We start from the raw sequence: 138,497 nt of genomic DNA, 5'->3' as shown, positions 1-138,497 counted from the left end.
ACTCAGTCTTGCCTCTTTGGCAGCTCAACAGTTCATTGGTCCCCATTTATTATATAATGTCTTCTTGGAGGATTTCATAAATTTGGGGACAAACATTGAAGATGTCCCTCCTGAATTCAGTGCTAATTGCTCCCTTTTGCCTAATTGATTAGCTTGTTATGACTGATGGAATTCTCTGGCATGTTGTCCCATGATGTGTTGCTATAGCTGCCAATGGTGTCTCATTATGTTGGATAAGTCTCTGTGGCCTTGGCTTTTCTAACGTTATGTTTTTTAATGATCATTGACAATGATGTTTCCAAGTCACGATGATGGGACCACTTGCTCCACAAGGACCTTGAGGGTAATATTTAAAGGATTGCTTATAGCCTCTAATCTCCAGTCCTTGCCTTTGCCATTCCAGTAGTCTGGCGACCCTGTTACCATGTCTTGTCATTAGGATGTCCCTGGTTCAAACTCTCCCAATACACACAATCTGCACCTCAATCCCGAGAGCTACTCCCTTTGATAATTCAATTTAGATACCCTTAGCATCTTAGCATCAGCCGTTGTTGGTGCCCACCCCCAGCCCCATTCTCAGCAAGACATTTTGGATAAAAGCATTCCCCAAAAGGACCGATTGTTCTTCCTCTTCCTCCCCAGGCACCAACAAGAAGTCCAACTTTACCTCTTTCCAGCTGGAGCTGTCTCAAGGCGGGTTCAGTGCAGCCGTCACAGAGGTCAGTGTGTGCAACCTCCCCACCAGCCCCTCCTCCTTACTTAGTAGTGTCCCCCGTATTCTCTGTCCTCCCTGACACCTGTCTAACCAAGGAGCACACATGCACTTTCCACGCAGACGAGTTAGCACTGTTTACATGGATCTTATCATGGAGGGTCTCTTGACCCGGAGGGTCTGCAGTTTCCCTCACGGGATCAATAAAGTACAGTATCTATCTGTCTTGAGACAGTGGTGCCACTGTGTCAGCAGCCGTTCGTAAGAACACAGGCTTTTCAAACCAGAGGAGGCCTTTCAGCATTTAGGGAAGGCAGAAGTGACATTATGAAATGAGTATGATCAAAGAACAAGCCCGTTCCAGGAAAGGGAAACATGGGTATAGGTGTATCTTCTCCTGCTATGCTCTCAACATGAGCATTCGTTAAGTTTCGTATACCTCAGAACATTCTTCTGAGTTGCCATAAATGTCTCATTTACGAGAGAAATACTCGCTCATCACTCGTCACATCCTCTCTCTCTCCACAAAGCAGGTGTCTGTCTTCTTCAGCAACCTTTTCACACACAAATCACACACACCCATGTAGCACATTTAATTACTAGGTAGTTTATTGATCCAAAGATTGTATTCAGTCGTTCCTTAAAAGAACCTATTCTGATACTGGCTTTGAAAACATAGATCCTTAGCTTGTTCCATACTCCCAGACTAAGCCAAAATGTCAAATATCATGTAAAATGATACATCAGTCCCGGTATAGTGCAACAGCTACTGCATATGGATAAATTTCCGATCAGCAATTATTATTCCGGTTCCATGCAACACGTGACAGTACCCTCATTGGAATCACTAACCATAGTGATTTTTTCCTTACTATTGATCCTGGCAATTATTTTAGATCAGAATCAGAAACTAGTATAGCCCTGTGATAGTCTAACAACTCATGGAAAATTATCCAGGAGTTTGTCATCTTGCACTTGGGTTTCACTGCTATGCTAATGACATTAACTACAGATTGATCGGTTTAATGAATCTGATACTACTACTATAGTTTCTACATTTTCTGGGTGTCTGTCAGATATAAAGTCATGTACTGTATACAAATGATATGCTTGAACTAAACTGTGACATTGAGGTATTAAGGTTATGCTCATAGGCGTCCAACACCAGATTCTCAAAGTCGCTGACTTCTTTGTAGTTGTTGATGCTGCTGTCCTTTGGTGGAACTCAGAAACTTTAGCATTGCATGTGACCATCCACTGCCACTGGAAACTCATGCCAGACATATCACAAATGTGGCTTTTTCTACTTGCGTAACAATTCTTAGTAAAGGCCGTGGCTCTGTCTATCTGATGCTGAAATTTTGAAACATTTTATGTAACCAAGATTAGGCTACTGTAACACCCTGCTTACTGGGGTGTCTGCTAAAGTACAAATTTTGATTTCAGTGTGTCCAGAATTTTGCAGATGGCGTGCTGACTCAAACTAGTCTGTTTTTGCACATACTGTAAATCTCATCCTGTGGAAATTTCATTGGCTCCCTGTCAAAGGTTTCACTCCTGGTTTTTTGAGTCAGTTGACCATGCTCATTTCACTCATTCTCTCCACTTCCATAGCATGAGATTTATGTGCAGTATTTTACAGTGCTTCTAATTTTCAAAGCACTTATGACTAAAACTGTATTTATGTTATTTGTCTGCTGCCACCTAGTGAATTCTCTGGTTCATGCCGAAAATGGCTTTGCACAGAGGACAAGGGAGAAGTGACATTTTTAAGTATTTTCTCACAATTAAGTCTTGACTTATTATGTGTTTTTGTCCTGAAAGCTACGCATAACTTACTGTACATCATGATAATGCATATTTAAAAAAATAACTAATGGACTGAAGCCAGATCTAAAGGTCCATCCATTTAAGATCTTGCTAGACCTCCACGAGAGACTTCAAATTTCTGAAATTCAGAGAGCTTTTTGGGCTTGACCGATGAGTCTCTTCCTCCGCATCTCTCCCACTTCCTTCTTTCCCGCCCTCTGCTCTCCCGTGTTCCAGGAGTCCATCCTGTTTGGGGCTGTGGGCTCTTTCGACTGGTCGGGGGGATTCGTGGAGATCCGGGGTGGAGATCTTCACAGCACGTTCATCAACGTGTCCTCCCGAGAACCAGAATTCGCAGATTCCTACCTGGGTAAGGCCTCGTCTGCCACACTCTCGCCTCTTATTCGTTCAGCACCTCAAGATACACATGTGTACCCACCAACTGAAATATTAGGAACCCCCTCAAATCAAACGAGTAGACACCATGACAGGACAGAGCATGGCAGGGTCTGAGGAACAGGAGACCGACTTTGACTTGGCCGGGACCTTTTGATCAATCAATCCCACGTACCTTTACCCCTCATCACAGCCTTAGCCGAAAGTGATCCAAATCTGCTAGAAGAATGGAACGAACAAAACGTTGAGAAATCACCTCCCAAGCACTGTCCCAGCTGCTTGTGATGTTAAGTGCATTATTCAAAGGGTATATAATATTTTGGCTAGTGGAGGTATAATGTACATTCCACTGTACAAATACTGTAATACCTGTATCTATGACTAGTCTATATAAATGTAGAAGGGATATTTTGGACCAACAAGCCTAGCTAAACAAAGTACGCACTCGAACTGAAAGAGCCATGGTACCCTCCTAACAGCAGTTTAGGACATTGCCTCGTTTAGAAGTCACTACCAACTAGCTCAGTAAAAAGAAGATGCCAAGCAAGACAGGGGGCGATATCGTTTCTCTCTCTTTGTGTGGCAGGGTACGCCTTGGCCGTCGCTCAGCTAGCAGAGGGGAGAGTGTACTTTGCCGGGGCACCGCGGCACACACACCGGGGCACTGTCCTGGGTTTTAAGAAAGGCCGTTCAGCCTGGGAAGTGGTATGGCGTTTGAATGGGACTCAGGTAATGGTGTTAGAACGCAGCTGTGAGCACTGTGAAACATTCTGATGGATCTTTTTGGAGGGGCTGTATTTATGTGGTGATGGGTGATATGAAAGGAGTTTGGCACAAATCCCCATTATCTTTGAAAATTCCCCAGTGTGCAGGAATACCCTTTTCCCTTTGTGTGCCAAATGAGAAGGGACCATTGAGATCATCTTCTGTGTTTGGTTTTCCAGTAGCCAAATGATCAAGAATTTCTTCCAGTTGTTCGGAGAAGAATTCCAAACATTCATATTTGTGATTAGGGTGCTAACTCTTGACTCCCACAATCCTCTATGCCGGGGGTGTCCAAACCTGGTCCTTGAAGAGCAGTGTATTTGTTAGATTTTCATTCCAGATAATCTCTTATGTTACCTGCTTACCTGGGCCAATGAAACAGCTTCTCCCTTCTCAGCTGTTCAGGTGCTGCTGCTTTGCATACTGTTATCAAAATTTCCCTTGAATTCTACTCTAAATGATATAGGCCCAAGAATTGTGGTCCTTTTCCTTTGCTTTTGCTTTTGACCAAATGTAGTGAGGCTACATGAATGCCTAGCTTTCTTTCTTACAGCTCAGCAACAATCCATTTCCTCTTTCCATGTGTCTGTCAGCTGGGGTCGTACTTCGGGGCAGAGCTGTGTGTCCTCGACGTGACCGGAGATGGACGGACTGACCTCCTGCTGATCGGGGCACCCCTCTTCCACGAGCCAGGCATCGGGGGGGAGGTCACTGTGTGCAACATTGCTTCTGAAGTAATCATACATACTGTATACAGACTTTGTCACGATAACCTCTCCTGTTGTTCTTTTGTCTCCCTCTTCTCTCTCTTTTTCTCTCCCTGTGCCCCTCCCAGGATCTCCTTTATCTCCCTCTCACTCTCTCAGTGCGTCCCCTTTCTCTGTTTGGTTCTGTCTCTCTCCTGTCTCAGTGCCTCTCTCGCTCTGTTTTCCCCTCAGGGCTTCCCGAACTGCAGCACCTCCCTGAGGGGCTCGCCAGGGAATGAGCACGGACGGTTTGGGACAACCATCGCGGCCACCCCTGACCTGGACGGCGATGGGATCCCAGACCTGGCTGTGGGGGCGCCTCATGAAGACGAGAGGGGGGGAAGCCTCTACATCTTTCTGGGGCACCGCAGGGGCGTTCACACACAGCACAGCCAGGTCGGCAGTGACACAAGGCAATGCTCAAAGAGCACCAACGAGGGCAAACAGGGCCAAGGAGCCAGTGAATATCAAAGAGTGGCACAGTCTCAGAGTCTCCTGTCTTAAAGACAGGCAGAGTATACCAAGGATCTGAACAGGAGCCAAAGAATGCTAAAGAGCACCAACCAAAATTCCTTAAAATCTTTTTAAGAGATTTCAAAGAGATAAAATAGACTGAAAGAGTATCATGGAGTGTCAGAGAGCACCAGAGGGATATAACAATACATTTGTGCAATACGTTTACTGTATATTTATATCTATATTGTGCAATATGACTTTTTTGTGTACTGTTCTGTTCTGGTTTGTTCTTTGTGTGTTCTGGACTGTGAGTCACTCTTCTTAGTGCACTTCTCACTGTACTGATTGTATTGTATGTATTGTATTATTATTATTGTGTCATTCGTTACACTGTGGCTGTGTTGTCTGTGTTAAGCTGCCGTTGCACTGCAATGTCTCTCACAGGATCAATAAAGTATCTATCTGTCTTTCTAACAGTGTTCAAATAGGGCCAACAAGTGCCAAACAGGGGGTTTGGAGTAAATAGATACCCGCAGAGAATCAGAGAATTGGATGGTAGCTAGTGTTTCTTAATACCGATAATCTTTGGGGGAAAAGCCTGATTGTGTTGATGAGGACTATAAGCTGACAATAACACTGTAGATATTTGAAGAACCCCCCACCCCAGTCCTTTACACCTCTACTTGACATCCTTTACAATGGTCTTTGCAGCCCTTTGTTTCACGGCTCTTCCCCTCTGTGTCCCACAGAAGGTGCGGGGGGCGTCTGTCCGCTCCGGCCTGCAGTTCTTCGGTCAGTCTGTCCACTCCGCCGGCGACCTTAGCTGGGATGGACTGGCGGACGTGGCAGTCGGGGCCCGGGGGGCGGCCGTGGTCCTCAGGTGAGGGAGGTCCTGCACACCCACTCTCCCGGGTTACATAAGGGTTCAGTTCTTTACGTACCCCGGGTCTTACAGAAGCGACCCTTTCTTAGCCATTGCCTGGACATGGGAACAGAATTACTATTCATGATATTGAACATATATAGAGAATCAAGTAAGAGGTTTATCCCATGCTGAAAAGAGAAGAAAGAAAACACAACGTTTCAGCCATGGAGCCTTCTTCAGGTATCCAGGTGTTGACACCTGAAGAAGGCTCCACAACCGAAACGTTGTGTTTTCTTTCTTCTCTTTTCAGCATGGAATAAACCTATTACTTGTTCCTTTGCAGCCTATGCATGCTGACGCAGCTCCCCACCTGAACATGTATTGAGAATTACCACTCGTGATATTGATCACATTCAGAAGATTATCATTCATGATATTGAACACATTCAGAGAGTCACCACTCGTGATCTTGATCACATTCAGAGGATTAGCATTCATCATATTGAACGCATACAGTACAGAGAATTACCACTCGTGATATTGATCACATTCAGAGGATTAGCATTCATGATATTGAACATATACAGAGAATTACCACTCGTGATATTGATCACATTCAGAGAATTACCAATAATGATATCAAAAACATACAGAGAATTATCATTCACGCTGTTGAACACATACGGAGAATTATTATTCACGATATTGCAGCGATCCTGCCTTCTTTCCCCTGGCTGTGTCAGTGAGTGAGGGAGGAGGGACAGGAGAGCAGAGCTGCAGTCACATCAGGGTCTAATAGGTGTGTGCGGTGATCAAGAGTGGGGGAAGAGGGCAAGAGAGGCAATGAAGCCGCATCTAGCAGTCCAGGAGGGAGAGAGGAGGTGTCCCCTGCTTATACAGGGAGAGAGAAAGGAAATAACTGTGAATGAAAAAAATGTTTGAAAACCCTATAAATAGAATAATTCAAATCCAAATATAGCATATAAATATAGTACAGTAAGTAAATTAGAATGACCTTTTAAATTTGATAAAAATTACTCTACACTGTATTGGTCAGTTATTCAACACAAAATAAAATACACAATAAATAACAAAAATAGTAAAAGTACTTGAGTGCTTCCCTGACATGATTGCAGTAGGAGTCTTGAGTTACCGGGGGAAAAGGTATGGAATCCCACCCCTGCTGGGTGGGGAGACACATGGATTTTTTAGAAGCAGGGAAAATGGGGACAGTTGTTCATCCATCCACTTTCTAACTGCTTCTTCCAGTTCAGGGTCATGGGGGAGCCAGAGCTTATCCTGGCAAGCGACAGGCACAAGGCAGGGTACACCCTGGATGGGACGCAGTCCATCGGAGGGTACACACAGATACAAACACACACACTTGCCAATTAACCTAACAGCGTGTCTTTGGACTGTCAGAGGAAACCTGAAGCACCTGGAGGAAACCCTAAAAAACACAGGGAGAGCATACAAACTCCACATAAATAGCACAGAATTGTACCCCTCTAGCGCTGGAACAAGAAAAGCAAGAAAAAAGAGGTTCTGTGGCATCAATATATTTTCTGTTGCCTCCCCAGATCCCAGCCTGTGATAAATGTGTCAGTGGCAATGACCTTCACCCCAAAGGCCATCACTGAGAATAACTTCCACTGCGCCAGACCGATCATGTCCTCCACCCAGCCGGCCACCATAGCAACCGTGTGCATCGCCATCACTGCAGTGCATGCTGGGAAACACGGTGAGTCTGTGAGCCTCCCTCTTGGTCCCATTCTTCTAAATAACAGCAAACTCTGCAAGGCTTTTAAAGTGCAAGTGGGCCTGGACTTGAGAACAGGGCCATTAAAATTCCATTAACAGTACACAACAGGGACTGATTTTCTTCTCTTCCTGTGTTGGCAGCTAGTGGCCTGAGTGCCAGCGTAAATGTGTCAGTACGGCTAGAGCCCCAGGCCAAGACCAGCCGACTGCTCTTCGTCCCCGGAGACCCCATCACTCACTGGACCGGCATTGTAAATGACAGCGCCTGCTACAACATCAGCATCATTGTTCCGGTGTGTCAGTCAGTCTCCGTTTCTGTCTGTCACTCTCAGAGCTCATCCTTGTCAGTCAATATCTGAGCCCGTCTCTTGCCTGTGCGTCCGTCAGTGTCACTGACATTTTGTTTAAATGCGCACACTGAATCCTTGTGTATATATATATCACCTCTCCTTGTCTTGTGTTCAGTGTCCTAGTGCTACTTAGAACACAATGGGCTGGTTTGCCTATATCACATCGTTCTGTCTTGGGTGCAGGTGTATATTATATCACTGCATACAGTGTATCAGTGTGTCTCTCCTGTTCTCAATGTTATTGTTCTGCACTGCTCACAGTTTTTATTCTGTATATCACCCCTCTCTTTTTTCTTCAGCATTATAATGCATTGCACTAGTAGATCAGCATGTTCTTCATGCCTGTCTTGTATTGCTCTGCAAATTGTTAGTGTCTATATCGCCTCTTTCCCTCTTGTGCTCACTGCTATTGTAGTGCACGGCACACTATTCGTCCGTATGTCATTATACACCAGGAACTGACTGGTTGACTACCAAGAAGAAACCATGGACAGCTCGAAAAAACTGCACCCTGGACAGTAAGGGCTGGCAGCCCAAACTCTTCTTGTTTTAAGAAAAAAATATGTAATTGAACTACAAATCGACTTCTGGAGTTCCTGAGGGGAAGGGGGAATGAGCCACCCACCGGCGCAGAGCGATCGACCCGCCGATATGAGGGTAAATTGTGTGTGTGGAAGGGGTCCGCAGGAACATGCGGGACTTGAAGATCCATCAGCACCTGGATGAGATGCTGGGAAGGAGCTGGGGCAACGCAATGCTTGGGAATTAGTCCTGGTGAGACGCAAGAGGAGCCACGCCCAGTGTCTTCCCGCAGTGCCCACAGCCTCTCGCTGCTGCAGATGTCTAGTACAAGAGGAGCCCCAGAGGACTGATGAGAAAAGGCCCAGGCCTCCAGCAGGGCCGGATTTTGATGTTCTTAGGCCGTAGGCACTTACACTCTGAAATGTGCAAAAAGAGGGGTAAACGCCAATTGAATGACGTCGATTGACATGATGCACTTTCAGCTATTCTCATGCTGAACCACGTGATTGATGGAGCGAGTTGAGCAACCATCACTTCCATACTTCTAGTTTCTAGAACAGCCATTGGAGAGCGTATGATTACTGATTTGGAGCACCTAGAGTCGATCACAAGCATGTTGTTTCAGCTTATTCCCCTAATGGGGAATCCGGCACTGGCCTCCAGGAGCTGGGAGTGGCATCAGTTTGATGTCCTGCAAGCTACAGCGATGCAGACAAACAGCTGGGGACTACAATGCCAATCGCAATCCTCTCAGCTGGAGAAAGATTTGGTACATTAGAGGAAAAACCTGCTAGGAGACTACATAATGAAGTGAGGATTCTGCGGACAAGGCAGGAGTTGCAGCCTTTAAACTGGCACATGAAGGAGGCGGGGCAAGGAACGGAGGGCAGCTCGGGCAGAGTTACAGGGTATCCTCAGAACGCAGTTCATGGCAGGACCAGCAACAGAGTGGCACACAGAGCAGCCGAAAGAGGACAGCAACCTATTGGACACCTCACGTGCTTTAGGCTGGAGACTGATGACCATACCTGAAGATTGCACTGCAACAAAAGACAGGCAATCGCTTTAGGGGAAAGTCACATGGGTGGTGATACATACGTACAAGAGCTTTGAGAGATGCATGTTGCGCCACACCCAGAAAGTCAGGGCGTCTTTATTACCCCCCAGTCCTGTTTTTATTTGCAGGCCTGCATATCGGACTACAGCCCAGTTCCCTTGTCGGGCAATTTCACCGTGGAGGGAGAGAGGATGAAGGTGACAGATGGACTGAGACCCATATTAACACCACGGTGCCTCACCACGTTTGCTGACCAGGCAAGTCCAGGGCTAGTCAGTTTGAGACCCTTCACTCAGCGCTGCGATTTGTTTCGGGTTTTACTGCCTTGCCGGATCTTTGATGTCTTATTTGGTTAGTGTGTGTTTGAGTGCATTTTTCTGTGTTTTGTGCATGCGTGTGCTGGTATACCGAGTGTGCAGACTCACGAAGGTGTCTACATAAAGACACTAACCCTTGAGAAACATGCTGTGAGGACAGATGAGAAGGTCCTCCCAAGGCCCATTGCATTTGTTTGGAAAACCAGATCTTGGAAAAACTCTTTTCAACAGAGCTCATGTTTAAGGTTTATTTTACCCCCATGCTGAAGTTTCATTTTTGCCACAGATGAAGAGCATGAGTGCCAATCCAAAGTCCTCCCTAGTCTAGTGCACAACACGCCAACAAGTCTTTGTGTGCAGTTTGGTACAGTAGTTGTGTGTGTTGCAGGTCCTCCTGGAACAGGTATGTGGAGAGGACCAGGTGTGTGTCTCCGATTTGGGAGTAACCATCAACTTCACCAGGTGAGCTGTTGCTTTTCCCACACAGAGTCTATACCTGAAAAGTCAAATTTGCATTGATGTGTGTATACAGTAGTAAGGTGCCTGAATATGTTCTTATTGTAAAGAAAGGTAATGGCTTTTACCTCTGTTCCTTGCTCTCTCAGTCCTATGGTCATAGCAAGTCCAAGATATACTGTGATTGTGCAAGTAGCAATCACTAACCTTGGAGAGGATGCCTATGGCACTGAAATGGCTCTGATTTACCACTCCACCCTGTCCTTCACCAAGGCCTCCGTCACGCAGGTGAGCATTAGTGTCCCATCCTGTTTCCAATAAAAGGAAGAAACTACTCGAATTGGTCTATGATTGACAGAGTGATTTTTCTGTTGTCTAGATCAAAGACTCACTTACATGTACAAGTGTTGAAAGTAATATATTGCACATTTAAGGTCACAGCACAGAACCGAGAAAAGCTGCTTTTATATAAGTTTTTACTTTTGGTATTATTAGTAAGTGCACTTAAATGAACATGGTGCAAAACAGTTTTACATTAATGTTGGAATAAACTGGTAAATTACAATGCATGGGGTTTATACAGTACATAATGGCATAGTATGTTGACTAAGACAACAGTAATTGCAGATTCCTACATGGCTAGGGGGGATAGATGTCCACATGCAGACAAACCCATAATTACAGAATCTGGGGTGGTATTGCACAATCACAGGCAAGAGGATCTGAATTTGAAAACAGAGTGTATAAGATACAGTAAGTTGTCCTGGTTGCGCAGAGGTGCAGCAATCAATGATCTTAGTGCAATGTCGGTCAATAAGCAGGAGAGAATGCAGGAGACTATCCACTTGTCTCATTGTCCTCAAGCCTGGGCTGCCCGGATCTCCATAGCCTGTCAAGTCTGGGTTTTGCTCAGGAAAAAAAAAATTGGCTACATGAGTAGTAGCATCAGTAGACTGGTATTTGGGGCTCTCAGCCTCCTCCCTCTGCATGAGGAATGTCCAATCTAGCACTCTGGTGTGGCAACAAATGGGGAAAAAAACCTAACCGCATGTTTCCTGAAAGAACAAAAGAAAATCTGCTGGTGTATGGGACCAATCATCGAGATCAGTGATCCTCTCTCCTGGTTCTCAAAATTCCCAGGTCTGCATTTATTAACAAGCAACTCCATCTCTTCCATGGTCATGCACTGGAAAACTGTAGTAATTCTGGTCAAATCTGTCACCAATTCATTAAGAGGTTGGTTACAGAAAGATCAGAAGACCTTGGCCTCCAGGACCAAGAGTGAGGATCAGTGATCAAGTTGTAGTGTGGACACTGACAATGTGTAATTAAATCCTGAATGATCCCAGTCTGAGATTCCTGATCTCTCTTCTCCAGTCAACCTGGAGGTCCAGTCTGTCCTGCTCCGGGGACGACAGGCAGGTGAACAGCACTGCGGTGAGAAGGGCCAGCTGCCAGGTTAGCGCTTCTGTCCTCAAGGAGAGAGCCAAGGTGAGGACCTCAGTGCCTCGCATGCACAAGCTCACTGGCAAGGGCTATGGCGAGTGCACACAATCGTTTTCCAAATGGGCAATGCAGTCCTGAAAGAGCCGTCCAACGTAAACGGTCTTCGAAACAGAATAATCTTAAAGGGCTTTTAAATAGGCATTGTTTGTGTGGTATTTTATTCTGCGTGCACCACGGTGATGCGTCTTGGATGGTGAGGAGATGCTTTCCTTCTCGCTCGAGAACTGCTCTAAAACATTTCGTCAAGTAACGCTGATTGCAGTTCTAGGGAAAATGTAACATTGCGGGGAATCTAGCCTTGGGCTTCAGCCTTGTTCTGAACTGATCGAGCACATTGTATAAAGGGTTAAAACAAGCTAGGTGACAGAGCAAGTTACTTCCCTGCAAGTGTAGTGGAGCTAGTTTGGACACGGTGACGTCATCGCCCTCCCTGCGCTTAGCAGGAACCTCAGCCGCCTGGGCTGAGGGAGGTCCCCTTTAGCTCACTCGGCTGGTTCCCTGTTGCGTTACGCCGGAGACCCGGGTTCACGCCCCACGTATTGCGGGTCGAACTGGCGGGGTGGAGTGGCGCAACCGTAACAGTCACACAAGACAGGTCTCATTTCTCCATTGCACATCCTTTGCTCTCTGCCTTAGGTAACTCTGCAGGCCTTCTTCACGGTATCCCATCCAGAGCTCCTGGGAGACCACCTCCAGCTGAATGTATCGGTCCGGAGGTGAGTATTAAGAACATCAGATACAGTAAGGTACATACCGATAAGAGGGGCCCAATCTGTTCCTTTGTCTGATTGCAATCCAGGGTTCTTATCCAGCCATTCCTCACAGGATTCCAGCGAATCTGGTTCCTCAGTGGGGATGCGTTTTGTTCCAGGCCCCTCACTATTATGGGGATCAAGAGGTCTTCGGAGGCACCGGGGTGACTAACAACTGCATTCCAATAAAGTGTTGCATTTAATACAATTAGTTTTCATTTTTTCTTTGCAGTAAAAATGAAAATTTGACCTTAGAAGACAATTTTGACAGCTCTACAGTCCCTGTCTTGCTACCAGTCGACATCGTAGTAGAAGAGTAAGTGCTCTAATAGGGAGGGGTCAGAGCTGTAATATTCTGCTTTTGGCAATTGAAAACTAATAATAGCCACAGGGTGAACCTGTTTAATAATGTTGTTCCAAATAGACATGCTTTAAAATGAACAATGGGGTTTGCTATATTGGTCTTTCTTCATACCTTGAACTGCCTGAATATTTCATCATGTCTTTGCATGTCTTGTGTTTCAAGTGCTGACTCAACTTACAACATCATCTTTCTCGAGACGTCCCAGACCAGCAGTTACATGGAGCATTCATACAAGGTACCTTCACCGTGTTCTCATCTCAGCCCTATTCATCACTGTGCATCAACGTAAGAACTGTTACATACTGTTACAGTCCCAGCATCCCGCCACCAGGGGGCACCTTAACCTCTGGTGTCTACTGCATCCATTCAGAAGAGGCGTAGATCAAGCAGACGGCATTAGCCAATCCCTGTTTGCCTAGTGTCTTTACATCACTACGCCTCCCCTCCTCAGGCCTACTTAAACCCTGGTCTTTGCTCAGTATTGTTTTCAACATCTTGAGCTCTCCTTCTCGGCTTCTGGCCTGTTTTCTGGATTTTGACCCGGCTCTTGATCTTGATTTTTGGATCGTGTCTTTGGCGCTTTATACTGAATCTATCTCCTGCTTTTTGGACTTTCACTTGCCTTTAGACTCTGGTTCTGGACTTCCCTATTTGACTGGTTTTTGATTTTTTGCAACCTTGTCACCCGTATAGGGTTCATCTCTTGCCTTCTGAGCTGTGATCAGCCCAATGCATATGCAAGGAGGCTATTTGGCCCCACTAAACTGTTTGATAATAGTTAACTGTGTAAAGAGCCTCCTGTCCTGATTGGAAGACCTTGTCCAGATGGTTCGTAAAAGAAGCCAGAGTATCATCCTTAACAAGGCAGGGTAGCTTGCTGGGGAACTGGGAGAGTGAGAGGAATGGTGTGGGCTGGTGGTTAGAGCAACAGTAGATGCTGACACTTTTAAAAAGTTGCCAATGTTCTGATCTCTCTTGATTATCAGGTGAAGAATGTGGGTGACGTTGACCTGCCTGTAGATATGACCTTCGTAGTTCCAGTGGAGCTGAGATTGGGGTTCATGTGGAATGTGTCAGCTCCTGCTGTAAGTACCCCAGGATCTACGTGGCTCATTAACAGGCATTTAAACTTCAAAGTCTCAGATGTACCGCAGAAACTCTCCAAAGATGTTTGTCCCCGCAGGACAAGGATTGCATCAGACTAGGAGACCTTCATCCAACCCCCGAACAGTACTTGAATGACAATAGAACCACTTCATTAGAGAAGGTAAGAGTTGACAGTCCATGAATGGATGAGTACTGTAGTTGTGTGGACATAGATATACAGTATATTTCTGTTTGCCTAGTAAAAGTCAATTATGTCACTCTTCATAGACCTAATAACGTCTAAAGACCTCACAGTGTCCTGAAGATTGAGAACCAGAATTAAGTAGACAATGTTTCTGTGAACTTCAGAATTCCTGTTGCCATCATTAATTATGTCAAGAAGAAACATGAGTGAGACAGTTCCTTTGACAGCCATGCATGCTGTCACTCTTTACAGATTGGGTGGTGTTCTTCACAACATCTGTAATTATTTTTTATCCTTCCCAACACTTTGGTAAAATTTATTTTGATCTCATCTCTCCGTAAAACTTTTGCTCATGTTTCAGAATTGCCCTTATTCATCTTTGTGCTTCAAGCTCTGAAGCATGGTGGAGGTTGTGTCAAGTCCTGGGCATGTTTGGGTACCTCTGGAAGTGGCTCACTCCTCTTTACTGATGATCTAATACCCACGAACCTATAAGGCAGTCCATGCCGTGTTCTCTCAAACAGCCATACTCTTGGTCTCCTCTTACTGCTTGTTCTCTTCCTCAGTTCTGCAACGGAACCCTCTGCCTCCACTTTGGCTGCAAAATTGACCTGCTAACCAGGAATCAAGAAGTAACCTTCACGTTTTTAGGGAATATCATCCGAAACCCTGAGGTAGGGCCAAAATCCTGCTACCAGGCCAGAACCCTGACAGTGCCTGAAATCGGGCATGAGGAGATGAGGCCTCACTTACTGTATCACAAGGCGTGGGCTCTTTTCCATTTTGATTTGCGTTGGCAGAAATTGAATCACAGACCCATTTTGGACAATTTGAGTACAAAATTGTTGTCCTTTTGGGAACACTCATTTGTCCCCCCCCCCTCACATAGACTGTCCCATCCAGGGTGTAACCTGCCTTGCACTTAATTAGGCTGATTTGGCTCCAGGAAACCTTGATGCTCTACTGGAATACATGGGAATGAAAATCAGATGGATTGATGACACTGGTGACTACAGCTGACAATGACCATGGGGAGACTGCATTTCAATGTGAAAATCAGTCATAAGGAGTTTCTTGTAAAACTTCCCGATAGCTGTCTGTTGCATTAATTACACACGTCACTGTATTAGTCATGTTTTTATTGCTAAGCATACACAAGATGTAAAACATTTAGAATCTGCAGATTTTTCAACATTTATTGAGTTTGAAGGGGAAAGAAAATGATCCTGGGAATTATAATGGAACTGGCTAAAATCATTAGCCAAATACTAAGACCTGGAAAATGGTTGCTACATATGCTGGCTGGTTGCCTGAATCTCTTTTGCCTTTTGTCCAGTCACAGAAGAATGGTGTGCAGGTTACAACTGAAAGCTGGAGCTTCCTATCCTTTGATGAGCACAAATACATCCAGTTCCCATCAAGTAGTGTTAATCGATTTTCCGTAAGTGTGCTGCCTTTTCCAAATTCCAACACGCACTCATCCCTGCAACACAATGAGGTGTCAGTTCTGTGGAAATCTGTGGCTTGACTAGGTCAAGCAGTCTTGTTTTCATATGGTCAGCTATGGGTACCATTTTTAAAGAAAACTTGGCAGTTTAAAAGCCAATCAGACCCTTTTCCTGAAGTTAGTTACCCTTCTATTCTGTGGGACAAAATAGTGAAGTTGTGGTAAAGGCACAGGAAGTTGTAATAAAGCACAGTGCAATCATGGTAAATCCACAGTGATATGCAGGAAAGCAAAGGCATTGTAAAACCACAGTGAAGCGATAGCAATTATTGATGCCAGTGACTAAACCATTGAATGCTCAAGATTACAATGGAATGACCTGCCACAATGTGGTGCCAATTTACTAATGGTGTTTTACAGCAAATTGTGTATTGTACTAATTTCTTTCACAATGCAAGATGTGCACATGGGATATTTGCAGTATTCAACAGTGGTATTTCTGTAATAAAACTTTGAGTACCAAGTTGATGAAATACCAGAACCTATTTGTGGGGGTGAATTTTCAAGATGTTTGAGAGTACTTTCCAGTCATATCATAGCAGCCAGGGGTTCTGTGATGAGGATTTTAGAAGTCTGTGCACAACTACATAATCCAATGTTTCTTTCCCAACCTGTGCAGGTTAACACTGTTCTGGAGGTGCCAAGGCAAGACAGTCTGGTGGGCATTATTGTGGGCAGTATTATAGGTGGCCTGGTCATCCTCATCATCATCTCATTGGCAATGGCCAAGGTAAATAGCGAGTATGAACATTTTAAAAAGAGAGGTCGCAAACGAGATGAGGCCATTCTTCTCTAGCTTGTTTTGGCACACTTTGCAAAGATACTTTATAGGTTACATATAACCTATAGGTTTCTATGGAGACTTTATGGACATTTTGGTAGGAACCTTCCCATCTCCTCAGCACATCTAGGTGCAGCGTAATTGGCTACTGTGAATTGTACCTTTCATGTTGGATTGTCACCAGTACAACTGTCATAGCTATGGCACTGTGTGCTCCTCTCACTTCTCATTTCTAACTTTTCAAATGTTCTCAACCATGATTGTCTTTCCTGTAACCACTAAACCGAGTCATGGCCTTGTGCTACCTTTTCTCTGTGCAGATGGGCTTCTTCAAGAAGCCAGAGACAGAACAGAATGACGACAAGACAGAAACGATAAATCCCGAGATGGAGAAGGAGACCGAACTCTAGCGAAGCCTGGACTGCCTTAGGATAGGCCAAAACCTGTCCCATCCCTTTGGGGGCCCAGGAGGACACGGTTGTAGATCCAACTTGTCATTTTGAATTTGAGCTCAGTGAGCAGCACACAGGGGCACAACTGAAAACATCTTCAAAACCAATTTTGTTCCAGTAATAGAAAACGCTGTTCATTTTACAGGGTGTGTTAGCAGTGCATGAAATTAATTTCCAGGAAATGATGTGGAGGCAGAGACACTTCAAGTCCAGGCTTGATACTTTGATAGATTCTTGCAATTTGTGGAAAAAATGAAGGCAGGGAATGGCCTATTAGTGCCAAATGGGAAATTTTGCACTTGGCACACTAAGCATAATGCCTAGGACCTATTAAATTTTTAGGGCCTACGAAGAAGGGAAACACTAGTGACTAACGAAAAGCTGAACGAGCTGAAACAACACGCTTGCGATCGACTCTAGGTGCTCCAAATCAGTAATCATACGCTTTCTAGTAGCTGTTCTAGAAACTAGAAGTATGGAAGGGATGGTCGCTCGACTTGGTCCATCAATCACGTGGTTCAGCATGAGAATAGTTAAAAAGTGCATCATGTCAATCAATGTCATTCAATTGGGGTTTACCCCTCATTTGCACATTTCGCAGTGAAAGTGGCTCGGGCCTACGGACACCAAAATCCAGCCCTGTTTGTGCCATGTGTTTTTCTTAAATTCGGACCATATTGATTACTCCCTTCTGGCCACTGGAAGTAGTGCAGGGCTGAAGTGATCCCTGTTGACCCTGGCTGTGAACAACTGGGCTTAACTTGAATGTGACACAGGACACCACATCTGGCTCTCTCAACTTCCAGGGAAAATCACATGGATGTTTTAGCTACCACAGTTAACCATTTGAAAACATACACATCCTGAATGTTTCAACTACCTAAATTTGCAATAATAAAATAGATACATTTGAAGTATGACTGGAGGAGAGACCCAGCTCTCACTGACAGCACTGGGAGCACAGCACAGTGAGCATTGAGTGGAGGAGAGACGCAGCTCTCACTGACAGCACTGAGAGATCACAGCAGAGTGAGCACTGACTGGAGGAGAGACACAGCTCTCACTGACAGCACTGAGAGATCACAGCAGAGTGAGCACTGACTGGAGGAGAGACGCAGCTCTCACTGACAGCACTGAGAGATCACAGCACAGTGAGCACTGAGTGGAGGAGAGACGCAGCTCTCACTGACAGCACTGAGAGATCACAGCAGAGTGAGCACTGACTGGAGGAGAGACGCAGCTCTCACTGACAGCACTGAGAGACCACAGCAGAGTGAGCACTGACTGGAGGAGAGACGCAGCTCTCACTGACAGCACTGAGAGACCACAGCAGAGTGAGCACTGACTGGAGGAGAGACGCAGCTCTCACTGACAGCACTGAGAGACCACAGCAGAGTGAGCACTGACTGGAGGAGAGACGCAGCTCTCACTGACAGCACTGAGAGACCACAGCAGAGTGAGGAGAGAGGAGCGCAGGGGTTAGGGGTTAGGGTTGCTGCCCATGAAGATATGGGACCACACAAGCAAATGCATTGGATGTAGTCCTGCAAGAGACTTGGACAGGATAGGTCATGCAGCCATGAAACCATTCTGTTCTCTAATCTTTCAGGAAGTCAGTGTACAAGCAGTACAATTTCATTTTAAGATAATGTCACAATTTCCAAGCAGTCTGTGAAACCATGAATTCCTCTATGGGAATACAGTGAAATGCTTTGGGATCCTTTGGGATGAAACTCTATAAATTCATTTTATTATTGTTGTTGAGATCTGTTGTGATTTATCAGACAGCGAGCATGTAATTATCTTCTAAGATCATTTAGACCAACTAAATGATTTTAAATGATTACAGACACTGTAAGTTACTGATAAACTCAAACAATTTGTAACAATGGGTCCCTACGCTTTTAATGTCATGTTAACCCTTTCTGTGTCTCATGTTTTCTGTCAAGGCTGTCAAGCACTCTGAGTTGTAAACCAAAGTTGATTGAGTCTGTAGTGGTTTTTCCATGTCAATTTGCATTCTTATCCCTTGTACTTCAAGGGTCCATGCATCTGAGCTCACAAACAGTTAAAAAGAAGATTCCTTTCTTCCACTCTTCCCCTTCCCCTGTTGAAGAAAGAGATTAGATGTGAAAAAAGGGTGAGCGGATTTCTTTCTGCACAGAGACTTCCTTGGTACAAGACATTCCATGCTTAAGCACTTTTGAGTCATGGCAGGGATGGGGGTTAACTGATAAAGAGATTCCAAGTGCAAGATAGAGACTCCCTAACTAAGGAAAGATGAGACCCGGCCATTGAAAGTGCTCAGGGTCTTGGGAATGTCCAAACACAGGTGATCTCCCCCCATTACCATGGTAACAATTTGCATCAGAAATGGCTGAAATTTGCTATATAAACTGGAGTTTTGTGCCTATATTTCCGAACAATTCTTTGATCTTATTGTTCCTTGCATGCAATAAACTCAGTTGTTTAAACTTCATCCTGGGATCCAGAACTTCTTTGTCAACTTACCATCCCAGCGGATGGTGCCCTGATTTAATGCTACTGGCTCACGGAATGAGGGATGGGCTTGCACCCCAACCCCCATGGCCCTGTCCTCACACCCCTCGCTGGCCCAGGCTGAACAGGGTCCAGGACCATGGTGAAGGTGGGCTTGTGTTGTCTACACGCACGACGGGCCTCGGTCACAGAGGTATTTCGATTGTCTCAAAAACTCATCACCTCCTGTAGGTAACTCATCAGGGCCTGTGATGGAAGAGGAAGCCCGTCAGCGTCAGCAAAGATGGCAGGAGACAGGATTGAGGTACCATGCAGGGTGTCAGGACTTCCAGTGCTGCGCTGAAGCCCTAGACACAGTCAGGAATCCGTGTTGCAAACATCAACACTTTCCTCAAGACCTCCAGTAGTCTTTTCTTTTATTAGAGCAACTGTTCTAATGCAGCTTACGTAGGGTGAGGGTTCATCGACTTTGTCTTTGAGTGATACTGTAATTCACATTCTCAGAATCTTCAACACCATAATGAAGCGCCGTTCAAAGTCTACTCTGCCTCTGCAGCCAGTAACAACATTTTACAGTAGGAAACGCAGCACGTTCACCAGTCCAGTCTGATGAATTTATTGCAATTCTACACATCTATGCAGGCAAAAAAATAAATTTGCTGCTGAAAACGAGCTGCCTCAGTACTAAGCCACTTGGGTTAATACACTGTTTGAAACCTCTGTAGAGGTTATCTCTAGAATTGTTTCTGCATGAAGATGAATCTTTGTAAAAAGAAGAACAATCCCATTTTTCTCATTTTACTAATTACTAAAATACTTTAATGTAACTTTAACGGTGCAAGTCTATAGATACAGTATGTAGGTGTATTTATTTGCATTTATGCCATGTATGCATTCAGATGTCCTGTGCAGAAGTATTGCTCAGTTTTATGTTTTTTGATGCCAGTGGTCTAAACCATACACCACAAAGCCTCTGAAAAACACTTATTTTTAAAGTGAAAGCTTGTCAAGCTTGTTACGGGCTAACAGCAAGTTTCGACACCGATAGTTGCATTCTTGTGGAGGGATATCAAAGGATTTGGGCGAGAAAATTTCAAGGAACTATACAGGGCACGAAGCATTCACAAATCAGACCGCCTTGTCGGGTCTACAGAAAAAAACAAGAAGAAAAAATCGGATGTCTTTGATTGCGTTGGTGTTTTCGGCTTATTACCTTTTGAATTCGTGTGGGGGGGTTAATCTTTGGAAAACAAGCCCGTTGCTAAGCCGTAACTAATATTCTTATGTGACGCGGGCGGGAAGACCAGCCCTGACGTCACCCCTCCCCCTTTGTGAACGGGCGACTTCAGCTGTGATGTCACTGACCGCGAAGGGTTTGGTCGCCGGGGTCCGAGGAGCTGAAGAGCTGGTAGCTGAGCCAGCGCGGCGAGAAGACAGAAAACGCGGAAACCTGGAAGCAGACAAACCTGGAAGCTTACAGCGACAGACGGAGAATTCCTCTCCCTCCACCTCTCACTCTTAACCCAGTCTGAGAGCGCCGAGCGAGGCCGGACATGTCCGACAGCACCTTGTTCACCACTATCTGGCAGTCCCGGGAGCTGCGCCAGGCCAGCGAGAGCGCCCTGGTTCATGTCAGGTTTCCAGATTTCCACAGCGGACACAGGAAGGCCGCCTCCTTCCACAGGTGGGTTGTTCTTAGTGAGCGAGTCCCTTAATTGAAGAAAATACTAATTCAGCAAACGATTAAATCGGTTTGGGGTTCTAATATGTTGTTAATATCTCTTCACATTACTACGGGTTTTAATGTTTTTATTTTGTTGTTGTTGTTTTCCAAAGTGAACATTACCACTGTCCTTTTTAAGTCTTTCACAATTTTAATAGTTCTGCGGTTTCGTTTGAAACAAGTGCCCCAGCAGCTGGAACAGTCAGTGATTTGGAATCAGTGAAATTTAACTAATGGAGTCCTTAGAAAAAAGTCACAGGGGTCACGTTTTAGTAAATTATTTGCGTAATTAAAACTAATTGTCAGATGATCATGTTATGCTTTCATCTGTTGATTGTACCCATGTTCATCTGTTTAAAAACCTCAGTTACTGAGGTATTTCCTAAAGACCAGGGGGAAATTTGGCCAGGACGCCAGGGTTACAACCCTACTCTATTCGAGAAACGCCCTGGGATTTTTAATGATCACAGAGAGTCAGGACCTCGGTTTTACATCTCATCTGAAGGATGGGGCCTGTTTACAGTATAGTGTCCCCGTCACTATACTGGGGCATTAGGACCCACACAGACCACAGGGTGAGCGCCCCCTGCTGGTCCCACTAACACCTCTTCCAGCAGCAACCTCAGCTTTCCCAGGAGTCTCCCATCCAGGTACTGGCCAGGCTCACACCTACTGAGCTTCAGTGGGGCTGCCAGCTGGGAGTTACAGGGTGATACAGCTACTGTCTTGGAAGCAGCACTGTGCTTGCTCAGAGCCTGCAAGCAGCCAGGTTCTGTGTATTTATCTAATGTGATTTATTGATTCAGTTGGACGTGTAGTGCCCTAAACGCCTGAGATCAGTTCGCTGCCAGCCTTCAGATGATCTAGATGGGCCAGTCTCCCTCTCCTTTCTAATTGTTTTAGTTCTCCAGTCTCCTTGGTGCAGGAGGTTTGATTGAAGATTAAATGTCTCAGCAGGTCCAGTGTTCCCAGTCTAAGAATGTGCCTGGCTGAGCGTGGGTGGGTCTCTCCATGTGTTTCTGTGTGTTTCTAGGGTGCCCCTCCCTGCCCACCCCCACCCCTACCACTGCAGTCTTGGGGTGCGCCGCTCCACTGCCTCCACCAACCTGCTGCACCACGAGCTGTGCCACCGCGCCACCGACAGCCTGATGTCCCTGGACAGCCTGGAGGGCAGCGCCCACCCCACGCCCACGCACTCTGGTAAGAGAGGGGCAAAGACGCGGCCCACTGCCCGTGCCGGTCGCAGGAGCGACGTCACCCTCTTCACCCGCTCCGCAGGCTGCGGCAGAGGCCTGGCCTTTCAGCATGGGGGAGTGATCCGCTGTCTCTGGAGAGGCACTGTGCATGGATCCGAGCCCACAAACAACCGAGTTTGATTCCACTTAGGGAAGGAACTGTGCGGTTCTGAGTGAATGCGTTCGAACCCGCTGTCTAGGGAGCAAAGCTGTGCGTTCTCTGAGCCCATGAGCAACCGAGTTCGAATCCGCTTAGGGAATGGGCTGTGCAATCCTAAGGTCCTGAGTGATTGCGTTCAAATCTGCTGTCTTGGGAGCAGCACTCTGCGTGCTCCGAGCACACGAGCAACCGAGTACGAATCTGCACAGGGAAGGGACCTGTGTGGGCTCAGAGCTCCTGAAGAGATCCTGAGTGACCGTGTTCGAATCCACTATCTCGAGAGCGGAGCTGTGCTCAGAGCCAACGAGCAAATGGGTTCAAATCTGCTGTCTCAGAGCCTGCAAGCAATTGGGTCCGAACAAGAAGTATCAGTCTTGAAAGCTGAGAGCTTGCCATTATTATTAATGACAAATTATTACTAATTTTTAATAACTTCTTATCTGATCGATTACCCAAGGGCTGTTCCTCAAGCATTAGAAATAGGTGGTTTAGGGTGGCTGTAGGACTTGCTTGCCTGGGGCAATCCTGGGCGATCTCTGCTGTAATGGAAGGCCTGAATGCACGTTTTCTCTGATACTTGTACCATTGTCGATATTTAATACTGGTATCAAGTCGCTTCTTAAATCTGCGTGTACCAGCATGATATGCTCGTGGTCTTGCATGTTTTTCTGATCATCTTCCTCTCACTCGCCCCACCAAGATTCCAGTGCCGAGCGGCGAACAGAAACTCTGTGGACAGAGCCCCCCAGTGCCTCGGAGGAGACCAGCAAGGCCCAGGGTGTCTTCAAGACTCCCCCCCTACTGGCCGAGGAGGCGCAGGAAGCGAAGAGCCCTGACACGCTGCCCCCAGGTGGAGGGGAAGGGAAGCACAATGGGGAGGAGGAGGAGGAGGAGAAATCCCAAGAGGAGAAGGAGACTTGGGAGACGGCATCCATTCTAGAAGGAGAGGCGGAGGAAAGTGGGAAGGAGACCGCAGATGGAGTGGAAGAGGAGGATGGAGGGGAGGAGATCTTGGAGAAGCTGGAGGAGTCGTTGCTGTGTATCGAGGAGGAAGAGGAAGAAGAGGAGGTGGAAAAGGAAGAGAAGACCGTGACCCCCATACCCGAGGAGACGAAGGCAATACCCTCCATTGGAGAAGACAACAGTGGAACCCAGGTACATACGTCTGCTTGCGAGCAGTGTTGGGGAAAGGTACAGCTGGGCGGTATTTTTGTAACAATGGTTTACGTGTTTGGTGTTCATAAATGAAAACATGGTTATTGTTCGTTTGTTAGTAATAGTCAACACATGCACAGTGCTCCCGCAAGCTCAGACACAGACACACACCCGCCCCAACGCCTTCTGAATCACCAGTGCTCTCTTTATGAGGATGGGCCTTGCACCTCCTTTTCTGCTGGCTAAATCATGTAAAATCCCACAACACTTCTTGAGAACCATTTCCTCTAGCTCGTTCATTTTGACAAGTAACCGTTCGCAGGTGTAACCCGATAACCTTTTTAAAAGCCATTGGTCTTAAAGGGGCTTACTTTTAAATTCACCTTGTATACCTCTACAGCACTGGTTCCCAGTCTTGGTGACCCACACACACCTGCTGGTTTTCATTCCCTCCCACCTTCATGAGATAACTCATGAAGCCTTGAAATCGGTTTTCTTCAGCGGGCTCTCATGTTGCTCAGAGCTCCTCCAGTGTCACGAGTCCACAGGCAAGATCTGGGCCAGAGGGGCCCGTGTCTTCGGGACACACTGGGTATAAGCATTCTTAGCCATGTGTGCCACCGTCGTGACCCCAGCAGGGCCTCAGGTGAAGGAGGGCTGGGCTGCTGGGAGGAGAGTTGGATGCCGTGCCCATCAGTTCAGCTGGTGCGTGATTTTTCCTTTTTTCCATGCTCCTTATCTGCAGGGGTTTCAAGTCCTTCCCAAGTGCCAGGTGCCGGCTGAGATCACGCACTGCCTGTTTGAACTCGAGGTCCGTCCGTCCGTCCGTCTGTCACGTGGTTTAGATTTTGAATAGTTTAAAGTGCATCATGTCAATCGACGTCATTCAATTGGTGTTTACCCCTCTTTTTGCACATTTAGAGAGTGAAAGTGCCTAGGCCCTAGGTATAGAGGGTTTTTAACTGTCTGTCTGTCCATCAGGAGGAGTGGTGGGAGGGTGCAGAAGGTTTGTAACTGTCCATCTGTCCATCAGGAGGAGTGTATGGGGGTGCAGAGGGAGAGTGAGGATGTGAAGTGGAAGATGCATCTCATTCACCGCAGCTCTGTGGCCATACAGGTAAGTAGCAGCCTCCACCCACACTCAGACACAGACAAAGCCTCCGGCACGCACTGACTAGTCAACACATGCACAGTGCTCCCGCAAGCTCAGACACAGACACACACCCGCCCCAACGCCTTCTGAATCACCAGTGCTCTCTTTATGAGGATGGGCCTTGCACCTCCTTTTCTGCTGGCTAAATCATCACACACATTTCATCAGAATAAGGACAAGCCCCGTGGGCCTCATGAACAGCTCCACCAACAAAAGCACAGGTTCGAGCCTGGGTCATGTCCAGAGCCGGCTGGGACAGACCCAGGGTGGGATGGAGAGGGATTATTCAGTTATGGTCCTGGGTGTTCCTGGGTTCCCTGTGGCCTCCCGGGCTCCCGCAGGCATGCGGAGCTCCTCTAGATGGCGCTGGACCTCCAGGAGGGGGCAGTGGTGCCAGTGATGCGCTGAAAGCCAAGCGAGTCCAAGGTGGGCGTATTGGAGGAGGCTGCCTGCGCTTCCTCTTTCCTCCCTGAGTGCCGTCGTGAAGAGCATGGCGCTGACTGGGTGTTATTAGCTCATGATTGGTGATTCTAAATTTAGAGCCCAACCAGCGTTACCTATTCAATCGGCAGCCTAGTTGCCTGCCCCTCATATCTCCTCGCTGTTTGTCCCACCAGGAGACCCTCCGGACCTTGCAGCGGAGGCTGGCAGAGATACAGAATGGGGAGCATCAGCGTCCCAGATGTGCCCACCACTGGGTGCCAGTCTCCCACCATGCCTGGCACCACCCACAGCACCCCCACGCTCCCCCTCATGCCCCTCACCCCCTGCCTCAGTCGCACCTGGCCCGCCGTCCCTCCGCCACCTGCCTGCCCTTCTACTCAGCCCATGCCAGCCACCCCGCCCACCTCCAGACGGAGCCCGATTCCTCCCACTCCCACCCAAGTCCCATCCCTCCTTCCCCACACCACTCCCATCCCCCGCCCCCAGCTCACCTGTCTCGGAGCCCCTCTGCCACCTGTCTGCCCTGCTACGCCACTCAACCCACCTACCCCCATCACAGCGCCCACCCCGGACCCACCTGTGCCCAGCAGCAGAGGGTAAGAGAGGTCAGCTTCCAGGCCATTTCTGATCTCAGGTAAGGGGTTACTTCTGCATGCTAATAGTTAGGGCCTATAGCTGTATGCACAAGCCCTTGGCCTACATTGCCCTGATTGTTGGCCCCCTTTTCTGCTCCACCTCCCTCTCCCACAGGGAAGGCTTGGCCCGGCTGGGGGAGGAGTGTGCAGAGGACCGGAAGGAGAGGAGGGAGGCCATCTTAGCCCTGAAGGCTTTCCAAGACAAGCTCCACAGTTTCATCAGCCAGTGGGAGAGTGGACAGAGGGAGCAGAGTGACATTCTGCACAGCCTGCAGTGCTTGAAAGAGCAGACGTTGAACATCACCGAGCTGTGAGTCAGAGAAAGGGGGAGGGCGACGGGGGTGCGGCAGGAAACTGGGAGAGGGAAAGAGGAACCAAGAAGGGGAAGGGAAAGAGTTGGGATGAGATGGAGAGAGTGTGACAGAAACTAGGAGTAAAACTGGGAAGGAGGTAAATCCTTGTTTCACAACACAAATAACCGACAGCCTTGTCTGGATTCATGTCAAAGGCAGTGCAAATATTGGAACTCTCAAAGAGGTACCTGGACGATGAGTAGCATAGAATCAGTACCGACGGGGTGAAGCATAGAGGACTCCTTCAGATCCGGAACTGCTTTGTTTTACTCAGAAGACTGGATTCCTGCAGGCATGGCCCTGACAACCAAGTCTTCAAGGGCAGAAGAATGTGTTCTACCTGGAATATCCCGGTGGCAGTTCTGGCAGATGAGACCTGCAGCAGAATGAGATCTCCAAGCATCTTGGTCTCCGGTCCAGTCCCTTCTGTGTGTCCGCTGGTGTGTGTGCGGCATTTGTTCCACGATAATCCTCTACACCTACACCTGCACACTCTTGTCGTGCTGATAAGGAACGAAGAAGTAAACCTTGCAGGTTTCAAGGACAAAGCCAAGGTTGTGACCATCTTCAAGAGGGGGCCGAAGCCCTTCTGTACAAGTTACAGAGCAATCTCTTTGCCACCCATCGAGAGCAAGATCATTAGAAGAACTCTCCTCATCTGCCTTATTTCTCCGGTAGAAAACCCTCTCCCGGAAACTTGACATGGGTTTGGAAAAATGCTGGTGTTGCCCTCTACCTTTCTGCTTAGCATACTCTGATTTGAGCAAGAAGTTGGACTCTGAATAGTAAGGCACTGTGGAAGATGTTTCTGTATCCTGGATATCCTTCAAAATCCAAGCATTCCATGTCTGCTTCATCATACTGTAGGTGAGCAGAAAGTCGCACTGGTGGATCCATCACCGAGACCTCTGAATTCTGGACAGGAGTCAAGCAAGAAGAACGTGTCACCACCCCAACTCTGTTTTTAATATTTCGGAACAGAAGAGCTCTCTGCTGGAGCACAACGACATACCAGATGGATGGTAAATGTTCCCATTTCCAGCAACTCCCAAAAGAAGGCTCTCTTCTCCCGAAGCGTCTTGAAGATGAGAGGTGGGAAAGGGCAAACGGAAGGAATTGTAGCAGCAGGTCCTGGGGGAGTATGGTCCACGACTGAGCCGGAGGCAGGAAGAGTACCTGGGAAGGAGCTCAGCACTGGGATGTCCTGGCGGGATTTGGGAAGTGCTGAACATGCCTGTGCAGCAGATAACCCCTGCTCCTCCTGCCGGCAGGTGCAGGTGCTATAGAAGACAGTCCTCCACTGGCAAATACAGACTGAGACTGAATGTCTTACTTGGTTTGCACTTACCTGTCTGGAACCTCCTATCCTTCAGTGCCCGTTGCCCATCTCCTTCTGCGTATACTGGTCAATCACCCCTCCCTTGTCCTGTAATTGCAGATCTGGGGTGGAGGGGGGGGAGGGGGATTAGCCTTTCTTGTACGGTCCTGCTACTCTTTCCGGCTGTCTAGCAGCTCACACATTGGGATTTCTGGGGAGATCGCAGATCCTCGATGCCTTTACATGCCATTACATCTTCACTCTGTCTGCTGGGCCTGAGTTGTTACTATGAAATTTTAAACCCATAATCATTTGACCTTATATTGTTGTAGTGACTCCTCCCAGTAAAACAAAAACAGTGTTTGTAACTTTCAGGATTCCCTAAGTCTCTGTTTCTTTTCTGATTCTGTCTGGTGCACTTTGGTTATTATAATCTGCTACTATTTAAAAATAAAAAACTTACCACCCTCTGGCTGCAAACCAAAAGCCCTGACCTCTGTCTGGGTACCTGGGTGTTTCCATTTGACCTGGTAGCCTATTGGTCTCAGATCTAAGCTCTGACAAGGGCTGGTTCTGTTTAAATTCCAGGATGTTGTAAGAATGTACTTCTATACTACTTCTGCTGGGCCGAAGGTCCAAGGATTAGTAATTAGCCAGTGTGTATGGTATTGCGACAAATGCTTGTACCCCTAGCCACAATGCGGCAAACCAAGAACTCTTCACCACTCCTTCAACCTGCTTATGTGGGTTCAGCCCTGTGGTCATATCTCCATTTCCAGCTTTCAGCTATGACTAAGAGATGTGGCGCTGGTGATAGAGGCTCCTCCTATCTGGCGCCTCCTCCAGTTCCTCCCTCTCACGGTATTTACTGGACGTGCTGCTCAATTAACGGTCTTTGTGTTCACTTCCTATTCCTTGACCTCCCAGCCTTTCAATAGTGAACTGACTGTCCCCGGCTGCTCCCAGCTTCCTCACACACTTTCGTCTGCAGATGCATGGCTCTCAAAGTGCTGTGAGCCTTACAAAGTCTTTTTAGTGGTTTTATTTGTAGGCTAGATCACAGAGCCCTTAACCCCCTCATTACCAGGAAACAGCCCTTTCTCTTACTCTAGAGGGTCCACCTGTGAATCTTGTCTTATATTCTTCTGTTATAATGTACAGTATATAATATACATTATAATAAGGTTGCTGAGTATACTCCAGGTAGTGTGGAGTATGTTTGAGTATGTTTGTTTGAAGATGAAAGGTTGTGGGTTCAGATGTCTTCAAAGGGGTGGGAATGTACTAATGTATTAATTTCTTTACAAATATTGTACAATTGCACATTATAGTACCTTGAGCAGAAAAGCTTAACTAGGAAGATCTAATTCTACCTGAAAGCTGAAGCTTCTCTGGGAGAAGAAAAGAGCACAAAGTCTAGAGGAGACACCCACCAACCAGCATGACTTAGTGGTAAGAGGTCCGTGCTTAAAACCCATGGACAACAGGTTCAAATCCAGCATAGGCCAGGCCCTATTTTCTTTTTTTTTAATAATTCTTATTATTGGAATAACATGATTAGTATGAATCTATATTCCACCTTTGGCCCAGAGTGAACAATGGGACAGGAGAGTTACAGGAACCCAGCGCAAACCAGCTCTGGTGAGGATGGTGATGGGTAGCTAACAGGCTGCAAAGACAAAAGGTTAAACCCCCCCTCCCCCAGGCAGGTATGACAAATAGAGGAGTGGAGAAGACTCAGCCTCAAAGGTTGCAGGTGCCGATCCATTTAGGGTCACAGGCGAGTCTTTATTTCATTGTATTTGTAGTAGTGGGATGTGTTTAATATTCTTAGCCTGTTAGTACTCTATTCTGATTGAACACATCCCCCTATTACGAATAACCTTTTGTCCTTGCAGCTTGTTAGCCTCTACTACTCTGGAAACTCTGGCCCAGAAGAATATAAAACAGACAGGCAGGATTCCTGGCATCTACACAAAGCCAGCACTCCTCTTACCTCATTTCTGTGGCATTGGGGTTCACTGGTTGTGTCCTTTTAAAGTGACAACTTCTGCTTGAAAGAGGCCTTTCATGAGTCATGGTGCTCTCACGCCGTCCCATCTCTAAGCCTCTTCCGTTCACACTGGTGTTCTCTAATCGCTGTACAATATCAGTGGGCTACTGGCCAATATTTTCTTAATTCTTAAGAAGGGGAAGTGCACAGAAAGAGCGTGCCTCTTGCAGGCCTGTGGCACTATTAAATGTGGACCTCAAAATACTGTCAAAAATAGTTGCAACACATCTAAGGGGGCTGTTGCCTTTGATAATCTGAATGTGGGACACAGGAGGTCTTCCTGACAGCCAGTAGATCACTGTTCCAGAGAATCAGTGAAGAGCCCCCGTTGATCAGAAAAGCAAACCCCCCATGCAGCACCACTGATCCTGCTGCTAAGATGTGTATTTAAATGAGCACGGTGGAGTTCAAGGGGCTTGTACTTGACTCAAGCCTTTCAGAGCACACACAGACCAGGCTCCTCATACCCCTTCTCAGGTGTTGAAAAGCATGTGCACTGTTGTAAATTGTCCTGTCTAACAAGCGGATATAAGATCCTGATTAATGAAAGCAATATAGCTTGATTGAAGCCCAGCGCTATCGATGTGGCTCTTTAAAACAGTGGGAGGGGTTTTAAAGACCCCCCCCCATTTCTCCTGCTGACTGGAGGCAGCAGGAACGATTCAAACCCCAACCACTATACTTCCTGCAGCTTGAGAAACACAAACTTGACCAAGCAGCAAAAGAAGCTTCTGACTGCCTGGAGGTGTGGCTGTAGACGATCTAGATCTGGGTTACTGCTGAATCTTGTGCTCACATGTAGCACAGGAACAGGGTGGGGTACAGGTGGCAAGGGTGCTGAACCTGGTGAAGGCCAAGCCAGGTGAAGATGATGAAGGACGAACACAGGAAGGACACCCCTACACCCCCTCTTTGCAGGGTCACAATATCTTTAAGCCCTTGGTACGATGGTGGTTGGACAAAGTGGTCTTAGCCTGGTCTAGACCCGGGCTAAAATGCTCCACTGTTATTTTCTTTTTGATACCTGGGCCCTCGGCTGAAACAGTTGGAGGAAAACTAGGGTGGGAAGGAGCTCAGATATCCAGAGGAGGAAGCTTGGGAACTGCTAGGTCCGGTAGATGGTATCGCCCGAGACCCAGAGCCCATGCAGCTCTCGCATGGGCCTGCTCAGCCACCTTCGCTGCGTGAGGAAGGCCATCATGCTCGCCTGCAAGACGGACAGCCCCTGCCTGAACGCCCAGCTGAACTCCCCGGAAACATAAAATATCTGAGACAAAGAACCCAGTCATGCAGACCACAAAGTAACCAAGTGAAACCCAAAACCATCTGTCAGAAGGCTGAAGAGGTGCTTGATCTCCTACACAATCCTAGGCCATATTATTTCATTCAGATATTAATGCCAGAGTGTCTTCTTGTTCCACAGTCTTTTGTATTATTCGTGTACAGGATTGTGGTTATCTATCCATACAGGGTATCAGAAGTCTGGGCTCCTAAAACATTAAACAATATCAATGCAAAATTAGTGTAGTATTCAAATTGATCACCTTTAACATCCATGCAAATAGACATTGTTGTTGGGATGTTTTTTTCTAGGAAAGAAACTGATCTGAGAGCAGCTGTTCCTTCCTTTAGTGCTGCTTTGGTTTGAGGCCCGAAACCCCAGGTATCAGGTGGCCCTACAGGGGAAGGTCTAGAGGGGTGAGATCTGGACTTCAGGCCGGACAGTCCTCTAGAATCCACCTCGGGAACGATCTCAGCCGGCCCGTTTCTCCTGCGGCTCCAAACTCCTGCTAGATCCTATATATCCTACAGGCAGCTTGGCTGTCAGGTTCTGCTGTGCTGTGCGTGCAGGCGGGGGGGGGGGGGGCAGAAGGAGGGGTTGTGCACACAGGGAGAGAAAGAAGGCATGAGAGGAGAGGGAGGGAGAAGCTCGCCGAATGGGGCAGGTCTCAGCCTGACGGAACGTCTCACCCTCCAGTGAGAGCTTCTGTCCGGCATCTGTATGCGAGAGCCTCTCTCCCTCTGTCCTCCTCTCCCAGGACCGAGCGCACACTCTCTCTGTTCTGCCAGCTGGGTCTGGAGCTGGAGAGTCTCAGTGCCGTAGGCTCGCTGGTGCGGTCGGTGTCCAGACACCTGTCTGCCTCAGGACTGAGCGACGGGGGAGCCATCAGAGACAGGTACACTGAAAGTCAGGTGGGTGTACGCACAGAGAGAAACAGGCCACCTCGTTTCCACACCCAGTACAGAGGCACAGCTCAGTTCCCAGCACTGGGACTGGGCTGCACTATACTGGAGAAGATTGTGGAGTTTAACAACAATGGTTTTGTGTCTCTTTGTGTGTGCTTATGTGCATGTGGTCTTGTCTGTTTGTGTGTGCTTTGTGTGTGATCATGTGTGCTCACTGGATATCTGTGTGGCGTTTTGCGTGTGCATGGGTGTCTGTGGGTGTGCTTGTGTGTGTGGTATTGTGTCTGTGATCATGTGTTGGACTGGATGTTTGTGCGGCATTGTGTGTGTGCATGTTTGCTTGCATGGTCTTGGATGTGCTGCTGTGCGCGCGAGTGTGTGTGTGTGTTTGTGTGCGTGTGGTCTTGTGTCTCTTTGCGTGTGCTTTGTGGTGTTGTGTGTGAAATCATGTGTGTTGGACTGGATGCATGTCTTGTTGTGTCTATGCATGGATGTGTGTGGGTGCGCTTGTGTGTGGGGTGTTGTGTATGGAATCATGTGTGTTGGACTGGATGATTGTGCGGTGTTGTGTGTGTGTGCATGGGTGTTTGTGGGCATACCTGTGTGTGCACTTGGCTGTGCAACTGTGGTTGTTGGAATGGCGTTCATGTGTGGTCTTGTGTGCATCCGTGCGCTCATGCGTGTGGGGTGGCGTGGGTGTGCTCTGTGCAGCTCTCACAGGTGCCAGGACTGCAGAGGAGTGAGACAGGAAGGCCGTTGCTCGCCTGTGCACGGCACAGACACACACAGGGAGGACCACTGAGGGGGAGGCATGGAGGAACAGCAAGATCAGGACAGGACTGACATGAGAACTGGCCCCCTGAATAAACATCTGTTAAAATCAACAGCAGTTGGACACCCATGTCTGTTAGGAAGAAGACAGTGTAGTGGGAATAGCTGGTTTTAGCTAAGATTTCTTAAAATAAGAGTAAAATAAAAGCCTTTCAAAAACGTTAATCCACTCCTCTTAACAATAAAAGTTTTTAACAAAAAAACTCTGATTCCCAACAAGCACAAGATAGCAAATTTATTATTTGCTTCATGCCCTATGCTACAAATGGAAGTTATTTACAGTCATTAAAAATGTGGACAATTTTTAATATTACAGCTGGAAAGAGTTGGGACTCTTAGCAAAAAGATGTAGGCAATGCTTATAATCTGATCATAATGTGATTATGCAAGAAGACCTTAGGTTTGAAATCAGACAAGTCTTAAGCCACTAAAAGTTCAAGCTTGAATGCTAAATTCCATAAGGAATGTGCACACTCTAAACATTAGATCTAGGGCTGCAGTTCTAGCCCCGGCCTGAAGGGGGTCACTCTGAGCACTGTACCCTCAGGAGCACAAGACAATATGGCCTACCCCATCCCTTCACTCACATGCAGAAGACAGGTTATCGCCACTTCTGCTTCTGGGACGAGAGTGTCTTTGTTAGGTCATGGAGGTGAAAGAGGTCTAAAGGGCAGAGAATGTATGGTAAAAGCAAAGCACAGGGAAATTATGGTTAAAGCACAGTGAAATAATGGTTAAAGCACTGCAAAGAACAGTAATATCACGGTGATATCATGATAGTGTTGTGTCCAACAAAGGAGACACGATCCAGGTGTGTATGAAGCAGGCATAACCTTTATTACATGTGCACACAGGAACCAAAGCCGATGAAGCACTGACTCAATTCACTGATACAAAAGGATACTTTTTATACAAAATCACAAACAGAAAACCCACCCAGAACAGATTCAGTACAATTCCATGCCATATATGGTGTAAAGCAAAGGTTGCTAGCCTTGGTACATGATAAACTAAAAATATTTTTGGGTTCCTTTATTGTTTAAGCAGACAGTATGTACTCCTAGATTTTGTTAATCACGTCTTAAGCAGCTATCAGGCGCTCTCGGTTCTGGTCAGGCTAGCTTCAGAGCTAGCTCTGCCCTTCACGTTGGAAGGGAGTCGGGAATGATCTGCCGTTGTTCGGGGGGGGAAAACCGAACCTCCTCAGATCTGGGTCACGGTGGTGGTGACTGCACTGGTCCTGCCACGCTGTCTCTTGATCTCCCGTGCCATCTGGCACCAGGTGCAGGAGTAGCAGAAGCAGAGGGTGCAGAAATCGCCACACAGGCTGCCCTGCAAGGCAGGAGGGGAAGACCCTAATGAACACAGATCCCTGAATGGCACTCTGTCACTCTATTCCCATCTCCAGCCATTTCCCTCTCTCGCTCATCACACCTCCCACGCATTCGCTCTCTTTGCCTCAGTCACCTCCCATCCCTCTCTCTCTCTGCCTCCCTCGACTCCCATCTCTCACCCTGCCTCTCTCGTCTCCCATCCCTCTCTCTGCCTCCCATCTCTCTCTCTGCCTCCCTCGTCTTCTATCCCTCTCTCTGCCTCCCATCTCTATCTCTGCCTCCCTCGTCTCTCATCCCACTCTCTGCCTCCCTCGTCTCCCATCCCTCTCTCTGCCTCCCTCATCTCCCATCCCTCTCTCTGCCTCCCTTGACTCCCATCTCTCACCCTGCCTCTCTCGTCTCCCATCCCTCTCTCTGCCTCCCTTGACTCCCATCTCTCACCCTGCCTCTCTCGTCTCCCATCCCTCTCTCTGCCTCCCTCATCTCCCATCCCTCTCTCTGCCTCCCTCGACTCCCATCTCTCACCCTGCCTCTCTCGTCTCCAATCCCTCTCTCTGCCTCCCTCGTCTCCCATCCCTCTCTCTGCCTCCCTCGTCTCCCATCCCTCTATCTGCCTCCCATCTCTCTCTGCCTCCCTCGTCTTCTATCCCTCTCTCTGCCTCCCATCTCTATCTCTGCCTCCCTCGTCTCTCATCCCACTCTCTGCCTCCCTTGACTCCCATCTCTCACCCTGCCTCTCTCGTCTCCCATCCCTCTCTCTGCCTCCCTTGACTCCCATCTCTCACCCTGCCTCTCTCGTCTCCCATCCCTCTCTGCCTCCCAGAAATTCCATCCCTCTCTCTCTCTCTCTGCCTCCTTCATTTCCAGTCTCTCCAGTCATCCACTCTGCATCCCGTACATTGATCCCGTATCTCTTCCGCATGGAGCTCCGCAGGCAGATGGACACGGGGCAGGGCAGGGGGTTGATGCCAGTGTAGGCAAAGCAGAAGGTCTCCAGCAGAGGCATGCAGCAGCACCAGCCGAATTCGGAGGCCGTGTGGCACATCAGGCAGGGGAAACAGAACATCCCGCAGCAGCCTGGCCAAGAGAAACACCAGTCACTTCAACTGGTAACTGTTGACTGACTGTGAACGCTGCAATCACTTCTACCTATATTGACAGATGTCTAGATAGGAAGAGCGAGAAAGGAAGAGTAAAGAAAATATGAGTTTTTAATTAGCTCTGACCTGTTTCACAAAGTTAGAAAGCAGAACCCCTTGAAGATAATTTTAATACATTTCAAGCCAATCAAAGGCAGCAGCTGCGCTGAGCAGTTTCACGTTAGCTGAGTCACGCTGAAGTGTGAACAGCTGTCCATAGCTGCTAACCTTGACTTGAAGCAAAAGCAGAATTGGAAGTCTCCGTATACAGCTCTGCCTTCCACCCTTAAGAGAGGTGATTTGTAGAGGTGATTAATATTTGCATTCTCCTAATTCACCGTGATTGCTTGCTCTGGTGTTTCTTGATAGACAAATTATTTAATAACAACTGAATGCAAGCCGAAGGCAAGTTTCTGTCTTGATAGACAAAAAACAAGTGTGTGTGCATAGCATGAGTGTGATCACATTCTGTTCATGTGGTGGAAGATTCACAGATAATCAGTGTGGTCACAAAGATGGTAACAGGATGTGGACACATGCACACAGTGCTTCTCTAAATTAAATGTTGTCTTTGTAGAATGTAAAATGGAATCTAAAAGTGCCGCAGCTAGTTTTAGAAAGACATTTTGGCAGGGTAGAGATCATTAAACATAAAATCAGAAATGAACACAAGCATAAAAGTTCAAATCTGTCCGCAGGCACGTATGCGTGTGAGCCTGCAGATCTTTGTACAGGGGTGTGTGCATGCCTGCGTGCGTTAGCGTCTGCTCGTGTTCATGTGCACGCCTGCGTGCGTTAGCGTCTGCTCGTGTTCATATTCATGTCTGCGTCGTGTTCGTGTGCATGTCTGCGTGTGTTAGTGTCCACTGATGTTTGTGTACATGCCTGCGTCGTGTTAGTGTCTGCTCATGTTCGTGTGCATGTCTGCATGTGTTAGTGTCCACTCATGCTCGTGTGCATGCCTGCATGTGTTAGTGTCCACTCATGCTCGTGTGCATGCCTGCGTGCGTTAGCATCTGCTTGTGTTCATGTTCATGTCTGCGTAGTGTTTGTGCACATGCCTGCGTCATGTTAGCATCTGCTCATGTTCGTGTGCATGCCTGCGTGTGTTGTATGTCCACTCATGTTCATGTGCATGCCTGCATGCATTAGTGTCTGCTCGTGTTCATGTGCATGCCTGCATGTGTTAGTGTTTACTCGTGTTGGTGTTTGTCTGCGTCATGTTCTTGTGCATGCCTGCATCATGTTAGCGTCTGCTCGTGTTCGTGTGCATGGCTGCGTGCGTTAGTGTCCACTCGTGTTCGTGTGCATGCCTGCACGTGTGCAAGACTGCACGTACGTCTATATGGACTGCAGGTCCATGCAGTCATGCGCTAACATCTGCACGTGGGTGTGTGTGCCTAAAGAGGTGATACTCACAGACTCCCAGGTCCGAGCAGCAGTCACACACACCGCTGCTCCATTCAGCACTGCTGTGAGATGTGGTCACGGTAGTCACCTGTTGCACTACTGCCATGGCTACTGAAGCTGGGTTGACGTGCCCAGCGTAGAGATAGTGAGATGACTGGCCTACTGCAGAGAGACAAAGAAAGAGTCCTTCTCATTGATTCAAATCAACTTCTTCAGGCTCTTCCTAGAATTACAGTTTCAAAAACCAAGTGCCCAACAACAGAAGAGCCCGCTTATACCTGTCAAAGTTAGTCTTTGGAACACCAGATTACACAACAGACCTCAATACACGAGCATGCACACTGGCAGACCTCACCAGCACACAGGGGGGCCCTTGTACGTGTGGGCTATCTTCTGTGTACCACACACCTTGTCACTTCACTCACATACAGCCGCAACACCAAGGCAACAAGAGCAGACATGAGGTGCTATAGATCTGTCCAGAGGGGAGTCCTTGATTTCATTTCCAGCTTAGTTCTGGCCAGTATTGCGATGGACTATGCTGTCACTGACCTGGATCCCTCCTCTATTCATGTGTTCACTATCAGGCAACAACCTCCCTCTCTGCCCACCTCCAGATTACACTGCACACCAGCACATGGGCACACTGACACAGCCCAGCCAGCTACAGGACCTAACCCAGCCACACAGAGGGGCTACAAACAGCTTAGACCCATGGTTCTCAAAACGAGTGGCCCCAGGTACTACGCCATATGACCCTGGAAATTTGTTGTGTGCATTGAAAAATTGGGATGTTTTTTCATATTTTCTATTTTAATCAAATTAGTTTATGTGTCAAATACACAGCCTATGTACTGCGATACAGTGCACTCTAATACTTGAGTGGACACAAGAGCTACTATGTAATTCTATACCATTGTATAGGAATGCGTGCTACGAACGTACTGTAAGTGACCAATTGTATTTTAAAAAGTTATCTCCAGCACATAGGCATGTAGGAGAATGTCCGTGATTTTGGAACACTGGCAAACTTGTGAGGACAGGAAAGCGTGATAGATAACAGAAAAATATTTAAGAACTGTTCTAGGTTAATTGAAGAAAAATACACCGAGCGTCTCTGTGTTTCACTCCATCCGCATGAAAGAAAGATTTCTTTTAACTTCTGAGATGGACTCCTGAAATGGAAACGGGGAAAAACGCAAGCTTGCGGATTGCTAAAGCAGGTAAGCCCCACATTATTTATGAAGAACTTTGTTTACCGTTGGCAAAGGAGCTGACGTATTATGTGTGGAGAAAAAGCTGCTAAACAGCTCAACCTGCTGCCCCCTCTGAAAGACACAGTCACTCAGAATTAATGATATGGCAGATGATGTCAAAAGTACGCTGATAGAGCACGTTAAGATTAGCAGATGTTTTTCACTGCAATTAGAGGAGTCTCTAGATGCTTCTGATTTGGCCAATTTGCTTGTTTGCGTTAGATACGATTTTAAGGGCATGTCCAATGAGGACTTTCTGTTCTGTAAGCCGCTACCAACAGGAACTACAGGAGAGCACATATTTCAGCTTCTGAATGAATTTATCGAAGAGAATGGCCTCGACTGGATAAAATGCATCGGAGTTTGTACAGACGGTGCTAGAGCGATGACAAGCCGACACAGTGGTGTAGTTGCACGAATCAGAGGTTGCTCCAGATACAAAGTGGACGCACTGCAGCATTTACCGCGAGGCCTTGGCAATCAAGAAAATGCCTGAGGATTTAAGATCTGTTCGACTGTTGTGAATTGAATTGTATCAAGGCTCGACCAATGAATTTACATCTGCTTTGCTCAACTAAACAGGCTCACCCCTCTCACTGAAATGGTGCTTTTTTATTGTTTATTTTTAATTGTTGTTGTTCCTGTTGTCATTCTGTAAAGCGCTTTGAGAAGCCACCTTTTAAGGCGCTAGATCAAATAAAGTTTATTATTATAATATTTATTGTGTGTGTGTGTGTGCGTGTGCGTTCATGTTGGTCATTGAGATTTTCTGGGGTCCCTATGAGAAGATGACTTGTAGGTGGTACTTGGATGATTTGGTTTGATCAGGGGTGGTACTTGGTCCAAAACGTTTGAGAACCACTGGCTTAGACAAATAGCATTCACACATACCAAAGAATGTATACAACATTCAAAGAATGCAATTTAAAAAATCAAGAACCCACAGCAAAAGAAGAATGATTTGATCCAGACTGCAGAACCACTAGAATAGCACTGTAAGAACTCTCAAGTCTAAAACATGAGATCACAACGCAGATCTGTGCTCATGATTCTGCAAGGTAATAACCAACCACGACTGCAACCTTAAAAAGAAAAAAAAAAGCTGATGTAAGCCAGCAAGTTAGAAATGGAGGAGTCAAACCAAATTACTTCTGTGAACAATTGAATATTCTGAATCAATCAAAATTCAGTGGAATGGAGCAACCAAGTGCAACAGTCCATATACAAATGTTCAAAACGTGTTGTCCAAAAACGTAGAACACTTAAACCAAAGTGACATCTGTGAAGAATCCCAAAACTCTGTAATGTGCGATTGAAGAACAGATCCCAGCTACACATACTTTGATCTAGGAATAAGTACATCAGGGAGTTTGGACTTGGCAGTGAGGGCACTGAAGGAAAAGATTGCAGGATTCTATCTGCCACAAGAAGGAGGCTTTACAATAATCAATTCCTCATTAAAATCTGGCTCAGAATATTTAAAAGCATCTTTCAATCCCTTGTCCTGTATGGCAGTGAAGTGTGGGGTCCACTCACAGACCAGGGACAAACACCCCATAGAAGCCCTCAAGAGAGGGTTCTGTAAAAAAAACCTCCACGTGCATAGAACAACACTAGACATGGTGTACAAGGCTGAATTTGGCCACTACCCAGTGCAAATAAATGTACAATAAAATATTGACTACACCTAAAAAGCAGAGACCAGAACTCTGCCACAAAGTGTGCTGAGCCCAGCCAAGAGCCCAGAGACGAGCCCCCTCAGCCATCTGGTCCTGAAGCTCACTGTCCCACAGTGACACCAGCCAGCCTCTGGACAACACTGCTCAGAGTCAGCGAAATTCCAGCACCAACCTCACACGTTCTCAAACACACAAACTGGAAGGCTATTGGGACCCTCATCAATGACACACACAGGCCAATGACACACATCACTGCAGCAGCAGCAGTAGTGGAGCACAGTCAGTGGACAGATCTCCAGAGCGGAGAAAAGGCTATTCTCTAGAAGCTGAAGTTTAGCAGAAGCCTTTATCTGGGAGCTTGTGGTGCAGCAGATCGCTGATCAAGAAAACGGGTGTTTGCGCTTGAGTAACTACAATAGAAGGGCCAAAAAAAAGGAACCATCTCGAATGTGTTTTCATGCGTTTCTGAAGCACAGCAGCCAGACATGACTGTGAAACTTTGTTACACCATGCAGAAGCAACAGAGTCTATCTCACCACCTCTATTGGTACGCACCAATAAACTGCACAGATAACACTGCCAGCATATGAAAACCAACAACCTGCAAGATGACAATCTTCTCTTAACATGAATGATGGTCCAGAAGAGACATCACCACAATTTCTTTCTGGTGGTGATTTTAGAAGACTAAAAAAAAAACTACTGTTGCGATCATTGTGCAGTCAGATACCAGTGAACTGCTCTTTCAGCTGGCACAGTGAGAAAAGAAAAGGCTAGAAGCTCTTACCGTTGTGCTTTTGAGTCTGAGATGAGTAGGCCGAAGCCTGAGCCTGTGTCATTTCAAAAGCCATCTTTTACTGAACGATCAAGTTCTTGGAAACGAAGCACGTGACTGTACCAGAAGAAACATTCATCATCCTTGACCACGGGGATTTGAAAGATCAGAGATATTCAGACCCAAAGACTGTCGTATGTTCCGTAAAATATAACAGGCATTGTTCAGTTTGGATGTCTGACCTGGTTTGAGGCAGAGATCATGCTGCGGTTACAAGTCCTATAATACATCAAAGATTGTTCAGGAAATCCTTTGCTGTCAGCTCCCAAAAAATACTTCATCTAATTTCCTCTAAGTAAAACCACTCTCATCCTCCAAAAAATAGACTGAACACAGTTAATTCCACAACTTTTGTGGCAGTCTAAAGCCTATATTGAAAATGCATAATTTAATTAGGAAGCATTCCTCAGATATGTACTGTAAGGTTTAGACTTTGCAACAAAGGTTTTACTGCAGAACTGTGTGGAATTATGTTGATGACTACATTATGAAATTATAGTCAATATGTTATTACATTGCTTGCACAGAAGAGCTCTTTGTCAATATTTACAACAGTGTATTCTTGTGTACACTGAGAAGCCAGCTGCAAAATTGACCTGGCATCTTTAACCAGAGAACTACAGTGCCTTCAGAAAATATTGCCTTCACACCCCCTGAATAGCTGCAAAACGCTGTGTAAAAGACCAGATTTTTTTTAATACACTGAAATGATTTACTTTCCCTACACTCACACAATACATTCAGCAACCTAAAAGGACCAAAATATCTTGCATGTTACAACAGCTCATGAAAAATGAAAAGCAAATACATGATTTACTGACATTCATAAATTCACCCACTCAAGTCAATAGTTTACAGAAGCACATTTTGCTTATGCAGCAATGAGTTTGAGTCTTCTTGACGATGTTTGTGTTAGCTTTGCACGGGGCTTGCACAGATTCTCAATGGGATTCGAGTCTGAGCTTTGACTGGACATCCATCTTCTTGTTCTGTAGCCACTCTAGTGTTGCTATGGCTGTATACATGGAGTCCTTGTCTTTTGTCTTTAGAATCAGGTTCTTCCAAAGGATTTGCCTCTATTAATTGCCTATCCTTACAATGAGCTGCTGAAGAGTATTACTATAAAACACTGCTGCCAGGACCATGCTTCATGACAGGGATGGAGTTACACAGGTGATGAGCTGTGTTCAGTTGGCACCAGACAGAGTGCTTTGCATTCAGTCCAAAGAGTTCAGGTTTGGTGTTACTGGACCAGACCAGCGAATCTTTTGCCAAAGGGTCTCAGGGTTTGGTATGTGCCTTCTTGAAAACTCCAGGTGTGCTGTTATGTGGGCTTTTCTCAAGAGTAGTTTCTCTCTGTCTGCTCTCCTACAGAGGCTGAATCTGTGTGGTGCTGTAGAGGTTGTTGTCCTTGGAAAGGTTCTCCCATCTCAGCCATGGAACTGTGTTAGCTCTGTCCAGGTGGTCACTGGGCTGCTGGTCACTTCTCTGACCAGGGGCCTCCTTGCCCTCTTGTTCAGCCTGAGTGGACGGCCTGCTCTAGGAAGAGTCTGAGTAGCTCCATATTCTTTCCATTTCCTGATGAAGGACCTGACTGTGCTCCTGTGAACTTTCAGTGCCCTAGATATGTTTATACACCTCTCTGTCCAGATCTACCCCCTCCTAACAGTTCTATCACAAGTTGTACAGGCAGCTCCTTGGTCTTCATGTTAGAGTTCCCTCACTGAAATATACTGTCAACCGAAGGACGGTCTACAGACAGGGGTATGTGTCCTGTAATCATCCATCCAATTGAACTGACCACAGCACAACTCCCTTCAAGATTGAGAGTGATCTTACAAGGAAAATTAGATGTACCCGGGCTCGATTTGGAGTTTCATAACCAAAATAAATATTTATTACATCATAACATTGCTACATTTCTTTGAAATTACTTGTTAAACATTTGACGGAACTTCTATTCGAAATTGACATTATAAAGCAACGCATGTAGATCAGTGACAGAATTCCATATAAATGTACTGTACATCTATTGTTTGCAACAGAAATTGGGGGAAAAAAATGTGAGGGGGATTCTTGCTTTCTGAAGGCACACTTACACAGACAGGAGCCTTTCTTTCAGTTAACAGCAGTGTTTCACAGCTGTCCCCCTCCAGGTACACGTGTGTGCTTTAATTTCACACTACTGACTGATATTGCTGATCTGCCAACTGTCCAGAGAGAAACCACCAGGCAGCCCTGGGCTGAAAGGAGCCTCCTACCCTAACAGACTAAAGGAACTTAATATTTTTAGTCTTGAACACCAGATTAGGGTACATGAAACAAGAGTTCAAAAGCCACAAGGGTCACTGTCAGAGACGACCCAACGGACCTCTTGAGAATCAACAGTGAAACAGGAACCAGAATAGAAATTTTGGGAAGTGCAACTAGAACCAAGAACAGGTGGCACCTGTTTGTGCAAGGGGCTGGCCAAGGCTAGGACAAGATGTCCAGCCATGCTATCACAGCCAATAAGCAAGCAACTCAAGCAAACTGGACAGGGCTCCTCTCCTGTGTCACTCTTCTTCTCTCCTGTGTGCTGTGCTCTCCTCACACTGCTCTTGGCGAATATCCACTAGGAGTTACGGTAGGAGAAGATTGGAGCCAAAGACTCGCTCAGGAAATGTCCATAGGTCACTGATTGCACACAGTGCAAAAAGGATTTGAGGGAACTGTGTGTGCTTTCCAGTTAAAATCTCTTTCGTTGACTATAATGCCATCTTTCATGTGACAACAGGACTACTCTGAACTCTTGGATGAAAGTCAAAAGCAGAAGGAGAAGTAGCTGCCTCCTGAGGAGTCAGGGAGGAACTAGCTGAGTGAAATGAAACTTAAATTAAACAATTTAAACAAAGGGCACACCCCTTGACCTCAGCCCTCATGCTCAAACAATATCCCACACACCCATATACCGTACATACACAAGATTTAATCGCGAAGGAGGCTTAAAAGAACAGCAGACAATCTGGCTCTAAAGGCAGCAGTTTTTCCATCTACAGTGCCCTGAAAACGCAGCTCCCTGAGTGAAACTCAGTGGAAACTACACAGAAAAGCTTTTAAAAGTGAGAACAGGCAGCACTCCTTCACACAAAGGGTAGCAGGAGTCTGGAACAAGCTACCCAGCCATGTTGTTGAAGCCGATACCCTGGTTTCTTTCAAGGCACAGCAGGCTGACACCCCCCCGGCTCTATTAGCTCCTAGCTGCCAAACACCCTGAATGGGCAGAACTGCCTCCTCTCCTGGGTAGCTTCTCTTACACTCTCGTGTGCTCTGGTGTCCTAGCTGGGAGACCCCAAGCTCTGTTCAAATTCTGATTTTAGGCGAAACTATGACACAAAACACTCATTTGGCTCCACTGTCTGTTAAAGCCCCCTTTTTAACATAGTAAAAAATAGCCCTCCTCACCTGTGGGGTCTTGACCAGTTTTTAAAAAAAAGTGTTGCTCCGAATCCCTGCAGCAGGAAAGGTCACAGCAGCAGGAAGGTTGCCTCGGTGGTGCGTGTAGACTTTGTACAGGATCCTGTGGTCAGAAACATGGGGGAAGAGGAGGGGTCTAGAGAGCAGCTGACAGGAAAAGCCATGTCAAAACCCAGATGAGAATTAATACCTCTCGACAGGAATGCGTCTCTAAAGCTAAATTTTTCAAAACAGGAAGTCTGCAAAGAAACAGAGATATTTGTCTTGATTTGTTTGCTTTTCCTTCTGTGCCTGGAAAAGCTGTGGATGCAGCTGTCAAACAGGAGCATACTGAAATGCTGATAAAGGAGAGGTGGCTATTTGCCCCATCTAACTTGTTGGATTGTAAAGTTTCAAGGTCCCCAGAGTTTGGGCTTCAACCACCTGGCTGAGAAACCTGTTCCACACACCCACCCCCCTTCGAGTAAAGAAGTGTTTCCTCTTCTATGTCCAAAACATCTATGAAGCTTCTTCAACTTGTCCATAGACGACAGGACCCTGAGGCCAGGAATCATTTGTGTTGCTTGTTGAACTCTGAGCGGCTATAACACCTTTTCGGTGGCTTGATGACCAGACCCTAACAGTATTAATTGTGCACTGCAGAGCTTAAGCACACCTTCCCTGACGTTCCTTACCTGCACAAGTAAGTCCACAGCCAGACGGTACCTGCAGAGATCACCTGCGATCACCTGTGTGCATATCTCTTGGCTGGCATGTGCACCATGGCGCCCTACCTGTTGCCTGAGCCCTTTCGAAGCACAAATAGTGCCAGCGGGCGACCAGACCCGAACGACCCAGAGCACAATTCGCACCTTGAGGGAGTCCGGGAGGCACTCTGGCTACACAGATCAGACAACTGTCAAGACAGGCTTTCAATCAATGGTGCTCAACACAGCGGCTATGATTACAGGGGGACCTTTCCAGTTCAGAAACCAGTAACCAGATTCTTTATGGGGTTGTCTAATCAATTGATCCATCGAATGATCAAAACGGTTGATTGGCTCAGAAATCCTTATGTGGCTTCTGGGCTCACAGACACAGGAATTCAGGTAAAGTGGCAGCAGTAATCTATGTATCCCAATATCGGGAAACCGAGTTTCACTTTTTCCTTTCTCTCGTTCTGGACCGAGACTGCAGTGTAGAATCTGGTGCATGTGATATTCACCTCCCTTGGATTTTTTTTTCCCCACACGTTTTTGGTGTTGCAAACTCCAATTGAAATGCATTTATATCAGATTTTTTTTTTGTCAATGATCTGCACAAACTACTCCAGAATGTCCAAGTGGAATGTTTGTATATGTGAATTGAAAGACGATAAGGGAAAGTCTTGATTTCAACAGTATTCACCCGCTTTGCTGTGACACTCCAGGTCCATCTAAGTTCTCTTGGGAGATGACTGTTTAACTTGAATGGAGTCCAGCAGTGGTCAGCTGACAGTATATTTCAGAGCAGAAACTCTACCGTGAAGACCAAGGAGCTCTCCATACAAGTCCTTGGTAGAACTGTTAGGAGGGGTAGATCTGGACAGAGAGGTGTATAAACATATCTAGGGCACTGAAAGTTCCCAGGAGCACAGTCAGGTCCTTCATCAGGAAATGGAAAGAATATGGAGCTACTCTGACTCTTCCTAGAGCAGGCCGTCCACTCAGACTGAACAAGAGGGCAAGGAGGCCCTCGGCCAGAGAAGTGACCAGCAGCCCAATGACCACCTGGACAGAGCTAACACAGTTCCATGGCTGAGATGGGAGAACCTTTCCAAGGACAACAACCTCTACAGCACCACACAGATTCAGCCTCTGCAGGAGAGCAGACAGAGGAAAACTACTCTTGAGAAAACCCATATAGTGGCACACCTGGCATGTGGCAGACTCAGACCATGCAGCAAAAGTTTCTCTGGGCTGACGAAAATAAGACCGCTGCTTCGGTCAGGAGAAGATCTTAGACTGGGGTGAAGATTCACTTTGCAAGAGGACAAGGACCCCAAGCACACAGCCAAAGCAACGCTGTGTTACCATGTTGCCTGTGGCTTCAGGATAAGAAGGTGAATGTCCTTGTGTGGCCCTGCCATAGCTCAGACTTGAATCCCATGCAGAGCTTGATCAAACCTGCAAAAATCCCCACATCCAGACGTAAAAGGGTGATACAGACATATGCAAAAAGACCCTGAAGCTGTGGTTGACTCAGGGGGATGAATATCAGTACACAAGATACTTTCATTTTTTGCAAATTGCTGTTGTGCAAAACTATTTTTGACCTTGTTGTTTTGCATGTTGGGTTAATCAAGGAAAATAAAATAATTTAAAATGTTGTTCTCGATGCAACAATATTTTCATAATTGAAAAGTATTTGCAGTTGGGGGGATACTTTCTGAAGGCTGCGCTATATACGCTTAGTTACAGTTTTCAGGGCTGAGGGGAACCTGCCATGTCACAGGCCGATACACTAAAACAGACCGAGCACAAGCCTGACAAACCGGACCAGATATTACTAAGAGGTTTTGTCGGTGTGGTTTAACATGCAGTTTGCTATGAACCATCTTAAATTGTGTTGATTTTATAACAGAATCTGAGGTGTAAGAATAGGCCTACAGTGCACTTTCCGAGTTTGACACAGTGCAGTGGTTCGCTGCTCGGTCTGAACCCTGTTCCGCTGTAAATAGCGGTTCAGAGACACGGCCCACAGCCAGCACAGAGGACAGCGGCCGGGAGCAACTCTGGGTCTGGTTTGGACTAGATGAGAGCCCGTGGTGTGTTTTCCCTATCAGTGAGATTTTAAGAAACCTGGTGTGGCTTCAGAAATAATTATTTCAGGAAAGTTTTGGTTAGTAAGCGATGAGGTAAGCTACGCTGTAAATATTTGGTTTAGTAAATGGTTTGCTTTTATAGCTGTTACACTGGAAGCCACTCATGCAGCTGACCTGTATACTGACGCTGTGTTGTTATGACTTATTTTACCCTGCTAAGCAAATAAGGCTTTTTCTCAGCCTTGTCCCTGTTTGTTAAACTTTGAAAATCAGAAACGGGCCAAAATGTCAACTCGGATAAGAGTCTAACTCTGTAAAAGGGAATGAATAACATCCTGCTCTGAAGCTCAGTTATTTTTATTAGATAAGAATCTTTATTTTCCCAAATACCATTCGTGGCCCTTTGCACAACAAAAAGCATATTTTTTTAATAAGAATGAGACTTAAAACTCTGGGATGGGAGTGGAACCGCAACTAAAACAGTGCCAGATTTCTCTCATGTATTTGGGAAAAGCATTCCACAGCCCAGGGCCTTGCACACAGCCTGCAATTCACCTATAAGTGAATATCTTTTCTCTTTTTAAAACCTTTCTGTATATATGGTCAATAAAACTCTATGAAATTGGCCCACCTACAAACAATTAAACCCACCATATCTGTTAGTGCTGTGTCTGTGTTGGTTTGTGCCAGTGAAAGTAGCCTTTGAGAAGCCAAGGGTAGCTTTGTAAAGTTGGCCTTGATATTACCAGAGATGTAGGTAGATGTTTATTGAAATGTATGGCTTTCTCCACTTCAATCTACATATATATGACTTTGTAATGTGCAAGTGAAATGTGACTTGTAGTTATTATTAGGTAATAAAGAGAAAAGGCTAAAAGTTTGTTTTTTTGTTAGTTTACCAGGTGATCATCGCACTTTACTGAACATTTCATTATATCATTAAAACCTCAGTCCCGGGAGAACTTATTCCAATAGCATCTTTGGCTAGGATTCAGCAATCAAATTAACACAATGGGCAACATTACAGAGCTACCCTTGGGTTCAAACCCTGGGGTACTGTCTGTGTGGAGTTTGCATGCTCTCCCCATGTTTGTGTGGGTTTCATCCTGGTGCTCTGGTTTCCTACCACAGTCCAAAAACATGCTGGTAGGCTAATTGGCTTCTGGGAAAATCAGGTGGGTAGCTGCGTCAGCATGCGTAGGCTGCAAAGGAACAAGTAATAGGTTTATTCCATGCTGAAAAAGAAGAAAGAGAACACAACGTTTCGGCCGTGAGGCCTTCGTCAGGTGTGTGAAGACCTGAAGAAGGCCTCACGGCCGAAACGTTGTGTTCTCTTTCTTCTTTTTCAGCATGGAATAAACCTATTACTTGTTCCTTCTGGGAAAATCGGTGTCCCATCCAGGGTGTATCCTGCCTTGTGGCATTGCTTGCCAGATTAGGCTCCGGCTCCCCCAAGACCCTGGACTGGACAAAGCAGTCGGAAAATGGATGGAATTGTGGATCCATTAATTGTAAAAACATTTCAATTCAAACACAATACGGAATATATCATCTTCAGATGTTGTTTAGTTAACAAATAAAAACATTTTCAAATATTATTGAAGTCCGTATGTGTGATACTGATAGCATTTCCAGTGCTGTTTTGCAGATCTGGTATTAACTACTTAACGTAGGTTAATTTACTACATAGTGGTCTTAACAAAACATATAATCCAATTTCCTGATACTTCTCCAGGTTTATGCATTTGCTTAAAATAGACAGCACAACAATGGTCTTTAATGAAGGAAATTGCTCATTCTAACCTTTTTTAATATGGTGCTTGACAGACGAGTTGAAACTATAAATGTTCTTTGAATTGCTTACTATTTAAAAAGGATAAAATGAGAAACCGATTACTTCTTAGTTTTGTATCATGACATGCTAGTTAAAAGCCTTCTTTGAAGAGAATGCAATGGGTTACAGTGTAATATTGGAGACATTTAATTTGACTGTTCACACAGTATTCAAATACGGATATTCAAATGGAAAATTTCCAAATCTGGTGAAACGAGGCACAGAATTTGCATTCTCAGGACATCTCACTAGAGGGCGGCACTGCACAACCTTTTAAGATTGTTCACTTGACGGCGCTGTTGAGCAGTGGACTCTAAATTCAATGCGATTGATAGCACATCAGGATTACTGACACTTTTTTCACTTTATTCGGAACCTAATTCTTAGCAGGTTATGGCATTTAATACAGGCTAGAACGGATCAAGTTGGATCAAGTAATTGTTACCTCAAGTAATTGTTAGTTACCTCCATTGTAGAACTGATGATTCAACTGGTCGGTAAATGTGTAGTGGAATTTGAAGGGGGGGTGTTGGACAGTGATGTAGCCAAGAGCTCAAGTAAATCTGAACTGAAGAACCCATGAAGAAAATCTGAAAATATGTCAGCTGCCATATCACCCTGCAGCTCTCAACTGGCAGCCCCCTGAAGCTCAGCAGGTATGAGCCTGGTCAGTGTCTGTATGGGAGACCTCCTGGGAAACACTGACTTGCTGCTGGAAGAGGTGTTAGTGGGGCCAGTAGGGGGTGCTCACCCTGCAGCCTGTGTGGGTCCTGATGCCTCTGTATAGTGACAGGGACACAATACTGTAAAAGAGGTGCTGTCCTTTGAATGAGATGTAAGACTGAGGTCCTGACTCTCTGTGGTCATTAAAAATGTTCTGGCCAAATTTCCCATTGTCCTTTACCAGTCATGGCCTCCTAATAATCCCCCTCTCTGAACTGGCTTCATTACTCTGCTCTCCTCCCCACTGAGAGCTGGTGTGTGGGGAGAGTACTGGTGCACTATGGCTGCCGGCGTATCATCCAGGTGGGGCTGCACACTGGTGGTGCTGGAGGGGAGCCCCCATTACCTGTAAAGCACTTTGAGTGGAGTGTCCAGAAAAACACTATATAAGTATAATAAATTATTAATTATTATTATTTAAACTCTTTCATAGGTCCAAACCGAGTAATGTGCATTCAGTAACCACTAGGTGATGATATATACCACAATACTGTAGGCCATACCTCAGCCTGGCGTCACATGTACAGTAAGAGGAATGAACATTAACTTGGCTTGGAGGCACTCAACCTGCTACACACGCACCACCCTCTGAACCGCAGCTCAACTGTTCACCTTTCTCACACTTTCAGGGTATTTGGGTAAAAGAATCAGCTTCCTTTCTGCCCCTGTGCTAGCCGACAGGCACAAAGCCAAGCTGCAGTGCAGCGCTCAAATGTACTGTGCCAGGTGTTGGTGTTACATGCACTCCACTCTACTGACAAAAGGAAGGGCTTTCTAACGTGTTTCAAATGCAGGAACATGGGCAACAGCCTGCTGGAGCAAGGTCTGGCCCAGCCTACACTCAGGGTGAGAGCGGTCAGGCGGGCCGCAGAGTGGGCAGACCGGGCAGACCGGGACTGGCGTCTTGTCTGCAGTCCGTTTTCTGAGGACGTCAGGTTTCGTGGTTCGCGATCCAGGACCGTGACCCGGATGGGTGAGCCGCCAGGCCGACACCCTGAGAGACACCTGAGAATGGGAAATTCCGAAAAAAAAAAGTTTAATTTACTAATTCTCATTGAGATGGAGAGAACCGTCCAACGCCCAACTCTCAGCCACCTTGTTGTCGACTTGCTCAAAAAACACCCAGTGCCACACAAGTCCGGGCGAGAACAAAGTAAAGTTTGTAGCCAATAGCCAAAGCACTGTGATGCCAATCGTGGAGACACTGTAGCCAAGTGCAGTTCAGAAAGCTCGGGTTTTCAAAGGAAAGCCTTCAGAACGATTCCTGGCCTCAGGGAACCATCATATACAGGGGAGCTCAATCTCTTCAGTCTAGGACAAAGGACAATAAAAGAATTAACCGAGGAAGGGGAACAGAAACCTTGTGTTTACGCAAAGAGTGGTGGGGGTCTGGAGCAGGCTTCCCTGTTGGGGGTTGGGCCCTGTGGAGAAACCTGGACACAATTTCAGTCGCACTCAGCTGCTGAACTATCACACAGCGGTCCGGAGGAGCCAGACAGTGCCCTTTCATCTGCAGCCTCTTGTCTGCTCCGACAGCAAAGAAGAAAGAGCTGAAAGCCAATGGGAACTTCGTTAAGAGGTGAAAGAGTCTAGATGTTGAATTGATTTATTAATTTCAATCGCTATTGTTTGAAGGCAGGCTGGGGGGGGGTGTGGTGACTAATTTGGAGTTTTCGTTCTGAGTGGCGGCGTGAATCACCAGAAAATTTCCACGGTAGGTACCACGGCGTGCGCTGCGTGTTCTCAGGAACTGCACCAGCCTGCAGCTTGAGCGCAGAGCCACAGCCCAGCAGGTCCCGCGGAGCTCACCGGCTTCCCAGCTTTTTTCAAAAAATTCTGTCACGTTGCACATATTGTTTTTGTCTCTCGTCTTCTGCTTCTCTCAAAACAGGTTATCCCCATGCTCTGGGAAGTACCTACAATTTACACAGTTGAGGTTTCCGCAAATTCAGGTTCAAATACAGGATCTCAGACACCCCTCCCCCCCTTCACCACCACGGTTTTCATATCGGGCTACAAGTGAACTTTATATAGCGTCCTTTCATCAAGACTGTTTCCACCCCCTTCACACCTCCACCCCTGCCCTATACCTACATTTAGGAACATCAACCAAAACCAAAAACAGCCGGCTTTCATTTTGTTACAGCAGACTTCTCTATGTGCTCTCATGAACTGTGAGCCTTGACCTGTTCACCATCATCATCATCATCATCATCATCACCACCAGCAGCAGCCTCCTAAGGGGCCCTGTCACTGTTACTAGGTTTCTGTCAGGGGGAGGAAGATCAGAGGAGACCAGAAACAGTGTTCAGCGCTAGTGTGCGCTCTTCCTCTGAGCTCAGCAATTCGTCCGCTCTCCTGTTATGACTGCTCGCGCCGCGCTAGAGGTTTCAACAACAACGGAAGCAGCGATCAGTGTGTGAAAGAGTGAGAGAGGGAGAGAGCGCAGATCTTCGCTGCTTATCTGCTCCTTGGCTGTTGTGATTACGAGACAGCTCAAAAACCCCTCACCCGTTTCTGCTGCCCGCGCCCGTCTCCCAGCGTCTGACCGGCGGTGTCGGTGGGGAAGGGACCGCAGGCACCGGAGGATTCCCGGCTCATGTAAGCGTGTGCTCAGACCTCCCCGTCAACAGAACAGCGCCGGCAGCGGCCCCGGGCTCGACGCAGGCTTCAGGAGGCACCGACAGCCGCAGAGTCGCGGGCAGGCGGGCAGGCGGGCCGCCGGCGAGGGGCGGAGGGGAGCGCGGGCCGTGGAGTTCCCCCAGCAGCCATGAGGCGCAAGAAAGGCCACCTGCTCCCCCGTTCCTGAGGCGACCTCGCAAGCAAGCAAGCAACCCCCCCACCCCCCAGCCAGGACAGCGTGGGAGACACCCCCAGCCACCCCCATGAACGCCACGGGGCAGGACCTGGGCAACGGCACGGGGCAGGAGTATGCCTCGGTGCGAGCCTGCGCCTCCGCCGTCTCCTTCCTGCTGCTGGCCTTCATCAACCTCATCATCAACTACACCATCCTGCGGGACGAGCAGCTGCGCGGGCAGGCGCGCTTCGTGCTGGTCTTCCACCTGCTCTTCTCGGGCCTGGTCTACTTCGGGGTCAACAGCGCCTTCTACCTGCAGATCTACCTGGGCGCCCGGCTGTCGGCCGGGGCCTGCCTGACCCTGGTCACCGTCCTGGTCACCAGCGCCTCCAACATCCTGCTCACCCTCACCGCCATGGCCCTGGACCGCTACTGCGCCATCTGCTTCCCGCTGAAGTACAGCGCGCTCTGCGGGCGGCAGCGGCCCTGGCTGCTGGGGCTGGGCACCTGGGCGCTGGCGCTGATCATCCCGCTCTCGCTCTTCCTGCCGCCGGGTGTAGCGGCCGCCGACCCGAGCGCCTGCCGGCGCGACCAGCTCAAGAAGGGCGAGGTCCAGAAGATCGTGCTGCTCAGCCTCTGCACGGGCCTGATCCTCTTCAGCTACGCCCGGATCCTGCTGGAGGGCCGGCGGCTGGGCGTGCTGAGCCGGCGCAACCGCATCGGCCGCAAGACCATCGTCATGCACGGCGCCCAGCTGGCCGTCTACCTGCTGCCCACCTTCGTCAACTTCGCCCTGCACCTGCTCAACCGGGCCGGCCACCTGCAGGCCGGCGCCAAGGAGCTCTTCGGGGTGGTCAACTTCGCCTTCTTCAGCCTGGCGCAGTGCATCGCGCCCGTCATCTACGGCCTGCGCAAGGAGGAGCTGCTGGAGAAGATGCACCACCGCTTCCCCTGCCTCTACTGCAACCTGAAGGGGGTGCTGGAGTGGACGGTGCGCACCGCCCGGCCCGGGCTCCACCACCCGCCCCGGTAAGGCCGCGGGGGCCCGGGGAGGGAGGGCGGGACAGGGGGGTATGGGGAGAAAGAAGGGGGGGTGTCCTACTTCCTCCCAGCTCAAGGGGTTACTGTCCTTGGGTGGTGGGGCAGGGTCGTGTGGAGGAGTTAAAAAACTTGGGGCCCTCTGTCCACCCCCACACCCAATCCCATGGATGGATCCCCCAGTGGGGGGGCTTCAGAAGAGATCACACCCTACAGGAACCACCAGATCTAAACAGGAATTGCTATACTGACCCCTACTGTCGGTGTTATCTATTATGCTGTAATGGATACTGTATTATACTTTTCCATATACTCAAATACTGAAAGCAGAGCTGTAGGGCAACTGACCCACAGTAAATACCACCAGAGGGGCCTCTTGGGGCCACAGTGTGGATTTTACAAATTTAGCTCAGTTTAGACTTTTCAGAAGCTCAGATCGGCTTCTTTAAACTTTTTCATTAAATGCACGCCTGTATTCTTACTACTACTGAAGTAGCCATCAGCACAACATTTGCAAGCAAAAAAGATTGGATATTTGCCAATACTTTAACTGTGTGAGAACATAAATGTCACAAACACATGGGGGCCACTAGGCCTATCTGGTTCGTTTGGTACTTGATTGATGCAAAGATCGTCAGGCTGTTTCTTGCAGGGAACCAGAGTATCATCTTCAACGGCTGGACAGCTTGTTCCACCCTCCTACCACCCTTTGTGTAAAGAAGTGACTCCTGTCCCAAATGCCAGGTCTCGTCCAGCTGTGGCTGGGCAGCCTAAATTAAACGGTAACAGGGGAAGAGATGGTTCCTGTTAAGGTTATGAACACCCACACAGTATCCTCCTTATGTGTTACACCTAAAAGAACTCAAAAATGGAATTTGCAGCCCTAGGTCTACAATGTTTATTCATTATTTTATTTACATACGCGTCACCCCTTCCGTTAAAACATTAAGACTGTTGACCTGCTGTCATGGCGAGTAAAACTACACCCGTTTAAAACCGGGTAGTCAAAGCTAATTATCTGCAATCTGGAAATATCTGTAATTGTTTCAGATTTGGATGGCTGTGGAAGACTGGGAGGGATTGTCAATAAGAAAGGAGATTGAAGTTTTAATTTGTTTACGGAACCCTCAAGGAAATTCATCCATTATAAAAACAACCGGCACGCAATAGGACGGATTCAGTTCTGTTTAAGAAATGATTCAGCACAAGGAAATTTTTTGCTGAAAAGCTCGTTTGTTTTCGGAGTGATGCAACACAGAAAAAATGATCTGGACAAAAATCCCCATTTTGAATATGTGTTTTTAAAGAGGCATTAAGAAGTAGCAACCAGATGAAATTCCACTGGTAGCAGTTCTTATCCTGTCTGGAGTAATGAAGCCCATTTTCTCCTCCTACGGAGGGAGGCTTCTCCACTAAAATAAGCTTTTGAATGTCTTCTGCTTCTGCGACTGTTACTCAGTTTCAGTGCAGTCAACCCCCGGAACCTCTTCAGAATGAACAGTGACATATGAACCAAAGGGCACACGCGTTAACTATGGAGAAATACAACTAAAACCTAGAATAGGAGGCTCCTTACACAAAGAGTGAAGGGTGCATGGAACAAGCTGCAAAGCCATGTTGTTGAAGCCGATACCCTGGCTTCTTTCAAGTAAGAGCTGGATGAGATCCTCCAATCAAGATGGGCAGGCACCTCTTTACACAAAGGGTGGTGGGAGTGTAGAACAGGCTGCCCAGCCAAGCCAATACCCTGGTTTCTTTGAAGAATCAATGGATCAGTGAACTAGTAACTAGCAAACAGGCTAGATGGGCTCAATGGCCTCCTCTCATGGGAAGCTTAATGTAACATGTTTTAGAGGTCAAAACAAAAAGACCTCAGATGAATCACCATTCAATTAGGTTTTCATTTAGTTCAATTAAGATTTAATTCTGTAACTGGAAGCTCAGGTGGCGTGGGGGGGGTGGGGGGGGGGTCCTGAGCACTGGAATTGGGAATCCGTTCTCTACAAAACCACGAATAACGATTTCAGTGCCGCCCAGCTACGGGAAAGTGCTGCTCAGACACGGCACGCCATGCTGACCTTGGATGGTCACTGCAAGGACACGGGGCAAATGGGGGATGGGGTGGGCACCATTCCTGCTCTTGGCCCTGAAGAGCCACAGTCCAGGAGGTCCGATACACCACCTTGACTCTGTTCCGAATCTGTGGCGAGTAGGGACACATGTGGGTTTTCATCAACAGAGAAAGTTAATCAGTTTAAGACAGGAACAGACATCTTTGGGATGACTGGAGTTCAAGATTATTTCAAACAGCCTCTGACTACTTACAGTATATGAACCTATCAGTTCAGGGGTCAGACAGTTATTCCTCGAGTTTTAAGACTTGAGAGGCGTGATCAATAAAACCAGCCTGATGGTGTTCTCCAGGACCAGGACTGGCCACTCCTGCTCTTAATTTCACTGGGTCTGTTTGCCTTAAAGGAGAATATTCTCCAAGCCCTAGGTCTCTCAGTAGCTCAGCCAAGTGCTTCATTGGCACAGTGCTGTATAATTAAAATTTGAATTGGGTTAACCAATTATTACATTGCTTTCTGCTCTTAAATGGCTGGAGATGGCTGAGAATCTGAAGTTGTCAATCTCAGAATGGGAAATTGAAATCGATAGTACTGGCTGGACTACACTGTAGCTTGTCACACTGTGTAACTGTGGCATGTCTGCCTCTCTGCTTACCCTCACTTTTCCTGAGTTCCAGCTACACATATCTCAGTCTGTTATGCGTGACAAGACTTGTCAAGTTAGAAGCAACACTAGCAAGTGGTTAGAAATAAATGCATTATAGTGCAAGAATTGCAGAAATCCCACAGATTACAATGATGAATTTTAACAAACACATCCGCAGACATTCACAAGCCTGAGTTACAACATCTAACACAAACTGTCACACACTGTGCCCCATATATTGCCGTTAAGAAAAAGCCCGCAACCAAGATATACGGCGTGGTTTTAAATCACGTGATTTATCATCAAGATAAAGACGCGAAACTTTGCATAGTGACTCATTTGGAACGGATCTGTTCAGAACCGTACTGCGCATTTATCTGGCGGTTAAACTCACCAAGATGAAAGAAGTGATTTTTGTTATTAGACTTTGGAGTTTTCCAGTTGTAAGAAACAAAGAAAAAAGTGTATTTTCTAACAGAGTGGATCCCTTGCAATGTGCTTACCCACAAAGCGGTTTTGGGGGGCTCCCGGTTGGAGGCCCACGGCTCCGCTCAGCCCTGAACTCCTAGGGTGTCCACTGAATGTCCTTGCGGTCTGTCCCTTGAAGCCGTCCCCCACTGCACAGCCATCTGTACTCCTACTGTATGTTTCTGAAGATTTCTCAGTTTCTCTCGTGTGTTATTTACTCTTCCAACCAATACTCAAATTAAACCACACGGGGCAAAACTATACCCAAATAAATTCTTTCGGGCTTTTTTGTGTTCAAGAGATGCTATTTGTTTTTTTTTACTAAAAAGTTGTGTCCCCTGAGGAGGCTTCCTTGCCTCATGCTTGTCAGGAGTCATGCTCCTGAGTGGATCCCACATTCACAGGCCTAGCCTGTGGGTAAGTGTCTGCTAAATGCTCAAAGCTAGACAAATATCAGCGCAGTCTCAGGGAACATGCCAGAGCAGTGAGAATCAGAGGTCTAAGCTGACAGCTCCCCACTTCATCAGTCCTGGCCAGGATTTCTATGAGCTTTTTCTCTGCATCCCTTCACAAAGCTTTCTGGGCTCTATTCCAGAATAGCATCGGAAGTCAAGATCATCCTTAACATGGATCTCGCCTTCTCCCTCCTCTCAGTAACCGACTGACTTGCTTTTAGATCCTCTCCATTTACAGAATTCAGCTTTTCACTGCTCTCTTCCAGCTCTCCCTGCATTTGTTTCTGTTCTCACCTGCTTGGTCCTCTGTTCTCCTGTGCTTTCTATCCCTTCGGCCTTCCTCTCTCTCCCTCACCGCTGAAGAAGAAAGCTCCAGAGCAAAGACGTTGTGTTTCTTGGACTTTTCAGCGTGGAATTAACATTTGTGTGTTCCTTTGCGGCTTTTGTTTTGAAAAGCACGCTAACACAGCTCCCCGCTTGAACAACCATCCATCTATCTTCACGCAGCTTCTTCCAATTCAGGGTCGCGGGGGAGCCAGAGTCTATCCCAGCAACTAATGGGCACAAGGCGGGGTACACCCTGGAGAGGATGCCAGTCCATTGCAGGGCACACACAGACACAAATACACACTCACACCAGGACCAGAAGCCCATTAACCTACCAGCGTGTCTCTGTACTGCTGGATGAAACTGAGCATCAAGTTCCAAACACCAAAAGAATGGTTTTGATGAGACCCCCCCCTTGTGGGACAGAAAGTCACACGGGGACACTGCAGTTTTGGGGGACAGGTGGGGCGGTTGTCGGGGAAGAGGGTTGCTATTTCTGGCCACAGCCAAGGTCTTCCTCTGCTAGGAGTTAGGGAAAGCGACCCTGCTCCCAGATCGTGCTGCAGGCTCACGGGTCGTGGCTCTGTTTCTTCCAGGGAGAGAGCCATGACGGCTGCACAGAGGCTGATTTCGGTGGAGTCGTCGCAGACGCCCGTCTAGCCGGACAGAGGGATCACCGGCCGCCGAGCGACGGACGGGCCAGGAGGGACGTCGTCTGGTTCTCACTACGGAAAGCAGGGAATGATAGATCCCGTTTCAAACCTGTCCCGAGACGCACAGCTGCCAGGCAGAGGGAAACTGCACAAGCAGCCCTTGTCTCGGCGGTCTGTAGCACGGAAGGGGGCTCTTTCCCTGGGAGGAGTGCAGGGCCAGTGCTCCACTTCCCACCGCAGGACAGGAAGGATCGGGACCTTCCACATTCCCGAAACGTCGGGGAATGCAAGAGGCATTCTTGGCATGGCAGGAGAAAGGGACAGAGGAGAGAGCCCCTTCCGTTACCTCCTGTCTACACCATCGAGCCTCGCTGTTGGAATTACCTGGATTGAACCAAACATCTGCGCCACCGGCACTGAAATTCAGACATTTTCCGGGTCTAAAATACCGAGCAAGAAGTGCTGGAATGTGAACTTCAGACCTTACCCTGGATTTTGAGGTCAGGAAGACTGGATACCTCCCACCACCGCCGCCGCCGCCACTGGATGTCTTTCTGACAGCCCCTCTAGCTCAGGCCAGCGGGGGGGCGGAACGGTGTACACGGAGAGTTGGGTTGCAGTTCTTGGACCCCGAGATGAAAGGCTGGCGAGAAATAGAGATTGCAGAGGGCGTGGGGTCACGCAGACCCAGCCATGGAGGGTCTCCAGCTGAAGGCAACAATCGCCATTAAAGCACCAGGGTCAAGGGATCTTGAGTAGCATTGACTTTTTAAAAGAACGGTCCAGCTGGAGCCAAGACCTGTCAAGATCTATCAAGAGGTCCCGTTGGAGCCAACTCTGAGACCACAACCCCCATTGGCCTTTCTGTTTCCACATCGTAGAGTGGCAGGGTTGCAGATCAGATGGATCGCGGCATCTGCTGTCCATGGGCCAGGACTGATGGATCATGACGTAGGCAACACGAGACAGCTTCTGGAAGAGAGGTTGCTATGAGCGTATTGAGCTCAGGATCTCATCAGCTTTAGCTTTCATTTCGGAATTTGCCCAGATGAAACATCAAACACGAGCCCAGCTTCTGGACAGTGACAGAGAGCGGGGAAGGTACAAATTGGTTCCGGGGTTTTTAGTCCCTGAAAAAAAAATGTGGGCTCCCTATAAAAGAGCTGGGACTCTTTGGGACAGGAGCGAGACGCGCTGGTCTGGCACTTAACGAAGGGTTGGGTTGCCTGTAATTAACCTCACCCTCCTCCCCGCAGGAGGCTTGTTACTGGGTTACATGGTGAGCGTCTTTCTGTTTAAACTAAAACGAACTAGTGGGCTTTGATTTTGCTATCCGGAGGTCAAAGGTTAGAGACTCAACACTCCGAGAGAAGAAAGAGTTAAGTAACTAAACTACTGAAGGTGCGATGCAATTAACCACTGTGATCACTTGGTGCGGTGCTGGGAGTCATCTGCCAGTACTGGCATCTCGGGCAGTTCTGTCTGCACATGGCCTGTGCAGTGATACTAAGATGTAGCTAGAGCTTTGTGAAGCGCACCAACATTTATTAATCTCAGAACTATTTATTGTTCTCAAGAGGCAGCTATGTTCACACATCCTTATCCCACTCATCCCTGCAACATACCGCTGGGGCTGAACGGGAGAAAGAGGCTGAACTTATTTTTGCAAGAAAGAATATGAAGCTCACTATTGCTTTGCCGCCAAGACCAGCAAAAGTATAGATACCCTCCTGCCTTTAAAGAGGACAGATATTTCAATTTGGCACTGGTGTCACTGCAGACAGGAAATAGCTCTCGTCCACTTCCTGTGCATCAATATTTTCCCAACATCAGCAGTCGCAAACTGCGCCGAGAGCGGCGACACAACTTATCTGAATTGACATTTGTGAGGACGTTTCTAGTTTCATTTAACAGGGAAGAGGGAAAACGTGTCGGGTTGAACAGGCTTTTGGCGTAAATGTATCCGCGTTTACGTTAAATCGTTGAGGACCTGGTCTTCCCCTTGGTTGTTGAAATACGGGGCGATTTACCGCCGTCGCGAGGAGGAGTCTGTCAGGTTTGGGATTGGAGAGAAGCACCGCACAGTTGTGGACTGCCGCCCTGCCCCAGGGCTTGTTCAAAACCCCGCGGCAGAAAGGCTCCTGACGGCTGCCGCCATGTAGAGCTACGGTACGTCCCGCCATGAGCTGTACCATCACGCTCTTGAAAAGGACTCATTTCCTGTTTGGCAATGGCAAATCAAATTCACATGACATTAATGACAAATTACATTTACGCTATTTAGATTACAGGACACCAGTGCACAAATGTATCTTTAGGGGTTGCGAGTCCTGAGATGTACAGTAAATCACTTGCAGAGGCTCCCCCAATATCTGTACACGTCTCTTCAGCGTCGTGTCTGGATGTCTTAACAATAAAAGTGTATATATATTTATAACCGACACCTTGTCTCCGAGCGATCATTCTTAACGGAGCTTGTTCACACTAAGGTGGGACACCCCAGTACAGGTCCTGGTGCTCCCTGTGTCCTCTTGCTTTAGTTCCTGCTGAGCTCTTAAATGAACTCAACCGGATTTCACCAATAAGTTATTAGACCCGTCTGAGCTGTTCTCAGCAATGCAGCTGTTTCTAGATGGACTTGGAAATAATCGTAAATTACAGAAAACAACGAGGAAGGTCTGATCGATCACATTGCTCATCCATTTAGGCTTTTAATGAAGGGATCAGGAGCTGGAATGAAAAAGGAACAAGGACCAGGGAAGAGCACCAGGAACTGGTACTTCTTCTAAAGAGCTACTTCCTAAGAGGTGAACATGACAGATTTCAGCTTGCTGTCTCCATTTCACCAATGCTCACAGCCATTGATGAGCAACTATAGTTATAGGAAGCAGGCTATAACAATACAATTGTGTTTTCTTCATTACATTCGTTATTTGCAACATGGCAACAATTCTCATTTTGTACAAAAATTAAGTCATTTTTGGTATAAAAAAAGCAATCCAACAAAAGATTCAAGCAACAAGAAGTGTCATATTAAGAACAGAAGAAAGGTCTTGAACAAGAGGAGTCCATTCAGTCTATCTGGCCTGTTCGGTACCTAGTAGCTAATTGATCAGAGAATCTCCAGGTTATCGGCTTCAACGACATGGCTGGGTAGCGTTTTCCAGACTCCCTCAACATTCCAAGAGCCTATCCCAGAAGGACAAGGTGCAGGTTAGGGCCACACCCTGCCCCTGTATCGTGCAGGGACACTTTAGTGACAACCGTGTGGCACAGGGCGCACACGCAAACTCCACACAGAAAGTCACCACTCTTGAATCAGTGAGAACCCACCAAGCCACAGTGACACCTTTCAGCACTGCAGGTCAGATTACATAAAACCACATTCAAGTAAACAACTATTGTATTTACTCATTATACAGCTTGTGTACAGTACAGTATATATTATATAATGCACTTACACATTAGACACGTTAAGCACAACTCCCTCAGTTTAACTTTGTATGGTGATCCTTTACAGGAAATCTAACTTGGAAAAATGCTCCCTTAAAAAGCACCCTTAACTGCCAATTACTCAAAGTAATAATGTAATAAAGAAACAAGCTCCTTGTAACTGGTGTGAATCATTTTTAGTCAGCGACTTCCCCAGCGCCATTTATGACTTTGCCGCCTGTACCCCCACACGAAGGGGTGTGAAAGAAGGCTATCAAAAACACCAGTAGCCAGGCGCTCGGTTTGCCCCAAGATGTCGGACAGCTGGAGGCGCCGTGCGGTTTGCATGATCTTGGCCACGTTTCTACATCGACTCTCTCCGACAAGGCGGAGAGAGAGACAGCAGGACAGCGAGGCCCAAACCCACTCGCTGCCTGCGGACTGGGACACGTCGCACGACCCTGGCTCCAGAGCTATAGAGCTCCTTCCCACCGCAGCTCGGAGTGGAATCGAAATCAAGAAGCGTTACTGCACGTTGTGTCTTGCTTTTGGGAAGTTTCGGGGGGGGGGAAGCAGAAGAGCAGACGGGCTACTCGAGCGCGGGATGATCGCAGCCCCGCTCTCACTTCCTCCTGCTGCTCCTGCAGACGGGAAGGGGGAGATTAAGGAGCCGTGCGCGCGGCTGCACACGGGCAGCCTCTCGGCCGTTTCTGAACGGCTAGATTCCGAGGAGAGCGCCCTTCCCCCTTCAGTCCTGCACCAGCTCTTACTCCCGACTAACAGGGAGCCCCAAACAGCACAGCACATTGTACCCGGGCTTACAAAGTGTACTGCAGTTGACAAAGGAAGAGAACCTTCAACCGGCGCACAGTAGAAATGGACATGCAATTGCATAACCAAATACAGGATCACGAAGTGGAGCTGGGCTCAAAGGAATCACAGATTTGGACTGTCTAGCAATGGGACCAAGTTCCTATGGATAACCGAGGATCTACTTGGTGTTTGTCTTCTGATGGACACCAGCTGAGGTCTGTGCCTTCTGGGTGTGCAGCCAAGAGTTATTAGACGCCAGTCTGTAACTGTATGGGGCCATACAAACAGTAGGGGTTTAGGGGCTCCAGGGTCTCACAGGGTCATGGGTTCAAATCTTCACTGTAGACACTGCTGCTGTGTCATGTTCAAACTTAAGCCCACAAACAGGCCCACAAACAGGCACCAGAGCCGATGAAAGGGCACAGCCAGGGAAGGAATCTGCTCTGCTGATTCTTTAGGCCTGAGTTCGGATTACTGCTTCTAAACTGATTTTTTTTTTTTTGGTTCTTTTGCTTAACTAGAGAGCCAGCGATGTACAAGGAGCAGAGGGGACACCTCAACCCCAGCTTCTGCTCGGACTGAAAGCTGGTGGTGACAGGAGGGACAGCTCTTAATACAAGCAGCTCACACCTGCGGGCTCTTTGGTCCTTCAAAATGGCACATTTGTATGAACCTAGCAATTCTGACTCCAAGCCCCCGAGAACAACAGAGGTGCAGTGCAGATAGTGCAGCTTTTACCCAAGACAAAGGGCAGGAAACAAGTTTTGCAGACAAGTCGAGGGCTGGAAGGGTCGCATTACACTACTGTCAGTTTTTCACGAAAAACTGCAAGGAGGGAAAAAAAAACCGTCACATCAGCAGATGTTGTTTTGGCAGTGCGCGCACGGTCGTCGCAATTTAAAAACTGGGAAATTTCTCAAGACGAAACCACCAGCTTCCTTCCTGCAAGGGGAGATAAACACACTTGGCAGACCCACTCTCGCCTCTCTGTGAGAACATATCAGGTTGCGAGCAGGCCTGTGGCTGGACTCAGAATAGCACATAGCAGCATCCGATAGATGTGACATCTTGGTGCACCAAGGTTTTGTTCAAAAACTATTTCTGATTACATCTGAAATAAAGAAAAAATCCCTCCCACCTGACCATCAGCACCATACAGTAGCAAGCGCAATCAGCAGAAATATAACTTGTAAGACAAGAGCAACTCAACTTCCTCACTTCATTTCCTCCCAAATAGATAGATCTCAATCTATTTTTGTCTTTTGTGGTTTGAAGGCTTCCAGGCTTCACTTGCAGGCAATCACCTCTAAAAGGTGTTTAAAAACAAAAAAATGTTCTGTCATGGACCACAGGAGTTGGGTGGGCTCCAGTGCTCTATGCTTGTGATCTTGTATTGCTATCAATAGGAGCTGTGCGACTTCTCCAGTTGCTGCACAGGGCCGCGATTTTAGTGATGGCACAGATAGCTGTCTCCAAACTCAACTAAACAGTTAGCACTAAGTTTGCTGTGATCTCACAGTGCTGTCATCGAGAGCTGCATCTCTCCTTCAGTGATGCTCACTCTGCTGTGATTCTAGATCACTTTTACAATGAATGCTCACTCTTCTGTGAGGTTGTGGAGTTGTGAGCAAGAGATGTCTCACTCCTCCTGTAGTGCTCACTCTCGTGCTATGCCAGTGATGTCAGTGTCCATTTCTGATTCCAGACAACACGTAAAAACCCACAAAGAAAATAATTTCGTAAATGGATGGCAAAAAAAAAGTTACTTGGACAGTCTTAGCTTGAATTCCCAAAGCATTTCTGCTGCATTCCCCACAGTTATATGCATAGCATCAATAATCAAAGGCTTTTAGTTTCAAAACTATGGAGCAAGCTACCCATCTATGTTGTTGAAGCTGAGGCCCTGGGTTCTGTCATAAAATGGCTGAATGAGATCCTCCAGTCAGGACAGAAGTCGATTCTTTACATAAAGGTTTGGGGGAGTATGGAGCAAGCTACCCAGCCATGTAGTTGAGGCCAACACTCTGGCTTCTTATGACAAACAGCTGGTCATCCTCAAATCTATTAACTACGCTCTAAACATACTGTAGATGGCCCAAGTGGCCGCCTCGTATTGCGTTCTTAAAAACAAAACCCGTTCTTACATCAGAGTTTTCCCTCACATCTGAACTACAGCGCTATGGCAATTATTCTTTCCAATTTAATGAGATCTAATCTGTCATCTTGACCTCAAAGCAGTACGGGGGTCGACGAAATTTTCAACAAAGCTCACAGAGTGTAGTTTTATTATTTTGAAGTGTTTGCAGACAAGGATTGTAACCAGGAGGCTAAAATCAGGAGGAAATCTTCAACATCTTACAGTTGGGCACTTCAATCATGTGCGTTATGAGTATCTAATCTAAAAATCAAGTTATCGCAGGAGTTCCTCATAGCTAAAAAGACACTTTGAACCACAAAATGCGTATCTAGCAAGATCATCCTTTAAAAGGGTCAAGTTTCACCAAACGATAACCAAAAGAAGTATTGTTCTGCATAGAGAATCAAAGCTATGAGCAAAAACAGCACAATGCAGAAGGACTAAGACCTGCAGATCTCCTCAGCTTTGCACAGACAGAAACCACCTTGCTTCTCATTTTCTTTCACGTGCAGATCAATCATTTCAGCATTCTTTACTTCAGTCTCAACTGATTTCCTGTATTTAAGGGAATTTTAATGAACTCTTATTTTTGTATTTATTTGCTATTTACTTTCTATATGCCATTCACATTACAACTCAGACAGGAGGAAACAGACCTGAAACAAAGAGCTTGTGTATTTTTAGATTTAATAGAAAATGCTATCTTGTTTATAAAATATCTTTAATATTTCCATTCAGGGGTAACCCTGTTTGTCAGGGGTCATTGTCCTTGTGGGGAATCTTTCTCATAATGTCTCGTGCATTGACAGGTGAGCATGCCCACACAACAAAATGAAAGGTTAAACACCTGGCGTCATGCAGACAGGAACTGCGATCTAAACCCTCTTGCCACAGCTTTATCTCAAAAGGTGGCTCAGCCACACATTCCTCACACACAAAACAGAGATGAAACGGCCCAGAAAAACTTTCAAATCACTGGAGTCCTGTCTCGTATCCGACTGCAGCTTGCAATATATAATACATACAAAGCAAGTTTCAAAGGACAATGTTGTTCATATAGCACACATACAAAAGGTTTTGTTAATAAAGTTGTTTTTTAATTTCCAGTCAAGTGACCAGTCAGAACAGTCTTATGCCAGCAGTTGCACTGATAAATTTGCAGGTAGGCGTTTACAAAACAGACCTTCATAAAAATGGTAATGCTCTTGTGATCACCCACTCAATAAGTGCTTGCCTTCACAAAACGTCTTTGATAAATAGTATTTAACGGTTTTCAAAAAATTTGAGAGACATTTTGACATTCCAAAACAATCCACTACAGAACATAAAATAAACACATCCTTGGCCACAGAATGACCCATTGTCAAAATCGTCGGCCCTAAAAAGAATTCTGGGTCTACATTTGATCACGAGACAGACATCCAATCAGACTGCAGAGGCATCACAGTGTCATATTTTACAAGCCTATTAAGTTCTTTTTTTTCCCACTTAAATGGACTTTTAACTAAACGGCAACATGCAAGCAATTAAATATTTTATCTGCAGATAGTTTAGAGGCATCATCTCTTGTGATACATTCAAATCCAAAAGCACATTTGATAGAAACAAGGTAAGGCAGGGTTCGGTTTCAACAGAATCCTAAAGAGAACTGCTTTCCTGGTTTTTGCACTGAACACTGACAGCTTCATGGATTCCCTTTAAAAGGCAGAGAAAACACACCAGAGCTGAGACCTTTTTGCATGGTGTGTGAACATGTTTGTGACTTACAGCTTGTCTGCTTAAAGAAGTGCAAACCCCAGAACAGTCATATATTCCTGAAATAGAAAAGTGAAAAGGAAAAAAGGACACAGATTCACTGGAAATGGAGAAGCAGGCAGCAGAAATTCCCTCACGTTAAGCTTCCCCTTAGTATCTCCCCTTGTGCCGTTTCTTAAAATGAAAGGTCGCTGCACAAAACAGCAAAACGGTTAAAGCCAATCACCTAATTAACCGTTTCAGCGCTGCAGACCAGGGCAGCTGCTGTTAGCAACAGAGATCAGAGGCTGCAAACGTTATTCCCCAAAGTCTTTGTAATGTGTCATTCTTAATGCGTTAATGCTCTGCTAATATGAAAAGTAATAACCAGGCAGGAAGAGAGATCTCAGCTAATGATTCACTGCTCGTCCATACTGTTCGTGCCTGATTGAGCTCTAGATGCTTGCTAGCTACACATCTATTTAGTCATTTATAACCCCCTTAACTCCAAGTATTGCAGTGATCAGAGGTTACAAAAACATAAATTGAATCATATTCAAAGGTGGAGGCATTGTAAACTTGAGGGTGTTTCTGAAACCTCCCCAAGAGATATCAGAAACCTCCAGCAGAAGATGAAAAATAAGAGACAAGACAGGAAACACATTTCAAGTGTGATATCTTCACCATGGCAGCTCTTCAAGTCCCTTATGAATCGTCTCTGCTTCACCCATAACCAGTGCTAAAAGGAGCAATAAAACTTAATGTGCAAACATACAGAGAAACCTGAAATAATCCTCCCCGCTTCTGGAGAAGCAAAGTTAAAGGTTATTTAGCTCAGAGCAAACTACAGACACAAGACTACGCCCACAACAGACACTTTCAAAAGCTTTCTTTTAGTTTGGTTCTTGTGCCAATGTATTCCACTCTTTTCCTTCTACAGATGCATTGCAGCCAAATTTGCAAAGCGCATCTTTACTTGCAATGCTTGCTTCCCTTTCTTGAACCGAGATGTCTGCTGTTGCCCGTCAGAACGCACCCCTCTGTGCTTTTACAAGGACGGTGGCTGGGAGGTCCGTTTTGAAAGCGTCCGCCGCTAGCGAGCTGACTGCGACTCCAGGGGGTTTGGATGAGCGCTGTGCCACTTGTGAGAAAGGGTCGTGGGGGGGGGGGGTGGGGGGATGGGGAGGAGGAGGGAGGGGGGTTGGAGAGGTCTCGGGATGTCTTAGAACCCCAGAGGGTGTGGGGAGACGGTGCCCCCGCTCTCCACCACCGCCGTGGAGATGGCGCGGAGGTTTTTGAAGATCTGCTTGGAGGAACTTGATCGCAGCACCTTGATGTCCAGCATGATCCTCTCATATGCCTGTAAAACAAGGCGTAAGGAGCTATTGCATCACCCTCCTAGTTAGAATTAGTGGATCACCACTTGCTATAATATCGGTATTACAGATTTTTACCAAAATCACCACTAACCTTTATTTGATTGCCTTCGGACAAGACTACTGTAAGATTTCACTTTGGCCGTATTTACTACCCCACACATCACCTTGTCACACTTTGCAGTGGTACCACTCCACCTAAACTAGGGATCACTTAGATTTTCGAAAGCTCCACGATAAGCACAGAGGAGACAGTACCTAGGCAAATAGCTGGTATGTCCTAATGTTCTGGGGCATTCTGGGAGAGCACACACATACGTGTTTCAAGGAAGAACAGCTTCTATCAGCCTACAGTGCTCCCTCGTGCCATGCACAGAAACAAGGGCAATGTGCCAACACTCACTGCTGTGGTAAGGAGGCGAGTGAGAGAGCAGACTCTTCGTCCTTTTCTGAAACAAAGACGAACATAGCATGTCCCCGGCTTACTACTGTTTAACCTGTAGCCTTGCCACATCAAGGTTTGGACTGCCTCTATCATATAAAACTGCAACAGCTGTAGCTGAGCTTCCTCAACGGACTAGCCCAGCGTGCAGAAGACGGGGCTGCAGGGGACAGATGACCACCCCCGTTCACTCCAGTCTTACCTCGAAGCACCAGGTCTCACACAGCACCTTCTCATGCTGGGCTGAGGGGTGACCTTGAGTCAGAGAGCGGGATGCCCTGCAAGAAACGATCACACAGCCGAACACATTACCAGTTGACCTAGCCATTACAGCCTGTCGACAGAGAACTAAAAACAACTGAAAGAAAGAGCATCCAACCCTCGAACAAGCAGAATTAACAGTGATAAAATCATCATCGGAGTCCATCTTACGGGAAAACAGAACCGGGAAAACAGGAGGGGAAAAAACCCAACCTCAGCAGCTAGAAATGAGCAGAGGGAAACAAACTTGTTCCGAGAAGGGGCACGTGGGGCGGGGGTCCTTGGTGACCGTACCTGGATAGAACGACCACCATGGCATACAGGTCAATGGCACTGTCCGCCACTCTCTTCAGCACAAACTGCTCGTCTGAAAGACAGGGAACATCAAGCGTCAGGGGAATGAGCACACAGGACACCTTGAGGCACGTGTGCAAGGTGAGTCTGCAAAAGGCGATAACAGCCCCCTCCCCCCAACAGTGTTCAAAACAAAGGTCAAGACCGGGGATCAGCCAAATAAGGAAAGACACCAGTCGAGAGAGCTGAGTTCTTCACTCCAGCTGGTTGGATCTTTATCAACACGCAAGGGCATCAGTTATGGATAAAATCAAGACCAGATTACAGCCCACCTCATTAATCTGGTGTCTAGTAAACCACCTGCCAAAGCAGCTGACTGACTGAAAAAGTACATCATCTCCAAAGTCACTATTGGACACCTGTTGCAAAAGGTACAATAGGCAACCCACTCCAAAGAGTCCCTAGGCCCAAGCCACACGCCCATCTATTCACACAGATTCTGTCCCATCTTTACTCAAAGTGCCGAGCTGCTGTCATCTGATTTAAGAAGGCCCAGAAAAGAAAGCTCAAGGTTATACAGGTGAAACTGCTGGGGAGTGCACAGGTGCAGATTGCAGTATCAACTGCAGTCACAACTGTCTGGGATTTACCACAGCTCTACCACAATCTCGCCCTTTTTCCACTCAAGGTTATTTTTCCACAGCAGAGCTTGGACTGACAGAAACGCAGAGGCTTACCCACGATCTTCTTGCCGTGTTTCAGCAGCAGGTCCTCTATTGTGCCCCCGAACTGCTCGATGGCCTTAACCAGCTAGGGAAGTGAAAAACAGCACAGTATTGGAACGCAGGACGGGACACAAACCGAATGCCGCTAGCCGGCGGGTGCTGGCTGAATCGGGGAATGCTACAGTCTGTATTGATGCCTAGAGGCACATAAGATCGGCTCATCCTGGGTTCTGTAGTGTTACGTGGAGAGAGAGCTGGATTGGAGGGCTCTGGTATGTCAGAGTTGTTTGACCCTCCCCACATCCAGGACGCGTGAAGCTCTTGTTTGGAAATGCATTACCCAACTGTGAAACCTCTTACAGACAGGTGAATTCATTCTGCAATCAATTGAGAGACTAACTGTACACAGGTGGACTGCAATCAAATAATTATGTGATCTCTGAAGACTACTGATTGCAGCAGGGCTTATTAATTTGTATCTTAGCTAAAGGGGTGAATACTTCTTTAATCAATGACTATGTTATTTATTTATAATTAAGAAAAAGTTTTTTTTATTTCACATTACAGAGCAGTTTGTGTTTATCAGTGGTAAGAATTCTTGGATACATCCATTTTGATTCCATGATGTAAGAAAACCGAATCTGAAAAATGCTGAAGGGGATAAAACCTTTTATAGTCACTGTAGCGTTGTGGTCTGGGGCTTCCTTGTTCAAGGACACAACAGCAGAATCTGCAGCCGGGACTCGAACACAACCATCTGGTTAGGAGCTTAGACCCCCAACTACTGCTTGTGCCCAATGAACAAAGACAAATCGTTCCACAACCAAGCAATGGACAGATCCTGTGGAAGTCCTGCATTTCTGTGGTAATGGTAGAATGCAGGGAATGTACCGTATAAGACCAAGTCATTTTTGTATTGCTGACAAGCCGGCATGTAACTTAACGACCGCTTCTGAAAGTATTACAGCAGGAAGCACGCAAATAATGCCAATCAGACATTTTTGACTGATTTCATTCTGCTTTTAAAGGACAGCTAGTGATGAGGTTTTCTGTGCCCCACTTAAATATAGGCATTAAAAACTATAAGATTAATGTTTATATTTGAGTTCTCTGGCACAAGTGCCCATGGCTTGCAAAGTGACTAAAAAAATTATTAAAAAGAAAAAGATTTCGACTTTACGTACACCCACCACTTGCCCTATTCTTTTACCCCCTCTCAACTGGTTTGTAAAAATGGGAAAAGTCACAGAAGGTCATTAACTGTCTAGTTTTGCCTTATTTCCTCTTTTCTGCCACTTGTTCTGGGCAACACGTGCCTGCATGCTGTCGAAGCATCTCAGAGATGGGACTAGCGGTTTCCTAGGTTGCCAGGGGAAACCTCCAGAGTCCAAGCACAGCCTTCCCTGTTTAACTGCCCATAATGAGCAGCTGCTGCCAACGGTTCCCTGCAGTCCTTTTTCATTTTCTGTCCAGGTATTAGGACTAGTAATTAGTATAATAATTTGTTTCAAGGAATAGGAGTAATAAACCATCTCTTCAGGAACTTTGTCCATTGCTGACAGACTCTTAAAGAGGCAGAAACAGGCTTCGATAAGTAACAGGAGCTACAGGGGTAACAGGAGGAACCGGACTGGCAGAAAACTAGGACTTACCAGATCACCGCTCTGGGAAAGCTCTGGATGAACCACTCCCTGCAGAGACAGCCCAGTGCCCAGGCCGGCTTTCCTACGGGCAGATGGGGAAAACAAATAAACGTGACAGGTGTATGGAAGAGAAAGCAAGGGAAGGAGAGGGCGCACAGACACTGGACCACCGGACAGCGGGGGGAAGAGGAAGTTACTGACCATAACAATCATGAAGACCACTTCATATAGTGTCTCCTAAAGCAGTACAGCCCAGAGCAGAGACTATGTCAAGAACACTTTCAAGACATGTAGCTCTGCATCTTAAAACTACCGTGGACAAGAGCATCCGAGAAGGAAATAAGTAATAGCAATTTTTTTGTCTTGAAGTTGCAGCAGTGATGCATATTGATACACTAGAAAAGGAAGAACTGAGAAGGAGTTTTAGAAAGGCCTCTCTGTGGTCTTGACTACAGAGTATCCCTGTGCATGTACTTTTCTAAAAAGGATGTACACTCCAAAATAGAATAAGCGGACGTCTTGCTAAAACAAAATTCCTACAGCTTCCATTGTGGCCTTGAATGTGATCTCCCTTACAGGACACTGATTTTCCACTAATACAGTGTGGAAACTGGGACTCTCCACCCTGATAAACAACACATGCAACTGATGCGCCAAATCCTGCGAGACACCGAGACTCTTCCTCCCTGCCTCATCCTTCACAAGCATCAGTATTGATGTCCAATTGTTTTGTGGTTGGTTAGGAAAAGAGCTGGAAAGTTATACGTCCCGGAGTGAGGCTGTGGAAGGACTCAAAAGCTTGCCGGCTGGATCCTGCAGAAGCGAATAAGATTGAAACTTGTTTTCTTGGCCAATCAGGAGTCCGGTGAAAACACGATTACAATCGGAGCACCAGAGAACCTTCCTGCCTTCGACAAGCAGATGGCAAGTTCGATAAAGAGGGAGGGGTGCGTCTTCAAAAATAAAGAGCACCGCACCCAGCAGAAATGTTTGTCAGCCTGGCTTCTTTGCTGCTTGATGTGGCTAGGCTCCGTCAAAGCTCAAATGCAAAGAGACAACCAATTCTGACAGTAAACACCAGCCGAGCACCTTAAATGATTGAATCATGACTCACAACGGCTTCCCTAAACAAAAAGACAATAACGAGCTACCAGTTCAGCATTGATAACTCCCATTGATCACAGCTTACACTCTCGCAGGAGTGACACTCTCGCAGGAATGTAACATGAAACATACCACACTATGCTCACTTCCCATCTCATGGCTGGGGATCTTACTTGATTGTCATTGGTAAACGGAGAGGATTTAAAAAGAATCCAATGCAGCCTGATGCTGCTCCCCCTCGCCACCTAGCTTTATTTCCCAGCAAATACATGGCTCTGCTTGGACGGCACGTGGACTGAGCAATGGTGCAGGAAAGGAACCATGCAGGTGTATAGATTGCTAGGGTCTTCAAATTCACAGGATGCCCTGTGCCCAGTTTAGAGAAGGCATGGGGTAAGTGTGTACGGGCTATGCCCACCTCTTGGCACGCTTGGTTATCTCTCCTGCCAGGAAGCTGGCATTCCCAAGGGGATTCTTCAGAGCCCGCTGGAGCCCCTTCAGCTGGTTTCCTGCGTTCTGGGGTGGAGGGTGGAGAAGAGAAAACATAACCAAATTTTGCACATCAAAAAAATTAACCATGCTCCCTGGAAATTCAGGTAAACATAAAACACCTTCACAAAATCTGGTGCAGTAAGAGATTCTCAGTGCACTGAGAAAACATTTAAACGACTAATGGGTTAGAATGTGCGTGGACTTGCAAAACGAAACCTGCCTCACACAGCAGGATTTAGTCTCAGGGGAAGCCAGACTTAATGATGGAATGCTCTAATTATCGCGTACACGGAAAAATCATTTTGTGGTTGCTTTTGCTCGCTCTCCCCCGGTCAGTCACACGTGCTCCACACCTGAAAGCCGTTGAGCGCCACGAAGAGCCGCAGGATGTCGTTGGTCCCCTCGAAGATGCGGAAGACGCGCAGGTCCCTCATCACCCTCTCCACCCCGGCGTCCTGCAGGAAACAACACAAGGGGTGGGGGGTGGTGTGGCACCCCGTCAGCCTCAGGCGCCTAGCACACCTCAAAAAAAACAAGCTGCGCGTCTCGGGACCCTGGTGTCTCCTTCCAACCCCCTCCTCCTCCCCCAAAAAAGGAACAAAATCCGTACATAACCGCCAAGCAGCAGGGTCTCCATCTGGGAGCTTGGGCTGCTGAGCCCATCCATTGGATCTAGAACTAAAGATGTGCAGCCCCAGTCAAAGAGCCCTCTGACGCTCCTTATGAAGGTGCTTATGTTTTATAATCACAATGTTCAAGGCTACCATTTTCCCAACTGTCTCAATGGACTCCTTTTTAGAAAGAAGTCACAACGTTTCAGCCATGGAGCTTTCTTCAGGTGTGAGGTGAGGCATGTTGTGCTTTCTTTGTTCTCTTTTCAGCATGGAATAAACCTATTACTTGTTCCTTTACAGCCTACGCATGCTGATGCAGCTACCCACCTGAACTTCTAGATTTTGTTAATCTTTGCTTAAGCAGGTATCGGGCACTCTCAGTTCTGGTCAGGCTGCCCGAGGCTGGCTCTGCCTTCATGTTCCGGGCATGCAGCCAGCTCACACTTAAGTTGCAGTTAATAATTTTCCATTATTCTAGCTGGATAGTAAGTAAATTATGTTAGTTAATTATTTACACAGTAAAAGCAAACTAGTGTAATAAGGGAAATAAATGTTTGAGCTCTCAGTCCCCCCTTGGAACACACTGACACATTTTCCAATCATGTTCATCAAAGATGTGGTAACCTTGGTGCATTAAGTTTTAATACATGAAATGACTAAGACATATCACAAATAACAAATATTACCAATTCCACCAATAAATATTGAGCCAGGGTACCACCCCATGAGCCGAACACTGATTTTAACTATGAGCTGATGCCGCAGTCATCACAATTATAATGTGGTACTTCTGTGATTCATCATAGATGTGCTGTGCTAAATCAGTGATGTGCTCCAAATTCTCAGGAATGCACATACAACACTAAACTCCAATTACTGCATACGTCCTCGAGACGAAGACTTCTTCAGAAATTTAGCTTGAATTACTTCCCACACAGGCACACCCTAAGCCCTGCACTGTGTTATACGTAGGTATCTTAGCTTTTGTGCCATTAGAAAGACCGATGAGTTAACATGAAGTCTTGAATTCTATAAGACATAGACTACCAAAGCAGATCAAATATAGATTATAATATAATCTCACATATATAAAATTTACATTGTGCACATGCATGCACCTAACCCACACACATCCTGCTGTATTTACTATTGCCTATGCACATTTCCTCTGAGTCGGAGCACTTCCACAGATGCTGGCCAATCAGAGCCAATTGTCAGGCTGATAGATGGGAGATCTAAAAAGGACACACCTTCCTCTCGGAGGTATTTTTAGCTTTGCAGAAAGATAAGCCAGCCCTGTGCCCTATTTTATAGCAGAACCCCGCCCCCACAGAGGCCTTTTCCATCGCCCCCGCTGCGAGTCGGAGAGAGAGACCGGCTCTCGAGATGACTGGGCTCTCTCCTCTTTCCACAGCGTGCCCCGCAGTTTCAGCTGGCCGCCTGCGGAGCCCGCTGGCATTAAGAGGGGGGGAGTACGCTGGACCCCCGAGAGCTGAGCAGCAGAGGGCACAGGTTGAGCCCAGAAGACATCCGGTTCCATTAGCTCATGTAGTGACATACAGTTATGATGTTGCTATTTAATAAACTGCACTTCATCAAATTCTATTAGTCACAAGGCCTTTTCTCCTTTAACAAGGTGCCTCTACTCCCTAATTAAGATTCCTCTCCTTTAACATGGCTCCTCCAGCTACTAATGAGACTACTTCTCCTTTAATGTGGCTCCCCAAGGACCCAATGAGACTTCTCTTCTTCTTGTTCTTCAACATGGCTCCTCCGTTCCCTAACGAGGCCTTCCGCACCTTTAACATGGACTCCCTCGAACCAGATGCCCCCACTCCCAAGCCCCAGCCCTCTTACCTTCATGAACCCCATGCCGCCCATGACCTGAATGCACTCGTCAGTCACGGTCCAGGCTGCTTCCTGTCAACACAGAAGCAAAGAACAAGAGGCCTGTAGCTTTCAAGCACAGCAGGGCTTTGGAGACGAAAACGACGAAGGCGGAAGGCGAGCGCGGCACAAGCAGGGACGGTCTGGGCAAGCTGAGCAAAGATGATCAAAGTCACAGGATTAAATCAAACCACCGGGATGAAGCCAGAGTTGGATTAGGGTTGAACAAATAGCCGAGGTCCTCATAAAACTCCCCATTTTGTACCTGATTGAAGTCTTACTTTGCTACCATGTTGGTTGCTTTAATAATCACGCTCTGCCATTCGCTCTCGATCTGTCCTCCTGAAACCCAAGTTTCTGACATGATGTACAATCACGCCACAAGCTTCCGGTCATTTTTCAAAAACTGCACAGATGCGAACGATGCAGCACATCTTACATCTGACACATGGATTTCACAAGGGCAGCACCCCTGTTCCCTTTTCATATTCCCCGTTTTCTAGCTGCGGGATTAAATGAATGGATATGTTGCTGTTGCCATATCACTTTAGCTCCCATTAGTCAAATTCCACACTTTCACGTTCAGAACAAACCAAGAGTCCTCTTTTCACAATGCAGATTCATGAATAAATGTTAAAAAAACTGTATAAGGATGACGGGTGTTTAAAGAAAAAACTAAATGGCAGGAAAATGGATGAGGAAAATAAGAATACAGACAGGAAAAAATCCTTTCCCTAACTGCAGTATTACAGCAGCTATCGATGACTGCAATATGACTCAGTCCTAGAATTCAGACTAATACGCATTTAATAACACCTCATCAGAAACAGCCAGTGCACCGCCCAATTACAACTACTGACTGAATCTGTATTATTTACGGGAAATACAGGTTAATTTAAGATGCGGCATGAGAACAAACAAGCTCTTCTTGCCAGGCAGAGACCGCAAACCTCTGTCAATCTCCGGCGCCTGCTACTGTCACCCAAGTGCTTCGGCGTCGCCTAAGCCGAGCACCGGCCCAAGCACAGGATGCGGCGCCTTCCTAGCTCATGGTACTTCCGCGCCATCAGAGCACGGGAGGTTTCAGCGAGCGATTCCCGAGATTAGCCGCAAAGACCCAACCATTTACCAGAAACAGCCAGGCTTCACTTCCGTGAGCTGACGCTAAAGGGACTGATGTTTTATGGCTGACAATAGAGTATAATACACACAATATTACAAACACAAACATAAGTACAAATGAATCCCATGAATGTCAAGGAGAATTCTCTGGATAAAAGAGGACTTGGGCTAGTCTTACCCATCTTAAATAGGTCATATCTGCAAAAGATCGGATATAGAACGTGGGAGGAGAACTCTTTAAACATTTTTCTAAATTCGTCACCACGCTCACACGAAAGCAGTCTTGAAGAGCTTGATTAACGTTTCAACACCTATTATATTCAAAGTGTTTTTGAAACAGCTCAGCCCGCCCGTACAGCAGGAGGACGAACCTACGCAGTGCTCACTGCGCCGCAGCCCTGTCGAAATCTCTCTTGCACTCTTACATAGGGATCAAGAGAGCAGCCTGCCCGTAGACGATGATGGCCCTGGCCACCCATCACCCAAGTCCTACACCCAGGTCCTAATGTAGCCCTTGCGCCTCCTGGGTTGTGAATTAATCAAGGACATTAATCAAGAGTGAGAAGAATAAATGTCACTGGTTCAATTCCATGTCTTCACTTAATATGGTTTTTGACTTATGTAAAGCTTGTGTATTGTCATGGAAATATAACTATCAAGGAAGCCACAAGAGAGAGTTCTCACCTGAGTAAGGTCTTTATTTCAATACTGCAATATTGGGAGCCCTGCTGCCACTTTACAAAGTGCAACCAGAGACTCAATTTGTTACAAGCAGTACAGGGTTTTTATAAGATGTTGCGCTGTAAGAGAAAGCTCAGCACTTTGTCCCTTCTAACACTTCCCCTTTCCTTAAGACAAAACTGATTACATCATAAAAATGAAAGAAGAAGCACCACTAGATTTGTTTTCAAAGCTTATCAGTTACTAATCTAATGACCCAGACAGCATATATTGTTTTGGTACATTGTCTTCTAAAGTATCCTTGGCAGCATGGCCTATTCTGTCCTTCTCAGAAAATAAGAAAGGTTACAAACAAGAGCAAAGGCGAATCGGCCCTTCTGCTCCAGGAGCTCATCCAGCCGTTTCTTGAAATGTCATGACTGGACAGCTTATTCCCTACTCAGGTCATGATTTGTTCTATGCATGTTTTAGCTCAAGAACACTTTGTCATAATGACTACTCTGTGTTCTGCAAAAAAAAACTACTCATAAATTAAACAGTTTGCAGAAATAAAACTAAATATTTATAGATTAAATAGCAGAAGTTATTTGAGGATGCAGCTCTCAACTGCACCCACTTTCACACTTGTATCCGTCATTTCAATACTGAATTATTAGCTTACAGTTAGTTTGTATTAAACTTGAATTTGCTCAAGGTTTATCTAGCCTGGAGTGTGTCTGTAATCCTAAACAAGGGACCTGATATCCAGCATCCATCACTTAACTTCATGTTGATTCATAACCCCACCATCTACTGATTAAGATCTTAAGCTATTAAGAAAAACAATTCAGTTGCAAACTCGTTATGAAAAGGACAGAAGGAACAAAAACCAAAACATTCAGGATTACCCAAGGACCAGGACTGGGAAAGGCAGCACTAAAAGAAAATAGTGCCCTCCACTAATGTGTATTGTAACTGTCTATGGGAAAGCATTCCTCAAGAATTGCCTAACTTAAATATTACTGAGAACACTTATAAACCTGGAAGCCATTTATAGTAACAGCCTCAATGACAGCAAATGGGAGGAAAACTCAGTCTTCTTGCACCAGTGCAAGTCTCTTTGGTATCTAGAAATATCCATGATCTCCAGGTTTTTCCAGCGCTCCAGGCTAGACTAGTTTGCTGCAGAGCCTGTGACCCATACTTACGGAAGCAAAGATCTTGCTGATGGCTGCTTCAATCTGGAAGTCAGACGCCCCCATGTCCATGTTCGCGCTGATCATGTACGCCATGGACTAGAGAGAGGGGGAAGAGGATAAGGAAGGGAGTGAATATTTCATTACACCGCTGTCTGGGGTTTAAGTAGCGCCAGTCATATAGTGTGGCCCCACAGTGCCTTAGCACAGAAAGTGCCAAGTGTGAACCATGCACAGGGGGCAGCAGGGAAGCCAACCCAGAACTGTGCTCCAAGCTGTGGCTGGTTTGATTCCCAAATTCCTTGCCTCTGCCCTAACTACTGTCCTGTGTGCCTACAGATCAGAGTGGCACCAAGTACAATAGGCATGTGCAGGTCCACAGACATGACATTCTGGTGTTTTTATACACACTTCCACCTGGCCCAGGAAGTGCAAAGCCCATTTTTGGGGTCTCCCTACCTCACTGACATACTGCAGCATGGCCATACGCGCCACTTTCTCCTGGATGACTCCGAAGTTGTGGATCTTGTTTCCAAACTGAGTCCTGTTGGCTGCATGGTCTACCTGAAATGCACACACCACAGTACATCAGTGACTGACACTGTTGCCCATCAACCATGGCAGTAAACTGTAAACCAGGTAATAGACATAACCCATAATATTCTGATTGTATTGGGGGGGGGGTTGCAGAGATAGACTGAGAACAGGAAACACATCTCTGCACAAAGAGTGGTGGGTGTGTTGTCTACCCACCTAGTTGAAGCCAATACTTTTAGATCCTTTAAGAAACAGGTGAGTAAAATCTAGTTCAGGTGGGAAGCTGCGTCATTGTAGGCTGCAATGGAACAAGTAATAGGTTTATTCCATGCTGAAAAGAGAAGAAGGGAAACGTTTCGGCTGTGGAGCCTTCTTCGGGGGTTAACACAACCGAAACGTTGTTTCCCTTCTTCCCTTCTTCTCTTTATTACTAATAGTAATAAACCTATTACTTGTTCCTATATAAAATTGATGCAATTTAAATGACACAATTTAAGGTAAACGTCTAGCACCCAAACCAGAACTGGGCCATTTTCTTGTGTTTATTTCGACAGATATATAAACCGTCTCCATCACGCGAGTGTGGCAGGAAGGCAGAACTGCGCCGAGCCGAAATATTTTTACATACCCATTTCCCACCGCCCCCCCCCAAACACATAACACTGGCCACAGGGGTGCTGTGTGCGTGCTATTTTGGTCACAGACATCTCTTCACAGGAAGAGCAAACAATAAGACTCTCGCCCACGCAGGTAGTATACATGTATGACCCCCGTTCAAGTCTTGTTTTGAAAACAAACGCTCCCAGCAGCAGCAGCGCCCACCGCTGTGAGATGAGGTGTCACAGGATATAAAAAGCCGCCTCTCGTGCTGATCAAGTGACAGGAAAGCCACTGCAGTTTGCTCCGTCTCCGATGAGGCGGGCGAGACAGAGCCCGCTCCAGCCAGGCCCCCCTCCCCCTTCAAGTGGCTCCTACAGTACCAGAAGGGCTCAGGAGGCTGGATCTTCACCTGCTGTCCCGTTAAAAAAAACACGGGCCCATGCCTTTATTTCCTCAAAACACAGACACTTTCAGAAGGTTTAATCAAAATGACAGCGTGGAATTTTATAACAATGAAACGGCACAAAATCAACCATTGTTGAAATCATTAGTAAAAAAAATGAGTCAGCATGGTGTTCCATAAATTTTTTTGTGATGATACAGACAAAATGAGAACTGGGGCAGGAGGAGCTGTACAGCGCTAGGTAGGAGATGGGATGCAGTGTGTATGTCCAGGTATAAAAGAGCCCAAAAACACACAGGCAAGTACAGACACACAAGGTCTAACTTAGCCACACAAATACAAGTCGCATAAGGTAAAACAGAGCCACAAAGACAAGTATAGATACAAACACAGCTAAGTACAGATACACTAGGTCAGACTCACAAGGCCACACACAAGTGTTACAGTGGAAAAAGACACAGTGTGCACTACATGCTGCCTGCAGACATGTCACCTCACAAGAAAGGGAGAGTGCGGCACAGCTATTTCTGGGAAATTCCCCCCCGCCCCCAGCCAGAAGGCAAGCAGCCTGCAGTGTGATCTCAGCCCTGCACCCACTCTACCAGGAAACAAAGAGCCAACTAGCTGCAAGACTGTCAGAAAAAAAAAATCCCACAACAATTCAAAAACGACTCCGTTGGCTTTCGTTTCCGACGTCTTTCGTTGTTCCGATGCTGACCTTTGACCTTTAAGCAGTGAGGTCTTAAAACAATCGGCAATTTCTCATTTGGATGGGCAATACGATAAAAAAAAAATGTTGGTAAGTGGTGCTACCCATATGGACAACTACTTGCATACAGTTTTGCACAGACTTACTGTGGTTAGAATGAGCAATTTCTACTGGGTAGAGAAGACAAAAGCATCCCATAGGGAGGTCAAATGTCATAGGAGTCCACGTCAGTTCAGATCAGCTTTAGCAACGCCGAGTCTCCAGATATTGTGCTCACCTGCTTTCCCGAGAGAAATAAGAGCCACCTGCACAGAAAGAAGGCAGGAAGCAGGAAATCGCAGAAGACAAGGGGTTCGAGAAACCTTACCGCCTTGGCAATGACGCCCTTCATGGTGCCGGAGAGCGCAGCCGCCATGCCGAACCGGCCGTTGTTCAGGATGTTCATGGCCACCTTGAAACCGCTGCCCACCTCGCCCAACACGTTCTCCGCTGGCACCCGCACCGCGTCGAAGTGGACCTCCGCTGTGTTGGATGCTTTGATCCCCATCTTCTCCTCCGGCGGGCCGCTGGGGGCAGGGAGAGGGAGAGAGAGGGACAGAAGCCAGGCTCAGTGGTGCTTTGCTCCAGCAGGTCCTCCATTTACATTTTACAGATTGCCAGCAGGCTTTCCAGCTTGCACTGGAATCACCACTAGAATAATTGGGAAAAAAAAACCCAAAACATCCAAAGGTCACAGAATTAGTTTAATTCTGTTCTGACGTCAATGGCATTTAATCTTGTATAAGAAGGAACTGTTTTCAAACCACAGGAATGCTTTTTTGTTGAGAAAGTGAGTTTTGTCACAGGGCTCCCAAAGTCACATAACACCTTAATGGAACATGAGTGACTGTTCACAATATACATTTCCTACCGCTAGTGGACCTACCGTCACTGCTTTGAGAAAGCTTCATCTCCCCTCTACCTGGGGTTTTTCCAATTCTGATCCTGGAGAACTGCAGGTCTGCGGTTTTCAAAGGTCACTTCCAGCATTGGAATCAGTCCAACTGAAGCAATAACTAGCCGATTCAGCTCATTAAGAACTCAAAAACATGCGGACAGACTGGCCATCTAAGACCAGAACTGGACACCCCTGCCTCAACTGGTCGATTGATGGAAGGAAAGACAGAAATTACTCCAACACTCACACCTTTTAAGATTAGCCACTCCTGTAAGTTACTGATCAATTAAGAACTGAACTTATTCAGTTAAAGGAATTGTAGGATAAGATCACTTTTATTGGCCATGTACAATTTTCTTGTATTAGGAATTTGTCTTTCCGCATACCCAACTTGCTGTCCATGAGCAAGTTGTAATCCTTATGGGCCAGAGTCTTCACACACTCAATCACTTAGATCACTGAAAAAAATCAGCTATTAAACTGACTGCAGTTAAGCTATCCTCAATCTTTAGAAATCAATGATTTAACAGCGGGCTGTAACACTGGCTGCACAGGGGCTCTCTGGAAAACAACGGGAGACCCCTGATCTACACACTCACCGTGCTGCTTGTAGCACGCAAGTAAAAAAAACACGTTGTGTGTGCTTTAAGCTAAACCAAGGAGCCAAAGTGCAAGAGGGAAGAGTTATTGGAAAAAATTAAAATCCCGCCTCCTCACAGCCGTCTCCCTCCTGACTGGGTGTCACTACAGGAAGGAGAAGGCTAACAGTCACACTCCCGCCCCCCTCGTGACAAAAAAAAGCCATCTTGAACCCTCCAAGCACTGACAAAGCAAGCAGAGGGACCTGCAACTAACAGGACAAACATCTGCACCCTATTACTGGAACTTGGAGGGGGGGGGGGGTGCAAGAGAGAGTGAAGCTGTATTCAAATGTGCTGAACGGGGAGACAGAACGTGATTCTGGAAACTCAAACCGAGAGAAGTTAGGCCAGCTCTAAGCAATCTGTTGCAAGGGAGAAGGGTACAATATGTCATCCCTGTGGCCGGTGGTGAAGTCAGCTCCTTTCACCTCTGGGACAGCGCAGCAGAATGGCTGTTTGCAGAGTCATTTCTTGGGCACGTGACCGTTTAAATAGGTGTAAGAAGAATAACAAATGAAAGAGAAAATGATGTTGCAGAACAACAAACACAAAAACAAAACAAAAACACTGCTTGCGTGATGGAGCAAAACAACTCACCCAGGGCCCCCCACACCCTGAAACACAAAAAGGGGCCCCCACATAACGACACATGTGGCCCCCCGGCCCCCCACGGGGTCGACACTCACTGGGTCACACCGCCGAAAGCCTTCTCCACGATGAAGGCCGTGATCTTGTCCTTCGTCTCGCCTGTGCTCTCGTCCTTGACCGGGGTCTTGGCGAACACGGTGAAGATCTCCGCCAGTCCGCCATTACTGAGAGCAGAGGGAGAGTAGATTAAAGAGAAAAGAAGAAAGGAGTAGGGTGGGAGAGGGGAGGGGTGAAGGGCAGAAGGATAGAAAGAGCACGAGAAGAAGAGAAGGGGGCAGAAGAACAGATTGAGAGAAGGTAGAGGAGAGAGACAAAGCCAGGAGGAATAATCGACAGGGGGAAAGGGGCGAGAGAGTGAACCAGACATGTCATTGCTGGAGAGCTCTGCTAAAGTCTTTATCACTTTAATCATCATGAGTCTTTCAATATTTCTGCCAGGGTTTAACCACAATTGTCTGCCTTCTGTGTCATTTATTCATCTTTGAGGATTGTCTAGATAAGTTTTTTTTTTTATTAAGGACAAAACAACTTCCCCCACATGATCAAAACATGATGCTATAACTGACACAGCACAATGCGCAGAGATCAAGAACAAGACAAAATGTTTCAAAATATGTCCAGTACCCTTTGAAAACTGCACCACCTATCGGCCAGAAGACGAACTCCAACACTCAAGTATCAGCCACAAATTAGGTTCGACATCGCCCATATTTTTCCAAAACAGCGGGGAAAATACATTCCATCACCTTTTAGAAATCTCCAAAGTGTGTAAGCATTTCTGGGTAGCAAAAATGCTAAATCCAAGCCTCTTGGTACAGTACATGGCTGCAGATAGCGGCACCCCATGCCCACATACCTGATCCAGATCTTCCCTCCAGTCAGAGTGTAGTATTTCCCACAGGCGCTGCGCACGGCGGTGGTCTTGATGGACGCCGCGTCGGAGCCGCTGGCCGCCTCGGTCAGGCAGAAGGCCGCGATGGTCTCCCCTGCGGAGCCGGGAGCGGGAAGGGGGCAGATCCACAGTGACCGACGTTACGAGTCAAACCACGAATGCACACCTCGCATTTTTCCTGGACAAAGCCCCGCTGTGCCACAGCGGGTAAGGATGTTCCTTTCATTCCCTTACCATTTCAAAAGCTTTCAAGGAGATCCTTTTAATACCTTAATTTTCAAAAATTAAAATTCAAAAATGCCAAGCTCCCCTTTCAAAAACCAATGTTACATTATCTCAATTTTTAAATCCTGATATCACTATGATCATTACCACTGCTTATGTTCTCCTGCTCTTGTGCAAATTGACTTAGATTATGCCAAAACATCTGGCAATAGTGCTAACTTTATAGTACAATTAAGTTTATAAATCAATTAAGTTTATTAACCATGCATGACCTCAATATATTTTTTTTGTGAACTACTGTTAACATGTGGCTCTCAGGGAGACAACCTTTCCACCTTGATTCTGCAGTCTAATGTCATTTCTCACTGAAAATCTTCCCCCTCCTCCATTTTGAAGGCCAAGTACAAGCCTTTTCTACTGGTGGCACCAGTAGCATTTAATCATAAAGGCTTAAAAGCAAAACAGTGCCTACTGCACTACAGCAACTTCAAACTAAAAGAGAGTCCACTGATTCAGGTACAAGTCTTGTTACAAGGGGGTTCCTAGTTCAAGCCTCCCAGCTATACCACGCTCAGTGTCCATCCCCCATGAGCGAGATACTGAACCCACTAGAGCTGCATCTCTTTAGATGAGATGTGAAAATGGAGGAGAAATCCAAAATCACCAAATCAGGCAAAAATCTGATGGGCAAATTCAGTCTGAATACCAACTGCATTTTGTGTTGTGAGTGTACATTCAACCTTAAAACACAGGCTGTGAGCTTGGCAGAACCCACAGCTCATTGCTGCCCACCTGTGGCAAGCTTGGGGAGGTACTTCTCCTTCTGCTCCTTGGTGCCGAACAGCAGGATGCCCTTGAAGCCGATGGACTGGTGAGCGCCCAGAGTGATGCCCACGCCCAGGTCATGCATGCCCACAATCTCCACCAGCCGGGCATACTGTGTCAAGGAGAAAGACGGGGGGAGAAAGGGTTTTATTTTTGATGTGGCGAACCTTACGCAACACTTCACAGTTAAAAGGATCATTCTTATTTAAACATCAATATTCAAGCTGTACAGTCCATCACAAGGGAAGCAGTGCAGAAATGTCCACTCCTCCTGGCCAGCCACAAACACACTGCCAAGAGCAAAATTGCTTTCAGCACACGTGCACTTGGTTCAGACTGAAACAGCTCATCCACTAGAAAGGAAGGCCAGGAAGTCTCATCCTTGCACTTGAAGGCTGAAGCCACAGGATGGTCAGACTGAGAGAAATATGTAGACGGGGCCCATCATAAGAAAAAGGCAACAAACGAGGGGGCCATTCAGCCTGTTTTGCTGTTGTGAAGTAGCTCATTGATCCAAGGATCTCTTCCAGCCATTTTTTTTAAAGAAACCTTGATATCTGCTTCAATAACTGAGTTAGGCAGCTTGTTCCAGACTCCTGCAACTCTTTGAGTAAAGCCGTTTCTTGAATTAAGTCAGGGTGTCTGCTTCAACATCATTGCTGGATAACTCGTTCCCCAGTGATAGATATGGAAGTCTTCTATTTCTACTCTTCAAGCACAACCACTCATCACCTGTCACAGGAGTCTACAGATTTGACCATGGAGTCCCTAATATCCTGACCAGAAAGCATACCTCTTTACCAAGGCTCTCAATGTGAAAATGATCTGGCACCTCCTCCTGTTCCAACATACTGCCACCCTGATGCTATAACCCTGAAATCATTCCACAGTTCTCAACATCCTACTCCCTCTTTCACTGTTGCTGTACCAGGAAGAGCACCCTATTCCTCCTCTCACTACCGTAGTGCCTCAGCGACGGGGACAGCGCCCTTCCATTCTCACTACCGTAGTGCCTCAGCGACGGGGACAGCGCCCTTCCATTCTCACTACCGTAGTGCCTCGGCGGCGGGGACAGCGCCCTTCCATTCTCACTACCGTAGTGCCTCGGCGGCGGGGACAGCGCCCTTCCATTCTCACTACCGTAGTGCCTCAGCGGCGGGGACAGCGCCCTTCCATTCTCACTACCGTAGTGCCTCAGCGGCGGGGACAGCGCCCTTCCATTCTCACTACTGTAGTGCCTCAGCGGCAGGGACAGCGCCCATCCCCTCGCTGTCACTGCAGCTGTTCCACAGCACTAGCTAGGAAACTGAGCCCTTGTCTAAGCCGTCTTGCACTGCGGCACAAGGGACTGGGTCGTGTCTCATTCACCTGTGTGTTGGTGAGGCCCATACCACCCAAGTCAGTGGGCACTTGCAGGCCAAAGGCCCCCAGCTCCTTCAGCCCCTCCATGGTGCTGTCCTCCACTTTCTCCAGCACGTCGTTCTTCACAGGGTTGTTCACCTCCTGAACAAGAGAAAGAGAGTGAACCTGTAGCTGAGGGAACAAGCGAACAGGGGGCAGGGACTTTGATTGGCGCTAACCAAACTTTCAAATGGAAACAGAATCCGACATTCAACACACAAAAGTGTGAAATACCGCCCCTCACCATTCACTTATTTATGACCCTTTTCAGTAATCCCGCATCTCTCACAGTCAGAACAAGACTAATGCTCCCTGAGGTAGAACTGTTCATCTCCCAGCTGGAGAAAATCTGGGAAAAGCCCAGATTTCATTTCACAGGCAAGAAATGCGAGACATGACAGCCAAATGTGAGCTGAATGATACATGAGACAGGCCACATGTAATAAGATAATACCTTGTTGTCGGATATAGCCTCCTGTTGCATCCACATGGGACAAGCATGCGCATGGAGCATCAGATCCTATTGCACAGTCCTGGAGCACTCACCTCGAAGAATTTGGACACGGGTCCCACCAGCTCCCGGAGAAACTGTGTCTGCTCCTCGTTCATCACTGGAACACAAGAGACTGTCAGTCAGCCAGGCTCAGCGGGACGCGCCAGTGATTGGCATCTGTCCCCCGACGGGGAGGAAAGCACCACAGACAGATCCCTTGACTCACCCTGGCACACAGCTGCCTATTGCCAAAAGGCACCGACCGCATGGCATGGATTCAGTCCCTGGCGCTGCTGGGCATGCTTCCAATTGCCTCAAGCCACCCAAAACAACGCAGAACTACTATGGCAAAAACATATCCCTTGGCTCTGGCACCGGAAGGTTAGACATTAAGTGAGGCTGGGAAATCTGTGCACATGCCTCCGGTTCCATGAGTGAAGGGGGTCCGAGGCACCCTTGATGTTGGCATCAACGCAGATGGCTGAGGTAGCACTTGCAGTCTCCAGAAACCCCTGAACGGAGGGTGGTGTGTCACCAGTGGCCCCCGGGACACATCCCGCGCCGAACCTCAGGCGACCCTCAAAGTGACCACTCCTCAAACGTGTCAGAATGTGAACCACACTGCTGATCTATGCCCTGATGGTTTACCACCTTATAAGAAGCCCAATGTACATGTAAACATGAAAAAAAAAGTTCTCTCTCTCTACAATTAAAATCTTTGAATAAAAAAAAAACTTCTCCCACAGTCTCTATAGCAGGGCCACTCCCTCCCAGCTCAGGCCAGGCCAGAGATGCTCACCAGATGGAAAGGGAAACACCTGAGCAGTGTTGATCTGTCCTTGAAACATGTTCACGGCAAATGACCTGGACTCCTGCGGGCAGAAAGGAGAAAGAGTCAGAGCCCCTGTCTCCAGAAGCATCAGAGGCACCTTCCTCTCTGCCACAATGAGTGGAGGAACTTCTCTTAACACCTCACTGATTGAATTCCGCTGGATTTCCTCCGGGCTCCCACCCTGCCCATGCTTTGTGTAGAACGCTACTACACACTGAACTATTTAGGCATAATGCTGCAGAAGCAGAGAGCACTGCAAAGCTTGTGTCCCTTTTTTTTTACATAAAATCAATCTTCACAGTTATTTAATTCTGATACGCATAAGCCTGCACTTCAACATAAAAGGCCCTAGGAACCACAGTCATTCCAGCTTCCTGGAGAGTAAGCAGATGTTGATTAGGTGTGAGGGGACTGAGAATACGAGGCATTGACCCTTAAAGCAATGCCAGGACCCATCAGACAGCTGGGTGAACTTGATAGTTCCAGGCAGGGTAAGGTACCAAACTTGAACCCACAGATTACCAGTTGGGAACCCAGAATTCTACCCACTGCTCTGCACTGAACTTGTGAACCAACACGCCTGCTGGTTTTTATTCTAGCCCAAGTTGAACAAAGTGGCAATATTAAAAAAGCATCCTTGGACTCAATAACATGTCTAACGCAGCAACATATTATTCATCTTGCACAGAAAATCTCAGATGACCCCTCTAATCCACTCTTTTAACAATTTACTCTCCTACTCTCTAGGAGGCCCTGTATGAAGACTAAGCAAGCATTTACTTCATTTATACCTAAAAGCTTTCAATTGTTAAATAAGGAAGATTGTTTACAGGTAGGGACCTTAATTTTTATTGTGATTAAGACATTATATAAGCTAATTTAATCTTAAAGCACAGGATTGAGTTCTGATTGAACAATGTCGTTTTATGTTGTTTTGCATTATGGTATTGGTATGTTACTGAACAACAATCAGGAAGTGTGTAGGCTTCCAGGATCAGCATAGGAACCCTATCCTAACAGACTCCCAGTAAAAGCATTTTCATCAACTTCTCCAATGTCTCTAATAAATGCTCGCTTTCCTCCCCCAAAAGCAGAGGTGCCTGCCTGCCAAGAGGAGGCTTTAAATGACTGTTTTACTGCAAACATAGAATTGCTGTGCACAGCAGAGAGTCTGACAGCAGAAGCACAGCAAGTCAATTCAACATCAAGGGACAGAAGCAGGAAGCAGGCCACATTCCCGTTTCGGACCCGGCGCCAAAGAGCATCTCACCGAGGAGACAGCCGCCTTCTCCACCTTAGTTCTGGTGGCGCTGTCAGTACTGGCAGCCGGCTTCTCCAACACAGCCTGCAGAAGACAACAGAGAAGAGCTGGGATGTGGAGAGAGTTCGGGAATGGGGTGGGGGGGGTGTCTGTCTCCCCCCAGAATGGAGGACTCTGCAGAACCCATTTCCATCACATAGTGTGGGGAAGCAGCAAAAAAAGCAAAGGAGGTGTTAGGATTTGTAGGTAAAACTGTAGTTCAAGTTTGAGAACTTGCTTGGATGGGTTCAACATAAATGTGTCAGATATAAATGGGATGTACCTTGACAACTTCGCAGACTGAAGGAGCTGAACTTCGTTAGTCACGAACAGAAAACATTTACGACTGTTCACCTGATCCAAGGATTCAAATTCCTCAAACTTCACTGACACAGTCAAACCAGCAGGTTTCCTCAGCATGAACAGTGAAACACAGGCCAGAAGACACAAGTGGAAAGTAAGGAGAAGTGCATTTACAACCGAGGACAGGAGGCAAAAGTTTGGGCACCCCTGGCCAAATTACGTTTTGTTGATTTTCTAAGTGAAAAGAAGTTAACACAACCTCTGCAGTGGAAAAAAAACTTATATTTTCACATATTTCTGCAAATTTTAATGCACAATTACTATTTATGTGTTGAATTTAACAGATTGGGGAAAAAAAACAGTAAATGTGCCATGTGCAAAAGTGTGGTACCCTGTCAGTCAGTACTTAGTAACACCCCCTTTGGCAGAAATCACAGCCTCCAAACGTTTCTTGCATGCCAGCTAGCAGTCTTTCTATTCTTGCTTTAGGAATTTTTTCCTCACCCAAAAGTTTGGTGCGCAAACTTTTGCGCACAACTCTAAACTCACCTCTAAAGGTACCCTTCCTGTGTGCCGAGCCACAACACAGGTGCCCCAGTCACACTTATTCTGAGCATGATGCATTCAGTGATTATTCTAAGCTGCAACCTTAAGCCTAGTTTCCAGGTTGGAGCACATGACATCACCATGAACTTTCCCCTAGATACAACTGTAGGAGGCCAGACCGCATAGTTTCAATCCTCGGTCCTTCACAATACTTAGACCTCAGCCTCGGGCCTCAACAGAGCAGGGCTATTACATACCAGCATGAAGATCTTCTCAGCTTGGAACTGATAACTGATAACCAATAAGCTATTCTAGCAGACTTAAGAAAGTGAGATATGAAAACAAACAAGAAGAGGCAGTTTCAGCCCATCTAGATCGTATGGTTATTACTGGCTAACCACGCTGAGAATTCAGTTCTTTGAGAATCACAAGGAATTGGCTTTATCAACACAGCCAGGTAGCCTGCTCCAGACTCCCACCACACTTTGTGTAAAGACACGCTATGCCTACCCCACTCTAAAGTGTTGGTTTATGCTTTAGACAGAATGGCATGCAGGTGCTCAGACAGGAATCCGATATCAATACCCGCTGCTTCTTCGATTCCAATCACACAGGCACCACTGTAAACTACAGGGCCATCATGCAGAGCACCTGAAGTCTTTTACACCTACAGCAAGTCTTGGACTTGTCTGAAGCAAAGGAAGGGAATCTGGTTACTGCTGGAGCAAAGAGCAAAGAGACCTGTAGGAGGACTGAGGTCAGTCTTTACCTCTGCAGACTGGCTAGCATAGAGGCGGCCATGCTGGACCAGGCAGGACAGAACGGGGCGCTGAAAGCTGTGGAGAGGAAAATAACAGATGAGAGATTTGACAGCCATACTGGCGCTGCTGGGAGAAAGACAGAAAGAGACCCCCAGCACTGCGGAGTGACAGACAGGCAGGCACACTGGCTCTGCACAGCGAGACGAGAGAAAAAAAGTCAATTTCCTCTGTTTTAACCTCTGCTTAAGGACACCAGTCAGACTTAACTGGACGGAAGGTACGTCAGACACGACTAATGCGCAGTGTTTGCTACCACATTTATCACCCTGACAGTCGCTGAACTGCGTTACTAAATGTAATGTTTTAAATATTCTAAACATCCCTACGAGGAAATCTTAAGCAAAGTAACATTCACAGACGAATGAGAAAGCACATGCATCACAAGAATGGGTTTTAATAAGGATGGGATCAGCGCGGGAAACACTGTCCCCAGAGAAAGTACAGGAAAACCAGAAACCGTCGCCGGACGAACTGAAACGTGACTTGTAGACAGAACTGAGCCTGTACGCTCACCCGGTACTCGCCGAGCTCCGGAGCAGGACTGTGCTGCACAGAGCCGGGGTCAGTGTGACTTTCCGAAGCAGCATGACTGAGTGGATCCGGTGAAAACGTCCGGTCTCGAGGAAACGGTTAGCAAACTTCTGTTAAAAGCAAACAAAAGGGAGGTTTGTCGCAAACTGTTTCAATCTTGTTCTTCAGCTGAAAGGTCTTCAACAGCGCGACGAAGATAACTCTCCCCAGTGCCAGGACACGTAGCCACCTTTTATCTTGTCAGCCCGGCGATTGTGTAACGTATTTATTTTTCTTCCCTGAACGGACCTTCCTTCTTGTCTATACTCCAAGGCACCGCCCATTACCCCCCTTCCAGAGGGCAACCGGTTATGACGCAATTACTTACGCCTCATGGGAGCTGTAGTTTTTTTTTCTTGTTACGAAACGTTTGTCGAAAAAGTCACTACCCTGCTCCATTATTTTGTTGACGCCGAATCCGGACAAAACGGCTCACGAACAATAACACTTATCAACCAGGAAGACGTCTCACTTATACTGCCAAAATATTTTTCGTTTGACTTCACTAGCCTGCCTGCTTTAAAGGTCAACAGTTTTCACAAACCTCCCACATGCTGAACCTTAGTACTGCTAATGAATAGGTAATTAACAGCAAAACCTCTTCCCATAGCGAAATACTGGGCTAATGAGATAAGGTTGCAAAATTAAAACTACATTGAACACTCGGAATAAACGCTTATGTTGTTTGAAATCCCGAGTTACTCATGCGTGAAAAAGAAGGGTCTTTAAGTTTAATGGCACCGAAGCACTTCAAAGAATAACGTTTTTCTCACCAGCGGCCTAACTGCCAGTTTCTAAATTTTCGGTCACTGAGGAAAAAAATGATGAAAAACTAGCAAACGCGACGTGTAGAAGACACCTGAAGAAGGCTCCACGGCCGAAACGTTGTGTTCTCTTCTTTTTTTTTTCAGCAGGGAATAAACCTATTACTTGTTCTTTTGCAGCCTACGCATGCTGACGCAGCTACCCACCTGAACCATTTAAAATCTACAGATGCACTGGATCCCCAGGACCAGGACTGGTCAGCCGTTATTCCTGGAGAGGTCCGGTCTGTTAAGTGACACACGTCAGTTTCTAAAGACCGAGAACAACTGCACACTAGTGATACATTAATCAAGCAATAATAATAAAATAATAATAATAATAATAATAATATGTACTGGAATATTCTATAATAATTATATATATTCTTCAGAAAACGATTTCATGGCGATAGTTATACGCAATAGATAACGTACTACTGTCCTACGACAGCTTTTTACAACCTCGATGCGCCGAAAATTCAGTTACTTTGGCGCTGTCTCGTGGCCGGATTATAAATAAAAATTGATCCGCTAAGGGTTTCACAGCTTTTCTCACTTTACCGCAGGTCAATAAATAGTTGAAGAGTAGGCCCCTGTTTTCACTCCACCTGAGCGCTGTTACACATTTAAACGAGTAAATTTGAGTAAATAATCAGGTTATGCGACCCGGAACAAAGGCCAGCAGCCCCCAGGACCTACAGCACACGGAGCACCATTAAAAACAAACAGAGGGTTTATTGTGGATCTAGTAAAAATTTATTTGAAATATCGAAAATAAGTGACAAAAAATGAACAAAACGCTCGCAAACACACAAAAGAGAGGGAAAAACAAGTAAAAAGTGTAAAGGCAGTATTTTGCCAGGTCTCTTCATCAGCACCTTGAGGTCGGGTTAAAAAAAAAACTCCCTTGGAGCTCCAGTTGTTTCTGCGATATGGAGAACCTCCCCACAAGTAATATTCAGGCTCATTCATGCACAACCCCCCCCGTAACGTCTCGTACACTGCGGTTGGTCCAAACCCCCGGCACTCGGCTTTTCTCCATGACCACAGGGGAACAGGCAAGACCGGCAGGGTGTAGCAATCCAATCCGCTTCGGGTTTTACCACCTGCAGGCCCCTGTTTAAACATTACCGCTGAAGGATGGGGGGGGGACTACATGGAACGTACAAGCGTCAGGAATTAAAGGTGTTGGAATTAGTGTCGGTGTGAAACCTGAATGACTCAAAATAAGGATCAAGTACCCAGATAGCAGTCCTATCCACAAAAACTGTGCCTCCCCCCCACCAAAGCCCCAACCCCCTACCCACTGGATACTGAACGCCAAAAATGCAACCCTCTACCCCCAAAACCCCCAAGAAAGAGAGGATCCGTCCGACTGCCTGTCTGAAGGGTTAGTGCAAGTTAATCTGGGCAAAGACATTCCGGGCATGGTGCTGGAAATAAAAACTGCTTAAGTCTTTCAGCCTCATGACTCCGCTGTTCCTGCTGGGACTCCTCACCGCCTCGCCTGCGAATCTGTTCCCCCCAAAAATATCTTCCCTAAAGGCACAATCCACAGCTGGTCACCAATCCAACAGGACCGTCCAGGACTGGAGCTGCACCAACTAATGAGCTCAAGTAAGTAGTCCTTCGGAGCTGAGATATGGCTTCCTCAGGCAGAAGGGACAGGAAGTGCTGCGGGGAAGCACATTCACATTGCACCTGGCTCCTCAGCATGGGCGCAACAGGTAATTGCGTCCCCTCGGGATTACTTCTTGGCAATCAGGCCTTGGGAAGACACGTTGCTGGAGGAGGGGGGAGTGTTGAGGCCAGTGGCCAGAGTGACGGAAGATACGATCTGCCCAGGGCCCAGTGAGGAATCATCGGATGATCCTCGACTACACAGCAACTGAAACTTACCAGACGGAATGCTGCAGGTAAGCTCTGCCTCCCCTGATTCAGGACAAGGAGTTTTAAAGAGCAGTGCTGGTAGAGTATCCCAGCCTGGACCAGGAATCGGGGGTAGGGATCCTCTTCTGTTCTACTCCATGGAAAGTGCCTCCTCGCCACCATCCTTACTTATTCTTCAGCTGCAGCATCAAATAAGTATAAAGGGGACGTAATGGGGATAAATGCCCACACAGAAAAACCTGTGGATATTCTTTCTGCTTCCCTGAACACTCTCTTGGCAGGACAGGATGTTTCAAAGCGTCTGATAAATAACATCAAATGAACATTTCCAGTTACGCAGAACATCGCTGGTGCTTCTCTGTGCTGCCTGATGACTGCGCTGACTTTTTTTGGCCTAAATTCCCCAAAGTCTTATCCCGAGGTGAGAGAAGTTGATGTACCCTAAACAGAAATAATCAATAGCACTGATCAACTGTTCACTCACCCGATCGGTGGTGGGAACAGAGAACAGCCAAACAGTGTGGCTCACTGCGTGTACCTAATTAAGCAAAGGCGTGACATTTGACTGACACGGAACATTCACTTCGCATTTCACGAGATCTTTAAAATCCAGTCCTGCCTCCAAGCACATTTCTGTGGATCAGATCATGGATTCCCTTGCAGATGGCCTCCAGGCTCTTTCAGGTTGTGGAGAAGGATAGAGAGGTCCCTTTCAGCCCTAATTTAATCAGTTTAGCCCTTCTCCCAGGTGTGGGTCCATTTCCGATCTTTTATGTGAATCCTGCCGGCGCCAGATCTCCAAATGAACCCCCAAAGATTAGTCGGAGTCTGATCTTTCTAGATGAAGCTGCCAGACGCCCAAAAACCCTTTTCTTAGAAAGCAACGAGGGGGCGGAGGGCAGGGAGTGAAGAACAGCTCCCAATGATGGTGACGTCTGTTCGGTAAGAGGCCTTGTGCGTGGTTAACATCCCAGGACCGACGTTCTAACTCCTGGGCCCTCTGAGGGCGTTCATCCCAGATGAGCTCCCCGGGACTCATCGCCTCCCCAGCAGGGGGCGCGTCCCGGGAGCCGTGAGAACCGCTGCCGTGGTCTGCAGGACCCACAACGGGACAGGGGAGGGGGAGGCCTGGCTCGGGTCGGGCTTCTCTTGCGTGGGGGGCAAGGAGGAGGACTAAAAAGCACCCGTTTAGGAGATTCCAGGGCCACTAATTCACCGTTTAGCAATCCTCCATCACCGTTTGGCTTGTTCGTTTGCTTGTCTTTTGTTTTTTTCGGCTACGCTAGATTCGTACTCAATATCCACGGGGGATCAGGGAATCGGGGGACCCTCGCCCCCATCCTGCCACTTCTACAACACCCCCTCTCCCCCCACCCCACCCCAGGGAGCCGTGGGGCGGGCTACATGACGTCCACGAAGAACTCGCTGGGGTTGCCCATGGCCAGGTGGAAGGACTGGCGGCTGGCGGTGAGCTCGGGGGGCACAGAGCCCAGGTCCCTGGTCGGGGGGGCGCCGGGGGGCCCGCCGGGGGTGGACGTGGGGGGCAGGGCATGCGGGTGCAGGTGCCCCGCATGGGGGTGGGGGTGGGGAGCCAGGCCGGGGTGGGGGTGCGGCTGGGGCAGCATCATGACCATCATGGGGTTGTAGGGCAGGGGGATCCCGGGGGAGCCGTAGGGGAGGTGGGGCGGGGGGGCGCGCTGGCTGTGGTGCGAGCGCTGGCTGTGGTGGCTGTGCTCGCTGGGCGTGGCCGAGCCGTGGTCCCGCCTCAGGCTGCTGCGGGTGGAGTACTCCGATTCGCTGCCGCTGCCTGAGCGCGAGTCCGCCCCGCCCCCTCCGCCACCCCCGGAGGACTTCTCCTCCCGGCTGCCCCCTCCCCCGCCCGTACTGCTGCCCCCGCTGCCGCCCTTACCCCCCCGGCGCCTCTCCCCCTCGCTGCGCGTCGACCCGCTGCTCCGGCTGCCTGCAGACAGAGAGAGAGAGAGACAGGTGGAACGTGAGGAAGGGGCGGGCGAGAGAGAGGGAGAGGAAGAGGAGGGGAGAAGGACGAAGGCGCGGCCTGTACCCTCGCTGTGCTGGCTGCCCGTGCTGCCCTGGGTGTAGCTGTAGCTGGAGAGCTCGTGGTAGGGAGGCGGCTGGCTGGAGTAGGGGTGGGGGTACTGGTAGGGGAAGGAGTGCAGGAGCGGCCAGGGCGTGGCCCCTGGGAGGGGCAGGGGGGCCAGCGTGTCCTGGTCCGAGGCCCCGCTTGAGCCGTCGTTATCGTTCAGGGACAGGTTGGCCATGTCTGCGGTTGGAGAGAGAAGACAGGGACAGAGAGAGAGAGCGTGTGTCAGCCCCGTGCCAGACCAGATGACATCACCCCCAGCGGCCTGGCTGGCGGTACAGCGCCCCCTACTGGGCGGGACTCACAGTTCTCGCAGTCGCTGAAGTCCCCGAAGATGTAGTAGCACTGCTCGGAGAAGGTGATCTTGTTGACGGTGTGCCGGATGAAGCCGGCCTTCAGCAGGTTACTGGCATACTTGCGAGCCTCTCGGCGGTCCTGGAAGCCCTCGATGTGGTGATAGAGCCACTCCACCACGTCTGAGCCTGGAGACACATTCCCAGTCAGAACAGCAACTATGCTGGGCATCGTCAATCAGTGTCACTGTACACTGTACTCCCTCCCCATCCCTCTGTCTCACTCTCCCTCCTAATCTCTCACTCTCTCACCCAGGAAGGCGTTGGGGATGGTGATCTTCAGCCACATCCTGTCTCGCACCTCCAGCCCGGATTCAGGGGACGCCATGGCCTTGGCGACAGACGCCATATCCGAGTGCAGCGACAGGTTGAAGTCGTCGAAACCTGGCGGGACAGCAGCGTCAAGGAAGGCATGAACAGATGCCCGGATCTCCCAGTCAGAAAAGTCCCGGATCGCCCCTGGATCTCCCAGTCAGAACAGTCCCGGATCGCCCCTGGATCTCCCAGTCAGAATACTCCCGGATCGCCCCTGGATCTCCCAGTCAGAACAGTCCTGGAGCCACTCTGGATCTCCCAGTGGGAACAGTCGTGGTGCCGCTCCAGATCTCCCAGTCGGAACAGTTCCAGAGCTCTGCCAGATTAAACCTCTGAAACTGGTCATGCACATGAACCCGAAGAACCTCAATACTGCCCAATGAAACCTCTGGCTCTGGAACAGTCCAGTCCTAGATTGTCGTCTCTGTGTTGCGCCGCTCTGACTGGAGGGAGGCCGGCTGCCGAGGGGTGCAGGCGGAGAATCGGGGGGAGGTGGGGGACTTACACTTACGTTCGGTCTCGGTGACGGAGCTGCTGGAGGTGATGGTGCTGAGGGAGGAGCTGCCAGGGTAGGGAGGGTAGGCGCCCGTCATGGCCACCGAGTGCGACACCCAGGCGGCAGGGTCGATAGGCCGGATGGGCTCGTCTGGGAAAGGGGGCAGACAGGGAGGAGAGAGGGACAGATGAAAGAGACAAGGGAGGAGAGTGAGACCAATGAGCAGGGGTGGGGCCATTTCTCAAGTCACAGAGCCGTCAACAGGCGGCGACACAGCGCCAGGCGGAGGCAGGCTGGCTTGCGTGGGGTGAGATAGGGCGCCGGGGGGCGGTACTCACTCCGGGGCAGGGTGAAGTAGCCCTGCGGAGAGGGGTCCCAGCACTTCGCCACCGTCAGGATGATGGGCCTGAAACACACAGCGAGAGGAGTTTAGTTGCTCGAATCCAATTGCTCTTCACTAGACCCAAAAGCCCCGATCAACCCCTGAGCTGCCCAAACTACAGCAGATGAGGAACTACCGAGGCAACCCGACGACATCTCCCACTGCGCACTGCCCTGAAGCCAGCTGCAGAATGAAACTGGTGCGACTCAGACGGCCCACGAGGGCGCGGGAAAGGGGGATTGCAAAGGCTTCTGGGAAGGAAGGCAGGGCCACACTGCCACCAGGGCAGGGAGAGACGCCCAGCGTAGCAAGTCTGAGGTCACCCCCTCTTCTCTCTCACCCCCTTCCCCCCCAACTGTCACTTGTGGGTCTCAGTGAGGACCCCCCCACTATCCCCCATCTTAACCTTCAGGCACAACACCTTTTGCTGGTGGTTCTAAGCACAAATGTTCTCCAAGACCGGGGTTCGAGAACCCTTCAGATCTCACCCAGACAGGATCGTTTGCAGACGGGACTCTTAAATGATTACAGCAAGGTCGCGCCTCTTGCCTTGCGGGAACTGGGATGCACTTTCCAAACTGGACCAGATTCCTTTCTGTTCAGAGCTCAGTGAATGAGCCCCTCCTTCTACCTTTGTACCTGGTCTTTTGGTGTGTGAGCTCCCATTTCTAATTGTATCCATCGCGTTGTTCCGAACCGCTATTAAAACACAGAAAACGATCAGGTAAGGGAACGCCCGCGGACAGGACCGACACCAAGCACCCACCCCGGCTTGTGCACGATCTCCCGGAGGACTCTGACAGCGTCGTCGTTACTCATGTTCTCGAAGTTGATGTCGTTCACCTGGGGGGGTGGGGGAGAAGGAAGGGGAGAGAGGTAAGCCGCGGCTCATTTAATTTCTGCCTGAAACAGACTTGTGGTTCCTCTCCTGCAGTGATGGTGACAGCCATCAGAGGGGATAGTGGGGAGGCTGCCTGGACTGCACGAGCTCAACCCTGCCAGAGGCACACTTACCAGCTGAGCCACAAGGGGGAGCCCTTCCATAAACATAACTGTAATCACTTCAAACTGCACATCTCTTGCCTTGGGCAACAGTAAAGAGGTAATGACAGGTCTTTGTATCATCTGCTTCATCAGAACCTCTTCATTTTATTATCGGTGTAACCAAAAATGTTTTTTTCTACATTGTTTTTAACATCTTTATAAACATTATGATCCATTATACAGTTTACCTCAATCATGTTGCCTGTGACCCCAGTTGTCTGCAGTTTTTCATTGCAGACTAGCTCTCAGTTGCCTCATCAAATTCTTACATGAACACCAAATTTGTTTAACTGTACTTTTCAGCTGCAGTGTTTATTTGCATTGCAAAACTGAATAACCAAACCTGAAATCTCAGTAGTTTAAAAGAATTGAAAATAACACCATTAAATACATCAAATTTTTAGTTTGCATTAAGTAGGTCAAGAGACAAGTCTCCTGCTCCCACATCTCCTGGCTCGATCCTGCCTGTGACTGCCCCTTGCCCCGCCCACTCACTTGGAGCAGCATGTCTCCTGACTCGATCCTGTCTGTGGCTGCCCACAACTTGCTTGCTGAAACTTGCTGAAACCGCCCACTCACTTGGAGCAGCATGTCTCCTGGCTCGATCCTGCCTGTGACCGCCCCTTGCCCCGCCCACTCACTTGGAGCAGCATGTCTCCTGACTCGATCCTGCCTGTGACCGCCCCTTGCCCCGCCCACTCACTTGGAGCAGCATGTCTCCTGGCTCGATCCTGCCTGTGACCGCCCCTTGCCCCGCCCACTCACTTGGAGCAGCATGTCTCCTGGCTCGATCCTGCCTGTGACCGCCCCTTGCCCCGCCCACTCACTACCTCTTGCCCCAATCACTCACTAAGTCCTAACTAAGTCCTACCATCTGCCACCCCTTGCCCTGCCCCCACACTACCTCTTGCCCCACCCACTCACCTGGAGCAGCATGTCTCCTGGCTCGATCCTGCCATCAGCCGCCACAGCCCCGCCCTTCATGATGGAGCCGATATAAATACCACCGTCGCCGCGCTCGTTGCTCTGGCCCACGATGCTGATGCCCAGGAAGTTATACTTCTCTGCACAGGGAGGAAGAGACAGAGAGATGACCCTGCAATCAGATGGGAGAGTCGAACTGCTCCTGCTTCAGAGCTGCAGTCCCCACAAATGCTGCACAAACACTTCTGCTCCATCTCCCTAGACCACTGGTTCCCAAACCTGGTCCAGGATTGCCAGGAATTTAACCTCATGGGCACCAAACCAGCTATTTCAGTCCTCGAGAGAATTCCTGGAGGGTTTACACGTGCTTTTCAATTAGAACATGAATCAGAAGTCAAAGAAAACAACAGATCTGACTTCTGATCCGAACAGATCAATTAAGTAATTAAGAAAGGAGCTGGGCTAAAAATCAGCGCTGGAGCAGCCTGACCGCAGGAATTTCCACAGGTCACTTCTTCGAGAACAGCGCCACCTGTCTGTTACAGAAGGAGGGCTGTGTGAGACAGGGAGGGGCCTGTACTCACCCATGTTGAGAGTGACAGTGATGATGTTGAGGGACATCGTGGAGTCCGTGACACTGCTGAAGGAGGAGGCCTGTAACAAAACACACTGCACTGTTACACAGAACAGCCTATTGGCGCTGAGGCCGAAAACTCTGCATCGCCCTGGCACAGAGCACAGTCAGGGCTCTAGACTCTTATAGCTGTCCGTGCAGAATACACTTCTGAAGACATGGACATAAAGTTATGAGCAAAACGTTCAATTACAGGTAAAACCAGCTTCATTCCTTCCCAGAAGGCACGACTGTTGGCTGCGCACTTACCCGCTCCAGGCGCGGGGGGCGCTGTTTCCGGCGGCGGCGATGTCGCTTCAGCAGCCGGGATGCGGTGCTCTGCTCCGTGGAGCTGCTGAACCTGTCGGAGCACAGCCAACAGCATACCGTCATACCGTCATACCGCCAACCAGAACCACTCCCTGCATTTTCATTTACAATCGGCACCCCCTCTCCTGTCAGGCACTGGGGGCTCACAGTGTGTCAGTGAGGGACACCCCACTCCTCCAGTCAGCACCCCCTCTCCTGTCAGGCACTGGGGGCTCACAGTGTGTCAGTGAGAGACACCCCACTACTCCAGTCAGGATCCCCTCTCCTGTCAGGCACTGGGGGCTCACAGTGTGTCAGTGAGGGACACCCCACTCCTCCAGCAGGTACCCCCTCTCCTGTCAGGCACTGGGGGCTGACAGTGTGTCAGTGAGAGACACCCCACTCCTCCAGTCAGGATCCCCTCTCCTGTCAGGCACTGGGGGCTCACAGTGTGTCAGTGAGGGACACCCCACTCCTCCAGCAGGTACCCCCTCTCCTGTCAGGCACTGGGGGCTCACAGTGTGTCAGTGAGAGACACCCCACTCCTCCAGTCAGCACCCCCTCTCCTGTCAGGTGCTGGGGGCTCACAGTGTGTCAGTGAGGGACACCCCACTCCTCCAGTAGGGACCCCTCTCCTGTCAGGCACTGGGGGCTCACAGTGTGTCAGTGAGAGACACCCCACTCCTCCAGTAGGGACCCCTCTCCTGTCAGGCACTGGGGGCTCACAGTGTGTCAGTGAGAGACACCCCACTCCTCCAGTAGGGACCCCTCTCCTGTCAGGCACTGGGGGCTCACAGTGTGTCAGTGAGAGACACCCCACTCCTCCAGTAGGGACCCCTCTCCTGACAGGCACTGGGGGGCTCACAGTGTGTCAGTGAGGGACACCCCACTCCTCCAGCAGGGACCCCTCTCCTGTCAGGCACTGGGGGCTCACAGTGTGTCAGTGAGAGACACCCCACTCCTCCAGTCAGCACCCCCTCTCCTGTCAGGCACTGGGGGCTCACAGTGTGTCAGTGAGGGACACCCCACTCCTCCAGTCAGGAGATTCCAACTTGAGAGGTTGGAAAATGCAAAACCAAAACCCCATCTTCAGGAAGTGAAACCTGCAACAAAACCCCAAGCCCCAGGCACAGCTGACCTGCTCATGGTGTCGTCATCGTCCGAGTCGCAGAAGCTGGTGGTCTCTAGCTCGCTGCTCATCACAGTGGTGGAGCTCTCGTAGCCCGCTAGGTGGCGCTCTAACCTGCTCTGCCCGTTCAGACGAGGACCTGCCGACAGCCGGGAGAGGGGAGGGGTGAATAAAGCTCCCCAACATCTCCAAAGACGAACCCCTGACTCTCCCAGCAGCAGGAAACACCCCCCCCTTGGCGGTCACCCTTTATTTCCTTTTGATGTCAAATTTTTCACATTTTCAAGCAGCACGTAGCTGCGCTCCCCACCCCAGAAAACACACCCAACAGCGCAGCACTGAGAGTCAGCAGTGTCACTCGAACACCAGTGCCGCCGTCGCTGTGCCCCGTCCAACTCCACACACATTCGAATGGAAGCATGACTGCATCCACCAGAGGGCGTCTAACCGTTTTTTTTTTTAAAGAACCCAAAGCTTGGAGACCAGTGTTGTGGGCACCCACAACTCTTGGTGTAAAGAACTGTTTCCCACCCCCCCACCCCCGCCTCAAACCAATTTCCTTTTAGGTTCCAATTTTGATAGCCACGTTCTTGTGTCTCCATAGACTCAGAAGTCACTCTCTATACCCCCTTCCAACTTAATGCACTTGGATCCCCTGCCCCCCCCCCCACTGCTCCTGACCGAAGAGACGCGGGCGCCCTCCTGTGGGCCGCGCCACGAGGGGCGGGGCTCACCGTGCGGCTCCAAGCTCTCTCTCCGGCGCGGCCTCTCCCTCCTGCAAGACACCACCGACTCCGTCTCCGTGTGGTCATCCAGGTTCTCCAGACTGCCCGCCACGTTGGGGCTGCAAAACCGCAGTCGGCAGACACCAGGGATTTAACACGACTCGGACCCCCGTTTCACTCACTCGAACACAAACGCTATCAGCCATCTCTCCCCCCCCCCCAACTTTGGAGGACTTGTTTAATTTTTTTCAATCTCTAATTTTTGTTCTTATTAGACAATAATGGAAAAAAAAAATCTTACATTCACCCCAAAAAAATAATTAAAACACTTCCTACTAATATTCTTAACATCCAGTGCCATCCAGTTTCCCCAGTAAATGATACCGAACCTGTGCTACAGCCTCTTTAGGTCATGACCCTGACAGCTCTCTCTGGAGCGGCTCCTCTGTCTGTCCCGTTCGAGCCTGAAACGGCAGTACAGGCGCAGGAGGGCTGCCGTCCTCAGTCCCAGCGTCCGGGAGGGTAAGACTTACTGGAAGGAGGGGGGCCGGGAATCGCCGATACCCCCAGGGCGCTCCGCGGGGGGCGGGGGTAGCGGAGGAGGGGGTGGGGAAGGCTCGGCGCGGACCTCCACTGGGGGGGGCGACGGCTCCGTCTGGGGGCTGTCCGAGGACACCAGCTGTGAGCAGAGAAGGCAGGACGATTGAGAGACGAGGAAGGGCGGAGAGAAATCTTCCCCTTATTTTAATTATTAAAAAAAACGTAGGGGAACCTAAAAGCAATTACTGCCCGTGGCATGGCCTAAAGATCCGTTTCTGTGCACCCTAAATCACCTCCCTCCCCCGCACACCTCCTGGCAGCCATCCCTGGGAGAAAAGCCCTTTGCAGGACAGGTCGCCTGGGAGATGGGAGACAGGAAGCGTGTGCCTTCACCCCTGGGCGAAAGTCCTCACCCATGACACAACTCTTCCGTTGAAGCAGGGAAGCTTGGCGCTGTCATCCGATATCTCTTCCTTCACCACCCTGGGACACAGAAAAGTAGACGGGTCTTACTTTGATACACCTCGTCACACAGGCAGGTGTGCCCGAGACTGGACTGCACAGCTTCTTCTGGCGCCCAGTGGAGGAGTATAAGAAAGGAGAGGAGGCCGTTTAGAACTCCTAAGCCGTCTGATGGCAAGTAGTTCATTGATCCAAGGGTCTCATTTGGCCATTTCCTGAAGGAAGCCAGTTTCAACCCCATGGCAGGGTAGTCTGTTCCACTCTCCCACCACCCTTCGTGTAAAGAAGTGCCTCCTGTTCTCGGTCTTAATTGCACTTAATTTCCACTTGTAATCTCTGGCCTGTGTTTCACTGTTCATGCTGAGCCAGTCTAAGTCAAACCGCTAACCTTTAGGGGGGCGGCACAGCAGGAGCACAGTTCGTGGAGACTGCCTGAGAATGAGAAAGGAGAAATGCGATGATTCGGCCTTCTTGGCGTGTAAAGAAGACGCCAAAGGAGGCTCAAAAGCTGAAACGTTGTATTTCTCCTTTTTATTCTTCTGCGAGGAATTAACCTTCCCCTGCTCTTTTCTGTTCACATACTGTATACACCCTTGTGTTTTTCTCGGGGGTTATTGCTCCTTTAAGCATTTTTACACCCTGAAATGGCTCTAAAGGAGCTTTAGGACATGAATTCTGTTCAAGAGGTGCAAGCCCAGAAGACGAGTGGGGTTAGTGAACCGCTGGAGAGGACCGGGACAAGCAGGCGCTGTTGGAATAAAACGCCGTCTTTTTCCGTGGCCTCTTCTGCCCTTTCCTACTCTGGGCCTTGAAAACCAGCACGTTTCTCGGGTCTTCCGAGACCAAGCCATCTCCCGGACTACTCCCGTTCTGTCTCTGTCCGATTCCAACGGTTTTTCCTGGGAAGACAGACAGGGGGGCCCGACAGAGCTGCCGGGTGTGTTTTTCCCTTGTCGGAGAACGGCAGCATTTGTGTTTTTGCGAGGAGACGGTTCTGGCCGCTGGCTGTGGGCCAGTCCGCTCCCTCCCGCACTGCCAGGACACCCGCGTGCTGAACCCCACAAACACCCCTCTCGACGGGCGGGGGAACCCACTGCACGGCCACCAAGCGCCCCCCAAAAAACGAGTGTGCGCCCGAGAGACTGGGGCAGAATTGAGGGGTGACACATTCACATTACTGTCTGCACAGACCCCCAACACTATCGTACAGCCCTTGATTTTGGGCCAGCAGCTCTATCCCCCTGCAGCTCGCACCCTGCAACCCGCTGCAGCTCAGCAGCTGTGAGCCTGGCCAGTACCTGGATCGGAGACCTGCTGGGAAAGCTAAGGCTGCTGCTGGAAGAGCTGATGAGATGTTAAACCGAGTCTCTCAATGACTCTCTGTGGTCATTAAAAATCCCAGGGTGTTTCTTGAAAAGAGGAGGGGTGTTACCCCAATGTCCTGGCCAAATTTCCCCCTGGCCTTTACCAGTCATGGCCTCATAATAATCTCTGAACTGGCTTTATCACTCTGTTCCCCTCCCCACTGAGAGCTGGTGTGTGATGGGTATACTGGTGAACTATGGCTGCTATTGCGTCATCCAGGTGGGGCTGCACACTGGTGGTGGTGGAGGGGATCCCCATTACCTGTAAAGCACTCTGAGTGGAGTGTCCACAGTGAAAGTGAAAGGTATTAATAATAATAATAATAATAATAATAATAATAAACAATGTACATGCACTTTGTAATGCATTATATGAGCCTTTTGCTTCTTTTTTTTTGGAATATTGTGATACCATGTTTTTCACCAGTTTTATCTGGAATGTGTTCTCCCTCACACTGCTTGCTGCATAAATTGCCTCTTGGGGATGAATAAGGTACTTTGAATTGAATTGAACTCCCCGTCCCCTCTTTCCACTGGTGCACCAGTGTGTCTGTTATTGAGCACACAGCCACTAGGTGGCAGCACACACATCACGGGGGAGGTTAGAAGGGCTGTGAAGCTGGCCCTCCTACCAACGGCACCAACAGCGAAACCCCCGGCATTCGGCACTGATCCATTGGTGCTGGTTTGGCTTCTTTCGTTCTCCACATGCCGCACCTTGTTCAGCCGCCGGAAAAAGGGGCGACAGTCGCGCGACTCCCCGAAAAAAGAAGTCGCTATACTGCAGGAAGAAAGCCCCTCAAAAGCTACTTTCGACAGCTAAAAACCGCACAGGCAGAGCACCACAGAACGAGACGGGTTCGGCTCTCCTGTGCCATTCTGGAGGGGCAGGGGGGGTGAGCGAGGTCAGATCCCCAAAGATTTAAGGCGCTGTATCTCGGGAGAACGAAAGCAGCACAAATACTTTCGACAGCACTCACGAATGGGCTGGGTTTCCCTGTCCGTGCAGCTTCAAGGAGATGATGTAGGAAGAACAGGGGGCCTCACTGGAGTCTTAGATCAGCCCTGCAGAGCCGCCGAACTGAACAAACCGCACGCACTTCCTGGACAGCACTTAGTGGCGGTTGAACACATTCCAACGAGAACAATGATTCAATAACAATCCATCCACAGAGTTTCCACAGAGGCTGGGGACACGTCCACTGGAGTATCGCAGTCACGTGGGCAGAGAGAGGCTCCAGGCCTCGGTGATCACAGGGATACTAAGGATCTTCTAACTGGCCCTGTAAAAATCCATCACACCCTTAAAGCAATGGTAGAAAATTACTGGAGGAAGCCCAACCCCCCCCTCCCCTCCCCACAAAAGCAACACAGTACATTCTGAGAAGATCCTGTCCACAGGACATGCCACACACACACACACATCTGCATTCGTATAGATGTGGGAAGGTTTATTCTGTTCTCCTCTCCTGTTCCAAACTCCGCACGGGGCAGACACAGACCCAAAGCAAACACTTCTGGCAGATTCTGATTTAAAACAAGACAGGATGGGGTCGATTCCAGACTTCTCATTCCAACTCCCTCATCAAACCCATTCCGTCTCCACAGAATAACACAGGCATGATTATTAACTGCCAATACTGCTGCGTGCACACTCCCCACACACACAAACGCACTCCCTGCTGCCAGTACTGCTGTGTGCACACTCCCCACACACGCAAACACATACAGTACATACCCCCCACACACATAGGCATCCTGTTGCCCATACTTCTACACACAAACACACAGTTTCCACACAGAAAACCCCACACACATAGGCATCCTGTTGCCAATACTAGTACACACAAACACACAGTTTCCACACAGAAACACACACCGGCCCCTGCTGCCAGTAATACTGCACACACACTCCCCACACACACCCTGCTGCCAATACACACCTCACACAAGCACCCTGCTGTCAGTATTACTCCACACACACAAGCACACACACACTCCCCATAAACACCCTGCTGCCAGTAGTACTGCACACACACACGCTGCTGCCAGGACTGCTGCACACACCCCGTACACACACCCTGCTGCCAGCACTACTGGTGCGTGCACACACACACACACACAGACAGTGGGATCATTCCCTGCAGCACCTCCACATCTGTCCTTCATTACCGTCCTGCAAACACACACACGCAAATGAAATGGCATGCCTGCGTCACACCGAGCTCCTCCCGACTTCACACACTCATCCGATTGGGGCTGAATTAACTCCACACAGCTCCACAGCCCCCCGCGACGTCCCTGGAGGGTGGGATTCCTGTGTGCGTGAGAGGGGATGCCCGGATTCTGACCCCCGCCTGCGCTCAGAAACCCAGAAGCCCACTCGGGCTCTCCCGGGGGGGGGGCGCGGGAAACAAGACGCCTCCTTCCGCAGCCCACCAGACAAACACTCGGCTCTGAGCCCCCGCGCCCAGCGAGAGAGAGAGAGATCACACAGGACACGGACGCAGGGGGGTGTTCCCCAACGCAGGGCGCGCAACGGGCGCCGAACCGAACCCAACAAGGAGGGGCGCCAACCGTTCCGACAGCGACGAAGCGGCACAATGCAAAACCGGCGCCCAGAGACAGGGGGCGCTATTTTCGCTTCCGCGCCGCGCCTCGGAGATCATGCCGGGGGGACGGAAATCTCCCTTCTCCGCAGAGCAGGAGACCCGGGACGTCCATCCGCGGGCGGAGCAGGGCCTCCTGGGATGTTTCCCAGTCGTGTCATGTCCGACAACCATAGGAGCCGCTGCACTGATGCCCCACCCTAACTCCCCAAACACACACACACACACAGGTCACCCCCTCCAGGATCCCCACACCCCACCGACCCACCCCCACTGGCCTTCCTGTTGACTCTGCTCCAGCCTGGGCCCTCTCCAGACAGCCAGCAAATGGTCTGTCTCCGCCAGCCGCGCTTTGGCAGCTGTCCCTGTGTGTAAAACAACCACAAAAAAAAACAGGCCTGCAAAACCTGGCTGGAAAGCAAAGGAGATGGAATCCGGGGGACTGGGGAAGGGGCGCCGCTGGATGGGAGCAGGCCGATGGGCTGCGTCTCGGCTCGGCTCGGCACCGACACCGCCCAGGGTTCGAATCCCAGCCCGATGCCAGCGAGCAAACTCCTCCAGGGGGCAATGCAAGACTGGGGGGAGGGGGAGGGCCTGAGCGGAGAGAGTGCAGAGAGAATCGAGGCAGGAGGCGCTTCTTTACACAAAGGGTGGTGGGAGTGTGGAACAAGCTACCCAGCACATGATGCTGAAGCCCATATCCTGGCTTCTTTGGGGAAACAGCTGGACGGGATCAGCAACCACACGAGATGTTTGCTGCTTTCGGGAAAGGACTTGGCACCCTGACTTCATTACCTGCTCTGGAGCCTCTCTCCCCAGCAGCCTGGACTGGCTCCGGGAGTAGGCAAGGGGTACAAACTGCCCGGCTGCATTGAGGAAGCCAGCACTCACTTCTCAGGGCCAGTCAACGGAAGCCCCCACCTCAAACCGTTTAGCTCAGCCTGACATGATGTGCTTGCTTGGGGAAACGAGGGAGGGAGGGAGGAGTGCACAAGAGCACAGTCTAAGATCGGGGCGCTAACCTACTCACGCACCTGCCTCACAGCACAACACTTTTCTGCTCCATCAAAGGAGAGGAGGCCTTCTGACTCACTGGGTTCTGCGTCTGTCGTTTTCACACCTTCTGCTGGCTGGTTTTGGAACCACCACCTCACGTGAAACAGCCCACACAGGGGCAATTCAGAGTCACCCTAACCTGCATGCTTTTGGGAAGAGGGCAGAAACTCACACACCCAGAGAAACCCCACTTGAACACTGGGTGACCGCGCAGACTCCACACAGAAGGTGACCCGAACTCAAATCAAACCCGGAACCCTGGAGCCAAGGTGCATTGGAGCTAACCACCACACCACTGTGTGCCACCCCCAAGCCCTGCCCTTTGGCATGTTTGCAAAGGAACTGGTCTTGTGCTTACTGGAGCCTCCATTCCTACTGAGTTCACCAAGAGAGGCAGCACTAACTCTGCTTTTACTGCATTACAGATCTCGGCTAACAATCGGCAAGGCTTCAGCCTGGACTTTCCTCATCTGCAGTCTGATTCAGGACGTTGGCAAAGGCGTCCCTTGGTACTGACTCCCTGCCGGCGACTCGTGCAGCCTGGACTTTAGTGTCCTCCCATCTAGTGAAAGTTATAGGGACACCAATAATTTAGAGGAAAAGGAAAACCACAGAACACGCAAAAAGCGTCCATCAGGATCTGCATTCGAAAACAACAAACTCCCCCACCCCACCCTCTGTATGAAGGCCGAGATGGTCTTTGCTGGAACTATTCCATGCAGCTGTCCCCCGGGGCAGGGCGAGCGCAACCGCCAATTCCTTCCCCCGCTCACTTCCTCCAGAGCCTAACCCACATGCGCAAAGCAAGGTTCCAGCCCAGGCTTGTTACAATGCAGATCAGCGCAAGCTTCCCGCAACGAGACTTGTCTGCTCTTTCCAGTCCGCACACACCTGCAGCAAACCCAGCTGAGAAATTCCTGCTCCGACCCATCTCCTGGCGCTGCGTGATGCCCCCTTGTCCAAATTACTAGAAAGATTCGAAAAACGTCTCTGGCTGGAATATTGTGTGCTCCACTGGCCCTGTGCATTAACTTTGTGCAAGGTTATCCCAGAGAGGATGCTTATTAAATCACAGTGGCCCCAAAATCTGCACAGAACACAGGAACTTCTCTCTCTCTCCAGCCAGGCGACACAGTTTCATCATGCCTGCCCAAGAGGTGAGAGGTGACTGATTGATAGAGTGTGTGGCAGCTGTTCTAGAGTGATGAAGTGTCAGGGATTTAAATCAGGGTCCACTGCCGGCCCCCCTCCCTTCCACTGCCAACACGCACGCAATTCAAAACGTCATCTGAATAACCAAACGCAGCATCCCGCGGTGCCACTGTCTCACCAGGCTGGGTGCGATCTGCTACAGCATGAGGGAGTGTTGAACAACACGCTCACCTCCAGCTGAGCCCACTCTGTACCTACAGAGCACCGGCTCAGCAGGGATTACCTGGGTGTCCTGAAACCAGCAGCTGGGAATAGATGAGGCTGCCGCATTGCGGAAGAGTGTCTTGGAATGGGTACAGGAAAAAAAAAAGGCAAGTACAGGTCATTCTTTAGCTAAGATTGCAACACACCCAGGTCAAAGGCGCTGAATCTCTCTAGTCCCAAACATCAAGGAAGATGAGGGGGCTCTATACCAGCTCCCCAGTTCCTGAAAGGCAACATGACCAGGTCAGGACTGCGGACTGGACCTCAAGACCACAAGTGAAGCAGAGACTCAGGGGAAATTAAGCACAAGAAGGAAATTAAGAAGGGGGCTCACTCAAGAATGACAGCAGGAGGCCCGTCTTTATACAAAGCGTGGTGGGTGGGTGGAACAAACCGCCCCACTGTGTGTCTTCAGCAGATCCTGTAAGAAACCGCTGAGTGGGATCTCCCTGCAGCCCAACCCGACTCCTTCCTACGGCAACCACTGCGTTCTTCAGTTCTGATGGGGAGATGTGCACAGAACTGCTCCTCAGTGTAACGCTGCGTCCAGCTTTCCCCTCACTCTGTCTATCAGGGGGTACAGCTGGAGCGCACGCCTCCCGTTCCACTGTGCAATCGGTGGTCATTAGCAAAGATCGAGGGGTGACCTCTGTTGGGCCAGGATCACCCACTCCAGAGCACCCTGCAGGATACAGGCAACTCTCATTCTCAGGCCAGTTACCCCTCGTTTTCCTAATTATCCCACAGGGGAAATTCTAATTACGCAATACATTTAACACAACACGAACCCACTAACAGATAATCGACACACATGTAGGATGAGAAAGAAAATAAACATATATAAAGCAAGATAAACAGTCAATTGTCCAAACTGAGCAGGTCACTAGCTGTGGGAATAAAAGATAGCCTAGTTCTACTGCTCTTGAATCTAGGCAGTGTTAATCCTGAAAACCTCACACAATGCACATGAAGTTCCTGTTATTCCTGGATTATAATCTGTGACTGCTTCCAGAGACGGGATTCCTCAAGGACCCAAATCTCACCTTAATGCAGCACAGAGCTGATGAAACAATGACACTCCAGGTTAATTATTTGCAGACGTGCTTACAGTCATTAGCCGATGTACAAACAAGAGGTAGGAACACAATCCCACTCCTGCTCATTTACGGTCCAGTCCCCTCCAGTAGTTACATGGTTAGCACATGCATTAACATTAGGGACTATCCTGCACTATCTGCACTGAACACACACAAGCCTCTATTAGAAAAAAGTTCAAATGTAGTAAAAATAAAGAGCAAATTCCTCATCAGATCAGAAAACCTGGATTATCACAAACGTGGGAAAATTAAGGAAAGAAGGTGGAGAGAAGTCGAATCTCAGCAATGCCTCACGAGAGCCCATTGTAAAAGAGTGAAAATTTCCTCGCTAAATGAAAAAAACAGGAAGAAGTTACTACGCCTCCATATTGCTCGGACAGCGAGGGATTGCAGCCTGCTTGCAAATCGAAACCTTGCCGGGAAACAGCTGGTCGACAGTGCGAGGGCGCCGGGACAGGAGTAGACGCCTACTGAACGGGGCCTTCGGCTTCGTCAGGGAAGGGTGACAGCAGAGAGCGGCCGAGGTTTCAGGGGGCAGATGCAGAAGACAGAACCGGGGAGCAAGGAGGGAGGATCAGCTGGCGTGTGGGGAGAGTACTGGTGCATCATCCAGGTGGGGCTGCGCACTGGTGGGGGTGGAGGGGATCCCCATTAGCCTGTAAAGCGCTTTGAGTGGAGCGTCCAGAAAAGCGCTATATAAAGCGTAAGGAATGATTATGAGAATTTGGTCACTGTCTGATCAGGACGTTTTCGATCGAAGGGGATATCCAGGAGATCAAGCTCTGCGGCTCTTCCGGTCTTCTCTGCCACGGGACTATGATGCAGACCTGCTCCCTGATTTGCTGTAGCGACTTTGCTAAAGCAGAAGCTGAGCGAGTTAAAAAGTCTCTGAAGGGGGGGGTGGGAGAGTTGTTGCTCTCACTGACAGGCCTCAGTAAGTTGCAATTTACCCAAAACAGCTAGACTATGAACTCCCAGCAGCTGCCTTTCACTCCTACACTGAAATCTCTACACTGGCTGCCTATAACATCTCCTGTTTGATGGGAGATCTTGTGACTGACTTTCTTAAGCTTTAAAAGATCCGGCTCCTCCATGTTCACACTGCCTCTCGGGCTCCGGTCAGTGCGGGCCGGCCCTTTGCTCACTGCGCTCGGGACCGAACCTCGGACTTTCCGAGACTTTTCCTTCGCTGCTCCATGGTTATGGTGGGATGCCTTTCCTCAGACGTGACGAGACAAATTCTCATTTTATTTTTTTTTTCCTTACTTTACTTTTTATTGTACTTTTCTTTATCACTATGCATGCCATCTGTGGGTTTGGAAAGGCACTTTATAAGTAACACTGGTAACACACAAAGCGAGGGCAAGCTTGGCTCCGCTGAGCTGCCACCACGTACAGTGACTGCATTTTTTAGGACACTGTTAGACTGCACTCATGTGACAGACGAGCTGCGTAACTTTCGAAGCCATTAAGCAAAGCTGATGAATACCATGACAGAGGAGTTTAAAACCAGCATAACCTCTCAAGCTACTTCCTTTAATGTAACCCTAGCTGTACTGTGCACTGCACACATGCACACAGAACAATACCAACACCCTGGCACTGAAGCAAATGTGTCAATACAGTCCCAAAGTCAGAGTCATCCCCTCACACACAAACAAAACGGATGAAATTTCTTTAAACACACCCTGGTGGGGGGGGTTGGGGGATGGGGGTACGTTTTCCCGGGAGAGGTGAGTGGAGACCCACACTTTTGGGAAGAGGACATGCTAACTCCACACAGACGGGTGTCCCCGTCTGGAACTGAAGGCCAGACCCCCCTGGAGCTGGGAGGCAGCGGTGAGCGCCGCCATGACGCCTGGGAGAGAGAGAGAGAAAGGGCTTCCAAGAACAAAAAAAAAAAGCTGCAGACCGGGGCCGCAGATCTGAAGAGATCTCCCTTCGGCGTCTAAGCAGGAAACCTAAATCCTCAAATCGGCCCCGAATTGAGGAAATCGTAGAAATGAACGAGGTCATTTAAAAGGAAGCGGCTCTCGAAAAATGGAAAAAGAGAGGGAGGGAGGGAGGGGGTTACTGAGAGGCAGAAACCTGGCGGAGTTTCCAAAAAAAAGATTTCACAACAGAAAAAAAGAAAGGATTAAGCAGGTAGTGAAAAAGAGCACTAATCCCTCTTAGAAAAGTTCTCTCGTCTGTGGTTTTTTTTTACTCCTTCTCGGGAGCCGAAGCTATTCGTTTTGTTCGCTGGAATAATAGAAATTCCTACTTTTTTTTCTTTGCAAAGACAGACAAACACAGCACAGGAGAGAGAGAGAAACGGTACAATTTGGGAAGGGGGGGGGGGGTACAGGCTACACCGCCACCCCACGTCCACACTCGCCGATTTTCTTTAATTACAGTCAGTCTGGAGGAAAACAAAAAAACGAGGACGACTTTCCTGGACTGCAGAAGACGTCTCGCAAAAATCTACTGTAGATTTTCCCCACCCCAGAAAAAAAGACGGAAACCTTGTGTTTCTGCCGAAACGTGCTTCCCATTTTGTTAGTGGGGGGGGGGGGGGGGTACGCGAGCTTTTTAAAGGTTTTCGTTCCTTAAATCCCCAAGGAATGTCACCACGGGGGGAAAAAAAGCACAGCAAAGTTTCCGAAACAAAGACGAACACCTCCACCTCTGCAAGCACATAACAAAGCTGAATAATTTACCTTCTCCCTCGTTCGACCCCTGCTCCAAACCCCTAGATAAAACAAATTGCGCGTCTTCGCAAAGGGTCAAAATCTTTTTTTTTTTTCCCCCACTTTCTTAATCCGACCTCCATTTAAGACGGGGGACTTGAGCGCACGGAACCCCTCGAACTGCACCCGATGCCCTTCTCGTGTTCAAAAATGAATTCTCATTGAAACTACCCAACGGCGCCCGAAAGCTACAACCCCGCATTTTTTTAGGGGGAAAAAACAGCACGATAGCCACGTTCCCCGGCAGAGAACCCCTTGCACACATTTTTAAACCCGTTTCCCCGGTTCGTGTGTGTGTGTTTTATAACTGACCCTACAGATGTACTTTTGCACCGTGCCCTACCGCGTACGGTAACAAACCGAGACAACGCGTCGCCCTCACCCGAAATCCTGATCCATAGATTTGAAGAAGAACTTGTAGTTCGGTTTGTTCAAGACCTGCTTGAAGTCCAGCAGCGTGATTTTCTCCGCGGCGATGGGGATCTTCACCAGATACGGCGTCTCCTCCTCGTCAATGTGGTAGATGATTTTCGTCTCCGCCATTTCCAACCTCTTTTTTTTTTTGCGAACCGACGGGGGGATGCCGAGCGGACACCCAGCTCGCTGTTGCGGCTGGATCGGTGTCGTGCGCGCCGGGGCTTTAAAGGTTACAAGCTGACTTTCTCCGCTCTCCCACCCCCTCAACTTTTGCCGTGTTTCCGAACCAGAGCAGAGGAGGACGGAGGAAAGGAGAAGGGGCGGAGGGGGGGGGGGGGTGCAGACGGACGCCGGAAAAAAAAATCAAAACAAAAACTTTCTAACAACTGAGGCGGGGGGGGGGAGAGAAGAGTGAGAGAAGGAAAAAAAAACTTTCTCTGTAAGCCAGCGCGGCGTCTGACGTCAGGTGGGCGCCGCTTGCGTCCTGGCCGACGTGCCCCCTTCCCCCTTTCCCACACGTGTGCCGGCTAGTCGCGGGAGCGTAGAGGCCATAGGCCCACAGACACCTCCCCCCCATCCTCACTCGGGACCTGCGCTGCAGCCGGCAGCAAGTTCAAGTACACCCACGAGCGCTGACGAAACCGCGGTCGCGCAATTCCCTCCTCTTCCTCAATCTGCATCCCTGCTAATCGCTCCCAAATAAACGGACTCACCCCCCCGCCTTGTGAGGGGTAGTAAGTGAATAAGAAAAGCCCATTTCATTGGGGTTCCAGGTGAACAGACACTCCTGTAGAGAGTTTCAGGATGAGGTTCCAGCCCGTACTCGTTATATGAAGCACAACTCCCCTCAGTCTCCCCCACCACAGGAAAGAAACTTTATTCCAAGCCACATGTCGCCTCTCGACTGCTGCCGGTGGTACCAGTTGGTTATGGTGAAGTACAGGCCTCCATAAACGCTGAAGGAGGTTTCTCCTCCCCCATGAACCTGGCCCAGTGCTTATAGCTACAAGGGCTGACCGATTTCCACCAGTGGCTGTGGAAGGCAGCTCCTCTGGTGGTCTTTGTACAACCTAAAACAGTTGTCCTTTTCCCTAAGACCCCCAACCCTTCCTCCAGCAAAACAGCACACCAGCTTAGTTCACAAGCTGTTCAGTAAAGAAAGATCTTGGCATTCATAATACCGAAATGACAGTTTCTCTTCAATACCCCTGAGCCTTAGTAGGACTCCTTCACTGTGCAGGAGGACCCTTCTGCCTCAGAAATAGAGAGACTTAGCCTCATATCCTCCAAAGGAAGGGTTTCTACACTGTGAACAGGCTCTCTCTGTGAGGCCCCAGACTGTGCAGTTACTATTTCCATTCTTACTTCAAGATGTGAGCCAACTGCAAACACCTCAAGATGAGGGGAGGGCTGCGTTTGCAAGACAGGTCTTTAGAAGCAAAGCATCATTGTCAAAGAAACAAACTGATAAACACCAAAAGAACCCATTTATTTTTTAAAATACTGTCAAATTTTACAGATTTATGTTCTGGATTAAAGATCTTGATCTCCTCACAGCAACCAGCAGCAGAGCACAGACCACAAGTATTGTATAGACAGCCACGGCCATCAGCCCATAGCTGAAGAACTGGGGCACTGGGGGAAGAGAACAGGAGGATTAGGGTCAGAGATCATTAGAGACTCTTAACAGCTGCAATACCGAGTCTCACCTTCATTGGAGGAGACCACTGTGTCCAGAACTGGGAGCTCCGAGTCCACCAGGATCACTTCCCCACTGGACACTAGGACAGTTTCTTCGGAAGAGTCCTTCTGCATGGGAGCAACAGCTCGTTCTACAGAGAAGACATTAATAAAACCTCAGTTCCATGCTAGACATGCAACACCAAAATGTCATAGGCCTTTACTGGAGGCTACTTGGTTATCACATTTTCATTGGCTGATTAACTCACTTCTCCTGCCACAGGTGGGCACACAGCGGTCAGTAGCAGTCGGCTGGCACACTGCTGCACTACAGTGGATGAACACCTGGAGAGAGCAGAGCAAGGGTCACTGCACAGCCCAGGACCAGCCACCACCTCCTTCCCCACAAGCTGCTCCCTACCTTCTCCATCAGAGGCACCTGAGAGGCAGGATCCACAAAAGTGAACATCTGAATCATGAAGCGCTGGTAGTGCGTTGGGTACGGCAGCCCTGAGGAGCCGCCCACAGGGATCAAGGTGGTCTGGTAGTTGTCACCTCCATAGGGACACCTGCAAGGACAGCAACAGGGAGGGTGAGCCCTGCCACAAGGGGGCACTACTGAGACAAGCCAGTCGGAGCGACAGGGGTCAGGTTACCCAGCAACCAGAAGGCTCCAGCTGGGCTGGCTGAGAGGACTGGGAGTGGAAGTGGCCCAGCAGTAACCCAGGGTCAGGACAATGTTGGGATCTGTCCTAGCCAAGATCCGGACCTCCACGTACACAGGATCCCGCAGCACCTTGGTCACAGGGTAGTCCAGGTCACTGTAGTAGGAGTCATACAGCTCTCCTGAGGACGAGAGCAGCAGCGGGGTTCAGCAGGAGCCCCACACACTCGGCTCACACAGCCCAAGGCCTGACAGCTACCTCTTGCAATCCTGAGCTCCACACGGAGAGGTCCTGGGGACACTGCCGGAGGGGGCGGGGAGACCGTGTAGACCACAGCCTGCACTGGAACAAGGTCGTTGTCTGCATACCTGCACTGGAAGAACAGCCTGGAGAGAGAAGCAGGCAGTCATGGGATCCAGCAAGACCGGAGCACTCTGGGAAGCAGCAGCCGCTCACTCACTTGTAGAAACTGTCCCTTGTGATGGAGCCAGCAGGTCCCCCAATCACAGCAAAGGTTGAGGACATCATGTTCTCATACACCACAGCACCACCTTCAATCTGGAGGAAGGACACATGAACAAGGTCAGGAATCCCCACAGGAACAACATCCTCAGCTGAAGGATCAAGCCCCTCACCTTCATGCTGGTGCCACAGGCACTGACTGGGAACCGGAACATGGCAAAGCCAGCAGTGGTGCCAACAGGACCACAGGGGGCAGTCCTGCCCCCCTGCAGGCTAACTGAATCCAGGCTCAGCTGAGGGCTGGTGGCATTCCTGGACACGACCACCACAAACTGGCCATCACTGGTGCACTGGACAGTCACTGGAGGAAAGATTATGCATATGAAAGCCCATTATCAGATAACAGCATTAATAGTCCAAAATATTTAAAAAAAATAAACCTTACCTTCATGACCATAATAACAGCGCTGTCTGCCACTCTGGTCAAAGCAGCAGTTTTTAGCTTCACAATCAGCTTTACTGATAGTTGAGTCTCCACACACCATCTTATCAGTTTCCTTAACCAGGCATTTCTGAACCTGGGCTGAGGAAACACCCAGCTGGGCCAACAACAACCACACAAGCCCAGTGGCACTCAGGCTGCTCCTACACTTCTCCATTGTAGAACTCAGCAAAGGGATAACAAGCTGGCCAGCCCAGCTGCTTAAGTACTCCTGCGCCTTGACAGGCCGAGGTCAGCTATTGGGTAATCGCTCAGTATTGGAGCCACAGCTTGGGCAAGAGTGGTGTCAGCCAATCAGACGCCACGGCCGGACCTTCGCTTCTGCACTGATTGCGCTGATTGTAAAGGACAGAGCTCAGGTGTGTCCAGTTAGGTCTTTGTGAGTTCCAAAATCACGCTTTATGACACTTTATGCATCATTCTAGCAACAATTAGTTGAGTAGACAGAAGCGCTCCGTGTACTGTATAGCAAACCTAAGGCCTTCATGGTCGCCGTGTTTCTGCTGGTCTGCGCTTGAAACCGCCAAGCAGTGTGCGGTCACACAGGTCTTTCACAGCGCGATGTAACAAACCTGGGATCGATTATTCTCTCTGGGGCGGATCCGTTGTTTATTGTAGGCACTCCAGAGTTTCCAGAGTGAAAAGCCAGTGGCACAGTACAGCTGCAAGAGACAGGAGCCGCAAAGGAAATCGAATGTCTTTATGAGAGGACACTCACGGCAGAACCAGCTCTGGGCGAAAGTGCCTTCTCAATTCAATTCAATTAATTCAATTCAACTTTATTGTCATTACACTTACACAGGTGCATAGTATAATGAAAAGTGTTTCTCGCAAGTCACTCAGGCGCAGTATATAAATAGGACAGAAGATAAGACAATAGACAGTAACACAATAACAATAACAGTGTAATAACATAACATAAATAACATGTAATCAAAACTGTGCAAAATTCCACAAACGGAGAAAATATAACAGGACAAAAACAGTGCAAGGTAATTCTTGGAACAGTGCAAAAATAGTATGGTGATTAATAAATATTATGACTGATACAGTTTTATTGAGCTATCGAAGGGACAGTACGATTTCGGCTTACATGTGTGTGTAGTGGTGTTGGAGTACAGTCCTTGTGGGTACAGGAAGACGTTAGGAGAGATCATAGTATGATGGGAGGGAGTGGGGGCCTCACCAGCTTGACGGCTCTGGGGAAGAAGCTATTTTGGAGTCTAGTTGTGTGCAACTGGAGTGACCGGAACCTTCTGCCAGATGGTAGGGGAACAAACAAGTTATGACTGGGGTGAGTGGGGTCAGACATAATTTTGGTGGCTTTTTTCAGACTCCAGGTGTTGTAGATTTCCTGGATGGATGGTAAGGCTCCAGGAAATCTCCAGGATGGTAAGGCTCCAGGAAATCTAGGCTTGATTCTCAACTAATCAATCAATCAATCGTCTTCCGAAATTTAATTGCAATGTATTTAGGGCACCTGAGCAGTTAGTCGGCTATTCGGAGAAGTGCATCCAAAACCCTGCTGTAACAAAGAATCCACGGGCAGCCTCGCAACTCCACCGCCCACTACAGTCGCTAGAGGGCGACAGTGTCAGCTGTGCTGGGCGGTTCCTTCTGCGGGCAGTGGGCGGCGTGTCCTCTGTCCGCGCCCTGGCGCGTGCAGTTCAGCAGAGAGACCCCCTACCTCCTGGCTGTGCGCCCCATTTCCCCATTCCCTTGCATCAGGTCGCACGGGGCAGAGGTGCTTTAAACAGGCCACGTAATATAAAGACAGTAGTATTATGACCACTATATTAGATCACGCTAAATTGAGCTGGTTCTTTCAAGCGATCCACCGCGCGTTTTCAGCTGTAGGTATGACGTGATCGCCGGAAGTGCTCGAACTGAACCCCATACCGGGACAACAAGGTGCCTCGAAAGAGTCCGGGTCACCTGGGACCGGCTGGTCACCCTCGCAGAAATCCCTCTTTGCCCATCAGACCACCTGTACAGAGGCATCGTGAAAGACGCCCGCCTGGCGCTGTGGCGTTCTCTTTAATGGGAAAGATCTTTTACATTAAATATGGAGCTCAACGCTAATAATAATAATAATAATAATAATAATACCGTCTTTCGGATGAGACGTTAAACCGAGGTCCTGACTCTCAGTGGTCATTAAAGATCCCCGGGCGTTTCTCGATAAGAGTAGGGAGGTATCCCGGTGTCCAGGCCAAACCCCCTCCTCGGCCTTTACTGTGGCCTCCAAATTGTATGCTTGGCTTGCACTGGCCCTGCGATGGACTGGCGCCCCGTCCAGGGTGTACCCTGCCTTGCGCTCGTTGCTTGCCGGGTAGGCTCCGGCTTCCCGCGACACCGTAAGGTAGAAAATGGTTTGGCGAAATACATAACATAATAATAATAATAATAATAATAATAATTCAGCATGGGTTTACAGATGCACGATGCACGTTTTGATCAACACGGGCAACAGTGCCCAGTATATCACGCAGTCCCAAAGCGTTAAAACGGCTCCTTTTAACAGTCGCGCTAACCTTTATCACCGACCGCTCCATACGTACCGGAAACGCATGTCTCGGGTGAAGTTCCGAGGCCACGGTAGTGTGATGACGGCCGCGCTCCGTGCCGTTTTTGTCCTGGCTGGTATCCGTCCTGCGCTCCACCGCACCCGTAACTCCAGTACAACCATCGTCAGGCCAGTGAGCGGCGGGGAGAGACGCAGCTTGCTCGTGTAGGCTTCAGGAGGATCGACAGCAGGGTTTCCTTGTTGCCGGAACTAGCTGCTTTTGGGATGTGGCGGGAAGGCGATCAGCGTTTGGGACTCCCGGAGGAAGACTGATAATTGTCTTCATCACTCTGTTCTGATATATGCCACTGAGAGCTGGTGTGTGGGGAGAGTACTGGTGCACTATGGCTGCTGACACATCATCCAGGTGGGGCTGCACACCGGTGGGGGTGGAGGGGAGTCCCCACGACCTGCAGAGCTCTTTGAGTGGAGTGTCCAGAAAAGAACTATAGAAGTGGAAGGAATTATTCTTCTTTTAGCAAGTTAGTCTGCATGGACAGACGGGTGTTTTTATTGGGGGTAGCGCAGCTTGCAGCGGGTACAAACTGCGAACCTTCCTCAAACGTATTACATAGGAAAGACCTTTGTGTGCACTAAGAAACGCAAAAGCGCTTTCACCAAGCGAGACCTTGAAAGGAAAGCCCGGAGCTCTGGAGTTTACTGTGGGTACAAAAAAAACTGTTCTCGGCTGTTGTAAGATTGACTTCTTCCCATACTGGGGGTACAGGAGCTGCCGAGTTGCTATTAGTAATTACGATCTGTAAATCGGAACTGCTTACAAGAAAGAAAAAGACCGTCTGCTACAGTGTGGGACTTCGAAGATGACATAACCCAGCTGTCTGTAATATGACCTGCGCGATCGGTTTCTATTGCAAGGTGTTAAATTGAGTCTTTTCACTGACATGCTATTGCTGTTCTGGCCACCAGGGGTCCCCGTTGCACCAGAAGAACCCGCCTCGGGCTGTCCTCTCCTTCCAGAGGCGCGGCTGAGCCGACATCCTGCAGAGAGGCGCGCACTCGGCGCCTCTGCGTGACGTCACGGAGCTCAGCCGCTCCCGGACCTCCTCCGAGCCTCCAGCTCGGCTCTGAGAAGTTGCTGTGGGAAGCTGACCAGCACTGGTTACACAAAAGGGAGAGGGCAGGTCTCCAGCAAACCTGCCAACTGTACCGTTTTTGCTTTTCTTTTTTATTGCATTTCTTACAAATGAAAGCAGATAAAACACTCTACTTTACAAAACAAAAGTACATCTTCAGTGCCTTGCGGTCATTAGCTTCCCTGCAGCACATTTAGCTCTGAGAAGTTCTCTATAAGTCACAAACAGCAGGAATCCTGATAAGCAGTCATGTTATAAACAGGTGTGTGTTCCTCAATGTCTGACATCGCATATCGGCCACGACTTCAATGAACTCTGACTCGAGGTCCGGACTGCCAGCTCCCAGAGCTGCTGTTTAAACAGGCTCTGTGCTCTGGCTGTATGGGATTGTACAATAGCCTCAGAAGGCCTCCTGTTGGCTAATCTGTTCAGAGTCTCGGGCCAGAGTGCAGTTTTCTACAGGGGAGAAAGGTACAGATGGAGTTCTTTGTGTGCCTGAATGACTCTGGAAGGGTTGTTGCCCTTTGTATGAAGTATGACCTCATAACCGCAACCAGCCCTTCCCGTCTCACAGGTTCACGCTGCACCAGAGTGTGGGAGAGGAAAGGCTCTGAAAAATCCATGGCCTTCTTATTTTCTCACCTTTTTTTATTTTTGGGATATTTGCATTAGAGACGTCCATTCCAGACCGTCCTCATAACCCAACGTACACTCAACAGCTCACATGGTCATGAAGATGTAAAATAGCAGACAGGATGGGCGCACGGGCTGGCTGTACGCATTGTGTGACGGCTTCCTTTTCCTCTGCTTGGTTCTAGGGATTTCCAGTCCTCACATAGTTGTCTGAAACAGAAATTTGTCCGAGCAGAGTTTCAGAAGCCGATTCACAGAAGACCTGACCCCCAGACACCCACCGAGAACCGGAAGGGGACGCCTGGTTTTGGCTAAAGCCTGGTGGAACCTCTGGGGGACCTGACTGTGAGCCTGGCCTTGGCTTCCAGGACAGCGAACACCGGATAGACCTTCTCCAGGAAAGAGTCGGAGAAGGTGTAGATGTGGGACTGGGTCTCTGCGTTGTAGAAGGACACCTGGCCTTCCTCGTGGTCCAGGTAGACGCCCATGACCTGCGGCAGCAGCGAGAGAGGGAGCTCTGTGGGGGGCTCTGTGCAGGCCCTGAAAGTCCTCGTGCTGCACCAAAGCAGCCAGTAGCCTCCCTGGGGGTGCGTGGTCACGGGGCCCTTCCTCTTGGAGGAGGAGGAGGTCACCCCCAGTTTCCAGCCTCCACTGTTTGGAAGGTCCACCTCCCAGTAGTGTCGCCCAGAGGAGAAGCCCTCCCAGGCCAGGACACATGGAGTGCTGTCGAAGCGCTGAGGCCCATCGGGAGCACTGCTCTCCCAGTCTCCCAGCTCCACCGTCTTGTTCTCCTCGGAGAGGACGAGCCAGGAGTGGCTGGTCTTGGGATCTAGCTCCACTTCGGCTGGGATAACATACAACAGGCACTGAACTTCAGGCATTGGAGTTACCTACCAAAATGACAGCAGGACCCCCTCCCCGTTGGTCACACACAAGTGTAATCGGCCAAAAAAAGCAAATGCCTTTGCAATTGTGGTGTAACAGATACAGCATTCAACAGCTCACGGTCACACCTACAGTACACTCAACAGCTCACAGTCGCACATACGCTCAACAGCTCACAGTCACATCTACACTCAGAGCTTTTCCTATAGCAAGAAGAGTAAGGAAGTATGAGCAATATATTTTCTAGACACCCGAGTCAATGGTCCAGAGCTGCTGACTATTAATTATCTTTATAATGCAATGACCGAGAACTCAAAGATAATCCAATTAGAATTGCTTGGATTCTTTATGAAAAAAATACCATCTTTAAGTATTATTGAATACCTTTCTCCTGAGAGTTTTACACAAATTTTTTTTCTTTTTGCTGTGCTTTCTTAAAGTTCTACTATGATGAGACCCCCTAACCCTTGAAAAGCCACTGTTATGGATCAGCAGTGCAGTGTAGTACAATCGCAGGCATTCGCAAGGGAAAATCCCGACAGCATTCAGTGTGAAGAAAAGTGTTGAAAGGCTGATAAAACTCAGTGAAACACAGTAAACCAGGGAAAAATGCACAGGGAGGCCACAGTAATGGGCCACGAGGACCAGCCTGTGCCAGTCGCTGTAATGTTATTGCAGTGGATGATGCTGCACAGTGTCACATGACACAGAGTGCAAAACCAGCAGTGAATCAGACAGTACCTACAGCGCTGCAGATCCATGTCCAGACTGAAAAAACAAAACAAAACAGGAAGGCACTTCTTTAACAAGCGTGTTACAGCTCCGTGAGGTTTCCCCAACCGTCCCCGAAACAGCCCTTGTCTGTTGTACAGAGTAGCTCAGTCATTACCTGAGTGGGGGATGTATCTTGGCGAACCTGTTTCAGAACAGGGAACACAAAAACAGATCAATCAGACAAGTCAAGGCAAAGCACGAAGCAGTTTGTTATCGGAATCACTGCAAACACTTCCTGTACAAGGCCAAACTTTGGTGCCTTCTGGGTACATTCCTGCGGACAGCGCTCTGTCCCAGGTTTTTCTCTCTATACCAGCCAGTCTCATGGGGTCAATTTTGCATTTTTCAATTGACGACCGTGTTTGTTTTATTATTATCGTATCTTTTTGGGAATTGAATTTCTTGGGCGCTGTTCAATTTCCTATGCGCGCTGATTTCATAACAGCTTTAACGGTATATCTACAGTATATACCGAGAAGAGTCTCCCCTTTCTTCCGACCCGGAGGTGTGGGCTGGGAGGAGGACAATGCACTCACCCGTTTTCCAAGCCCTCTGTCTGGCAGACAACCAGAGCTGAGGCACGTCCCCCTGTGAGAAGAGAAGGCAGTCAGAGTGAGGGAAGGCAGAGTGAGGGGCAGGAGTGGACCTGGAATGACTTTGCATCTAGTTGTCCACACTGATTCTTCCTTCCCTGAGTGGACTCTGGTTTCTGTAATCTAACTACAGAATCCCTTTTGCAGCATCCTAATGTCAGGGATATTTTTAACACCTTTATAACTAAAGCTTGATATGTATGTTTTAAAATAAGAGTTTTGCTTTTGCAACATGTCCTGCAGGGTCCACCTCCTATAAGGCTGATGGCCACTGGACCCTCACCTCCTCTCTGAGCAGCGACCAGGTGATGAACTCCAGAAGAGGAAGGACAGGGGCCAGGCTCCTCTTCCTCATGCCCTTCTTCAGGATCTGCCTCACCTCCTCCTCAGAGATAGAGTGGACCTGCACAACACAGACACACCCAGCGTGAGAGAGACTAGCACTAGAGGGGAAAAGAACTTACCCAGCAAGTCAAAACTGACGAGCCCAGAAGTGAGGGACCAGTCTAACATCCTGTGGAGCTCAAAGACATCCACAGACCGAATCTGGATTTCACAATGACACCATGAGAGGCAGCTCAGCAGTCAGCGCACTGGTTTGGTTCTTGAGTCACCTTTGGATTTATTTCTCTTAAAGGGGAACTGTGGTCCCCATTTCCCAGACCCATTATTAAATCTCGATAACAATATAAATTAATTGACGGTGTCGCAAAATTTTACAAATTGAGAACTAAGCACAAAATTGTGAACTGTGTGAAAGTATTATATGGTCGCTGTTGTTGTCACAAACCCCTGATCTTGCCACGGGCGAGAGTGAGAGTTCCTACGAACTGCAATGTGAAACAGCCCTTCCTGCTCACTAGTCACTGTAATGACTAATGGAATGTGATGTACAAGTGAATAAGTACAAGTTGTGCTGCACACATTTCACTGCAGAGATGTTCAGATGTGACCTGCATGCAGAGTTAACAAGGAAGTAGTATTTTTTGGCAAAACCGTCTAAAATTCGCGAGCAATATTTCTACTGGATTAAAAGACATGCATTCTCAAGCCTGCTTGTTTACACAGTTAAAGGGCCACTTCACCAGATGTTTTGTTTTCTCGTTCTGAGTTGCAGACCTCAGGTTGCTGTGCTTATCTGGAAATTTCACCTATTTTGTGATTTGAATTGTTATTGTGTACATTTTACATACATTGTGGTTTGAAATGCACTCATCAATGCCGATTCTTTCTAACCCTGAAATATAAAAATAGCGTTGCAGGTCCCCTTTAAGACATTAACAGGGACTCTGCCATCATTGTGTATGGGACTTTCGAACGTGTGCTGAGGCCCTGAATGCAAGTGCCCTGTTTTTCCATGACCAAAACCCCACGACCTCTGACCTCTGATGCAGACTGCAGCTCTCGGGCCCAATCCATGATCCTTTGCCGTTTTGTCTCCCTGCTCTGCTTGTCACCCACATCCTTGTGTCCTCCTGCATCTCGGACCTCTGGCCTGGGCTTCTGCGGACAAAGCTGACAGGGGTGGTTCGGTGAAAGATGGGAAGATGGATTTTCAGTTGGACAACACCTACAAGGTCCCGGATCCCTGGAGACCTCAGCCCGTTGTCTCTCACCTTGTCCAGCTCGGCTGCCCACTGCAGGATGAGCCGGCGACTCTCCTCCAGGCTGCGCCATGTCCCCGGGCCGGTGGTGGCGCCCCCCTCCTGCCCTGGGCTGGGGGTCCTCCTCCCGGCATCCTTCTGTCTCCCCCCTCCCTCACTGCCGCACTGCACACATTTGAACAGCCACTGCTTGAAACACGCTTCTCTGGCCCCTGCGCTCTCCTGCCTCCTGCTGCCCGTCTCCGTCGCAGTCCTGACCAACATTCCCTCTAATTTTTAATGCCTTGCGTGCGCAAAAATCTAACGTTGTGCCAATTTTTTCCCCAATGACAAAAACTTGTGCACACTAAATTGAGTGTAAATAAAATTGTAAAGCCGAGATTATTTTTTGCAAATATAGTCACTCTCATAGAAGCATCGAGATCCAAAAGGCCGGGACGGCGATTCAACGAGCCCAGTCAGGGAGACTGAGTGTGGAGCGAGCATGAGCAGGGAGGTACGAGACGACGAGAGCACAGATATCGATGATCGAGTAGCAGTAATAACGCACACAGCCAAGTTGGGCCTCTCGCAGCCAGTCTCATGGGGTCAACTTAACATTTTTCAATTGACGACCGTGTTTGTTTTATTATTATCGTATGTGCGCTGATTTCATAACAGCTTAGAGGGAACATTGGTCCTGACTCCTCCTCCCGCGTCTCCCTCTGCCTCTCAGCATGGCCCCTCCTGCTCCCTGAGCTCTGCGTTTCAGCCCCACCACTGACTTCTTCAATTCCGCCTTAATAATATTAATTCCTGACACCTACAGTATACAGCACTTTTCTGGATGCTCCACTCAAAGCGCTTTACAGGTCATGGGGATCCCCTCCCCCACCACCTGTGTGCAGCCCCACCTGGATGATGCGACGGCAGCCATAGTGCGCCAGTACTCTCCCCACACACCAGCTCTCAGTGGGGAGGAGAGCAGAGTGATGAAACCAGTTCAGAGAGGGGGATTATTAGGAGGCCATGATTGGTATAAGCCAATGGGAAATTTGGCCAGGATGCCAGGTAACACCCCTACTCTTTTTGAGAAATGCCCTAGAATTTTTAATGTACTCAGAGAGTGAGGAGCCATGTTTTATGTCTCATACAAAGGACGGTTCCTCATACAAAGGACGGTGAGCGCCCCCTGCTGGTCCCACTAACACCTCTTCCAGCAGCAACCTTAGCTTTCCCAGGAGGTCTCCCATCCAGGTACTGGCCAGGCTCACTCCTGCTGAGCTTCAGTGAAACTGCAGATGTCTTATCACATGACAACTCCCTTGCTCATGCAGTGGTTTGAAATCTTCACTATTTTGAGAATGGAAAGACAGTTCAGATCAAGGAAGGAAATAAGGCCTTGAAATAAGGGTCCAGAAAACTAAAAGAGAGCTGCGCAGGAGGTCCAGGAGTCAGCAGGACCTGGAAGTCCAGACACAGATCACTGTCCCCACCACTACTGGCCATTAAACCGCCCACACTTGTTTCTGACCCAGACGCCCTCCCCTTCCCTCGGTCTTCCTCTCCACACCTTGCACACCTGCTCAACGTCCTGAGCCAGCTGTGTGATGACCTTCACACACTCCTCCAGGCTGCGCAGTGCATCCAGGCTGGGTGACTGAGAACAAAGAACCACGAGGGAGTGGATTACAGCTCCGCCCTGGCCGGTGGATTACAGCCCTGCTCTATCCAGTGGATTACAACTCTGGCCTGGCCAGTGGATTACAGCCCCACTCTGGGATTGCTGGGGATTCGGAGGTGGGGAGCAATAACCTCCTCAGCTCTCCATCAGAAGACTTAATTAAGAGATTTTCAAAGACTTGATCAATTAAGCAATTAAGGCTCAATTAAAGTTCCTATTTGCTGCCTGATTAAGGCAAGTGCCCCACAACCCAGGACAGTTTCTCCTAAAAATAAAACCCTTCCCAGATACCCTGCAGTTAATTATACACTGGAGACAGAAAGAAACTATTTACCTTGCCGTCCAGGTTCGGTTTGACCCAGGGTTCTGACCCGTTTGCCATGGCTCTCTCCAGCTGCTCGCTGGTCATGCGGCAGGGCACACTGCTGACCGCGGTCCAGTGCTCGTTCAGAACTCTGAGCGAGTCTGCAGAGTAAGAGAGATGCCGACCCTAAAACACCTTTTACTTAATTCTTCGAGTTTGTTCATGAGGTCGTGTGCATATTGGCGCCCTCCTGTGGCCAGAGCCTGTCCGCGCAGACTGTGTCTCCTGCGGGACCAAGACCGACACGCCAACTGTGTATAACATCATCATCGCACCATGGTGACGTCAGACAAAGTTCTATCGGTCAATTGCAACCTTAAGACTAATTGCAACGAACATGACCGCTCAAGTTTGTCCGCGACACAGTACTAAACCAGTTCTCAATCGCAACAAACCCAGGGTAGGAGCCCTCTGGAGGACAGATGCGAGACATTACCCCTGCCTCTCCCCACGATCTTCCTGGCCATGTTCACCACTGCTATAGATCAGCGACAGGTAGCTCAGCTCCTCCCGTGGACACTCTGGGACGGGACTCGGAGCTCACTTCCTCCTGTGGACACTGGGACGGGACGGGTGGACAAAACTAGGCTCAGAGACGATCCCCGTGGAGTTCAGCTCCGAGGCGGCGCTGGGGCGAGGACACCGCCTCAGGCCACCCCGAGACAGAAAGACCAACGGCCCCACAGAGGATCAAGGAAGTCAGAAGTATTTACAAAAAATCCGGTTATTATAGTGACAGGAATTGACGTTCAGCCGAAGACGGTCGATTATTGCGATTAAGTCATAAAAACAGTCATAAAAGTGTACAGCCCGTAATCATATATCTAAGAGTTTATGACACGACACGTTTTCAGTGCTATACATACAGGTAACCAGGTCACAAGTGAGAAATGAACACCGATGTTTAAAATAACACGAACTAGTGAAGGGCTTCGAGTTTTGTATTTATTTTTTCACAGCTATATTTACCTGTAAAATGTGAATCTTGTTTTCGAAACATTTGACTGAGTGAACGAAACGGTGAATCGATCAATATTGACACAAAAATGTCGTTGGAGCGGCACAGCACAAATTCGCGTTAGCGTTATAAATAAAATGGTAAAAGAGCACGTTTTCCAACACACAGCACGTCGTTTTAACTGCATGTCACTAGAAACACGTCGTGTGAAGTCTGCGGTGGCTTCTAGCACAACATTTAGTCAATACTTTTTTGCAGATCGTGAAAGAAGTTTTGGACGTGGATGTTTTCCTCGGATTTCAATATATCCATACCATAAAAGGTGAACAACACGCAATGTTAAAGGTATGTAGGTGCAATGTGTTTTATTACAGTTAGTTATCAATAAGATAAAGTTGCGCAACTATCGTAAATACCCTGAAACCTTGGCTGCCAGACCTTCATAGTTATGAGGACAGTGTTTGTTTTTTAAAAAAATCGCTGTATAGTTTCCTAGAACCGGCCATCGCCAGCTGGGAAAGATACACGACCCGATACAAGTAGTTCGGGCATTTTTACGAGAGCATTTTCTCCGATTTCCTCTCAAATGTAGTCATACTTAACAGCTACCGTACACAGCGTCACAGACGGACGTGATTTCGCCGTGTTTCATTCGTTTGGCGCGATAAACCCGAAGACGGAGACGGAAACGCGGTTTTTAAACCAGATCTTGAAGATGGAACCACAACTCCCAAGTACATCTCGCTCGAGCAGCTCAAAAGCCAGAATCCATCCCATTAACAAGCGAATGTAGTCGAATCACTTATCTCGCTTGTTATCATTTACACCTTCACGAAGCTAAAACGGTGTACTACTCTGCTAGCAAATATAATATTCAGCATTATTACATAGTACGTCAGTACCGCGCAGCAGATACATTAGGAACGGGTCCGATGCGGTGCTGGTTACAGCTGTTAACCGTGCACCACCCAGGCCTTCGAAATCAATGATGGCAAACGAGTGGGAAAAAAAGCCGCTCACCTTTCCGGTCTTCGTCGTCGTCTTCGCTTAGCCGAAACCGGCTTTCATTTCCTACCGCAGCACCGAGACAACTTTCGACCTGCGCCGCTGGGTGCGTCCTCGTTAACGCGACAGCACTGATATAAGCTTTAACGGCACCCAAGCGCTTATTATCCGCGTTAACATTGACCTTTGCCCCTCTATGGTATGAAATGCAGGGTAAGGCATACGGCCTCCATTGGTTGTGAGAGCCGCCTTACCAGCGCGGTGACGTCACCGCCCTTTGGCTCAAGCGGCTGGGTCGCTGTTGAGTGACGTCGGAGGCCCGGGTTCGAGTCCCCGACGGTGGGGGGGGGCCGACCTGAGGTGGCACCGGCGAGGGCGCATACTGCATTACAGCAGTAAACCGAGTACAGTACCTCGTTATAGGCTGTAAATGTTTATAAGGCCCATGATAACGTCAATACAACTTGTAAACACTGTAGAAGATTATGCTGTGGATCTGCAAGAGGCATTTTATAATCCTTTTTTTCCTCCCCGGAAACCTCAAACCCCTTTTCTCAAGGAAGCAGGCAGTCACTGGAATGGACAGACGCCTCCTGCGGAGAGGGGACCCAGCAACTCACCAGCTGGGACATGACAGTTTAATATCACCCTTTGAAAGTTAAGGCAGAGGAGAACAAACCACTCTGAATACATTTGTGGTATAGTTTTACAGTGACACTCCAACTAACACATAATGGTCTTCAACACACCTGTCTAGGGGCAAGAGTTTACTCACTTTGGGCTTTCAGACTCCAGAGCACATCATCTGGAGTGAGGGGGAGGAATAGGCTTGGAGTGGACACAATCACCTTTGTCCCAAAAAACGAAAGCTAGTAGCACGTTCCATGAGATACTGGAGGATCACAGCTCCAACCCAGAATTCGCCAATCCAGTATCCATTGGATATGTTCTCTTCCACAGAGTTCCGTGTGTAAGGAAAGTGGGTCCTTCCCTCAGTCCTTATTCCTTCTACAACCCAGCAATCAGCCAAAAGCATGCATTCAGAAGAGAATCTCAGAAAAGTGCAGATTCCAGCTTATACAGCTGGCAGCGGTTATGTTAATATACCAGGGACCATAAAGATGTACAGCTCAAGGGGTAATAACTGTACAAAAGAATTTATTACATCTCATATATAATACAATCCTTTTACAGAGGGTCATCCGAGTCAGCTGATTAATCACGGAGCGTCCTGTTCGACTGGAACGAGCTATCGCGCGAGTTAGACTAAGGTTTCCAATTCAAAACGAATTGTTTAGACTCTCATCGAGTGATGAGCTACATTTGTCTCTAAGTGCACTGCAGCACTGACATAGAAATGGTCAAAGTGATTTGATGCGCCTGTAACTGGAGAGTCCAGACGATACAGCTCAGCTGACGTAATGAATGACTGAGTGTGTCTTCCTGGAAGCTTGAAATCTCACAGCAAATTCATTTACACTGTTATATTGGCTTGACCCTTTCTACGTCTATCATTAATTCATAATCTTCGATGATTTTCTAGTGTCACATAGGCTGATCCTGGGTCATATTTCTGCGGTCGAAAAAAAATAATCGTCATTTAGTTTATAAGCGTTCACCTCAATTTTAATTAAAAAGATGCGGAGTGCTTATTATAGGCGCTTGACATTGTAACACCAGAGTTCTCATCTTTCTTTCCAAAAGAATATTTGGCTTATTGTTCTCACAGAATAAAAAAAAAAAAAAAAAAACAGAGATGCAAGTTCATAAATATCCATCATCTTGATGGAAGTAACTTCCTGAAAGACCATTGCAAACTGAAACTATTTGTAGTGGATTGTATTGAAATCCCAGAAGGGGAGAGGGTGGCGAGACCTGGCGAATCCACTACCATACCTTCATGAAGTGAGATCTCTTCTCCAGTAGGGATCAAGAACTCCTTCACATTCAGAATTTTTTCCTAAAAGCTGCATAATCTTATGGGAATAATTAGTAACTACGCCGCTTCCAAACAAAACCCTGGATTTTCTGGGACTCTCAAGCGTGTCTGACGTCACAGCGGAGACAGGGACCTTGCTCATTGACTGCCCAGCGTAGTTTTACTCCATTTCAAGGTGCTATGCTACAGGGCAAGGGAAGCAACAGTGAATGGAGTACACTTCTCTGAGCAGGGCTACAGTGGAGCAACGTGCAGCTCAAGAATTGGTATCCCTGTTTGCTCCATAGACAAGCTGTCAGACTGAAACCACAGGCTCAAAGAGCAGAGGTCCCTGCTCATCTGAAATTAAATACATCCTTATAAGGGTCTGACAAACCCAGCGGAAGAAAAACACCAGCTCTCCATGTACAAAACATGTAACTTTCTTGCTAGAGAGTAGAACCAGATGATAGTAAAGGGTTAGGAGGCCTAGACAGTATTGGGTGCTGCAGGGCAACATGGGTGGGTAAAGTATGAACATGGCAAAAAAAGTCAAGTCAAGACACTTTATTCCTCGTTCACATCAAGTCAGTTCATGGGTTTGTGTTGCTTCCTCCTGTGCAGGACTGTCCCCAGCAGAGCAGCACAGACCAGCCCCACAGCAGTCACCACACCAGCCAGGATCACAGCCTCCACAGGCAGGCCTGGAAAGAAAGCACAGAGGAGCCTCAGCAAGTGGGCACTGCCACAGAGAGGGGCCAGCTGACATGACAGCACCTCCTGCCAGTACCTGCGGCTTTGTCCTCCTCTGCTCTTAGCTGGGAGCTCTGGCCTTCTGCCTCCACTGGCCTCTCAGCAACCTGCTCTTGCAGCACAAGCACGGGACCAACAGTGGCATCAGCTCCCCACTCAGGAGCTGCAACAAGAGCAGGACAAGCCTGGCTGTAGACCACTTCTTGACCCCCACTACCCTGAGGAGATCCATGCCATGAGTGGCAGAGGAAGGGTGCCTTACCCCCTGTAGAAGCCAGGTCCCTCCTGCTCCTGCCACCCCAATACCTGGATCGTACAGTAGGCACACAGCTGGAGTCACAGCAGCTGCAGACCTGGTCACTCCCATCCACTGATCTCCACCTACAGCAGGGACACAGGGTCAGAGCAGCTCCCTCAACTGAGCACCAGCTGGACACAGCAGCTCCCTGCCTCCTCACTGACCTGCTGCCCTCAGTGTAGCAGTCCTTGTTCAGGGGGTCCACACTCTGGGAAGCAGGAGTCACCTTCAGGTGGCAGGTGATGTAGATCTGCCAAGAGCACGAGTGGATCAAGCTACACCCAGGCCTCCATCTTGGGCTTGTAATGGACATGCTGTTCTCACAACCGGCACAAACCCATGAAAGCAGAAGGGATCAGGATCAAGTACTCACTGAGCTCCTGGCATCCTGATAGAACCTGAAGGCATCCAGCTTCATCTGCAGCTTGGTGTCCTGGGTTCTTGGCATGAACCGCGAGCTGGAGCCTGTGGATTTGGCATCAGTCAGGCACCTGAAAGGAGAGAAGGCAGTGTAGAACTGGAGAGACGGCAGGCAGTGTTCACTAGCTCAAGCCACCCGAGGTCACACCCACCCATAGTTCGCAATGAAGGAGTAGCTGGGAGTGGAGGTCTGGTCAGGGACCAAGGTGGCCACACAGCTGTCCACAAAGAGCCGCAGGGGTTGGTGGTTGGCCTGGGTGACGGAGGCTTCGATGTTCAGGACGTCCCCCAGGTAGAACACATTGGAGGACCTCCGGGAGCTCCAGTCATCTGGATGAGAAGGGAACCCCAATCTCAAGCACACATCCCATTGACCCAACTACACCGTGACTCGTCTCAGGGGGAGACCTACCACTCATGAGGCTCAGGGAGAAGTCCAGCAGATCCTCAGCAGACTTGGTGGAGGTGTAGGGGACCCAGGTGGGCTTCAGGGCATTGCTGCTCACATTGTAGAGCCTAGCAGACAGGAGGCAGGTGTCAGCAGGGAGTCAAGCTCCAGGCAGTCAGCCCTGCTGCTCCTCCAGGACTCACCTCATGTAGTGACACTCGATACCCACAACAGCGCCATTCGTTCTCACTATGGGGGTGTTGGCCACCGGCTTCGGGGTGTAGTGGAGAGAGAAGCCGTACACCAGTTGCTCATCCACGGTCTAGACAGATCACAGATCCAGTCACCCAACAGCCGAGAACCCGAAGCTGCCCAACCGCAGAACCACTTACCGTCAGCACACTGCGACACGCCTGCAGCTCAGCCTCGAAGATCAGGAGCTGCGCCGCGGTGTCCTGCCGGGTGACCGCACAGTCTCCCAGGCTGAGATCCGAGGCGTTGATCAGCTGCCCCGTGCCGAACAGGTCCGTCTTGACCTGCACCACGATCGTACTCTCCCCGCACTGCGCCGACACAGCCCGGATAACCTGCTGCTTCTGCTGCCGCGGCAGCAGAGGCGAGTCCAGAAAGGCGACCCCCTTGCGCCTGATGCCGGATTGGACGTTAGCGCGGGCGCGCCATTGCGCAGCGTCACACAGAACTGCGAGGAACAGCAAGGTCAACAGCCGAAAGGAAAGACCACTAGAAAACCCCATCTCGAAATGAAAACACCTCGCAAAACCACGATACCTGCTGTTTGCGAGCTCCTTCCTTTTAAAGCCACCGAGACTTTCGCACGTGATGACGTTCAGGTTCGCAGAGTGAAGATTTTCACGAGGACCCGAACTCTGTCAGCTCACACGCAGGAGGACAGGATATTGAATCAACCCCGTGGAAAAGCCGTTATAGTTCAAGTGAAGGAGGATCATGGAGACTAATTTCTCCTGAAAAGACGGGTCATTGTTTACAGTGAATACTTACGGTTAAACACCGGGGTAAAGTTAGCTTGAAGTTCGAAGACGATTTTGGCACGCCTGTAGCGTTTTCACGACACCTCTTAGGTCACCGAGCTATTGGCTTGTGAACAGCACTCCCCTATCCCAGTGCATAGTGCCACATTAAATAGAAGCACGAGAAAAAGAGAGTCAGAACGCAAAGCTGTGTCGGTCTTCTGTGTCAAAAATCGGTTTGAAAATCATGGGAGCTGTTTTTAATAAGCTGCTGAGTAAAGAATATTGGAATCTTTCTGCTGTCGGTATTGTGAATATAGTTGACCCTTACCTGAGTGAAAACAGGACATAAAGAAAGGGTTTCAGAAATCAAACCAAACTTTATTCCCGTGCTTACAGTCTGGGTAATTGGAGACTGCGCTGCTCTGCTTCCTATGGTGATATACGGGTTTTTCGCACGAAGCCGTATTGAGCAGTTTCAAAAAACTTTTTTATCAAAAAAGATCATTAGCTCACTGATAGTTTGATGTAGAGGCTGTGGAAATTTCCACAAGTCGTGCTCTTTAAAATGCATTTGGTTTGAAGGCGTTCTGTGCTTCCATTGCGAAGATATGGACAAAAGAATATTCGTGCGTGGTCAGAAAAAGTGATAAAAACGACAATATGAAGGCTGTTAAAACAGTCACAATGTACTTTATACACAAAGCAAGTGTTTTCGTAACCCTAGGAGGTTTCGTGAAAGCGATACAGGCGTGCCAAAACCGTTTTCGAACTTCAAGCTAACTTTACCCCGGTCAGTTACCCTAGGACGCTGGCTGTATTTTGTGGTACGTACATCTAATATTTCCTGTTAGAGCTTTTGCCTGCTGACCACCAGATGTTGAGAATGATCTGATCAGAGGTGAACTAGTGAGAAAAGATAAGACCTGGTCCGAAAACGTCTCACTTTACATACAGTACATCATAAGATCTCATTATTGACTTCTTACTTAAATGTCTTATTAGGATATGCCTGCTATTATTCCTTACAAATTGTATTTCTAAAACCTTCTAAATCAGCGAACTCCACTTCCTCGTTTATTTTCGTCGGAGTGTTTCTCCTTTGTGGCGGTTGATATGTAGGAAAGGTTTGCACAAATGATTTCAATGAATTTGCCGAAAATGAGATATTTCGTGGATTGAATGTGTCGCTCTAGTGAAAAGACAAACTCGTAGTGATACAGTATTTCCTTCTCCAGATCTGTGTGCAGTGACGACACGCGTTTTGTCCCCCAGCTGTGTCCCAGTGGAAATGTTGGTTGTGGGGACTACTGGAGTAAATGGCTTTACTTTAAGTCTTGACGATAGCACACACACATTGTCATTTGAAGTTGATTTAGAGAGCTGGACTGATCTGAAGAGTGTCTATTGGGTTGGACTCCTGACTAGTGTACATTCCGGGGGAGTTTGCATGTTCAGTTATGCTAGGAACTGGCTCATCTCCACCACTTTTATTGGACTCAGGCTGTAGAGAAGTGGGTGAAAGTTACAACCATTTTGTTCATGCACAGCACTAGTCCCCAAGTTAAATCATGGTTTAAATTTTGCTTTGACAGGTAGCTGAAGGAAAAACTAATTGTAATCAAACTAGAAATGTTTGGCTGGCTGGGTCCTGGTGTGTTGTTCTAAAGAAGTAGAACAGGAGGGCGTGGGGTGAACTCACTCAGAAGGGAGTGGGAGCTAGTTTGTCAACTTGCGCACGGGGCTGAGAATGAAAGAGGAATTGTTTATGAGCCCTATAGCCCTGATGAGCCCCCCCAACTTTGGTCTTCCAAAGTGCAGTCAATTAGAACCCAGGCCCGTTGAAGGAATATCATTAAGACCACAGCCTCCAAGAAAAAGCATTGGCCAAGAACTAGTGCAAGTATTTGTCTATGAAAGATGGAAAAACACTGCCATTGAAGAGGCTTACAGGGACATCTTCACATAGACACTGAACTACAGCACTTCATGCTGACGGAAGAGGGAAGCATCCAAAACAGTACACAAGGGAGTTCAGAACAAGGCCTTTATTCATACTCCAGATTCAGCTTGGTATTCTGGATGCGAGGTCTAGATCTCCACACAGCCACCAACACCAGAGAAGAGACCACAAGCACAGTGGAGGCAGCTACTACCGGCAGCCCATAGCTCAGGAACCGGGGTGCTGTGGAGAGAAGAGCTTTAGTGAGGGGTCAGACACAGGGAACAGGATCAGACACTCAGCCTCCACCCCCCTCCCTCACCTTCAGGATGGGAATCCAGCTGATCCAGAGCTGGAAGCTCAGATCCAACCAGGATCACTTCCCCACTGGACACCAGCACAGTTTCTCTGGAGGAGTCCTCTGCCACGCGAGCAACAGCTCTTCCTGCAAGAGGACAGGACAACAGCATCAGGAAAGGATACACACAGCTGACTGGCACACAACCGCCCCGTCCCGACAGAACTCACTCCTCCTGCCACAGGTGGGCACACAGCGCTCAGTAGCAGTCGGCTGGCACACTGCTGCACTACAGTGGATGAACACCTGGAGAGAGCAGAGCAAGGGTCACTGCACAGCCCAGGACCAGCCACCACCTCCTTCCCCACAAGCTGCTCCCTACCTTCTCCATCAGAGGCACCTGAGAGGCAGGATCCACAAAAGTGAACATCTGAATCATGAAGCGCTGGTAGTGCGTTGGGTACGGCAGCCCTGAGGAGCCACCCACAGGGATCAAGGTGGTCTGGTAGTTGTCACCTCCGTAGGGACACCTGCAAGGACAGCAACAGGGAGGGTGAGCTCTTCCACAAGGGGACACTACAGAGACAAGCCAGTCGGAGCCACAGGGGTCAGGTTACCCAGCAACCAGAAGGCTCCAGCTGGGCTGGCTGAGAGGACTGGGAGTGGAAGTGGCCCAGCAGTCCCCCAGGGTCAGGACAATGTTGGGGTCAGTCCTGTTCAAGATGTGGACCTCCACATACACAGGATCCCGCAGCACCTTGGTCACAGGGTAGTCCAGGTCACTGTAGTAGGAGTCATACAGCTCTCCTGAGGACGAGAGCAGCAGCGGGGTTCAGCAGGAGCCCCACACACTCGGCTCACACAGCCCAAGGCCTGACAGCTACCTCTTGCAATCCTGAGCTCCACACGGAGAGGTCCTGGAGACACTGCCGGAGGGGGCGGGGAGACCGTGTAGACCACAGCCTGCACTGGAACAAGGTCATCGTCTGCATACCTGCACTGGAAGAACAGCCTGGAGAGAGAGAAGCAGGCAGTCATGGGATCCAGCAAGACCAGAGCACTCTGGGAAGCAGCAGCCGCTCACTCACTTGTAGAAACTGTCCCTTGTGATGGAGCCAGCAGGTCCCCCAATCACAGCAAAGGTTGAGGACATCATGTTCTCATACACCACGGCACCACCTTCAATCTGGAGGAAGGACACATGAACAAGGTCAGGAATCCCCACAGGAACAACATCCTCAGCTGAAGGATCAAGCCCCTCACCTTCATGCTGGTGCCACAGGCACTGACTGGGAACTGGAACATGGCAAAGCCAGCAGTGGTGCCAACAGGGCCACAGGGGGCACTCCTGCCCCCCTGCAGGCTGACTGAATCCAGGCTCAGCTGAGGGCTGGTGGCATTCCTGGACACGACCACCACAAACTGGCCATCCCTGGTGCACTGGACAGTCACTGGAGGAAAGCAAGAGCTGGTAAACCAAGCCCGTTAAGCTCATCATAGAAGACGCTCAAGATCCAAAAACCCACCTTCATTCCCATAGTAACAGCGATTTTGGCTGGACGGATCAAAGCAGCAATTTTTAGCTTCACAGTCACTTTTACCGATAGTCAAGTCACCACATGCTATCTTGTCACTGTCATTAACCAGGCACTTCTGAACCTGAGCTAAAGAACAATCCAACGATAGCAAAAACAACACAATGTACAACCCCATCCTCCCTCTGCTCATTGACTTCTCCATCGTGAAACTCGCCGAGGAACTGCAGACAAGCGGCGCTCAGCTCCTGAAATACTCGCTGCGCCCTGATTGGCTGAGGGCGGCGATTGGAGGGCTGTAGCGCGCGCACGAGGACTTCGGACACTCAGAGAGTCATCCGAGTCAGCTGATTCATCACGGAGCGTCCTGTTCGACTGGAACGAGCTATCGCGAGGCTTAGACTAATATCTCAACACGATGTGTTTGACCTCTTATTGAGTAAAGAGCTGCATCCGTCTGTAAGCGCTCTGTGCCATCAGCCGATTCAGAGAAGAACTGACGGTACAGAGGAGCGGTATAAACAGAGACGTGCAGTTTGGGATATTTTCGGTTGGTTCACTTTCTGGTTATATGCCAAAAAAAATCCGGTTTTCAGTTTTTAACTGATAGAAATACCAATGCACACTGGCTTCATCGTTGGCAGTGATATTCATGTACAGATGTAAATAATAAAAGGGGCATACAGCTGCTCTTACAGTCATCCAAACGAGGAGTCTCTTGCATTGTCTTGGAAAAACAAGCACGCAGAGGCAGATGCATTACACTCCAAAAACATTTTGCTGGCACGTTCAAATTAGTGAGTTACGGAGATTGTGACCGAGACAGACGAGCTGTTCGGTACAGTTGAGTTTTTCTGCCTTGTGTCATTCGTATTCTACAGTTTTTCCCTAAACACTGAAACCAGCGAAGTTTTGCAATTTCCCCCTGAAAGAGCAGAAGTCTAGCTTATAAATACGTGCTGTTAATACACTACGTTAGCGTTCACGTTTGATCAATTACAATATTTTAGCTAACAAAAATATAAACGAATGTTCTACTCAAAAACTACTGTGGTGGACAGCAGCTTCGAATGATCAATTTCAAATGAACGGAGCACATTTTGGTTTTAGGGATGTAAAGGGCTTTATCGTTTTAGCGATTCCGTCCACATGGAGCATCACATGTCTAGTTCGCGATTAATGTCTGTATTCACTTTTATGAGGCGCTTTAGAATAGCGGTACTTTCAGATTGTTTTAAACACAGTATTGCTCATCGGCCACTGGAAATTGGCCTTTGCCGTTAAGCCGGCGATACGGCCCTTTTGGACCGTTATGTTGAGCAAGAAAAACCAGACATTTTGCGCTTTAAACAAACACGTCGAGGAAAAGACCAAACTTCATTAAAGGGCACCGTTAATTACGGCAATAGGGAAAAGGCCATGGTGTGGTGGACTAATAATGCACGTGTTTAGATCCTGTAATCTTTTCCTTGGCCGTTTTAAAAGCCTATAAACCTGTTCATCTTTAAAATAGGATTTATGTCCAACTAACCCAGTGGGCATTGATTCGTCGAATATACGTATATTTACGGCGAAATTACGGCTATACGTATATATACGTCGCC

At 48.5% G+C, this 138,497-nt stretch overlaps 10 protein-coding genes across 17 annotated transcripts in view; 3 read left to right on the top strand and 7 right to left on the bottom strand.

The window, feature by feature from the left end:
• LOC148838457 (integrin alpha-X-like) overlaps nt 1-19,341 on the top strand; it is a 32,773-nt gene extending 13,432 nt beyond the window's left edge. The window contains exons 10-30 of the mRNA XM_088910384.1: nt 643-719; nt 2,759-2,891; nt 3,504-3,646; nt 4,276-4,416; nt 4,621-4,824; nt 5,634-5,764; nt 7,330-7,490; nt 7,652-7,803; nt 9,568-9,696; nt 10,145-10,218; nt 10,362-10,500; nt 11,590-11,703; nt 12,355-12,434; nt 12,703-12,786; nt 12,997-13,069; nt 13,821-13,919; nt 14,018-14,101; nt 14,692-14,799; nt 15,462-15,566; nt 16,252-16,362; nt 16,734-19,341. Of these exons, the coding sequence (XP_088766510.1) occupies nt 643-719; nt 2,759-2,891; nt 3,504-3,646; nt 4,276-4,416; nt 4,621-4,824; nt 5,634-5,764; nt 7,330-7,490; nt 7,652-7,803; nt 9,568-9,696; nt 10,145-10,218; nt 10,362-10,500; nt 11,590-11,703; nt 12,355-12,434; nt 12,703-12,786; nt 12,997-13,069; nt 13,821-13,919; nt 14,018-14,101; nt 14,692-14,799; nt 15,462-15,566; nt 16,252-16,362; nt 16,734-16,823 (2,432 nt within the window). The 3' untranslated portion in view covers nt 16,824-19,341. The remainder of the gene's footprint in view (nt 1-642; nt 720-2,758; nt 2,892-3,503; nt 3,647-4,275; nt 4,417-4,620; nt 4,825-5,633; nt 5,765-7,329; nt 7,491-7,651; nt 7,804-9,567; nt 9,697-10,144; nt 10,219-10,361; nt 10,501-11,589; nt 11,704-12,354; nt 12,435-12,702; nt 12,787-12,996; nt 13,070-13,820; nt 13,920-14,017; nt 14,102-14,691; nt 14,800-15,461; nt 15,567-16,251; nt 16,363-16,733) is intronic.
• A 1,576-nt stretch (nt 19,342-20,917) lies between these two features.
• Nucleotides 20,918-32,582, top strand: LOC148838456 (uncharacterized). Its single transcript, XM_088909924.1, has 10 exons — nt 20,918-21,048; nt 22,121-22,287; nt 23,183-23,637; nt 24,383-24,448; nt 24,671-24,754; nt 25,408-25,868; nt 25,985-26,179; nt 29,439-29,519; nt 31,633-31,770; nt 32,492-32,582. Exons 1-10 carry the CDS (start codon nt 20,918-20,920, stop codon nt 32,580-32,582), a joined length of 1,869 nt encoding a protein of 622 aa, XP_088766050.1.
• An 842-nt stretch (nt 32,583-33,424) lies between these two features.
• Nucleotides 33,425-43,821, bottom strand: ponzr1 (plac8 onzin related protein 1). The gene is made up of 4 exons (XM_088912297.1): nt 43,709-43,821; nt 36,504-36,656; nt 34,844-35,022; nt 33,425-33,943 (listed from the first exon to the last, which is right to left on the bottom strand). The coding sequence occupies exons 2-4, from the start codon at nt 36,598-36,600 to the stop codon at nt 33,815-33,817; spliced, it is 405 nt and encodes a 134-aa protein (XP_088768423.1). The 5' UTR covers nt 36,601-36,656; nt 43,709-43,821; the 3' UTR covers nt 33,425-33,814.
• An 8,068-nt stretch (nt 43,822-51,889) lies between these two features.
• LOC148838454 (odorant receptor 131-2) lies at nt 51,890-59,956 on the top strand. Its single transcript, XM_088911707.1, has 2 exons — nt 51,890-52,885; nt 57,459-59,956. Exons 1-2 carry the CDS (start codon nt 51,945-51,947, stop codon nt 57,520-57,522), a joined length of 1,005 nt encoding a protein of 334 aa, XP_088767833.1. The 5' UTR covers nt 51,890-51,944; the 3' UTR covers nt 57,523-59,956.
• Nucleotides 59,957-64,972: 5,016 nt separating this feature from the next.
• acadvl (acyl-CoA dehydrogenase very long chain) lies at nt 64,973-90,395 on the bottom strand. The gene is made up of 20 exons (XM_088910645.1): nt 90,074-90,395; nt 89,509-89,575; nt 87,861-87,935; nt 86,558-86,630; nt 85,812-85,876; nt 85,233-85,367; nt 83,832-83,976; nt 82,779-82,908; nt 81,961-82,086; nt 80,064-80,262; nt 77,907-78,011; nt 77,460-77,546; nt 74,440-74,502; nt 72,322-72,423; nt 71,895-71,992; nt 70,382-70,454; nt 68,742-68,814; nt 68,005-68,077; nt 67,652-67,727; nt 64,973-66,991 (listed from the first exon to the last, which is right to left on the bottom strand). The coding sequence occupies exons 1-20, from the start codon at nt 90,145-90,147 to the stop codon at nt 66,854-66,856; spliced, it is 1,977 nt and encodes a 658-aa protein (XP_088766771.1). The 5' UTR covers nt 90,148-90,395; the 3' UTR covers nt 64,973-66,853.
• A 1,276-nt stretch (nt 90,396-91,671) lies between these two features.
• Nucleotides 91,672-113,279, bottom strand: dvl2 (dishevelled segment polarity protein 2). Of its 2 annotated transcripts, none has more exons than XM_088912318.1 (15): nt 112,870-113,279; nt 102,168-102,237; nt 101,748-101,893; nt 101,224-101,333; nt 100,499-100,628; nt 99,322-99,412; nt 99,023-99,092; nt 98,439-98,578; nt 97,237-97,313; nt 96,427-96,494; nt 96,098-96,238; nt 95,530-95,661; nt 95,230-95,406; nt 94,886-95,104; nt 91,672-94,783 (listed from the first exon to the last, which is right to left on the bottom strand). In XM_088912318.1, the coding sequence occupies exons 1-15, from the start codon at nt 113,028-113,030 to the stop codon at nt 94,224-94,226; spliced, it is 2,292 nt and encodes a 763-aa protein (XP_088768444.1). In that variant the 5' UTR covers nt 113,031-113,279; the 3' UTR covers nt 91,672-94,223. The 2 variants fall into 2 exon arrangements, with proteins under 2 accessions (XP_088768444.1, XP_088768445.1); XM_088912319.1 differs by having other exon boundaries at nt 96,104-96,238.
• A 1,138-nt stretch (nt 113,280-114,417) lies between these two features.
• On the bottom strand, nt 114,418-116,370 carry LOC148838451 (zona pellucida sperm-binding protein 4-like). The gene is made up of 9 exons (XM_088911183.1): nt 116,157-116,370; nt 115,885-116,072; nt 115,710-115,807; nt 115,508-115,635; nt 115,241-115,430; nt 115,006-115,153; nt 114,854-114,929; nt 114,614-114,736; nt 114,418-114,539 (listed from the first exon to the last, which is right to left on the bottom strand). The coding sequence occupies exons 1-9, from the start codon at nt 116,368-116,370 to the stop codon at nt 114,418-114,420; spliced, it is 1,287 nt and encodes a 428-aa protein (XP_088767309.1).
• A 4,130-nt stretch (nt 116,371-120,500) lies between these two features.
• On the bottom strand, nt 120,501-128,471 carry LOC148838450 (butyrophilin subfamily 3 member A1-like). Of its 6 annotated transcripts, none has more exons than XM_088911513.1 (11): nt 128,368-128,471; nt 126,826-126,948; nt 126,360-126,490; nt 125,915-126,001; nt 124,375-124,527; nt 124,142-124,273; nt 123,042-123,161; nt 122,702-122,753; nt 122,281-122,307; nt 122,133-122,159; nt 120,501-121,350 (listed from the first exon to the last, which is right to left on the bottom strand). In XM_088911513.1, exons 2-11 carry the CDS (start codon nt 126,854-126,856, stop codon nt 120,818-120,820), a joined length of 1,293 nt encoding a protein of 430 aa, XP_088767639.1. In that variant the 5' UTR covers nt 126,857-126,948; nt 128,368-128,471; the 3' UTR covers nt 120,501-120,817. The 6 variants fall into 6 exon arrangements, with proteins under 6 accessions (XP_088767639.1, XP_088767642.1, XP_088767641.1 ...); XM_088911516.1 differs by having other exon boundaries at nt 124,142-124,261; XM_088911515.1 differs by having other exon boundaries at nt 125,924-126,001.
• A 2,387-nt stretch (nt 128,472-130,858) lies between these two features.
• LOC148838449 (zona pellucida sperm-binding protein 3-like) lies at nt 130,859-132,884 on the bottom strand. Its single transcript, XM_088911854.1, has 9 exons — nt 132,522-132,884; nt 132,333-132,451; nt 132,154-132,257; nt 131,894-132,071; nt 131,695-131,812; nt 131,486-131,571; nt 131,286-131,404; nt 131,061-131,186; nt 130,859-130,974 (listed from the first exon to the last, which is right to left on the bottom strand). The coding sequence occupies exons 1-9, from the start codon at nt 132,882-132,884 to the stop codon at nt 130,859-130,861; spliced, it is 1,329 nt and encodes a 442-aa protein (XP_088767980.1).
• Nucleotides 132,885-135,166: 2,282 nt separating this feature from the next.
• LOC148838448 (zona pellucida sperm-binding protein 4-like) lies at nt 135,167-137,098 on the bottom strand. 2 transcript variants are annotated; one of them, XM_088911407.1, is made up of 9 exons: nt 136,885-137,098; nt 136,622-136,809; nt 136,447-136,544; nt 136,243-136,370; nt 135,976-136,165; nt 135,741-135,888; nt 135,589-135,664; nt 135,383-135,505; nt 135,167-135,318 (listed from the first exon to the last, which is right to left on the bottom strand). In XM_088911407.1, the coding sequence occupies exons 1-9, from the start codon at nt 137,096-137,098 to the stop codon at nt 135,167-135,169; spliced, it is 1,317 nt and encodes a 438-aa protein (XP_088767533.1). The 2 variants fall into 2 exon arrangements, with proteins under 2 accessions (XP_088767533.1, XP_088767535.1); XM_088911409.1 differs by having other exon boundaries at nt 135,167-135,303.
• Between the last annotated feature and the right edge of the window lie 1,399 nt (nt 137,099-138,497).

This window comes from Atractosteus spatula, chromosome 3, assembly GCF_055471065.1.
Source record: "Atractosteus spatula isolate fAtrSpa1 chromosome 3, fAtrSpa1.hap1, whole genome shotgun sequence".
NCBI classification, from domain to species: domain Eukaryota; kingdom Metazoa; phylum Chordata; class Actinopteri; order Semionotiformes; family Lepisosteidae; genus Atractosteus; species Atractosteus spatula.
The sequence above is the reverse complement of the archived record's forward strand: the minus strand, read 5'-3'. Positions and strand labels throughout refer to the sequence as shown.

Excerpts from the sequence above, each read along its gene's own strand:
- LOC148838451 (XM_088911183.1), bottom strand. The coding sequence starts at position 116,370 with ATGGAGAAGTGTAGGAGCAGCCTGAGTGCCACTGGGCTTGTGTGGTTG. Across the intron at positions 116,073-116,156 it reads CTGTTATTATGGTCATGAAG|TGACTGTCCAGTGCACCAGT; the intron begins GTAAGGTTTATT and ends TCTTTCCTCCAG. Across the intron at positions 115,636-115,709 it reads ACAAGGGACAGTTTCTACAA|GCTGTTCTTCCAGTGCAGGT; the intron begins GTGAGTGAGCGG and ends TTCTCTCTCCAG.
- LOC148838449 (XM_088911854.1), bottom strand. The coding sequence starts at position 132,884 with ATGGGGTTTTCTAGTGGTCTTTCCTTTCGGCTGTTGACCTTGCTGTTC. Across the intron at positions 132,452-132,521 it reads CGTGTCGCAGTGTGCTGACG|ACCGTGGATGAGCAACTGGT; the intron begins GTAAGTGGTTCT and ends TGATCTGTCTAG. Across the intron at positions 132,072-132,153 it reads CTCCCTGAGCCTCATGAGTG|ATGACTGGAGCTCCCGGAGG; the intron begins GTAGGTCTCCCC and ends CTTCTCATCCAG.
- LOC148838450 (XM_088911513.1), bottom strand. The coding sequence starts at position 126,856 with ATGGCCAGGAAGATCGTGGGGAGAGGCAGGG. Across the intron at positions 126,491-126,825 it reads GATCGTGGGGAGAGGCAGGG|ACTCGCTCAGAGTTCTGAAC; the intron begins GTAATGTCTCGC and ends CTTACTCTGCAG. Across the intron at positions 124,274-124,374 it reads GGGCAGCCGAGCTGGACAAG|CTTTGTCCGCAGAAGCCCAG; the intron begins GTGAGAGACAAC and ends CACCCCTGTCAG.
- LOC148838448 (XM_088911407.1), bottom strand. The coding sequence starts at position 137,098 with ATGGAGAAGTCAATGAGCAGAGGGAGGATGGGGTTGTACATTGTGTTG. Across the intron at positions 136,810-136,884 it reads CTGTTACTATGGGAATGAAG|TGACTGTCCAGTGCACCAGG; the intron begins GTGGGTTTTTGG and ends GCTTTCCTCCAG. Across the intron at positions 136,545-136,621 it reads CCTGTGGCACCAGCATGAAG|ATTGAAGGTGGTGCCGTGGT; the intron begins GTGAGGGGCTTG and ends TCCTTCCTCCAG.
- LOC148838454 (XM_088911707.1), top strand. The coding sequence starts at position 51,945 with ATGAACGCCACGGGGCAGGACCTGGGCAACGGCACGGGGCAGGAGTAT. Across the intron at positions 52,886-57,458 it reads GGGCTCCACCACCCGCCCCG|GGAGAGAGCCATGACGGCTG; the intron begins GTAAGGCCGCGG and ends TGTTTCTTCCAG.
- acadvl (XM_088910645.1), bottom strand. The coding sequence starts at position 90,147 with ATGCTGCTTCGGAAAGTCACACTGACCCCGGCTCTGTGCAGCACAGTC. Across the intron at positions 86,631-87,860 it reads AGAAGGCGGCTGTCTCCTCG|GAGTCCAGGTCATTTGCCGT; the intron begins GTGAGATGCTCT and ends TTCTGCCCGCAG. Across the intron at positions 71,993-72,321 it reads TGGCGCTCAACGGCTTTCAG|AACGCAGGAAACCAGCTGAA; the intron begins GTGTGGAGCACG and ends CCTCCACCCCAG.
- ponzr1 (XM_088912297.1), bottom strand. The coding sequence starts at position 36,600 with ATGGCAGTAGTGCAACAGGTGACTACCGTGACCACATCTCACAGCAGT. Across the intron at positions 35,023-36,503 it reads CTGCTCGGACCTGGGAGTCT|GCTGCTGCGGGATGTTCTGT; the intron begins GTGAGTATCACC and ends TCTCTTGGCCAG. Across the intron at positions 33,944-34,843 it reads GGAAGAGATACGGGATCAAT|GGCAGCCTGTGTGGCGATTT; the intron begins GTACGGGATGCA and ends CCTGCCTTGCAG.
- dvl2 (XM_088912318.1), bottom strand. The coding sequence starts at position 113,030 with ATGGCGGAGACGAAAATCATCTACCACATTGACGAGGAGGAGACGCCG. Across the intron at positions 95,407-95,529 it reads CATCCCCAACGCCTTCCTGG|GCTCAGACGTGGTGGAGTGG; the intron begins GTGAGAGAGTGA and ends ATGTGTCTCCAG. Across the intron at positions 94,784-94,885 it reads GGGCAGCCAGCACAGCGAGG|GCAGCCGGAGCAGCGGGTCG; the intron begins GTACAGGCCGCG and ends CTCTGTCTGCAG.
- LOC148838456 (XM_088909924.1), top strand. The coding sequence starts at position 20,918 with ATGTCCGACAGCACCTTGTTCACCACTATCTGGCAGTCCCGGGAGCTG. Across the intron at positions 25,869-25,984 it reads CAGGCCATTTCTGATCTCAG|GGAAGGCTTGGCCCGGCTGG; the intron begins GTAAGGGGTTAC and ends CCTCTCCCACAG. Across the intron at positions 26,180-29,438 it reads ACGTTGAACATCACCGAGCT|CTTGTTAGCCTCTACTACTC; the intron begins GTGAGTCAGAGA and ends TTGTCCTTGCAG.